The sequence below is a fragment of the Onychomys torridus genome, chromosome 8, assembly GCF_903995425.1.
Source record: "Onychomys torridus chromosome 8, mOncTor1.1, whole genome shotgun sequence".
In the NCBI taxonomy this organism is placed as follows: Eukaryota; Metazoa; Chordata; class Mammalia; order Rodentia; family Cricetidae; genus Onychomys; species Onychomys torridus.
Window position 1 is genome coordinate 19,913,087 of NC_050450.1, and position 144,179 is coordinate 20,057,265.

General features: G+C 45.5%; 2 protein-coding genes and 1 long non-coding RNA gene across 3 annotated transcripts; 1 reads left to right on the forward strand and 2 right to left on the reverse strand.

The window, feature by feature from the left end:
- Window positions 1-26,504: 26,504 nt before the first annotated feature.
- Window positions 26,505-81,712, reverse strand: Nsg2 (neuronal vesicle trafficking associated 2). Its single transcript, XM_036196780.1, has 5 exons — window positions 81,533-81,712; window positions 80,533-80,682; window positions 64,300-64,383; window positions 30,473-30,583; window positions 26,505-28,034 (listed from the first exon to the last, which is right to left on the reverse strand). The coding sequence occupies exons 2-5, from the start codon at window positions 80,659-80,661 to the stop codon at window positions 27,843-27,845; spliced, it is 516 nt and encodes a 171-aa protein (XP_036052673.1). The 5' UTR covers window positions 80,662-80,682; window positions 81,533-81,712; the 3' UTR covers window positions 26,505-27,842.
- C8H5orf47 (chromosome 8 C5orf47 homolog) lies at window positions 81,592-115,783 on the reverse strand. Its single transcript, XM_036195195.1, has 4 exons — window positions 115,480-115,783; window positions 107,713-107,798; window positions 106,260-106,358; window positions 81,592-81,858 (listed from the first exon to the last, which is right to left on the reverse strand). The coding sequence occupies exons 1-4, from the start codon at window positions 115,781-115,783 to the stop codon at window positions 81,592-81,594; spliced, it is 756 nt and encodes a 251-aa protein (XP_036051088.1).
- Window positions 115,784-129,210: 13,427 nt separating this feature from the next.
- LOC118588429 lies at window positions 129,211-130,652 on the forward strand. Its single transcript, XR_004945594.1, has 3 exons — window positions 129,211-129,442; window positions 129,649-129,750; window positions 130,624-130,652. It is a non-coding gene; the product is annotated as an uncharacterized LOC118588429 (long non-coding RNA).
- The last annotated feature ends 13,527 nt before the right edge of the window (window positions 130,653-144,179 follow it).

Sequence of the window (144,179 nt, forward strand, 5' to 3'; positions counted from 1 at the left end):
CCTTGCATCTCACAGTTGACTTCTTATCCAAGCCACGAGACAGGAATTTACCCATCTCTACATCTGGGAAGGTAATCCTGGTCCTTGGAACGTGAAATTGGAACTGGAGGCAAGGCAGTTAATCACTTCCCTCATGGCTGTAAAACTGGATGCTGTTTCCAGCCACTTTCTGTTACAGTAAAGCTTGTCTGAGGGAGCTGCGGGAGAAGCAGGGATGCAGACAGAAGCAAATGCAGAGGACCTGGGGCTCTGGGAGTCTTTGTTCTCTGCTTCTTAGGTCCTGGTGTCTTCCTGGCTTGGATTTCCCAACTACCTTTCTGAAAGTTGTTATTTTATCTTAGCCATATCATTGTATCCCATCGATAATTTCCTTAATACTTTTCTTCTTCTTCTTCTTCTTCTTCTTCTTCTTCTTCTTCTTCTTCTTCTTCTTCTTCTCCTTCTTCTTCTTCTTTTTGGTTTTTCGAGACAGGGTTTCTCTGTGTAGTTTTGCGCCTTTCCTGGAACTCGTTTTATAGACCAGGCTGGCCTCGAACTCACAGAGATCCTCCTGCCTCTGCCTCCCAAGTGCTGGGATTAAAGGGGTGTGCCACCAATGCCTGGCCAATATTTTTCTTTAAATTGACCAAATATGCTACTCAAAGCTTTTATTCAAAGGTGAAATGTCATGGGGCTGGAGAGATGGCTGAGTGGTTAAGAGCACTGGCTGCTCTTCCAGAGGACCTGAGTGCAATTCCCAGCAACCACATGGCAGCTCACAACTGTCTGTAACTCCAGTTCCTGGGGATCTGAGACCCTCATATAGACATACATGCAGGCAAAACACCAATGCACATAAAATAAAAAAATTCAATCACTAAAAAAATTTAAGAAGGTTAATAGTCACATAAAGCCTGTAAACATAAATTCATATCATTTAGTCTGTCCAAAAATAATGATGAAAGTAAATATTATTAAAACTGTAAATACAGCTTAGGTAACACCACATGCTGAAGCAAGGTATGCTTACACACATTAAGACAAGGTAGAAATAAATAGACTTTTTTGTCCTTAATGTAGTCAGAATGTATGGAAATTTAGGAACAAGAACAATCTTTATGTGATAGGATTCATGTTGCTAGAGCAGCAATAAAGGACCATTAAGGCAAAACTCCTTTGGCCGAGAGAAAAGTCTCTGGCATGAGTGGAAATCTAGTGTTCTATTTGGGCTGTGTCAACCACCTGGCCCAGGGATTACTCCTGGAAGGTGGGCTTTCCTTAGCCATGCTAAAGAGGTGGGCAGAATAATATTTCCTTTAATGAGCTGCTGTACTTTTCCTTCCCAGAATTCCTGCCCTCCTGGTACAGTGTCTATGAGCAGCCATGAGGTTTGGCTGGGTTTGCCTACCTTTCTGAGTCTAAGTCAGGCTCACCTTCTCTTTTGTTCTTCTTCTGCTTCTGCCTCTTGGAAGCTGACAAGAACCTAAGTCTTTTTTTCTTTCCCTTTCTCTTTTATCTCCCTTCTCTGGGCAGTCGCTATGATTTACAACTTGCCTGCCCTGAAAGGTTGTCTTTGAAATTCTAATAAAATAAATTGTCTTCAAGCTTCCATTGGACTCAATTTGTAAAATCTTTTATTAATGAGACTAATAACCCCAAAGGGGAACCCTGATTTTCCCAGTATCATCTGGCAAAAATGGAGGGACTCTCACATTTTCAGATCACAATGTGTAACAATGGTATTTTTTTTTAACTTCTCTCTCCCTCTCTTAGTAGAACCTTCATCTATTTTATTTTTATTTATTTTTTAAAATTAAGTGTCCGGGTATTGGTATGGATTTGTGCAGCGGCCAGAAGAGGGTGTTGACTCCCTGGTGTTCCAAGCAGTTGCAAGCCATCTGAAGTAGGCCCTGGGAACCAAACTCTGGTCCTCTGGGAGAGAAGCAAGTGCTCTTAACTGCTGGGTCATCTCTCCAGCCTCTCATTAGTACCTATAAAAGGCCACATTCGAATACAAACCATGCCTTCCACCACCCAACAGACTTCATTTTCTATTTCTTAATTTGCCAGTGGATTTCTAATAACAAAGCTGTAAACATCATGACAAAGATAGACATCTATAGTGAGTTAGGCCAAGTTTTCTAGTTTGACATTAAGAACGAGACTGAGTGAGGATCTGGAGAGGTGGCTCAGTTTTTAGATATGTGTGCTGCTCTTTCAGAGGACACAGTTTTGTTCCTGGTACCCTGTCCAGCAGCAGCTCCTGGGGACCCTATGCCTGTGGCCCATAGGTACCTGCACACACATGTACAGGCACATAGATACATAATTCAAATTAAAAGTTAACTTTTTAAAAGAGAAGGCATATAATTAAGAACCAGGCTAATAGAAAAATGTTGTATACTTCTTCCCACATTCCATTGTTCAGAATTCAGCCATATGATCCCTTTCTAGGTGCAAAGGAGGCTGGGAAATGTAGTTTAACATTCAAAACCTGCTTCCTAGCAAAGATTCTACTCCATCAAAGAATGGGTCATGTCTACCACACACTGTTAGCACAGCTTGCCCCAGGCATGTTATAGCAACTCAGGTGAGGGTGAGAAAGGGAAGGAGTGATTGGCAGGGGAAGAGATGGCGTCTTACTCTTTTCCTTTAAGTGGGAAAAAAATTTGTCCTTTGAATCTCTTACTCCTTAAGGGAGCCTGACCTCTTTACACTGCGATAACTGGAGCAGTCCTGTGACAAAGGGATGATTCCATCAAGTGTTTTCATTTGAATTCTGGAATCCTACGATAGTACAGCCCATACTGAGGATTCCTCACAGGTCACTTACAAAACCGGTTTCTTCTTCAAAAATTGTTTATTACTTGTTTTATGTGTATAAGCGCTTGCCTGTATAGATGTATATATATGTGCAGAATGCACAGGCCTACAGATGACTGTGAGCCACCCGGTGGGTGCTGGGAATCAAAACCCCCATTCTTGTGCAAGGGCAGCAAGTGCTCTTAAGTGCCGAGTCATCGCTCAGCCCTGACAGAATGTATTTCTGTAAAGTAAATCCTACACTTCCAGTCTTCATTATGATTTCAAAGTCAAGTTTCTCTGGAAATGCATTCCTTTGCTATATCATATTTAAGCATTCACCTCAACATGTATCACAAACTCTCTCTCTCTCTGTGTGTGTGTGTGTGTGTGTGTGTGTGTGTGTGTGTGTGTTCTAAAAACAAGTCACAAGATAAAATGCCTTGACAATAAGAATTGCTTGGGGTTTATCTTGTATCCCAAGGCTGCTAGAGAAAAGAACATTCCCTGGACACTGAGAGAAACTCTCTAGAGCTCAAAGCCCATGCTGGAGATGCTGGTGTGTGTGTGTGTGTGTGTGTGTGTGTGGTTGCCAGCGTGGAGTGGGGTGGGAGGTGGGGGTGTTGGTTCTTGCTTGGGCTGAAGGGGGGGGGGATCTGTTTCATGCCATGATCCTAGATTCTGGCTGGCAAGCTTTGGAAATCCTCTGCTTGTAAATGCATCCCCTGGATCTCTACCTTCATGTTTGTATGGTGCTGTCTCTGTGTGTGTACCTGTCTGTCTCCATGTCCACATTCTCCTTTTAGAAAGGACACTAGGGGCCGGTTAGATGGTTCAGCAGGTTGACACATTTGCCGACCAGCTTGAAGAGCTTCGTTCGCTAGGACCTGCATGGTGGAAGAGAGAACCGGTTCCCACCAGTTGTTCTCTGCCCTTCACACTTGTGTGCATACACCTTCCTCTTCCTACAATGTAACTAAATATAATAAAAATCAATCACATAAAGGCCACATTGGATCAGGGCCTACCCTAATGACCTGGTCTTGACCATTTATAAAGACCTAATTTCCAAAAGGAATCACATATCCTAAGGACTTCGGCTAGTTGAATAGTATGAGGATACAATTCAGCCCACAATAGCCATTGCTTTAAGGTCCAAACAACCATAGGAGAGGGGCTGGAGAGATGGCTCAGTGGTTAAGAGCGCTGTCTGCTCTTCCAGAGGACCCAGGCTTGAGTCTCAGCATCTACATCATGTTCATAGCTGCCTCTAACTCCAATTCTTTGTGAAAATCAAGCTCTCACATGAACAGACACACATGCAGTCAAAAGACCTATACAAATTTTAAAAATTAAAAACTATACAAACTAAAGCATATTAAAGGCACAAAAGTGAGGACCATGAGCAAAGTCCACCGCACCAACGTTACCCAGCCTCTGTTGACTTCTCACCATCTGCAGCTGGAGAAGACATACTTTTTTGTGTTTCCAAGCTTATCTCCTAGGATTTAAAATAGTCTCAGACTTCTATGAGGGTGAGCTTTGAACAGGGAGAAACAATTTAAGTATGTGGGCTGGAGATGGACTGCTGAGTTCAGAGCTGGGCTTACATCCAAGCAGCTATGTGAATGTGCACACATCAGCTATGTGAATGTGCACACATTATTTGAGTGTTCCCTGAACCTCTGTTCCCTCATCTGTAACCAGGGGCGATTCATATCTCAAAAGATTATTACTGCAACTCAACGAGCAACATGTTCGCTAAGCCGCTTAAGCATTGAAGGTATCGGTTGAAGGAAAACTGCTTTTTAAGGTGCACTGAGCATCTTCCTTAAACAGCAGTCTACAGCACTACGGAGCACTGGAGCAGCGGCTGGACAGAGCTATAGAACAATGACTAAGAGAAGTTAACCTTAGATGAATTGTGCAGCACTCTGCCAGGTGCCCGCCTCCTAGACTATTAACTCTCCTCTGCATTTCCTTTATCATGTGTCTCTCTTGCCCATCTCCTCTACCCACCCAACACTCCTTCTTAATTTTTATGCATTTCTAAGTAAGTTGCAAATATCATTACAGTTTCCTCTAAGTCTTGCCTTATGAACACGATTCACTACTGTCCACTATTTGTATTGTTCAGAATTGTTCACAATTCTTTTTTTTTTGATATATTTTATACTGCACAAACATTTAAAAACTCATTGATAGATTTTTCCCCCAAATAATTGCCCTGTGAAACAGACACTCACCAAGTTGCATAGCATTTCCATCCATCACCCTAAAAGCTTCCTGTCCCCTCCTCCTAGTTAACCCCACCCCCACTCAGAGGCAGCCATGGCCCGCTTTCTATTGTTTGTTGTGGAACTTTACATGACAGGCTGCACTCTTTGGAATCAGTCTCTTCATTGAGCATGTTTTTGAGATTCATCTCTGTCATTGCATATGGCTGTATGTGGTGGTTGCAATAAAAATGCCCCCCATAGGCTCATAGGGAGTGGCAGGATTAGGAGGTGTGGCCTTGTTGGGGGAACCTGTCACTGGGGCACAGCCTTGAGGTCTCAGATGATCAAGCCATGCCCAGTGTGGCATTCTCTTCCTACTGACTGTAGAACTGTCAGAGAGCCCTCAGCTCCTCCTCCAGCACCACATCTGCCTGCGTACCGCCATGCTTCCCATGACAATAATGGACTAAACCTCTGTAACTGTAAGCCAGTCCCCATTAAATGCTTTTCCTTTCTACAAGTTGCCGTGGTCATGGTGTCTCTTCACAGCAATAGAAACCCTAATGAAGACACTGTGGCTCGATCTTTTTCTTGGTCCATTATCCATTTCACAGAAATATTCCCATTCATTTACCCGCTCTCCTAGTGATGAACACTTGGGCTGCTTGTTACTTTTGTGTGTGTGTGTGTGTGTGTGTGTGTGTGTGTGTGTGTGTGTGTGTGAAAAATGTTAGTAGATACTCTTGTGTGTAAATATGTACTTTCCTATTACTTGAGGGTTTAATTGATAGTCATAGGGCATATATATATATATATATATATATATATATATATATATATATAGAGAGAGAGAGAGAGAGAGAGAGAGAGAACAGAACTCTTTTTTCGAAGTAGCTGTGTTATTCTAGACTCCCAGCAATGATTTCCCAAGATTGGAAAACAACAACCCCTTTGCAAGGTAGACCAGAGCCCAGCCAGGAAGGTGTCTGCCTCCAAAACTCTACCACAGGGCTTCACAAGCGCCTCTGCAGTCACAGAGACCTCTCTGATCCTTTGAAGAGGTTTATAACACAGCTTGATTTTGCTCCCTGAGTGTGTTCCAAATAATCTCCTAGACAAAGAAAGGGTTTAGAGAGAAAAGACTGTCTTTAACTTGGGCAGTCATTTCACAGGTAAAAATAGATCTATAACTGCGGAATGTTTTAATAACTATTCTAATGTGTTCTTTTGTTAATTTGAACAGGTTTGACCTATTTAGTACCAGTTGGGGCCGAGAGAGGAAACATTTTCAGGCTCCCTCTGGTTTTCGCTTCCTGATGCTGTGGCAGTCACTGGGGTCCTTGGTGTTTGGTCTCCTCCCAGAGCCCCCTGCAGCATGGTTCCAAGTGTTGTCCCAGAAAGCTAAGCCTTGTGTTGGGGGTTTGGCCATCTCAGCCAGGCTGTGACCCCCTTATGTACTTGAGTTAATCACTTTTCCTTTCATACCGAGTGCCTTCAGCGTGGGTGGGGAAGAGTCTTGGAGGGAGACTGTGGTCTGGGTTTGTTTTAGATGAGCAAACTTCAGCTTCTATTGTTCTGGGCCTCTAATGCATCGGGAACAGTTCCTTTCTCACTTCCCTGAGGGAAGGCTGGCCTCCTATCCAGCTTAGTGTTATCAGGATCGAAGGTTTTTGGAAAGAACCAAACCACATCCCACACTGACCCTTCTGCAAGTCTGAGGAACTCATTAGAACAGCAGTGGTATGGACAGGTTGGAAAGTTGCGGAGTCTAATGACAACTTATCTCGGGCTGTCATTACCCCCACCCCCCAGCCATTTATTGCTTTCCTCTGAATGTTACCTGACATCTTTGTTACTGTTAGATAAGTCCCAAAGGCTAACAGTCCAGCCAGAGAGGATTCCAGGCCTCCAGCTGAGGTGGTTCCCAACTTTTCTGGAGCCCACCTACCCGAAGCTTTCGCCAGTGTATTTAAAAAGTGTCTCCATTTATGACTTCCTTTATTCTTCTATTATAAAAACTTCCTAAAACTACCACCATTCTGGACCCTGGAATTTGGAGTAATCTGAGCCTGTATGTGTTCCAGGACTATGGTCACTCATATTTAGATTCAGAATAAATAATCTCTGTAAGATGATAACTTTATTTGGGCGTTGACATTACTGTCACACTTTGTTCCAGAGACAAAGACTTCCTGGCCTGGTCAAGAGAAAGAGTTGGTAAGGAGAGAGCTCTATCAGGTGCCCCTGTAGCAAAGTCCTGCAGTATGGAAGGAAAACTTGCAGACTTTCCTGTAGGCTGCTCAGTCATACATCACTCCTGTCTGTCTGTCTGTCTGTCAGTCAGACTTAGAAGGAGAATCCAGAGGAGTGATATTTGTCTCAAGGTCAGGTTTATCTGAATGAAGTAATGACAATAGATGTCTCTGACATACTGTTTCAATAGATGGCCCTGCCACTTAGGCCACAGTTTTCTAAACAAAAGAGCCTTTTAGTATTCTGGAGCCCAGCTGGGTAACCATAGTCTATGACAATCCCGATGTATTTAAAATAACTAGAAGAACACAAAATTCCCAACTCAAAGTGGCTAGCATTTGAGAAGGTGGAAAGCCCTGTCACCCCACTGTGGTGCTAACATGTGGGTATGTGCATCAGTAGATGTATAAATATTATTGTTAGGTCTCAAACCCAGGACAAGTGGCCAGCCAAAGTGCCCATTTAACACATCAAAATGGATCTAGCTATCAGGTTCTCCCAGCATCCCTCAGTCTCTACCTGTTACAGGCTATGACTGGCATCCCCATCCTCTACCTAGAACTCCCCAGTCCAGGGCTGAGCTGCCCTTCTTTACATTACATAGTTCAGACATTTTGGTTGCATGCCTTTCTTTTCTTAACTTTTGTCCTCTGGCTGCTGCACCTGGTCCCCCTCTGTAGTAGAATAGTATTTTAAGGCATGTTACTTTTGTTTATGTTGCATTTGTTTAACTCTGTGAAGCTGTGTTGCTGTGCTTGTCTAAACACCTGATGGTCTAATAAAGAGCTGAATGGCCAATAGTGAGGCAGGAGAAAGGATAGTTGGGGCTGGCAGGGAGAGAGGATATATAGAAGGAGACATGTGGGAGAGGAGAGATCCAGGAGCTGGAGAAAGAGAGCACTCCAGGGGCCAGCCACCCAGCTACACAGCAAGCCATGGAGTAAGAGTAAGATTTATAGAAGTAAGAGAACGGGAAAAGCCCGAGGCAAAAGGTAGATGGGATAATTTAAGTTAAGGAAAGCTGGCAAGAAAGAAGCCAAGCTGAGGCTTGGCATTGATAATTAAGAATACACTTCCCTGTGTGATTTATTTGGGAGTTGGGTGGTGGGCCCCCCAAAAGAGTAAAAAACAAACAACAACTCCCCTCCCTTTCCTCCCCACCTCTCCTCACACGACTCAGGGTCATGTCCACTCTGGATTCTCCCAGATGTCTCTGCCTCTGCCTTTTATTTCCAATAAACTTTCTCCTCCACCATACCTAGGAGCAGTCATGTTCTTTCCTTTTTATTTTTTCTCATTCAATTATGTCTCTATTAGAACTGAAATAGCTAACAGCAGCTCCCAGGTTTCAAAGCAAATATGTTTAGAGCATAAACTTGCAAACAGTAAACAATGTTACATCTTTTGTAATTATTGAACTTGTGTTTTAAAAATGTGTGTAATAGGACTGGAGTGCTGGCTTAGTGGTGAAGAGCACTGGCTGCCATGTTTTGTTGATACTCACGGGAGACCTGCTCTTTCCTAAACAGAGATAGAAGAAGTGGATAGGGGAATGGGAACAGAGAGGGGGTGGAGGGGATAGGGGGGATTGGAAGGAGAGGAGGGAGGGGAGACTGCAGCCGGGATGTAAAATAAAAACAAACAAACAAATGAATGAAAAGGGAGCACTGGCTGTTCTTCCAGAGGACTAGAGTTCAATTCCTAGCACCCACATGGGTGCTCACAGATTTCTGTAACTCCTAGGTCTATACTATCTTCTGGTCTCCAAGGGTAGCAGGCACAGATGGTGGTGAATAGACACACACACAGGAAAAACACCCATGCACATACTATAAAATAATGATATATTTTTTTCCTTTCTTTTTTTTTTTTTTTTTTTTGGAGCTGAGGATCGAACTCTGAGCCTTGTGCTTGCCAGGCAAGTGCTCTTTTTTTTTTTTTTTTTTTTTAAATGTATATGCTAGCCAAAACTATGTGACATAAACTTCATTAAAAGGGAATCATTGTTTCAGAAGGACTTTGAGTGAAGATGTTTGAAGTTTATGGCTTAGGCTACCAACCTGACCTCCTCTGGCTTTTAAGGCATTTCTTCCAGATAAATAGAACACTCTCTGTGGGGGAAATCTAGGGAAGTGAATCCTTAGCTCAGGCAGAAACAGGGATGGTCCTTCAGTTTTGGGACAGGAAATTCATTTACAAAGAATCCAGACCCTGAAGAGATGAGGCCTGGCCGAAAGGTCCACATTTCAGGGCAGAGGAGCCACAGTGTGCCTTGCAGCTGTGGCTCTTTCAGCCTCAGTAGAAGGTTTTGTTCTGGACCTGCAGGATGTTATTGGCTGGCAGAACCTATGCAAAAGCTCCTCCCTCCCTCCTCAGTACTTTCCAATGCAGACCTGAAAGGGGACTTGGGCCCTGCCAGTGAGGAGGCACCCAGCCGCTGGCCCTGCATCACACTTAAAGAGGATTTGTGCTTGGCTTGAGCCCAGTGTGACCAGCTTTCATCTGTGGAGCTTTGAAAAGAGTTAAAGAACAACTAATTAAAAGCATTCCTCCAGCTGCTACAGAATACAATAATGACTTGAAAAGATTTTCCTCTAATGAAATGCCAACTACCTTTGCTGATTTCAACCCAAACTGCTAATGCTGTTTTATCTAACTCTCGTGATTACAAAAGAGGAGACTGAATGCTAACAGCAAATACATGAGAGTTTGTGTCCCAGATCACTTTGTCCAAGTAAAGTTTCATTCTTTCTTTACTTTTCCCAAATAGCTAACGGTGGGTGTTGGGTTTGGGGCTGGGGCTGGTCAAGCCATGCCCACGCATAGTAGCCTCTTGGCCATAGCTGCTGTCAAAGAAATGTTAAGTGCCCTCCAGAGAGCCTGCCTGTGAATCTGAAATCCTCTAGCATGCTTTCCAGATACCCAGTGTCTTAGTTAATATTTCTATTGCTTTAAAGAGACACCATGACCGTGGCAACGCTTATAAAGGAAAATATTTAATTGTGATGAAGGCTTACAGTTTCAGAGGTTTAGTCCATTATCTTCATGGTGGGGAGCATGGTGGCTGGGAGTGTGGCAGCATGCAGGCAGACATGGTACTGGAGAATTCTACATCTTGATCCAAAGGCAACAGGAAGTGAACTGAACACTGGGTGTGGCTTAAGCATAAGAGATTTCAAAGTCTGCCTCCACACAACTCCTCCAACAAGGCCACACCTACTCCAACAAAGCCACACCACCTAATAGTATCACTTCCTATGAGGGTATGGGGGCTAATTACATTCAAACTACCACACCCAGACTCTAAGAAATAAATGCTAGACCCCAGACCAGAGCTGCTCAGGTCATGCCCATCTGTGGCTCTTTCTGTCTCTACTCTCATAGTTCATTCTGGGATCCCCACTGCTCCAGGGAGAGACAGACACTGTGGATAACCTTGTAAGACTCCCCAGGCACTGGATTCTGGGAGAATGCCAGCCTCTCCAATTCTCTCTTCCCCACATGTACAGGCCAAGGCTATCAGTGGCACATCCCTCACCTGAATAATGGGTGCACCTTAATTAATGTGGCCCTTCTCCTCACTTCCTCCACATTCTCTCTTCCTCTAAATGCAAGCTCCTCCTCCATCCTTTGCTGCCAGGGGATGAGAGACATCATGACTACAAGCAAGTACTGTGGCCATTCATCAACCACATGGCATGAAACTTTTCCCTTCCTCTGGCACAAGAGAGGACCACTGTTCTGCCTTGTGGGTCTGACTGTTCTTAGGTCCTCCATCATACTCTTGTCTCTCTGGAGTGTTAGTAACACTTCTAACACACCTCTTACCTAGAAGAACAACCTGCCTCAGTGCCCACCTTGAACCCTAAACCAGAGTTGGGTTGTTATGGGTGTGGCCATGGTCAGGATGATGGCTGTCCTCACCTGGATGCTATCTTCTCACCACATCGGGAAGCCCCTGGATGCACAGACTGTGGTTCATCACCTTCCTTTGGTCCTCTTTGGGCCTTTTGTTGCCCCGTGTTCTGTGTCCTCTCATAAATTTCAACTTTTACAAGCTTTACAAGGTCAGGGCCAGGTTCATCCCATCAGCTAATCCAGCTGAACTCTCTGGATGGTGGGAGGTGGGTGTAAGGCCTAAAGTTAACCTGTAAGCTCTACTTGCCTGGGGACAGATAACTTCCCGGAATGTGGGAAGTTGTTGTTTTATAAAATAACAAGTCATGTGTTTTCACTCCAGTAAACAAGGTTGATGGTCCCAACTGCACAGAATGTGCTTGATCACATGCAAGCAGGAGATACGGAGACAGGAAGTATGTCAGGATGTGCGCTTGTCTCCATTCGACCAAGGGGGAAGTACTGGAGCTTTGAGGGTTTGGCCTTTATAGGCACCCGGCCAATGTAGTTCATAGCCATTCTCTGGGAATTCCAGGTATGGATCTGGCCAGTATCCATCTTTCTGGCTAGTATTAAATAAAGCTTGCTTTAATTGGGTAATTGTGGAACTGGTCTTTCTCCTTGTGAATCTCAGGTTTAACATTGGGAAGGCGAGAGTATCTCTCCACAGCTGTGTTGGACCTCATCACTATTCATCTTTAAACTTTTGTTTTATTGATTTTATATATGTGTATGTGTGTATGTATGTGTCATGTGTCTATAGTGTCCATGGAGGTCAGAAGAGGGTGTCGATCCCCCAAAGCTGGAGTTACAGGTGGTTATAAACCATCTGATATGGGTGCTGGGAAACGAACTTGGGTCCTCTAGAAGAGCAACAAGTACCCCTGACCTCTGAGCCATCTCTCCAGCCCAGCACCACACCTCAAAGACAAGGTTTACAGGTTAGTTAGTCATCGTTGGTGCTGCATGGATAGAGGTCAGTGGTGGATGAGCATAGGCTCTCCATTTGGTGTGCAATAATGAGAAAAATTGGACAATAAGCCATTGTCCCACGCCGTGTGGAAGAAAGGGCAAGTGTGTGGAGCCCAAGTTAACTTACCAGAGCCACCAGAACAAGTACTATAGATAACATCATCAGTTAAGGCAGGAATTCTCTGGGTCACTTTTCACAAAGTGCAGAATCAAGCTACCAGTAGGGACAGTTTCTTCTGAGGATGGTGAGGCAGGATTTATTTCACACACACACACCCCAGCTTTGGAGAGTTTCCAAGTAATAAATGTTAGTTAACGTTGACTGTGGAGGCTTTGCTGGTAGCTTTTATCAATTTGATACAAGCTAGAGTCATCTGGGAAGAGGAAGCCTAAATTGAGAAAAAACAAAAAAACAAACAAACAAACAAAAAAAACCCCGCCTCCATCAGGCTGACCTGTCGGCAAGTCTGTAGGGTGATGTTTTGATTAATGATCGATGTGTGCCACCCCAGGCAGGTGATCTTATGTCGCATAAGAAAGCAGGCTGAGAGAACCATGGAGAGAAAGCAGTAAGCTGCATCCTGCCCCTGGGTTCCTGCCTCTGGGTTCCTGCCTCTGGGTTCCTGCCTCTGGGTTTCTGCCTCTAGGTTCCTGCTTTCAGTTTCTGCCCTGACTTCGCTCAGAGATGGACTGTGACCGGGATATGTATGCCAAATAAACTCCCAAGTAGCTTTTGGTCATGGTTTCTCACAACTGAAAACCAACTAAGACAGATAACAGAGATATTATTCCAATGTCTGTTTGTCTTCACAGGGGATTTACGCCGTGTCTTTGTCTCTGTCTCCAATTGTCTGTCTTTCTTTTTCTTTTTTTTTTTTAATGAGTTTGTAACATGCCTGGTAACGATGGAGATATTTTCAAGAACCACTTGTGTGCCCAGTTTTGGCTATCAGACTCTTGAAACAATTGCATCAAGGAATTGGAATTCCTCTAGGAATCTCATGCTGGGAAAAGAGAAAGCCAAAAGTCTGGGCCAGCAAGTGGTGGGCTTTTCTCCTGCAAAGAGATTTTATTCATCTTGCAGGAGAGCAGACACAAGAAAAGCAGTGGGCCAGTGATGGTGGGCTACACCCTGATCAGCACTGCTTAGATACGTGGAACTCTGGCTCTCTGCTTAAATCTAAACTCATGTCAGGACCCCAAATGTGTATGTGAGAGGCTGATGGGTCGATGGACACTTCTGTGTTGCTTTTCCCAATGTAGCCACGTTAAATCAATCAATTGTTTTCTGCTTTTCATCACTAATTAGGCTTTTTAAATTGACTTACCAAAGACAGGTGCCAAATCTGGCTTGTTGGGGCACAGGCTGTGAGCCTAAGTCTGTTAACAATTAGGGTGCACTCGGATCAAGGGTCCTCCTTAATGTGGCCTCATTTGTAGTTTAACTGTCTGTGTAAAGAGCCTTTCTCCAAATGAAGTCCCACTCTGAGATACTGGGGATTAGCACTTCAGAATATTTGTTTTCAGGAGACAGAATTCAACCCACAGCAGAACTGGGAGCTCCATACTGAGGCATGACTCCGAGTTTCTAGCAGTGTGTCCTTGAGAGGACACACATGAACCAAATTTTTCATCGTGAACATCTATGTAAGAGGTTATTCTTCCTTTATTTTCAGAGGGTCTCTGAATCCCCCAAAGGGTCTGTATACTTCCTCAGATGACCCTACAACAGTTCTATGGAAACACAGTAATGTGCTTACTTCCGTTGGAGGAAGAGGTTCAGGTAGACAACCCGGCCAGCCTGAGAGCTCACAGCCAGAGAGCTGAGGCTGGGGTTCAAGCTGCGTCTGTCTGCCTCCAAGTCTAGGGTTCTCTGCATGCTACCAATTTGCTAACAGCTTCTTCTTTTTCTCTTTCAGGAGATCACTCATCTGAATTGTGGGTTTTTTTCTTTTTTTAATTAATTGGGCAATTTGCATGGAAGGGAATAAATTACTGACATAGAAAGGCACATTCTCCTAATCAAATGTGTTTATTTAAAGCTGCAGGGGAAAAGCTAGTAGGGAGAGGAATCAGTGATGGTTGTTGGTTCTGGAGGGGAGCAGGGCTTGTGGGAAGGGATGCTCGGATGCCTGAAAGGAAGATGGAGGAAGAACAGGTGGGCAGGCATGAGCCTCCACAGCAGGGTACAGGGCAGGTCTTGGAATAGTAGAGCAAGTTCCCAGTACTCTGCCTGCCTCAACTTACATCTTTGAACATCTGTGAAGTGATAATGTCACTGGGGATGGAAGAGCACTTGCCTAGGGTGCACAAGGCCCTGGGGTCAGTCCCTAGCACTTCAAATCAATAACAATTAAAAATAACAATATTCACACTGGCAGTCTGCAAAACCCAGTGATTGGTGATGTCATTACCTAACTTAAGTGACACAGAAATAAAGCATATTTTGGGGAGCATAGCATGAAGGTTTGGGGAAATGAGTTTGAGGGGACAGATGAGAGTTCCTTTAGAAATAGCCAGCAGAAAGAAGTGTCTATGGTTGGGACTCCCATGAGAAGGTGCTAGGATGCAGAAAGACATTTAGGGATTATTGGCAGAACTGAACTATTTTTTAACGCATAGGTTCAACCATCCATTTTAGGAACTAACAGGCAAGCAATCCTGTATCTAAAAATAGATTGTTAGAATTCTGTGGCAAAGGGATACACAGACTTAGGGGGACCACAACAGAGGCTCTTACCTTGTTTGAAGGGATGAGAGGGGATTTGAGAAAAAAAATGAATTTTAAACTGAGTCCTGGTTATGAGCTGGAACATGGTTGGCAGATTCCACAGTTTGGAAGCAGAGGAGCCCCTGGGAGAGATCTGACACATGGGGAAGCAGAGCTGGGCATTGTGAACCACTGTTAAACCAATTCTAGACCGGATCTAATGTCCTGATGAGAAGTAGGTTTCCACTGCATGTCATCAAGGCAATTCTGCTATGACAAGCAGAGCCAACATCTCACTAAGACTGTAGAAGTTATTTTTTGCTCGGGAAGAGCCTCCTGTGGACAGGTGGTTCTTTTCAACATAGACAGTCAGGGATCCACGTTCCCTCCATCCTGTGGCTCTATCATCCCTGAATGCTGGAGAGCCTCCAGCTTCTACATGTCAAAGAATGAGGACAATTAGTGGGGAAGAGCAGAAAAGTCCATCCACCTGGAAAAGCCAACTTAGAAACGATGCATTCCACACCCACTCACCGTGGTGGTATTGTGTTCCCCAAACTATTGTGCACCCTAATAAACTTACCTGGGGTCAGAATAGAACAGTCACTAGATACAGAGGCCAAAAATGGTGGCACACACGCCTTTAATCCTAGCATTCCAGAGGCAGAGATCTATCTGGATCTTTGTGAGTTTAAAGCCACACTGGAAACAGCCAGGCATAGTAACAAGAGCCTTTAATCCCGGAAAGTGATGGCAGGAAGCAGAAAGTATATAAGGCGTGAAAACCAGGAACTAGGGCTGGTTTAAGCTTTTAGGCTTTGAACAGCAGTTCAGCTGAGATGCATTTGGATGAGGACACAGAAGCTTCCAGTCTGAGGAAACAGGATCATCTGAGGAATTGGCGAGGTGAGGTAGCTGTGGCTTGTTCTGCTTCTTTGATCTTCCACTATTCACCCCAACAACTGGCCTCAGGTTTGTTTTTATTAATAAGTCCTGTTAAGATTCATGCTACACATTCACATGTGGGCAATGATGGCTGGCATATATGAAATCGTGGACCCAAGAGGTGGACCTGGTGACAACTCCCAAGATAAGGGATCACAAGAGGTCCTAGGGATCTGTCAAGCTCTGTCAGTACTAGCATTGACTGAGTAGCAGAGGGAGTATTGAGCACTGTAGAAAGAAAGGGTACTGGACTGAAGCAGGGCTCAATGGGCCTGGGCACTGTGACTGGTGTGCTGAGTGGGTCCTGGGTGCAGACAGGAGCAGCTGGGATGTGAAAGCCAGTTACTTATAAGCCAAGCATGACTGCTGCCTGTAGTGGGTAGCTGTTTAGCTATGACCTTGAAGCATTGCCCCTAGTGAAGTAACAGGTAACTATTACACCTGCCTATGACCTTGAAGTACAGGACCCTGGGGTGTGGATGCTCATGACCCTGAAGACCTGGGATACACATATTCACCTCTTTTCTTTGCCTCCTTATGGTATTGGATGCTGAGATCTTGGACCAGGCAAATCAGCATGGGACATAGCTCAGCTTTCCTGGACCCTACGATAAATCTCCCACGGTCATGAGTTAACCCCCAAATAAATTCCTTTGCTCCTTAAAAAAAGTCCATGGGTTTCTCAAATTAGCTGTTGCACAGGTTTATTTGGAAGGTGGCCCCTGTGCACTCATAAATGGGTCCCATGTGGTACAGGACAGAGGCGTGGGATACAGTGACTAAAAGAACAGGCAGGGACTATCTGGTGAAAACTGCCAGAAGTGGAGATCAGGGAAGTCCTGAAGCAGGGCCCTCGTAAGGAAAGCTGAAGGAGGCAGAGAGCTTCTCTGACACCCCATTGGAGTGGTTGCCGGAAGCTACAGAGATGCCAGGGCACCCAGGCTTCCTCACCAGAGCCTGAGAACATAGGGTAGTCACAGAGGCCATCAGAGCTCAAGGGTCACACGTTCCTTCTCTAGCACATGTAAGATTCTGCTCAAGAGCTTCTGGAGACACTTAGAGGAAGCTGGGGGATGATATTTTTATAAAGCAGCCAGGGTCCTACATAAGCTGATGAGGTTAGGCATCTATAATGTGTAAAGTATTATCATCATCATCATCATCATTATTAATTTTTATTTTTTTGAGACAGGGTTCCTCCTGGCTGTCCTGGAACTCACTTTGTAGACCAGGCTGGCCTCAAATTCAGAGATCCCCCTGCCTCTACCTCCCAAATGCTGGGATTAAAGGTGTGTGCCACCATGTCTGGCTAAAGTATTTTTTAAATTTATTTTTATTTTACGTGCATTGGTATTTTGCCTGCATGTATGTCTGTGTGAGGATGTCAGAGCTCCTGGAACTGGAGTTGGAGATAACTGTGAGTTGCATGTGGGACTGGGAATTGAACCTGGTTCCTTTGGAATGAAGTATTATTTTTAATAAGAACCCATTATACCCTCGATGGTAAAGCCTTAGGATATGCAGCTTATGTAAAGCATCATGCACTGTCATCCTCCCCAGTGTTAGCCTTCCAGAAATGGAAAGCGGCTTTATGTTCACGTCCTTACAAATAAACGCAGAAAAGTCGGCAACTCAAAACACCACTTCAGATGATCCAGCGAGTGTCTCTAATGACACCAGGGCTTCCAAGTCGGAAGAAATTCGGGTATTTGAAACCTTACACACACACTAGAAGTGAATGGGTAAGTGTGTAAGACAGTGTCATTTCCACCTGTCAGAAATGGGACCAGCAAGCAGAGGAGGAACGCCAGGGTGACCTCTGGGGTTTTCACTCCGACAGGTCCAAACAGACTTGTGTGTGCTTGAGGCAGATGACAGTAGATGAGTTAGATAGATAACAGATAATGGAAACACACACACACACACACACACACACCACACCACACACACCACACCACATACCATACACACACACACACACACACACACACACCGCCACACCACACCACACCACACACACCACACCACATACCATACACACACACACACACACACACACACACACCGCCACACCACACCACACACACCACACCACATACCATACACACACACCACACACACACCGCCACACCACACCACACACACCACACACACACACCATACACACACACACCACACATACACACCACACACAACACCACACATACACCACACACACACACCACACACACCATATCATATACACATACCATACACACACACCACACATACACACCACACACACACACACACACCACACACACACACACCACACACACACACACACACACCACACACACCGCATACACACACCAATATATACCACACCACACACACACACCACATACACACACCACACACACACACCACACACACCACACCACCTCCACCCCCTCCCCACACCACACACATACACCACACCACACTCACACCACACACACACCACACATACACACACACCACACACACCACACACATACACCATATATACCACACCACACACACATACACCACACACACATACCACACACACACACCACATACACACACCACATACACGTACATCACACACACATATATCACACACACATACCACATACACACACCACACCACACACACACCATTCACATACACCACACACACACCATACACACACCACACACACACACAACATATACACACACCATATATACCACACCACATACACACACCACACACATATACCACACACAAACACCACATACAACACACATATACACATGCCACACACACACCACACACACGTACATCACACACACACACATACCACATACACACACTACACCACACACACACCATACACACACACCACACACACATACAACATACACACATACCATATATACCACACCACATACACACACACCACACATACACACACACACCACACACGCACATACCACATACACCACACACACATACACACACACCACACACACACCACACACACACACCACACACACATACACCATACCACATACACACACACACCACACACACACCACATATACCACACACACACACACACCCCACACCACACACACATACACACCATATATACCACACCACACACACATACCACGCACATACACACACACACCACACACACCACACACACACCACACACACACCACACACACCACATACACACACCACACACATATACACCATACACCACACCACATACACACACACTACACACATACCATATACATACACCATATATACCACACCACACACACACACCACATACACAAACACCATATATACCATACCACACACACCACATACACATACACCACACACACCACATACACACACCACATACACACACCACACCACACATATATCACACACACACCACATACACACATACGATATATACTACACCACACACATACACACCACATGCACACCTCCCCACACACATATCACACACACACACACAACACACATACACACATACCACACACACACCACACATACACACACACATACCACACACACACCACATACACACACACATACACATACACACACACACACCACACACACACACACACACACACACACTCCATAGGGTATGCCAACAGGGGCTAACACCAGTGCAGCTCTCTACTGGTGTGCATACTTACACCTATATCTTGGTTTCTAAGTATCTTATTGCTATAGAAGGAACTAAGGCTTCTTAGAGACATGACAGATTCCAGGACTCAAAAATGAAAAATATAAGATGAGCCTGGAGGTGTGGCTCAGTGGTAAAGCACTCACCGGGCATGTGCAAGGCTATGGGTTTGTACAAAATACACACCCACACCCACACATACACACACGAATATACATACGCATACACACAGTATATATATATATATATGTATATATACACACACATATATACACATGTACATACATACACACATACACATCTTTACAGCTTTTACACATACATGTATGCATATACACACATGTACAGATATAGACAAATGTATACACATGGGCACACACAACATATATGTATGCACTTACAAACATACATATATACACATATACATGTGTAAATACATACTCATACACACATGTATACACACATGCATAGATACATTCACATATACAATCACACATACAAATGTATGTATACACATATTCGTATGTACATACATAAATGCCATGTGGGATTGCAGGTCATATCCTGCATCTGAATAAAGGATTTTAGTGAAAAATCTGGTGATATTTGAATAAAGTTTATAGATTCATTTAAAAAATAATCTATGTGAAGAGTTTGCTCAACATTGTTTCAGGGTTCATGACTGTGAAATAATTATTTTAATTTTACCATTAAAAATTCAGTTTCCATATAACTGAACTAGGAGTTAAAACTGTCCATAGGGATGGGCAATGGGGCCGCCCCTGGTTCTGACAGGCCTTCGAGGCAGCTGACACATGTAAGCCCCAGCAGCCCTGCTGGAGACCGAGGTGCTTGTACATAATTCCAACCTCCAAGCAGGGACACGCAGGCAGAGTGGGCGTCACGGGTTGGGTCTGTTGTGGGTAAATCCTCAGTGTCGTCTCATCTCGTGGAATTCTCACAAAATGAGGCAAAAGCAATCATGATCCTCCTTGAAGGATGAGACGCGGGGAGAGAAGGGCTGGGGGACACGGGCTGCTCGCCTTCCCCTCAGGGACACCATGCTCCCTTTCCCCTGTCTGCTCACCAGGTACACAGCCCGAAAGCCGGCACAGCGCCCACCAGGAAACAAATTAAACAAATTCAGGTCATCCACAGACTCAGGCACCGTTCCTTCCTTCGACTGAAGGCAGAGAAAGACAGAGACCGAGAAAGAGAGGAGGAGGCAGCAGGTTTCCAGAGGGCGGCCTGGCCAGGGGAGGGCAACTGTGACCAACTGAGCTGCAGGCCTGAGTTCCCGGGGAGGGAGAGACCCTTTCTGAAAGGGCGGGAGTGGGGGTGGGGGTAGACACCACGCTGTGCTGAGTCTGACATTGATGTTGCCATGGAAACCAGCCTTTTCCTTCAACTGTGCAAGCCTGCTAGTTGGGTTTTTTTGACTTCTTGGAAACGTGAGGAATTCATCCTCCTCTTCTACACAAGCCCCCCAGTCAGATTAGAGCGGACCGTGGGGGATAAATTGATCCAAGGCAATTCTAAGAGGTGGTCTCTCAGTTTTCCCTCTAAATAACATGTCTCCCTAAAATAGCCCTGCCCTGATCACCTGCTGGGATCCCCTCCAGCCCATCTCTTCTCCTTGACAGCTGGCAATTATCTATTCATTTGTCTTGCTCCTGGGTCTTCCAGCCTCACCTGGGGAGCAGGGGAGCTTCCTTCCACACTGAGGCTTTGCACCCGGCGGCAGCGCTGGGCTGGGGAGGAGATCCCAGGAGCACCGGTGAGAAGCCGCGGGCTTCCTCTTCTCCTGGCATCTTGAAAACACTGTTCCAGTGATTTCAGAGGGCGCCTCCGCAGAGCCTCTCTCCTGAATGCTTCCATCAAGCTGGAAGCTGTCCTTCACGACCCACTTTTCAGGCTGACATCCACACTGGGACATCCAATCTGCATTGCTCTTTCTGCACAGTGGTGGTCCCTCTCAGAAGCGTTCCCGGGGTTGATAGATTGAAAAGTATGCCGAGGCCACAAAGCGAGTTTCTTCCGCTAACCTGGGTCCTGGTTTTATGATCATTGCTGGCTCAGCAGGCCTCTGAGAGAAAGGAGATTTTTCTTGACTAAAGCTTTGGGGAAATTCTTCTCACTGCTCTGTCACCTCTGCTTATCCAGGGGATTGATTATATTCCCTTTATTCTGATGAGAAAATTATAATGCCACCAGTGATAGCATTAAGGTCACTCCAAGTAATCGAAATTCCAATGCCCCTGCTCTGTCCTTTGCTCTTCTACTATACATATTACACACGGCCTGTTGAGGTGGAGAAAAGGTAACTAACTTTGGTGGTTTCTTTTTCTTCTTTCTGCTTTTTTTTTTTTCCCCAATAGAGTGGCCAAACCCATTTATGACAGAATGTTTGAACATGTGCTCATTAAGTCTTTAGTTGACTCTCTGTAACAGAATAATGCATCTGGTGTTTACGTGTTGGCTATATGGATCCACGGCCTCTGTAAGAGGAATGCCAGATCACAGCTCCTCCGCCTCCCAGGCTCACTGTTCCAAAAGACAGGCTGGCTCTGCAGAGCTCTGGGGTATGTATGAGTGGGGTTGTCTCTGCCCTGTGCCTAGCAGCTCGTACAGCCCACCGGGGGCAAGGGCTATGCTGTCTTCCCTCTCTCTTCCAGCCTTACAAGGCTAGTCCCAACCCCCCCTCCCCCCCCCCCCCCCCCCCATTTCAACAATTAGCATAGTGTGCCTGCTTTCAATTCTATCTCGTCAGTCCTGACCTCCTCCCTGAATGGCCTGCCATCCGAGGCAGGAAGATGTGTGGGTATAAACCACAACTTCAGAGCACAGCGTAGAGATGCGTGGCTGTTGCTGATGAAACAGTGGTTAAGCAAGTGCACCAAAATGCGTGGGCTGGAATCACAGCTCCGCCACCTGCCGCATCACCTCAAACAAACTGCCTCATTGCCTCTGTTTGTGCACTTTAAAATGGAAGCGGTAGTGACTGACGGTGGCAGATGATGAAGGTAGGGGTGGCTCCTTCTTGGAACCGTTGAGCACTTAGCACTTGGCACAGCAAAGGGCACTTGCTATTCTCAGCATTAAACACTTAGACTGAGTTTAAGCTAAGAATAAGCGAGTTCGCTTCTGTGAAAACTGCAGCTTGGCGTTCTGAGAGATGAGCTGTAATTGTGACCGCGCTGCTTGGAGTCTGACACACAACAGAAAGAATTCAGGGGCCAAGGAACCACCCAAACCTGGATTTCGATCCCAGTTTGTCAATAGGGCCATGCCTTGGAGCTTCAGTCCTTCATCTATCTAATGATGGCAATAACTACCGCACAAAGCAAGCGAAGACAATGTTGGCACCGGTGTTCCCTGCCTCCTCCTTGAGCTGCTGCCTAGCAACCAAGTGCATGGTGGCAAGGGTATCAGCAGACCCCTACTGCCACTGCCACTGTCTGTTTCTGTATCTAATTTTGTCTCTAAACTTCAGGGTAGTGACTCCATGCTATGGTTTGAATCTGTAACCCAAAAGTATGTGTTGGAAACTTGGTCTCCAAAATAACATTGTTGGAGGTGGGTCCTATTAAGAGATTTGCAAGCCCTGAGGACTCCAGCCTCATGAACAGATTAATGCTGAGTGTGAGGGCTTGTTACTTGAGGTGGATTCCTTGCTTTCTTATACCAACTCTTTGCCTTCCTAGAAGGTGCTGCCCACCTTGATACTGAACTTCCAGCAACTGGACCTGTGAGAAAGAAATTTCGTTTCTAGCCAAATTACTCAGTCATATCAGGACCTCAGTATCATTCTAGGGTCTTGAATGGTAGGAACTTAGTAATTTGTCAGGACTTTAGTATCTTGTCATGCACCACTCAGTGTCATATCATCCTTTGGGTGTCAGGGACTCAACATCACTTCAGGCCTTCAGGATCATGTCAAGCCCTCAGCATCATGTTAGAACTTCAGGATCATGGCAAGCACTCTGTGTCAGACCCTTAGTATCATGTCAGGGTCATGCCACACATCCAGTAACATCAGGACCTCAGAATCTCTTTGTGTCTTCAACATCAGGTGGAGGGACCTCAGTGTCACATCAGAACCTTGGATTCATGTCAGATCCTTAAATCCAGGTCAGGACATCATTATCATGTCAGGCCTAAGTACAGTGACAGGACCTCAGCCTTATGTAGAACCTTAGCAACACATCAGGCAGCCTGAATCATGTTAGTGTCTCAAAATTATGTCAGCACCTCCGCATCATGTGAGTCCCTAAGCACCATAGCATGTCCTCATGATGATGTCATGACCTCAGCAACATATCAGGATGTGAGCATATTGTCAGGCCCCTAGCAACGTGTCTTGACATTAGTATCTCTATAATCATGTGAGTTCCCTAGAGTTATGTAACAAAATCAATATTCCCCCATCCCCCATGCATTGTGCTATTTCCTCAGTACCATGGCATGATCTGATTATCATGTTAGTATCAGCTTCTTCTATCAGGACCTCTATGTCATATCAGAACCTAAGCATTGTGTTTGTCACTCAGGATCATATTAGGTCCTCAGCCTTAGGCCAGGCCCTCAGAAAAATTGTAGGAGTCTAATGTCAGTCAGAACCCCATGTATCATATTAATCCCTAAGTATTATGTCAGAATGACCGAATCATAGTAGGTTATTCAGCATCATAGTATTGTATCGAGACCTTGACATCATGTCTTCACCTGTGTCATGAATGGATCTCTCATATCATGCTAGGTCTTCTCTGTCATGTCTGGACCTGAGTGTCATGTTAGACACTCAACATTGTATCAGGACCTTGGCAATGTATCAGAACTTAATTTCTTGGCAAGACTTCAGTATGATGCCAGACCACCAGTGCCATGTCAGCCCCTCAGCATGATGTCAAGACCTCAATACCAAGTGAGGACCACAGCACCATGCCTTTCACCAACATACAGCCTCAGCAGCATCGGAGGACTTTGGCATTGTTTTGGATGCTTCGCATGATGCTGCAGCCTCTGTGTATGTCATGCCTTCCCTATCATGTCTGAACCTCATATATCAAGACCTCAACATCATGCCAGATTCTTTGCATCATACCAGAAACTTTGCGTATCAGGCTTGGATACCATGTCCGGCTCTGAAAATGATGTAATCACCAACAGCATCATGATATGCACTCAGAAACATGCGGGGAAATCACTGGGATGTCCACACCTCAATATTAGGTATAAGCCTCAGCATTGTGTCAGAGCCTTCCTGTGATGCCAGGACTTCTGAGCATCATACATGGGCCCTTTCATCATGTCAAGCTTTCTGTGCAATAGCAGGGCTGCAGCATTTTATCAGCACTTCAGAATCTGTCTGCACTTGAGAATCATGGCAGGATATTAGCATATGTCAGATCTTTCCACAGTAGCCCAACCTCAGAACCATATCTTGCCCTCAGGATCACAGGAGGGCTTCATTACCATGTCAGGATCTCAGCATCCTGTTAGGTCCTCAGTATCACCAGTTCCTTGCTGTCACATCATGACTCCAGTATCATGTCAGACCTTAAGTATGGTGTCAGTACTTTGGTATTGTCACATAGGGACTTCAGCATCATGTTAGGTCCTTTGCATCATATAAGTTTGGCCCTTGGTATGACACAAGCCATCAGGTCAGACTGACTGCACCATGTCAGGCTAGCCTCAGCTTTGGTACCACCTCAGCATCATCCCAGGTCTGTACCATCTTGTCAGGAGCTCACCAGCATGTCAGGACCTCCATATCACAGCAGGCTTCCAGTTTCACATAAAGACCCCAACATTGTTTCAGGGACTCAGCATCATGTTAGTGTATCAGTGCCATTTAGACCCCAGGCATCATTTTATGCCCTCAGTGTAACAGAACAAAACATCATATGTGGACATCAGTATGATACCTGGACATGTTGTCACATCCAGAGTTCAGCATCATCTCAGGACCTCATTTCAGTAACATATCAGGACATCAGTACAGTGCTGTAACTTCAGCCTCATATCAGGGCCTCAGCATCATATCAGTAACTCACCATCAAGTCAGGCCTGCAGCATCACTTTAGAAGCTGAATATCACATCCAGATCCTCGGTGTCATCTCAGAACTTCAGTATGTGATTGGGTAGTAAATTCAGTGTCAGGCCCTCACCAGCATGCCAGTCCCTAACTGGCATGCCAATGCTTCTCTATGATGTCAGGATTATAACCTAAGGTCAGCATTATGTAAGGACCTTAGCATCATCATCAGGATCTCTGCATCATGTAAAGCCCTCAGTATTACGTCAGGCCTTCTGACGTTTTCAGAACAGTAGCAGCACACCATGACCTCAGCATTGTTAGCCTCTCAGTATTACATACTTCATATCATGTCACACCCTGAGCATCCTATTAACTACTTAGCAACATATCTGGACCTCTGTACCCTTTGAGGACCTGGTGTCATGTGACACCTTGAATACTGTACAAAGCCCTTAAGCTCTTGTTAGGGCTTCAGGATCTTGCCTAGGCCCTCAGTATCATGACAGCAGTGTATCAGGCTATACTTATTTTAAGATAGAGACCCCCCATACTCCCTCTTCCTCCTCCCACTTGGCAGGCACTCCGCTCCTGACCTCCCAATCTCCCTCTCCTGTACCCTCAGCGAGGTAAAGCTGGAAAGGACGGTCAAGACTCTCAGACACATCTATGTTTATTATTTTTTTCCTGTCAGAAAATTTCAAGAATTACACCAAAAAATACTGAGCCTCTGCTACCTACTGACAAAAATACACCACAAAATTATAAAGCGCTCTGTGGTTTTGCTAGGGACGATTTGTGGATCTGCTTCAGATGACAAATGAGTTTACAGGTGACCCGAGGTGATGGGATCCCCAGGGGGGAGGAGGGAGGGAAAATCAGATGAGCGTGTTTGGTGGGACAGCTTGAGCTACACTACTCCTATTACCCAGCTGCTGTGGAAAGTGATTTCAGCAATATAGCAAGCCACAAAAAAAAAAAAAAAAAAAAAAAAAAAAAACCCAAAAAAACAAAACAAAAAAAAAAACACCCTTAAATGGCCTGTTGGAGAGGCATTGGGAAACAGTAACACATGTCAAATGAACAATTCTCCTGGCCAGTTCTGGTCCTCTTGGGCCTAGAGCCAGCACCTCCACAGAAAAGGGCCTTCCGGAATGCTCCTGAGAAGCAAGAGCCCCCCTCCCCCACAATAGCTTGCCCTACAGTGCCCTGGGACAGGAAGCCTAAGGATGCTGGCTATGTCCCCCCACCCCCTCAAATCAGGTGCTTCTGGAACTGGGCTGGGGAGTTTGGATGCCTATCCTCTGTCAACACAACAGGGGAAACCAAAGACAGCGGCCTTCTCCAGCTTCTTCCAGAAATGACCTGCCACCCCTGCAGGCCCAATGTTCGGGGTTCCTCCCGGCTGTCTCTTGGATTTCCTGGCTAGGATCCAATTGTTGCCGCTGCTGTCATGAGCACTTTGGGGAAAGAGCAAGCAGGTAAAACCTGGGTGCCTCTGCTAGAAGCCCAGGGCGACCCGCCTGACCCATGTCCTTGTCCCCTCTCTTCCTTTTTCTTGAAAACACAGGAAGCGTCTAGGGATACCCCTAGGAAAAATAAAAGAAAGACAACATCTACCCACGTCTGTGTTTGCTGCCTGTGAGCTTTCGGAGCCTAGGTCCCACGGGCTGCCCGGGGCTGAGCACGATGCCTCCCCTGTGTGCTCACCCTGCACACTCACCACGGAGTGGTACTCTACGCATGCATTCCCGGTTTAGAAATGCCAGCATCACCTTTCTCTCCAATTCAGCCTTCCCTGCCCTGCTGTGTTCCTCTCCTGCAGACCACCGGCACACCAAACAGCCCACCCTTTGCCACACAGATACTCGGCCGCCCACACCCACACTGAAGCCACGGTGCCTTATCTAAGAAGCCCAGAGGGGCTGTGCTCTTCACCACCCTGCTGTGTCTTCCATACAGAGCCCGCTTCATGCTTTTTATTCATTGTTCTCTGGCTCCCCTTTCTGTCTCTAAATTATCCTAACAAAGAATAAGCGGTGGCTTTGAAAATATCTTACATGGGAACAATCGACACGAAACATGCCTTTGTACATGAGCCTGACTTGGGTACGAAGCAACAATACGAAAGGACAAAAGGAAAGATCGATTCAGACAACTCCAGTGCACAATATTTTCGGGGAGTTCTCCCCAGACCCCATCCTGCCCCGCCCCCACCCCGTACCCCAGCAGTACAGTGTTGTCTTGTAGCTCCAGCTTTGCTTAGCCAGTCGGGGGTTCCCCTCTACACCCCCACCCCCTTCCCGGCTGGGGCAGGCCTCTAATGGCCCTGGGTCTTGGGTGGCTTGGGCTCGTGGATGACGGCAGCGGCCGACAGCCACGGCCCGATGGCCCGGGCAGTGCTCTGCTTGGCCACGCTGTAGTGGCTGATGACTGTGTAGAAGCGGCTCCTGGAACTGGGGTCCTGGGATGAGTAGTAAGCATCCAGTGAGGCCGGGATACAGCGCTTGTGCTGGGGAAGAAAGAGATAATAGTCAAGGGTTGGGGATTTAGCTCAGTGGTAGAGCCTCAGCTCAAAAAAAAAAAAAAAAAAAAAAAAAAAAGAGTCAAGTGTATCTGGGTGGGCTGCTGGCACCTACGGAGACACTGCTGCCCCATTTCATCCGGCTCTCAATCACACCTCAGCAGACCTTCCTCAATATTCTACCATGGCCATCTTCAGAGCAGAGGAGAATCACCTACTGGTACCGAGGTCAGACCAGACTCATCTGCTTGATGACCATATGACAATAGTAGCTCCTGGTAGCACGACATGGGGTCCTCTGGTCTGTCTGGTCCCCAGGAGCTGTCTGGGTGATTGTCCACAGATGACAATTTCATGGACTTAGTTTTATACATGCATTTCTTTTCTCATATCAATGTTATCGGTTCCTGATGTTAATATGAATTTTCATTATGCATTTGTAGTATTCCACCATATATAAGGATAATCATAGAATACTACCAATTGTCTTAATGTCCTTAAGCTACAGACATTCTCTGTTTATAAGGGTTTGACTTGGGCATTTCAACTGTTTGATGGTACTAATGTGTACCTATACAATCCTGTTTCTCAATCTCACACAGTACTCAATAAATCGCATAAAACAGTTAATGTTACAAAGTAGGCATTGTTCCAGGTGGTTTTAGCCAACTGTAGGCCCATATAAAGTTCTGACACCTGATAGGTGAGATGCACTAAAGGCACTTTGAACTTATGATAGTTTCTGCCTGTGGGGAGTTCTCCTGTCATCCCTACATCTTATTTTCTACTAAGATTCTGCAGTCTACAGGCTGCACCCTGCAGTTATTCCAAATCCTAGTTTTCTTCACTTGAAACAGAACTAGGTTCTTTGTTTAGCTTGCTTTTAATCTCCAGTGTTTACTTTTTCTTATTTATTTATCAAATAAGTCAACAATTTATGTATTTTAAGGAAAATATATAGTGAGATAATTCTGAATGAACGTTGCATCCCTCCCTGATTCCTTCCTCCTCTCTGAGCATCCATGTTTGGTATTTTAAACTTTTATCTTTTTAGAATTTCCTTCTGGGAAAAAAAAAATAAAGCAAACCCCTTCCACCTCCCCACTGTGCACACAGGTAGAACTTCTTCCTTTGATTGCCAATATTATCTTAGAGGGAAGTCAGTCAGAAAGCAGACAGTCTTTTTTGGCTGCCGTACTTCTAAAGAATCCCCTTGTGCAGATAAAGTGTGGTTTATTCGGCTGTCTCCAGTGCCTGCTCTCACTGTCTCCATTCCTTCAGAGCCCCAGCTTCTCTTCCTTTGGAGCATCGCTCCACAGAGGCATACAGCAGCACCCAAAGGCACACGCTCTCAAGTCGGAACAGTCCTTGTTTGACCCCCCACTTTGGAGCATCTTCCTAGCTGCGATGCCTTGGGAAATCCTCTTAACTAAATACCCCGAATTTCTGTTACTTCTTATGGAAAACAGGGACCAAAATAATCCCATTTTCAGAACAGTTGTGTGGCTCAGTAGAGAGGATGTTTATGGAAATTTCTAGTAAGTAGCCTGACAGAAAATAAATACTCAGTGAACGGTGGTTATAAAAGTTAACGTTGCCCGGCAGTGGTAAATCCCAGCACTTGGGAAGCAGAGACAGACAGGTAGATCTTTGTGATTTTGAGGCCAACCTGGTTTACAAAGTGAGTTCCAGGACAGGCAGGGCTGTTACACAAAGAAACCCCAAAACAAATGAACAAAAAACCCAAAATCCAAAAAACAAGGGAAAAAAAACCCATCACCACCTGTTTCAGATTTAAAACAGCTAACTTTATTGCAACTAACATGTATCGAGGGTCGGTTACCCAATAGACTTGTTTATTTGCTTGTTTCTACTATTTATTTATTTATTTGTTTGTTTGTTGTTTATGCTAAACTATTTGATTGTTTGGGCACACATAATTCTCCAAAGGAGTAAGAAGAGCCCCAGGTCACCCAAGTCTTTGAAGGAAGGAGGCAACTAAAGCAATGGTTAGGAGGAAAGCCACCCAGAGGGTTAGGAGTCTGGACACAGGCTGGGAGAAAAGCCCAGAAGCACTGTTCTGTGCCTCGTGTCTCTTTAGGGACACTCTGAGGTAAGGAATCAGCAAGTTGGTCTGGAAGATCCACATGAAGCAGAGTTTTCCAAAGATAAGCAAGTCAGTGTCAAGTGTCAGTGGGCATCCTTGGAGCCGGCCTTCCCTGCTCATGCGCGGTCTGGAGCTGGCCCACTTCCTGATTTTGCTATAGCACCCTAGTTCCTTCCTGAGACTGGTCCTTCAGGAAGTTGGGATTGCTCCCTTCCAGCTGTGTTTCAGTCCATTGGGAGAGCGCCATGCTCAAATATGGCCACTAGGGAAGAGACACTGACAATCACCGACGGCCACCCACCTGCCGCAAGCCCCTTACCTTGTAGACAAATCCCTCGGGACAGCTGTGGTCATAGGTGAAGGCTTTGTAAACCACCAGGAACACGATGCAGGCGAGGAAAGCAAGGGCCAGGCCGACAAGGATGGTGACCTGAGAAAGATAGAGGTGTCACTCCGTCTCAGCTCATGCGCTTTCAAGCCATACATGCAGCCTTCAGCACCCGGAGCCAAGAGGCAGTCTGGCTGTATCTTGGCTTGACAAAGACACATAAATATTAGATATATGCTAACATTTAGTATGACCCTGAGGAAGCTTGCACTCCATGAACTCCAGTTTCCCCCTCCTACAGGGAAATCTAGAAAGTTCTTTCTTGACTCTACATACGCTCCCTCCCCCACTCTTCCTATTAACACGGGGAATGGGGGTGGTTGGGAGGGGTCAGCCGTCACATCCAGGGCTTCCTGCTTTCCTTCACACCACACCCCTGTCACCACCACTGTGTTCTAATGTCAGGCACCAATTGCTTGCTTTGCCTGTGTTTGACACCTGGTACCCACCTGGAATGTGTGCCCCATCCACTGTTTGCCCACTCCAACTCTATTCCAGCTACTTTCTCCCCACCGCAGGAAATGCCAGCTCCACGTGGTCCACATTGAACACAAACCTCCTGGCCACCATTAACTGTTTCCCCCTACACTGCGCTTCAGCTCGGCAGGAACATCTGCCTTGACATGAACCCACCACCTGACCACTTTTTACTACTCCAGTCGTTTCCAGAGTGTCTGAAGCCATGCCACCTCTCACCTGCAGTCGTGACACAGCCTTTAAAACTCTAAAGGCTGTCTATAGCACGGTTGCCACACAACCGTAAAAAGACTTGGACATTTTAAGTTCAAGTGTCCCTTTTCTACCTGAGAAGCATGCGATCATCACCAACCAACCAGCTCAGAGTAAAGGATCAACTCCTGGCTGTTAGCTACAAGCAAGTGTTTGTTTGTTTAGTACTGCAACACCCAACTGAAGAACACTAGGACATGTTAGAAAGGAGTAAGTGGCTAACTGCAAGATCACACTGTGTCCGTGACACCACATGTGTACAAAAGGAAAGGCCATCCCTCCCCCATGATACTGGAGCCTGTTGAGTCCTTGTCAGAACTTGGGTGTGTGTATTATTTTTAAAGAGCTGCTAGCCCATTGAATTGGGCTAGAAATTGGGCACAGTTCCTCCGAGGAGGAGAAAGTTCCTTTTGATCAATGTTTGGGGGAGTCCTAAGATAGGTGGTTAAGTGTAGGGAGGAGTCTGTGAAGCTCCAAATTGCCTGATGGTCCCTTTAAATACTGGATGGGAGGAGCCTGAAAGAGGAAAGAAAGTGAGGAGAGAATCACAGTCCGTGAGGAATTTCTCGACTCATATGGATGTGAAATCCCATTTTAAGTTACTGTCGAAGCATTGTGCTGTCCTGGGCACTTCCTCCATTGCCCAAGCCCTCTGTTGGAAGCTTGCTGCACACACATTAGCCTCCCAGGCAGAGTTCAGGGCTATCACACAGTAGGAAGAGATGATGCTGAGATCCGACCCAGGTCACTCGGCAGGACATGAAGCTAAAATGCACAAGCCCATGGAAACGGAACCTGGAGAGACACTATGCTCCCCCAAATTAATGTTTAGATACACAGGAAAGTGGGTCATCCAGGATCACCCACACACTAATCCCTGAGAACCCAAAAGCACTGGTCAGGCAGTGTCTGGGTTACAGACGTAAAGAAACTAAAAATTTCCAGATTTTCCAAGATGCAAAAGACAGAAACGGTCCAAACATTTGCATAGGATAACTGTATCATCTTATCAGCCCCTCATATTTAATGATTCCATGTTAATGGATTCAATCAACTAGAGACCAAAAATATGTGGAAAAGTAAAATTTTCTATACTGAGCAAACTTCAGCCTTTTTTTTAAAAAAAAAATCATGTTTCCCATATAGGATTATATGGCACTTACTAACATGGATTTATATTGTACTACATTTTATAAGAACTCCAGAGGAGAACTAACACACACAGGAAGATGAACAAAGGTCGTATGCAAATTCATGGGAATTGCACTTCTGAGGAGTTTGGTATTCAGCATGGGGTTCTGTATCCAGTCACCCACTGATCTTGATAAATGGTGTGTATTCACATAATATCATTCAGTCATAAGAGGGATGAAATATGTGTGACAGATGTAGACAGACCTCAAAATCATTATACTGAATAAAATAAGTCATATCTAAAAGGTCACCAAGAAATAGCTAGAAGAGATTAAACTGTAGAGATGGAAAACACATTGGCAATTGTCAGGGCTTGGGGGCGGGGCAATGGGGAATGACTGATAATGGGTACCGGGTTCCTTCTGGGCGATGAAAATGTTTTGGAATTAGACAAGGATAATGGTCACATAGTGCTGCAAATATTCTAAATGTCACTGAATGGTTCGTTTTAAAGTGACTAATTTTACAGTGTGCAAAATTTTACCTCAGGCTTTAAATGCCAGAGCTGAGGGAACACTCTGCCTCCGTGGTGGTGACACCATCAGAGAGTTTTAAAATGTTGCTGGCATCCCTGCAGGCCCAGCCAAGTGGGCTGCCCATGGTACCAGGATGCCAAGAGTCATTTGTGGCAATATTTGTGGCAGCGATGTGTCTGTGGACCTCAAGCATGCAAAGGAAGGAACAGAGATCCACAGACCCACCTTGCCATCCCCAGCAGTCCCGGGGGGGGGGGGGGCGCGGAAGGCCCTGGGAAAATCTCCCATCCTAGTGACCACATGTAATCTCAGCCTCTGACTGAGGAGAGCCCTGGCCTTTTGACAAACATAGCAGCAGGGCAAGATGTCTAAAGACAGGCATGTCCCTGGGGAACACCCATTTAGGGTGGGTGCTCCCACCCCAGAGGCCACTAGCAGGTTAGAGAAGAATGTCCAGCATGCTCACCCAGGGGTAGCCTCCCCAGACATGCAGGGCTTTCCCATTCCTAATCTCTGAGAGGAGCAGGTTGTGATTTACCAAGGTCATCAAGGCTGATTGTGTGACAGAGAGCCTTTCAGAAAACATCACTGGGCAAAGAAGCGGAAGGGAGGAAAGGTGTGGTTTCAAGTCTGCTGTCAGAAGCATCTGGGGGCCTGAGGATGCAGGCATCTAGGTTCCCCTCCTGTGGATCCTAAATGAATGGGCAAGGAGCAAGTGGGCCCAGGACACGGGCATAGTTTGTCAACCTTCCAGTGGACTGAGGGTACACCCGTGGAGAGAATGACTCCTCCTGTAAACTCTTTGGATTTGGATCTCAAGCTGGCTGCATGTATTATCATCGCATGGACATTTTAAACAATCCTCACTTTCTGGCTCCGCCTGGGTAATGACATCAGAATCTGAATATTATATTATTATATTATTATATCTGAAGTCCCTGGCTCCTGAATGCTGAGTGTTGAGCTGAGTAACCTGCTCATGTGTGAGGTTTTACCCAGTAGGCTAGCTCGTGTCAGGGTAAATGGAGGTCATGTTGTTTGAAAGCCTTCCTTCCTCTCCTTAATTTTAGTAGGGATTTCTCTGTGACCAAGGCTATCAGCACAGGGGGCTCTGGAACTAACCCGGGGTTGGGGATGTGACAGTGCGGGTAACTGCTGAGAATAGCAAGTAGGAGGGCAAGTGGCTCTGAGTAGAGGAACGTGCCTCCTCCAGAGGGCAGCTGGAGAAGATCTGGGCTGTTCTAGAAACAGAGTAGGTTTGGCTCAGAGGAGCGGAGCGGTGGGGAGTGGACATACTCAGCATGGAGCGTTAACTCAAGGGTGACAGGGAACTAGAGAAGATTTTACACAGCCAAGTGGCTGGAGCAAGATTAGGCTTTGGCAAGGTGTCTCTGGAGGGGGCAGGGCTGGAGGCAGGGAGGCCAGTGGGAAGGCTGGTCATTAGGGTCTATCTCAAACGTTGAACTAGCCTGGGCAGCAGAGTGGAATGAGTTGAGTTGAAGAGACTTGCTTAGTGGCTAGGGATTTCTGATTTGGCTTGCAGTGAGATTTTCAGGCAGATAGAGACCTGGCTGCCCTGGGCCAGCCTCTCCTTTCAGGAAGATCAGTGGAATTCAGAGGCCTCCAGAACTTGAAGCCTGTAGCTATAAGTACCCCCCATGGAAGGATGAGCCTTGGCCTGCAGGGAAGGACCTTCCATTTCTCCACCCATCTCTCAACATGCTCTGAACATAGAAAGTGGGCTCCATGTCAGGATTTATTGATGTGTCCTTGGCTTCACCCTAGAATCTAACAATCTGGGACCAGCAGCGAATTACAGGTTTTTCATGCTAGATGTGAGGTGTTGTGTAATATGGTCGTCACCACCTGTCACCATCTGTCCCTCTCTTCTGTTCCTTCCCTCTCTCCCTGACTTCCTCATCCCAAACAGACATCAAGGTCCTCCCCGAGCCACATGCCATGAGGCAGGCAGGCCACCAGGACTGTGCAGTGAACACTCAGGTTTCAGATCAGCCCCTGGCGGAATAACCTCCCAGCATGTCACAGAGCAGGGTGTGGGGCAGAGTGAATGGAGGGCAGGGTGAGCTGGAAGGAGCCAGACACAGTGTAATTCTGGGCAGAGCATCCAGACTGCCCAGAGATTCTGCAAAGAACTTGGGGGCCCAGAGGGCCTGGAAGGAGTGGCCTGTGACAGGAGAGTTACAGGAAACATTGCTGAGGTGACAGGGACCAGAACCACTGAACCACTGAGGTGACAGGGACCAGACTCTGAAGCCCATGCCATCCCACCCAGGAGAAAGCACCTGGGATGCTTTTGGCAGATCTCTGCTGCTCCCCCACCCACCAGCCTGAGCCAGCACCACCCTGCTCTGGACACCCAGCCTCCTGGCTGCTGCTTTGCAGAAAGGAGCCTTTCCTCCATGATGTTTGCTCAGCAGGGGAGACAAGGCCCTAACACAACCCCAACCTCCCTGTCTCTGTCTGGTCACCAGTTCCTACCTTCAAAGTCACTAACTTCTCTATCCATTCTAGACACCCCAGATCAAGGAGAGCCTCTTCCCCCAACCTCCCCTCAAGTTCTTAGGCAACACTTAGCCCCTCCTCATCCACTCCTGCTCTCTGAGATACTTCTGTGTCAGAAAGAACCCAGTCGGTCTGTTGCCCCTCACCTCCCCCTTTGGGAGGCAGAGTGAGTCAACTCTCACTTCCAGAGTTGGGTTCTGTTTGACTGATGGCCCGTGAGGTAGATTCTACTGGATCTTCCTCTTTTAGATGAGACTAGGTACAGAGAGGTCATGTGCTTTCCCCAAGGACACACAGTTCATTACACAGTATACTCTCAGGTGCTGAACTATGTGATGTGCCACCCAGGGGCTGGTCTGCTCTGCTCCTCATAAAGCATGGACTGAGCATGTGCTCATCTGCTGCATGCTGGCTTGAAGCCCAGGTCAGAAGCAGTTCTCCACACAGGGTAGAGAGTGCTAAATGTGCATGGGAGGGTCCTGCCCTGTGGGTTCCAGCTTTGATCCCTGTGGAAACCTTCCTCCTCCATAAGGGGGGCCATCAGTTAGATGGTACATGTAAATCCCTGGAGCAGGAAGGGGACTGGACTCTAAAATGCACGCCCACATCTTCTTTTGTTTATTTTTATTAACAATTTTTTTTATTCATTTTACATACCAAAGATCCCCCTCTTCTCTCCTTCCACCCCTCCAGTCTCCCCCTCCCAACCCTCTCCCTATTCCCTCCTACAAGAAGGTAAGGCCTCCCATGGGGAGGTACATTTAGTAGAGGCAGGTCCAAGCTCTTCCTCTGCCTCAAGGCTGTGCAAGGTGTCCCATCATAGGTAGTGGGCTCCAAAAGGCCTGTTCATGAACCAGGCATGTATTCTGATCCTACTGTCAGAGGGCCCCTTAAGCAGATCATGCTACACAACTGTCTCGCTATGTAGAGGGCCTAGTCCAGTCCCATGCAGGCTCCACAGCTCCACAGATGTTGGTCTAAATTTCATGAGTTCCCACTAGTTTGTCTCTGTAGGTTTCCCCATCATGATCTTGATGCCCCTTGCTCATAGAATCTCTCTTCCCTCTCTTCGACTGGACTCCAGAGCTTGGCATTCCCACATCTTAATCTGCCATAAATGGTACCTCATTTGGAAGGGTGAGCATGGTAAGTATGGTTGGGTCAAAGGTCTTGAGGTGAGATCAGGGTATTAAAGTCCAGGAGACATGGCTTTATTGGAGACACATATGAAGACAGACACACAGAGGAAGGAGGAGCCATGGAGGGAGTCACAGGAGCCAGAAGAGGCAAGGGGAGAAGACTTTGTAGAGTGTGCTGGCTAGTTTCATGTTAACTTGAAACAGGCTGGAGTCATTGGGGAGAAGGGAACCTCAATTAAGAAAATGCCTCCTTAAGATCAGGCTGCAGGCAAGCCTATAGGGCATTTTCTTAACTAGTGATTGATGAGGGAGGGCCCAACCCACTGTGGGTGGTGCCATCCTTGGATTGGTGGTCCTTGGTTCTATAAGAGAAAAGGCTGAGCAAGCCAGTTAAGCAGCACCCCTGCATAGCCCCTCCATAGCCCCTCCATCTGTTCCTGCCTCTAGGTTCCTGTTCTGACTTCCTTCAGTGAAATGAAGAAGGCTAAGCCAAGTAAACTTTTTCCTCATCAAGTGGCTTTGGTCATGATGTTTCATCACAGCAGTATTGATCATGACCAAGACAGGGCCTATCCTCATCTTGGTTTTGAACTTCTGGCTTCTGTAACTGTGAGCAAATGAAGTCCTGCTGCATTAAGCCATAGGGTTTATGGTCCATTTTCATGGCAGCTCCAGGGAACTAATACAGTGTCCTCCAATAGTGCCCAGCATGGGAGCTACAAAAGCTGTTTCTCCACATCACCTGCCAAGCTCCTCACTACTGCAAACGTCCCAGATACTCAGGGGGATGGCTGTCTGTCACCATGGATGGTATGCCAAATCCTTCTCCCCACCCCACCCCTACAGACTCCTAAGCTTTGAGGCCCAACACCTCACATATCACCTTCTTTGCTGTGTGTGTGCAGTGCGCTGTAAGTGTCCTTTCATAGTTCCACGCACCCAGCTCCTTGTGCCACACTCCTGTAGTGTGTGTGTGGATGAGAGACAGACAGACAGACAGACAGACAGACAGACACCTCAGTCCCTTACTGCTCTCTTTACTGCCCCAGCTTCCAGCTGGGGGGCCTGGCAGGAAGCTGGCTCAGTGGAGCTGAGGCCTCACGTGCTCTGCACATTCCCCCCCCCCCCAGTCTTGTCCTTGTTTTTGGCACAAATCCCTGTCTGCAGTGACTTCTCACATCCTCCCTGTCTGTCATCTGTCTGTTTATGAACGGGGTCTCCCCATGTAGCTTTAGCTGACCCAAAATTGACATTGTAGCCCAGACTGAATTCCAATTCATCCCCTGCCTCCACCTCTGAGTGCCCAGATCAAATGCTGGCTTTGGGCCTTCATTTCATTGTTCCCCGGCCTCCAGGGAGACAGGGAGGGGAGGAGGGCCCAGTGGTAAGTCAGTGCACCCTCAAGATTGACGTGAAGACTCTGTGTGGTGATGCCTCCAAACTCCTGACCACAGTCACAGCTGTTAGCTCTCACTGACTGCTCAGTGGCACACAGGCCACTGCCGCAAGTGACATTTACATGCTGTCTCTTTTAAGCCTCATGCAGATCTTAGAAGCTCGGTCATCATTCTCACAGAAACTGAGGCACGATGGAACACAGTTCTTGGTAACTGAAAGAGCAAAGCCTGACCAAAGCCCCGGAACATGTCTGCGGCCCCTCCCCGACTGCCAGTGGCATGCTCTGCTAATTCTCCTTCTCTGCAGCTTCCCTTGCCTGCAGGAGGGCAATGAAATGCCATGTTACCGTGAGGCACATTGCCCATTTATTCTAGGAGCACATGTCACCACAGACATTAGAAAGAGGGCGGAGAAGAAAAGCCATCCACTGTCTGCCCAGCCTGACTGCCAATGCAGAAGCCTCAGCACCGGGGAAGGGAAGCAGGGGCCTCGTTAGCGTGCAGGACCTGCTGCCCCTCTTCACCATAACACCCAACAAATGGCCCTTCCTTATGAAGAGAATAAACCCTGGGAACCTCATGGCAACAGAAGCTCTCACATTGGGGAAATTCAATTTCATGGAGACATGAACTGCCTAATACACGTGACCCATATATAACAGCTGCCACGGGAAGAGATGGAATCATGGCACCTGGCACCTTATCCCTGGATTGGCCCTGAGATTCCAACAACAGACTGCAGTGGAACAGGAAAGGGTCAGAGCCTCTGTAAAGCTCACTAAAATGGCTCTGGCTTTCTTAGCACTCTCCTTGGTACCAGGCAGAGCAGAGAACATGAGTCTTTGAAATCGGGCCTTCTAGATGGAGGCCTCAGTGCTGAGTGTACCTGGGTGGCTCTCCTGCCTTTGGGGACCTCAGCTTTCTTCTCAGCTGGGGGTAGTATTGGTGGTATCCTCGTAGTGATTGAGTGTGGCAATGTGTAACAGCCTCTGGGTAGGCCTGGGTCAGGGTAGACATTCAGTGTCTTACAGAAATGACCTCAGCACACATGCCAACCCTGTGCCCATTTTACAGATTTGTGTGGGAGGCAGACAGAAGGACTTGCCATATGCAACAGTCTTCTTGTTCCTCTTTAGCGTCCCACCCAAAGCCTAGATTCTGGTGGTTTCTTTTCTCTCATCCCATTTGACACACTGTGGTCCCTCGGGGTTTCTTGAGGGGAGGGCACAGAGATCCACCTCCTATGCTAATTCTAGGCAACCTGGGAACCCCTGACTTTACATGTGAAATGGTTCTGAGTTGTTACATTAATTTATACCAAGTGCCCGATACAATCCATACAATCGACATGGGGCAGTGGGAGAGGAAGAGCCATGGGAGTGTGAAGGTGCTGACTCAGCCCCAGGAAATGCTATTCTTCCTGGGCCTGGGCCCCACCAGGTCTGAATGTGGCTCAGTTGCTTCTTCAACGCCAGGGCCTGGGCTGTAGCACCATCACCAGCATGTGCCAGTGTGCTCCCCAGATGACTAGCAGCCCCTTCAAGGGCAGGGCCAGCCTCTCTCTGAGTGTCCTAGAGTCACAGGGTCCTTCGGGGACTCTCTGGTGGTTCATGTCGATGAGACAGGAAGGGGCTTCTGTCCTCTCTGTCCCCTTCTGCCTTCCCTGTCTGATCCATTCTTCCTTTGGCCGCTGAGGGCTGTTCCTAAGCAACCCTTCTGAACACTGTGGAGATGCTCAGAACCCATCCACTTCTCACCTCCAGGCAGGCTTGTGGAAGTGGGTCAGATGGAGTCCTGAGTTCTCACCTCTGGGTTCTGACAGCCTCTGTCCCACCCTACCCTAGAAATCAGCATAGTCCACACAGATCCTAGCAACCCAGAGCTGTCATTAGCTTGTGAGGCACAAAGTGGGTTCTGGAGGGTTGAACCTGCATCTTCTGCAAGAGCAGCAAGTGCTCTTAACCACAGACTGGTCTCTGCAGCATGCACTCCCAACATCTTAACATGTCACATAAAGCTCATTAAGCGACACAGTGCCTCGGGATTCGTGCTGGCTGCTGGTCACAAAGTCACTCTCCACTGAACACCTCACTGTGTTCTAGACAGCTGGATAGAAGGCAGGTGTGCAGCACACACTGTGTTGTGTGTAAACTGAGGCACAAAGAGCCCTCCATCAGTTCTGGGAATGGTGGAACACTCTTAAAATGTAAGTTCCTGAGGCCAAGCTTGTAAGCAGCTCTCACCGGGGTGGGAGTGAGGGTGGCTCTGTCTTACTCTATCAGCTCTTTTTTATACAGACTGCCTCCTAACCGCCACCCTTGTGTGTGTGTGTGTGTGTGTGTGTGTGTGTGTGTGTCTGTCTGTCTGTCTGTCTGTCTGTCTGTCTGTCTGTGGGGCATGTACAAAAGGAGATAGAGGACTTAGGAGAATCAGCAGGGAATCCTCCCAACTCACAAAGACAGCAAGGCCAATATGGAGCAGAAATGTACCCCCTTCTGACTAGTTCTCTGTCAACTTGACACAAGCTGGAGTCATCGGAGAGGAGGGAGCCTCAACTGATAAAATGCCTCCGTAACATCCGGCTGTACACAAGCCTGTGGGGCATTTTCTTAATTAGTGATTGATGGCAGAGGGCACTCTGCCATGGCCTCTATATAAGCCTCAGCTTCTGGGTTCCTGCTTGGTTTCTGTTCTGACTTCCTTCGATGATGAACCGTGATGTGGAAGTGAAAGGCAAATAAACCCTTTCTTCCCCCAAATTCTTTGGTCGTGGTGTTTTATCACAGCAATCATAACCCTAGGACCCCCCCCCCCAGTGTCTGTGTCCACAGGGGGCCCTCTTGCCAATGTTGCCCAACTTGTGGGGACAAGCATGGCTTCTCACCCTCATGGGAATGAAAGGGACATGAGGGCTCGCCTCGCTGGCTCTGCGGTGTCCAACAACTTGCCTAGCAGCCCTGCAGCTCCGTTCATTAGGATGTGGAACAGAATCTGAGTCTCCAAATCAATTTTGCTGACCTGATTTTTTAAAGTCAACTTTTCTGCCAAGAAAAGGGGCTGAAGAAGGAAGGTGGATAAATGAAACCAGGTATTTGTGCTGCCGAGACTGTCTTGTCCACGGAGACAAGAACATGGGCTGCACAGGACCAGCAAGATGGCTGGATGCAGGAAGACAGCTGTGCACCGCCAGCAGGGCCAGAGGTGGGGTTTGTTTGGAAGTTTTGGGGTGGAGGATACGCCCTGCTCTGGCTCCTCATTGTAGAGCCTGACTAAAAAAGCACATGGATGTCAGTCTATCAACAGTCAAGTACACTGAGTTCCAGATTCCTACTAGACAGGAGTCATTGTTCTTGGGCTCCTGATCTTGGGAAGCCAAAGTCTGGTGCAGCAGAGGGCAAGAAGCCAAGATGCCTTGGCATTAGGTGTGACCACAGCCAGGACTCAGGGCATGGAGACCCCATAGAGACTCACCCCAGAGAAGGGTCTAGGGAGGCTTCTTGTGTATGTATTGGGGAGGGATGCCTTCCATGGGGAAGAAAGGGAAAACATGCTCCTAACCAGTGGCAGGAATTCTAGTGAGCCCAGCAAATGCACTTTCTCCTATGTTCCACCTCCAGTATTTTTTCCTCCTGTTTTGGTGAATGTTCCTTGGATTACTGTTACCATCTGGAAACGGTCTGAGTTCATATGTTGGCAGCTTGGTCCCCAATGTGATGATGCTGGCATTTGGGGGAATCTTTAAGAAATGGAGCCTCAGGAGCAGGTTGGTTGTCTGGAGGCACTGTCTTTGGAAGAGGTTCAGATACTTCCCAGGGGACCTTGGTTACTTCTCAGCATTGGGCTATGATAAAAGGGCAAGACCAGCCTCTCCCTCCTCTCTGGTTCCCTGTCTCACCGTGTGATCTCTCCCTTTCCGACATTCACGGTGTCATGGATTGTGATGCGACATGTTGGTGGGATCTTTGTCATAGCAACATCAGGTGGTTCTGGCTTCCAGCCTCCAACACTGTAGGCCAAATAAACCTCTCTTCTTTATAAGGTATCCAGCTTCAGGCATGCAGCTATGGCAATCAGAATGAACAAATTCAGTCTTTTTGTATCATAATATGAGGATCCTCCCTGGAGTGAAGTGGGGACAGAAGGAGGGGAGTTTGGAGGTTCACTCAGCTCTCCTCCTGGAAGCTCACCCTGCACTTCCACTCAGAAGCAGCTGACCTTAGGGATAGCCAATGCTTGCCAGGTGAACAGAATCCATCCTCGTCTACCATCTGGAGTTTGTCCTTACATACAGGTCTTTTTACGACAGAGATCTCCAGTAGCAAGATATGGTACCAAAGCATTCTTTCTTTTCTTTTTAAAAAAAAGTTTTGAGCCGGGCAGTGGTGGCGCACGCCTGTAATCCCAGCAATTGGGAGGCAGAGGCAGGTGGATCTCTGTGAGTTTGAGGCCAGCCTGGGCTACCAAGTGAGTTCCAGGAAAGGCACAAAACTACACAGAGAAACATTGTCTTGAAAAAACAACAACAAAAAAAAGTTTTGAGAAAATTTTAATTTATGTGCATACACACACATGTGTCTCTGTGAGGGTATGTCACATGTGCAGTGTCCACAGGAACCAGAAGAGGACCTGGAGTTACAGACTATAGTGAGCCACCCAATGTGGGTGCTGGGAACCAAAATGGGGTCCTCTGGAAGAGCAGCTAGTGGTCTTAACCGCTGAGCATTTGCTCAAGCCCTCTCTGCATCCCCATCCATCATCTGGTTCACATCCTCTTCTCTTAGTCAAGGTGCTCACCAACTTCATCCTTAAATAACACATAGAAGCCGCTCCTAAAGGCCCACACATCCTTGGATGAATGTGTGTGAGTGTGTGTGTGTGTGTGTGTGTGTGTGTGTGTGTGTGTGGCAGGAAAGTTGGCTAGTTAGTGACTGGAGTCTTGGCAGTGAAGCCAGAACTTCTCATGCTTGTGTTCCAACTCACTTACTGTCTCTCTTTCACCGCCCCAAATTCTCTTCTGGGAACAGAGATGCACAGATACAGGGCGGAAGCTGGTCTCCACGTGGGATGCTGAGCATAGCACCTGGCATAGTACAGGAGCCAAAGACTAAAGACTGAGGAAGACTGGCTGCCTCCGGATGTAACATCTTCCTTCCCTTTCCTGTCCCAGGACTCTCATGTCTGGGTGATTATTTTTTATCCCCTAGAAGACTATCCTCATCCAACACTGACTTGTTTGCTCTGGAATTCATCAGACTTGTGCCCATAGAAAGATAGCCTGAGCTACTCATGTTTCTGTTAGTCTGTCTGGCTTCACCAGAAGAAAGGAAGCCATTTCATTCTGGTTTTGTGAGTGATGGGACAAGGCTGAAGATAGCCATGGCTCCTGGCTGAGCTGGTTTGAAACTTACGTACCCCTTAGGAGAAGGTGGTCAGCCTGTTTGCTGTCCCCTCCCCCTCATTATTGGTAAGATGGGATTATGTTTTGTCACAGTGTGAAGTCTGTTTTTCCATTCACGAGAGGAGAATTTCACTGTCCCCTAGCACTTGTACAAGCATTAAAAGATGAGACCAGACTTCGAAGGCCACCTGCCTGGCTTTGGCATGAAATGGAATATGCTGCAAAATGGCATCTAAGGGAATTCATCAGAATGGTTTCTGTAAAAATACTATCCTGGCTAGAAATGCCAGCCCTAAAATAACTAGACAGGTCTGGAATGAGTGTCTAGAGGAAGGTCCTGTTCACTGCCCGTCAGTCTGTCCACTTCTTCAACTGGATCCAGTTCCTAAGCAGGGAATTGGTTTGGCCTCTGGACTATTGCTTCCCTCATCAAGATTTTGTTAGCAAGGCTTAGGGCACCATTATAATTTATTACACATGATATAGGTTTTTTCATTTTTATTTTTTTACACACGTGTGCGTTTGTTTGTTACATGCACTGTGTGCAGGTGTCCACTGAAGCCAGGAGAGGGTGTCAGAACCTTGGAACTGGTATAACAAGTGGTGTGGGCTGCAGAATATGGGTGCTGGGAACTGAACCTGAATCCTTTGCAAGAATGGTAAGTGAATGCTCTCAACTGCAGAGCCATCTCTCTCCAGCCCCGAGATGGAACTGTTGAATGATTTTTAAAGCCATTGTGTCAGGTAAGCCTATCATTTCTCCCAAACCCAATTACTATATTATCTTGATGTTTGACCAGCTTCCCACAGAGCCCCCCTCAAGCCCATTAAAGAAGATCTCTCTCCAGGGCCCCAGTGAAGTCTGCTAAGTAAATTGCCTTTTGAAAGTAGAGGAAAATGAAACATCTGTGGCCCTCAAACTTCATGCAGGCAATACTTGGAGACTCTCTTTCAGAACTCAGAGGGAAATTCCCCATGGGCAGAGAGTGGAATGAAAGTGTGGCCCTGAGGCACAGGACCAGGAATTCATGAATATTTGTGGCATTCTTGAAAGAGAAAAGACACTATTTAAATCAGAACATTCCAAAGCAATCACTCCTTTTCCAATATAATGTGCTATTGGCATAATGATTACAAAGAAGGGGTGAGGCACCAGGGCCCTGTGCAGCTAGAAGATAAATCTCCGGCCTTCTAAAAAAGTTTTCATTTTAAAAGTTAAAGCTACAGTTTAACCCAGGTCAGGGGGTATCAAGAGCTGTGATGGAGACTCTCTTACAGGTGAGAGAAGCTGAGAGGCCTTAATTCGTAAGATGGTGTCTGTCTATGATGACAAAGGACAGCTAAATGTGAAATAATGCTAAACATATTCCCTACGTCTAACTAGCCAGCTGCTCCTGGTCACCTCTCCTGGACAAATGTGGAGCTGACAACAGGAACACATGACAAGGACCAAGAGGCAGAAGGCACACTGGGGGTGTGGGGGTCCATTCCATGAGATGCTCTTTCCAGATAACTTGTGGACAAGGAGATCTTCTGATTTTTCATACATACATCATGAGTTTCTCCTAACTTCTAGACTCAAGAGAGGGGACCAAATAATGCATTTATTACCTCCTTGTTGTTCATTGTAGCCTTTCAACAATCCTGTGAAGTCTGGCTTTTTGATCTCCACTTTATAAACAAAGTGTTTACTCAGAAAGCCAGAAGTCACCTTCAGTCTGTTTTGAACAAGGCCCAGGGTGAGGCAAGGAGTGTGTGATTGGTCTAGGGCTAAGTATAGCACCAGCTCTAAGGTGGCACTATAGACACCTGTGATCAGTTATGATGTGTGGCAAGGTAGAAAACTAAAGGGATCTGGAGCACAAATCCAAAAGGCATCTCCAGATAGATGCAGATCTATGGTGTGCCACAGCGAAAGGCTGTGAGGGAGGGGAGAAGGAGGGCATGTACTGAGTGTCTATGCCAAGCACTGAGCTTTACATGCACTGTTTAAGACCACACAAGCTGGGCGGTGGTGGTGCACGCCTTTAATCCCAGCACTCGGGAGGCAGAGGCAGGCGGATCTTTGTGAGTTCGAGGCCAGCCTGGTCTACAGAGTGAGATCCAGGAAAGGTGCAAAGCTACACAGAGAAACCCTGTCTAGAAAACCAAAATAAACAAACAAACAAACAAATAAATAAATAAATAAAATAAAAAACCAACAAAAAACAAAACAAAACAAAAAAAACCCATGAAGCCAAGGGCCCCCCTGGAAGCCCAGAACCCAGGCTGGAGGAGCTTTCCCTGGCCTTTGCTTCCCATCCCCCGCTTGGCTGTTGAATTTGCCTTTCCTGCATATCATCACTTTGATTTCAGAAAACAGTCAAGACAAGCAAACCAAGCACTCTGACCAGAGTCATCTCAGATGATGCTCAACTCAGCAAACCCGGAATCCTACAGCCTGGCTGTTTCTGTAGCTGGTGATTATAGCTACTGATCTGCTCCACCACTCAGACAGAAATGCTTTGAGCAGCAGGGCCATGGACTTTCCTAACTGCTGCCTGGTGATGACTTTAAATTATTATTAAGGAAATGAAAAGCGACCAAGCGTTTAGGGTACAGGCAGTGTGGTAATTCAGTTCTGCCCTCCCAGAGGCTGGGATGCAACTGTTTGAAAGGGAAGCCGTAGAAAGTAGGAGGGAGAAGATCGCATCAGGCCAATACAGTGTCAATGTCTGTCCCAGTGATGGGTGACCTTAAGTCAAGGACACCACTTCTCTGAGCTCCTGTTTCCTTATCTGCAAAGTAGCAATAGTTATGTCATCTACCCAGGTACAGTGGAGCATAAACACCCTGAGGTGTTGGCTATTGTGACTGTCAGCACTATTGCAAGATATCCCTTTAGCAGTCACAACAGCCAACAACTTAACCTCCTGCCACTACGGTCACTGGGCAGCTGACTTTGTTACACGGGGAAAGCCTGGTGGGTGTGTCACAGCCCTGGTGAACTTTCTCACTGGGCACGTGTGAGACCCGTGTGTGTCACTGACTGTCCCTGTCTGTAAATAATGAAGGGCCCTGTTGACACCACGCAAATGACGAAGTTATTTGGTGGATCCCAGGCTGCACACACAGCCAACCTGTGAGTCCATAGAGACATTGGGACGAGGGCCTGGAACCCAGGGGAAGGTCAGTCCAATCCAAGTTCCCACAGAGGACTTTGAAGCCCTGTATGAGGTGGGCCGCATGGCGCAGAGTGGAGTGTCTGTGGCTTGGTCTCTGTACAAAGCTGTGTTTGAAAAGCTATGGGCAGACTGAGGGGTTGGAAGTGAGGCTTGGGTCAGGGAATTTTTCTGGATACAGAAAATGAGGCCCCCAAAGGGATGGAGCCTCTCTCTGCGCTATCCAGGCTTGATGTTGGACTGTGCCAAACCAGGTTTTGTCCAAACTGCTCTCTGAGAGCCAGAGCCTTGAATATTATTTCTGCAGTTCTTGCATTTGACCAAGGCTGGCTGTTGTGGGTGCGTGGCAAGTCTGTGTCAAGTAAATAAATGCCACCTGACTGCTTCTGTCATCTCTAAAACTTATTTATGTGTGTGGGTGTTTGCCTGCATGTGGTCCATGGAATGCCCAAAGAGACCAGAAGAAGGCATCAGATCCCCCGAACTGAAATTACAGATGGTTGTAAGCTGCCATGTGAGTGCTAGGAATTCTATTTGGGTCCTCTGGAAGAGCAGCCAGAGCTCTTAACTACTGAGTCATCTCCCCAGTGCCCTTCTTATCTTATTCTCACACCCCATTATGGGTTAACAGCTTCTCACCTTCACCGAGTGCATACCTTACGCCATGCTCTGCCCAAACACTTTGCATAGTTCCTCCATTGTGTCTGAACACAATCCCCACAGGCTGAGCATCACTAATTCCTAAAATCTAAAACATTCTGAGCACTGAGGTGACTCCATAAGTGCAGAATTCCATGATAACCTGACTCACATGATAGGTTATGGTCAAGAGGCAAACAAACCTAGCAAGAATGCTGTATAAAGTAACCTTCTGGCTCTGCATGATGAACACATGAAACATAAATGGATTTCATGTGTAGACACGGTTTCAAGCCCTAAGACATCTGATTGTGAATATGTAAATATCCAAAGCCTATAATCTCACACACCCCTGGTCCCAAGTGGACAAAGACTCCTCAACCATATATATGATTAATAATATTATCGTGAATCAAAAGAAAGAAACAAAAATGGCAGATTGGATGCATGGAAGATAACGGTTCTCATATTTAAGATGAATGGGCAATCAGCTGGCTCAGTGTTTTCTAGAAGCCTGACCAAAGAAGGAAATAGCTTTGTGATAACGTTCATAACACGCAGAAAGGAAAAAACAAACTGATTGCTTACAAGATGTACAGATGGCTTCTATTTGACCTAGCCTGCCTCAAACAAGCTATTCTTTTCTCTGCTTTGTTTTCTATCCAAAGAGAGTGATTCCAGCAATGTCCCCGTCACAAGGCAGTTATGAAATCCAACAGAGACAACAAAGGTAGCAAACCTGGGTACCGGTACCCACAAGTGTTCCATCACTGTTCCATCCACCCCTGGACTTCTTTCTCTCATCATCCTGAAGCAGTCACTTTGGAGCGTGGGTGTTTAACTGTCAAATCACTGGCACTGTCCAGAAGGAGGGAGGGGGCTACATGGGAAGGCTCACAGCTTAGCAAATGCACCTGCTCCTGAATTTCCTGACCACAGTGAGTGGCTGAACAGTTTCATCTCCTGGCTCTGCTGGAAATAGTCATTAAAATAAAACAGGCAATGGCAGTTAGAGGTAATGCTCACCACCACTAGCCATCAGGAAAAGGTAAATCAAAACCCCAGCTAGATACCTAGTTAGAATGACTGTTCTCAAGACAACAAACAACAACAACAACAACAACAACAACAACACAACAACTTCTACTACTAATGAATGCTGAAGATAATGTACAAAATGAGGGTGAGGATATAAATTAGTGTAGTCATTAAGGAAAACAATCTGGAGGTCCCACTAAAAGTTGAGTATATTCCCTCAAAGCATGTTTACTGCAGTGCTATTTCTACTAGCCAGGTTATGGACTCAATCTGGGTATCTATTAACAAGAGAAGGAAGAAAATAATGTATTTATTGACAATGGAATACAACCCAGCCATAAAAAAGCATGAAGTCTTGTCATGTGCAGTAACTTGGGTGGATTTGAAGGGCGGTCTGTTAAGTGAAGTATCAGGGAGAGAAAGACAAATGTCAATGATGTGACTCCTTTGTGGAGTCAAAGCAGGTCCCTCATGCAGAGTTTGGGAATAGAATGGTGGTTGCCAGGGCAAAGGTAATCCAAGGAAGAGGGGAGGATGGGCAGTAGGTCCAGGGTGACAGAGGTAGGAGAAATAAGCTCCGGCAACCTCTTACTCCAGGGTGAATACAGTTCCCCCTAATATTTTATATACCTCAATAGCTGCAAGAGGGTTTTTAATGGACAAACCATGAGGAAATGATAAAAAGAAAAAGATGATGGGTATGCTAATTATCCTGAAGTGACCCGGAATCAGAACATCAGATTGAACTTCACAATAATGCTCAAATATTATGTGCCAATCAGGAGATCAGGAAACCGATTTAGAGTAGTTAAGACTCTATGAATAAGTGATATTCAAAAGATTTAAACTTTTCTGGTGGAATAAAAATAATTAAAGGAATATCCAATTCCCAATGACAGTGCCATGCCCTGGGGTCTCTTAGGAAATTCATATTTTCTCATCATCTTCTACAGCTGGGAAATGCAACTGATTTTCCTGGCTCCTTTTTACTTGTTTTAAAGGACAATTTCCCTGGGATCTTTGGAGAACTGAAATGGCAAAAATCTCACTCACACGTGGTCGTGTAACTCAGAGCTAACTGCACCCTGGATCACAGACGTAGGCTGGGTGCTTAATTCAGGACAAACTCACTGCCAGACACATCACTGCCAGGCACATGGGATGTAGGGATAAAGATGGCCTCGACCTTTAGGAGGCAAGATGAGAGGCAGTGTGCTCCAGACAGCACTCCTGAGCCAGCCTGGCAGGAGACAGGGAGCGGGAAGCAGGCAGAGACAGCAGCCGGAAGGCGTAGAGGTCAGCAGGGGCTACACAGTGCTGAAAGTACCATGGATAATAGGCACAGGCAGAGGAAGTAACTTGAACTAAAAAGCTTGTTGGGAACATGAGAGAGCTAAACAGTAGCCAAGCACCCAAGGTTCATGGACACGGTTCCACTTGAGTCCTAAGACGTTCTTTGGCAGTTTAGATGGAAACTGTTACTTAAAGGAGTAAATCTGGAGGATAGGGACACCAGCTGCGGCCTTTAAAAACAGTCCAGACATAACTGCGAATCCCACAGCAGCCCCATCACAGTCCAAGACCGAAGCAGGTATTTGGATGGACACCGAATCAATAAGGAAACGATAAGAAAACACCAAAACCTGTTTTGTGGCCTCCTGTGCATATACTTCATCTAATCATCCCACAAAATAAGATCAGGGACTCCATCTTACAAACTGGAAACTAAAGTTCAGAAGTCAAAGAGAAGTGAGCCACACCAGCAGGGCAGGTCTGTGCCTTCCTGCTCCAAGCTCCTGTGTGGCATCACTCTGTAAACCTGCAGCAGAGGCAGGACCTGGAGACACACACACACACACACACACACACACACACACACACACACACACACACACGAAGCATAGTTTGTTGTAGGTATGTGTAGCCTGGAGTTAGAGTTTTTCTCCAGAGCCAAGGATGATTAATGGATCCCTAAAGAATTAATCTGTAAATACAAAGCCCCAAGTTCTACTAATATTTGAGGATGAATGGCCTTGCTTTAGAATAAAATTCACTTCAACGGGAGCTTCTTCTGCATGGCAGTGTCCAGGAACGAGGGCTTTGCTTCCATGAGTCACCCACACCACATACCCCAAAGCACTGGACAGGGCAGCCACTGTGTAAATATGCACCGACTGAATGGGGCCAAGAATTGCTCAAGGGAGTCACAGGGCACGTAAGTAACAGTGGGTCTGTAAGGAAAGACAATGGGCACAGCTCAAAACACAACCTTGCAGAGAGAGGCAGCTGGATATAGACTGAGCTTGTTTATTGCTTCACGTGTTTACTGATAACTATCATAATCCCCAACAATACTAATACAGATGATTTTTATGAGTAAAGAAATGTAAATACAGAGTCTGAACAAACCAACAGGGCTTAGGCAAATTACAGTTCAGTGCAGATACTAGCACAAACAATAGCACAGGATTTCCAACCCACTCTTCCGTCAGAGGCAAATTCCAGATGGATCAAACCTTGAAGACCAAGTCCAAAAAGCACGGAGCAAAATGCACGTTCCGGGTGGGAGAAGACCTCAGTTTAATGGAACGAAGTGTCTGTGCTCTCTTTTATACTTCTAGGTTGATGACTGATTTGAGTTAAAGCAGAAGGGGAAATCCTATAGTACCCAAAAAGAGGAGGGGGGAGGGAGAGGAGGGGGGAAGAGTGAGGAGGAGGAGCAGCTGGGCCATAAGCAAAACAGAACAGAAACAACTGAGAAAAGTCATGAGAAAGATGGAACCATGGCTAGCCAAACGACACAGGAAGCTTTCAGGAAAGACTCAAAGGTCAAAGAGTCAACTAGACTCTAGTGTGAAGAAAACAGAGCTGTTTATACTGCTGGTAAACATAAAAACTAACACAATGACGAAGAACAGTGTAAAGGTTTTCAAAAACTAAACATAGATCCGCCGTGTGATTCAGCCAGTCAGTAGATAGCCCCGGGGAATAAAACCAGCAAGCCAAGTCCCACGCACACATGTGCACGCCTGTGTTTAGACAGTGCTACTCACAGCAGTTAAAATGTGGGATCAGCCCAAGTGGCTGCCAGTGAGGAGCAGATAAAGAAAACGCTCTCTACATAAAGTAACGGTAGCCAGCTTCGAAGAAGAATGAAATCCTGTAGCAAAATGATTTGTTTGTAGCAAAATGGGAGGAACTAGAAGGCATTATGTTGACAGAAAGACAAGTACAACATGTCTTTCTCATATGTAGAAGTCAGAGAGAGAGAGAGAGAGAGAGAGAGAGAGAGAGAGAGAGAGAGAGAGAGACAGAGAGAGAGAGAGACAGAAAGTATCTGAATGGACAATGGTCTCAGACACAGAGTTTGGGGACAGTAGATAAAGAGAGATTGAATTTGATCAGGACACATATGTGCATGTATGTAAATATCACACTGAACCTAATTAATTTGTGTAATTAATACATACATGTTAAACAAAAATACGGAAAAAATCAGTCTTACTGATAATGAAAGATCAGCAAAGTTAAAAACAAAATAATGTTTCCACTAACATTGTTGGTAAATACGCTTTTATCTGTGTTGTGACACCATTTTTGTCAAAGTCAGTCACAAGCTGGTGCTGGCAAGGTCCCGATCTTATTTGTGAGGGTTCTACTATCATGAACTAAGGGCCTCCTCAGAGGCCCCACTTCCTAATACCATCATCTCCTGGGGGGATTTCAACATATGAATTTGAAGGAGAAGCATTTTGACTATAGGTATGTGTGTGTGTGTGTGTGTGTGTGTGTGTGTGTGTGTGTGGTATTCCTCTTATTAAAAAACAAGAACAAAACCAAAAAACTCATGGGAAGATGACTCCACAGTTGCAACATTTGTCCCACAGGCAAGAGGACCAGAATTTGAATCCCCCCAGAACCCCTGTCAATGCCAGGTGGGTGTACAGTTCCAGCCTTGGAAGTCAGACACAAGGGATCCCCAGAGCATGCTGGCTGGCAAAACTAGCCTTATTAGTGAGCTCTGGGTTTGATTGAGAGACCTTGCCTCAAAGGATGGAAGGATGATCGAGGAAGAGTCCTGACATCAACACACTTACACTCTTACACACACCATCACACACACAATATGCACACATTCTCTCTCACATACACATGCTTACACACACCATCACATGCACACCATAATACAAACACACTCTTTCACACACACACTAACATACACACCTGCTCACATGCTTACACACATCATCACAACACTGTTACAGACACACACCATCATATACACACACACTCTCACACACACATGCTCCTTCTCTCTTTCACACACATGCTCACACTCATTCAAGCATGCATGCATCCACATATACCACATACAATGCACATGAAAAGAAATATTATTTTGTTTTGTTTTAAAAAGTTATTGACTATCCTAATCAGAGCTCCTAAACACATAGCCCCATGGGTTATGAAACTGAATCGGACAGTTCTGCCCTGGAGAGGCCAAGCTGTCTGAGGATCATAGAAAACCTGTATGCAAGGAAATAATTGCATGAAGGGGACAAAGGCTGCAAGGCTGGCGGTGGATACGGTCTCAAGGAGGAAACCACTGTTCCTAACCTGTCAGCGGGAAAGATTTAGGAGGTGTAGTTTGAGCCAGTGTTACCAGATGAATACATAAATGTCCATCAGAAGTGAAGAAAGGAAAACTTCTCGGTGTGGGGAGGGGAACAGAGGCCAGGAGGATACTAAGAGTGATTTAATGGGCGGGAAGAGCAGGAGGCAAGCTGGAGACCGAAGAAATGCAAGCCTGGTTTGTACAGCTATTTTTGGACCTGACAAGCATCTGGGGCGGTTTTCCCGGAGGATGACGTAATCACATCTGTCTCTCACAGTCAGGTAGTCACAGGGAAAAGAATGAAGAGGCAGCTTCTCCGGCCTCTGCAGCATCCCATCCTCATTAAGGTCCTGCAGCCTTTGGTCACCTTCTGGTCATCAGCTTCTTTATGTCTTTTAAAACGTTTTATTGTATGTGTGTGGGTGTTTTGCCTGTATGTATGCCAGTGTACCACTTGCATGCCTGTTGCCCACAGAGGTCAGAAGAGGGCAATGGATCCCTGAGACTGCAGTTACAGATGGTTGTGACCCACCATGTGGGAGCTGGGAATTGAACCTGGGTCCTCTGGAAGAGCATCCAGTGCTCTTAACCACTGAGCCATCTCTCCAGCCCCTTCATTGGTTCTGTTGTTGCTGCTATTGTTGTTCTGCAGTGTTGGGGACCGAACCTGGAACTCAGGGTCCTTCTAGACAGATACTCTTCTGTTGAACTGCATCTTCAAGCCTGGGATGTGGCTTCTTTCCTCTTTCTTCCTTCCCTTTCCCCTCCCTCCCTCCTTCTGTCCTCCCTCCCTTCCTCCCTCCCTCCTTCTTGACAACAGCTTCTATAGTCCAGGCTGGCCTTGAACTCTGGATTCTCCCACCCCAGTTACCACACAAGTGCTGGAATTAAAAGTTTGAGTTAGCACGTGGGTGCACTAACCCCACCCCCACTCAAGACCTCAAGCATGTTTGTGAAGCACCAGGAGGAGAGAGAAACAGCAGGCAAGTCTTGGTGGCAGGATGGCGGTGTGATCCTGTTTTGACAGCAACCACAGAGCAAGGGTGCTCAGCTTCCGCCCCACTGGCACCTTGTGGGTGATGGTTCTCCGCTGTAGAGGGTGGTGCTGTCATCAGGGGGTGTTGAACAGTGTCTGTGGCCTCTCCCCACTTCATGCTCAGAATGCACACATATCTAGCTGTGACAGCCAAAACCTCTCCAGGCATTTCCACAGGGCCTCCAGAGGACAAGGCTGCCCCTGGCCAGGAGCAGGACATCCTTGAAGGTGGTTAGCACATGCAAGCACTAACTTCACAGACGGGGAAACTGAGGCCAAGAGACTGAGACTAGGTTTCCCTTACTCAATTTAGAGGTGTGTTGTTGGTTTAGAGATTAGAGGTTTGCTTCTAATCTCAAGGAAGCACAATGGGGAAAATTATCCAAAAACTTTAAGTCCGTTTCACCTAACTGAATTTTGATTCTCCCGTGTCTCTCCATCTCTCTCTTTCTGTCTCTCTCTTTCTCTCCTCCTCCCTCTCTCCCTTCTCTTACTTTTTCCCTCTCTCTCTCTCATATACAATTCAATCATACTTTCTGTATAATACTTGGGTTTTGTAGTCACAAATGTTACCAAAAACATTTTCTTAATTTTTACTAATAAAAATATTTTGAATGATTTCAAACCATCCCCCCCCGCCCCCTCTACTTCCAGCGTCCATTTTTCACTTTTATCTCAGAGTAAAAGAGATTACGAAGAAGTTGTCCAGTCTCTGTCAGGGACTACGGTAGGCAGAGAATGATGCTAGTGAGCATAATTATTACTACTGTTCTCTAGTAGGTGTTGCTACCCCCATTTTACTCAGAAGGACAGTGAAGCATCCAGAAGCATGATGAGTTGACCCTTGGCCCCACAGCCAATGAGCTGTAGAGCCAACATTTGAACCCCGGCCTGCCAGTAAAATGGAGAATTAGAATGGGTTAATGATGGCCACCCAAGTGAGAGATGAACCTCCGCAGAGCAGCTCCCTCCTGTGAACAGTGCTAGCGGCTGACGGCATCCGAGGGAGAAAGCGAGGGCTGTATGGCAGTTGCCATGGCAATCAGTTTTCTTATAATTCTGGAACTCAGTGGTGACAGGACAGATTGCGCACACAGTCACTTTGTTAAGGCCTGTCTTCTCCTGACTGCTCCAGGAGCTTAAGCATTGTCAATTTAGGGGCAAAAATGTCTCATTTGATGATCATCATTATATTGGCAGCGGCGCAGAGACCAGAAAATCAGAGAGTAAAGCCTCCCACCTTGTGGGATCGGGAAGTGGGTGGGGTGACAAGCCTTAAGGGAATGGCATTGCTGCCCTAGGAAATGCCTGCTCCCCCGCCCCCCCCCCCCCAATCTGGTCCAGTGCATTTCAGGACTTGGCCAAATAGTATACTCAAAGAAGATAAACTTAATGGGAATATGCAGTTAAAATTTAGCAATCATTTCAGTTTAGTTTAATTTAGGCCATTTTCTAAATGTGCTGGCTTTCCTAATTTGGAATATAATAGTGACAAGAGTGTGTTGGTGTATATTTGCACACACATGAACACACTCAAGACACAAAGCTCTCTGGACCCCAGAAGCCTATCTCTGTTCCTCATCGGCATGACTCTGGCTACCTTCATTCACCATTCTGATCTCCAGCTGTCTCATCGGTGCATAAAGAGGATGTACCCACTTCCTGAGCACAGCGAATAGGAAGCGGAAAAATGATAAGCAAAATACCGGTGTATCGCAGAAGTTCAATCAAATGGAGTTTGTTGCTATGAATCGTAAGTAATGATTTTCAAATGCTGCTCTGCTTCCTGGATGCCTCTTCCTCCAATTAACCCAATGTAGGTTATGGGGAGGTTGTCTGTGGCCCCCAGGACTACCCCATAAATCCAGCCAGGCAGCAGGACTCCAAGGAGGCTCAGAGACATCGTCAGAGAAATCAGAAGTGTGGGTAAAGAGGGAGAGGCTTCCACCTGCTGTGGAAGGGTCCCCAGGCAAGAAGGGAACTTATAGAACCAGAGACAAGTTCTAGGCAGGAGGGGCCAGGGCACATCAGAGCTGGGTCACCATGGAGCAAACATGGGATGGTAAAGGAGGCAGAGGAGAGTGTGTGAGCAAAGAGCAGGGAGTGTAGAAAGGCAGCTTTGTGGAGCCATGAGATAGAGCCCTGGACAGGGAGTGTGAAGCAGGCCAAAAAGCCCTGGACAGTGAGTGTACAGGGAGCCAGACAGCCCTGGGCACTGAGTGTGCAGGAGGTCAGAGAACCCTGGGCAGTGAGTGTGCAGAGAGCCAGAGAGCCAGAGAGCCAGAAAGCCCTGGGCAGTAAGTGTGCAGGAGGCCAGAGAGCCCTGGGCAGTGAGTGTGCAGGGAGCCAGAGGCAGAGGAGCAGAGACAGCAAGGGCCAGCTTTGGAAGAGCCTGGTACATGGAGCTGAGACCTGCACACAGCTGCTTGTAGAAAGGAGGGATTCATCAACAAGCCCAAAGGCATTCTGGTGATCTACTCTGACTTTGCTCACCATAGGCAGAGGGGTGCAGCAGAGACAGAAAGTCCAAGGGTCCGAAAGAAATATCCCTTGACTCCACGGGCCTAGGCTTCCCTAGACACCCAACATGGAGGATGTTTTATCCACTCCAATGACCCTACTCCCAGGATGAAGCTCCCTGGTATGGAGCCATACTAAGAGTCTACAGTGCAGGTACTGCTTTCCCTCTTGACAACTAGGAACACTCAAACACTGGTTTAGGGAAGAACCCTAGTTTACACATGAAGACATCAACCCACACCACCTCCGGTGTTTCTCCCTTTCCACACTACTCTCCACACAGTCATGTTGGAGTGAAGGAGCTCTGGGCAGAGAAGGGAGATGGTCAGAGGCTCTGGCTTATCTGGGGTAGAGGCTCCCACTGTGGTGGGCGGCTTTAAACATCCAACAACTTTCCCATTGCATCTCAGGATTGAGAGGGACTCATCTCCAGCTCCACATGTGTGTGTCCGATGGAGACCCGAACAGTAACAAGAGTCTGAGTTGCCCTCTGCTACGTCCATTAGCAAGTTACTTATTTTATCACTGCATTTGTTCACACAGGTTTGTTCCAGTCAGGGAGACTGAGAGACCAGAAACTGGAAAGAGCCCAGGAGTCTAGTCTTGGAGCCATTGACTCCCCCACCACTTCATACAACTACTCTGGCCTGTTCCTCAGAAGACTCTATGGATTTTCTCTCTCTGTGAAATATTTTGCTCTAAAAAATCATACTTGATGTTGAACTATTAATTAGTAATAGCACATGTTCTATCTTAAAAGTTTTTAATTAAAAAATTTTTGTGCAATATATTATCATCATATTATATTATCATCATATTGTCTCTCCCCCAATGCCTCCCTGATCCTCCCCAACTTCCTTTTGTTCTCTCTCTCTCTCTCTCTCCACACACACACACATACACACACACACACACACACACACACACACACACACACACACACACACACACTCCATGTCCAGGAGTAGCTGACCAACACAAAATGGATTCTGAGTCTCGTGTGTGTGTGTGTGTGTGTGTGTGTGTGTGTGTGTATTTTTGGTTTTGTTTTGGTATTTTTGTTGTCTTCCTGTTTTTCTGTTTGCTTGAGCAGCACATATTTTCAAAGGTGACTCTAGCAAGACACTTATCCAATCAGAAACAGATGGCATCTTTAGTCTAATTTTCAGTGAGGATCGAGCCATAGGGAAGCCATGAACTTTCAATACTACAGCCACTGTTCTCCACCAAGCACTCATGTGCAGATTCTTTCCGAGCTGGATAATGACTTTGCCCGGAGCTCAGCGGGCAGTTTTTAATAACATGCCTAAAGTGTTCCTCAAAACAAAAAGGCAGCAATAAAAACCAAGACAACAGATACTAAAGCAACATTTTAAAACTCCACTTGCTTCCGTCAGCAAGTGTTAGCATCTCATCCATGAAAGGCAGTCCCTGTGGTTTGATGAAAAATTGGTAGAAGCAAATGGCTGTGCTCTAAGTGTGATCCCATCTCCTGAGGAGTGGGGGAGAAAGAAGATGTGTACAGGACTGTGCCATCAGTGAGGTGCTCAGGGGACAGAGAAGGCCTGGATTGAAATGAAGCCGCGGACAGCGAGGCCGCCAGTGTGGTGATGCTAATAGTGCAGAGCTCCCTGAACAGCTGCAGGGATTTTGCTTGTTTGTTCATTTGCCTTTTTAGTCATTTATTAAGAGCATCTTCACGTACTTAAGTTAGTGGGCCTCTAGTAAGACTCTTTTGGGGTGCAAGGATGAAGAGGACATGGTGCAGGCAGTGAAAATAGCCTGAAGGAGGCTGAGAAGGAAACAAAGGGGCCAGGGAGGGGACCTGACTGGAAGGTGCTGCTGAAGGAGCTGAGGAGTGGGGGTGCAGAAAGGACAGGCTCTAGGGACGTTGCAACTGACGCAGGGTAGCCGGGTCTGTTTCTTCATGTCTGCTGCCATGCTGGATTGGAGGGAATGAGGAAGGGTTGAGGCTTGAGGCAGATGGTCAAGACCACATCACTTGGCTTCACAGCAGAGAAGAAAACCAATGGCAGGAAGGTGAGATAGCCCCTATACAGCTGGGGCTTCTCTGCCACTGGGCAGGGGCTTGCCCAGATCAGCCTTCTCCAGCACTGGACTCCCTGGGGCAGGAAGCACCAGTCTTTAGACCTGGGTGGAATCCAGATTCACAGCCTCTCAGTGGGGCCCAGGGTAAGTCTCCTTGCTTCTCTGAGTCTGCTTTTCTCCTCTCAGTGTGGAGGAGTTGGTCTGTGAGGTCTGCCCAGAGCATCCTTTCTGTAGGGGACGGAAAATGCCAGACACCACTGGAACCAGGGAACCTAAGACTCCAGTGTCTCAAACAGTAGAAAATCAATACTAAAGAATATTTGGGTCAGAAATGTCTGCTGGAGAGGTTTGATTTCAGGTTTGATTTGTTTGTTGTGGTTGTTTAATTCTAATAAGGGCTTACACTGGTTCTTTAACAAGAGCTACACTGCTTCTTTAGGAGAGACCAGGCCTCTCACTGCTGTGGTCCCCCACCCCATCGTTAATGTTTTTGTCTGACAGGGTTGGTTGATGCTGGTCACCCTGGCTTCTACCCACTGGAGCTGGTCTACAGGTCTCCCATGACTTTTCTCCAGGTGCCTGGGTCCCCTCATAGCGAAGCCTGCCTAGGCTGAGCTCAGCAAAGACTATGAAGGCCATCTGAGAGGACTGGGTCCACACTGCAACCCATCCAGTCACCTCATGCCTGGCTCTGCTCTGGGAACGGGAAACACAGCAATAGGCCAGGCATTTTCTTAGATCAGAGACGGAGATGGCAAGCACTCGGTATCCCTGGGAAACCAGTGGCGTTTCAGATCCAACATGACCATGTAGAGCCCAGAGAAAGCCCTAGACTAGGGTAAGATGACAGGAGAGGTTCCCACAGGAGATGGCATGTGTGTGTGTGTGTGTGTGTGTGTGTGTGTGTGTGTGTGTGTGTGTGTCTTATTTGTCTACTCTACACTGTGATGAGTGTCCTGGAAGCACCTTGCTCTCTTAACCCTTTGCCTTCCAGGAACAGGCTTCGAGCCAGCCCACAGTACATCATGAAGACAAAGAAAGAGAGAAGAAAAGGAAGAGAAGTCGTGTGGGGCAGGGCCATGCAGGATGGCATGGAGGTGTGGCAGGGATGGGTTGTTTCGTCCGACAACTCCTGGCTGATCCACTTTGGGATTGTCCCTCCATAGTATCTAGGTCACAAGGTTGCTGGAAGGAAGAAGGGCCAAAGAAACACCTTTAAAACATGTCGGAATCAAAACCTTTTTGTTTTATGGCCCAGAGTTTAACAAGGGACATTTGTGTGATTAGGGGTTTGGGACATTGGGGGACCACATGAAGAGAATGTCTGCCTTGTCCGGGATCCATCAGTATCCCATAGTTCAACAGGGAGGGCGGGGCCATGGATTCCTCCCCAATGTAAACTGGCTCTTGATAGACCTGGCATTACACAGTCCATTGTAGGTGAAGGGCTCTAGCAGGCCGAGCCTGGCAAACATGGTGCTCACAGGTTCTGCCTTTTCCCCCTTGCCTCCCCTTTGGTAAAAACTGTTAGATTACATTCCTAAAGCTAGTCCCCAAGGTCCATTCCCTTATTTGGCCACTGACTCATTCCTGGGTCAAAACACCAAGGTCCAACTATCAAAATTCATTATTTGGGCTAACATATCAATCAAATCAGGATTTACCAACTCTCTCTAGCACAGATTTCCCTCTTTTCTCCTTAAAAACCCACTCCTGTAGAAACACATGCTGCTGCTTCCTGTGTGCCTTTATCTAATCTAGAGGTACCCATCTCACCGCCCCTGCTTGCCCCTGTGGGGTAACAAATCTTCTCTGTACTAAGAATTTGGCGTCCAGGTGTGTCTAGAGGCCAAGGGGCCAAGCTTCCTTGTATAGGTAGCTATGGCTGCTGTGAGGGAGGATGGCAGGGGAGGGGGAAGCATGAGTAGTTAATGGTTTATATAATAAACAGAAGTATATGTACAGTATGTGCACACATGTACAGTAAACATACATATATGCATGAGGTTGTCAAAGAACAAATTTAATAAGAGATAATGAAAAACAGCTTCCACTTAGGGAGAGACAACTCCAGAGGTCACTGCTACAAAGCAGGGGTCACCAGTGAATCCTAACACTGAACTGGCTACAGCCTTCAATGGCTCCACTATATCTCCCTGGATCCAACTCTACAAGAAGGAAAAGAAAGGCTCAGAGCCCAATCCAGAGTAAAATCCAGTTTCTTAGACAGGAAGCTAGGAACCAAACAGGAAAAAAAGGGACCCCACCACAAAGGAATGAATGAGCATTTATTAAGAGTATTCTAGGAACTTAAGCTCTTTGTTACCTCAAGAATGTGTCCTGTTTTCACCCCTGAGGAACGAGAAATGTCAGAAGGATAAAGAAATTTCCCTAGGTCATGAACTGAGATTCTTAGGTGAATCCTCAAAGCCCATGGGTTGCTCTGAATGTCCCTCATCCCCACATCACAATGGTTCCCAAACACAACAGTCAGTTCCCACTAATGGACTAGCCCTGGGACAATCAGGCTTGGCACACGGGTCCCTCTCATAGCTTGGCATTGTCCATGCTCCTGGTGCTTCTACAGGACTAGTTCCCTCCAAGGCACTACACCCTCCACACCACTGGTGCCCTCCATAGAGCAATAACCTTCCTTGGCACCACAACTGTCCACAGTGCCAGCACTCTTCATGGCACCAATGCCCTTTGTAGCCTTCCATAGCAACCATGCCATCCTTAGCATCAGCACTATTGACAGGGCCAGTATCCTTCTTGGCACCAACACATCCACAGCACCGGATTCTTCTTCAAGATCATGACTTCCCCTGGCACCAAGACTTCCTGTACCAACAGTACCTTCTAAGGTGCTGCCACTTCCACAGTACCAGAATCTTCCATAGCAGGAGAACTTTCAGTAGCACCCATATCTCCATACTATGTTTTCCGTGACACCGGAAGCCTTGGACAGCACAGTGCCCTCCACGCCGTCATCATCTCAGAGCCCAGGACCCTCTTCACCACCAGGACCTTCCAAAGTGCCACTGCCATCTGTGCTACCAGCACCTCCCATACACCAAACTCCTCATGTAACCACTGTCCTATAGGCATCAGATGCCTCCATGTTCCCAGCACCAGAGCTGCCCAGAATGCCACATCTTGGACACCCACTCTTCAATGCAATAAACTTCTACAGCACCAGCTCCTCCAGAGAACCTGTCCATCCGTGCACCAGCACTTTCCACAGCAGCACCATGGCCACAGTATCAGAACTTTCTAGAATATCATTACACTCTGTAGCAAAGGCAGTTTAGCAGCATCCCCAGCTCCCAGGGCTCAGGAAGGAAGGATTTGCTCATGTTAGCCTGAGGACACTCTCCAAGCCTCTTGCAATGACTGTAAGAACCTCTTCAGAGTTAGAAAAACAGAGTGCATGGGGTGCAGCTGGGTGGGCAGCCATGTTTGTCAGCACTAAGCTCTGGAAGGCTATCTGTAAATGATGCTCTGTTTCTCCAGATGAAGTCTCCATCCATAGCTCCAGACACACCTAAGGATGCAAGGCCACCTCCTCCACCCACCATGGCTCCAGGCTCAGAACATCTTCCCAGCCTCTTGCCTGCTTGGAAGGTACCCCTTGGGTCCAGTTCTCCTTTCCCAGGCAAAACTAAGTTTCATGATTCTGCTCCCACAACAGCCTTGGTGAATCACTGAGCTCCAGTGAGCTTACTCATGGAAGACCCTCAGACTCTTCTTAATTACCACACAGCCTCCTCACCCTCCTCCTGGCCCACCCTCCAGCCAGCAGATGCATCGTTTACAAAGCCCAGAGGAAGCTCTCTGAAGAAAACTGCAAACCAGGCTAATTAACACTTCAAGCTTTACATAAGCAAATGAGAATTTGCTTCACCTCCACCCCTACACCTGACAGTCAGGACTCACAAAGGGCTGCTAGGGAACCCACAAGCCTCTTCTTCCAGCACTGACCGGCCAACTGGGCCAAACTGCGTGAGGGGCCTTCCACTGGCCTGGCCTGGACCCCGGTAGAGCCACCTCGTTCATTCTCTTAGCTGACTCATTTCTGTTCTATCTGGCAGTATCAAGTGCTGGCGGCAAGGCTGGACAGAAAGGCCGAACAGGCTCAGCTCGGACACTGGCTTTGACACTGGGTAGTTGGTCAGCAGTTTGAAATCATTTCTCTGAGCCACAGTTCTCCTTTGATTAATGGAGGGTTATACTATGCTCTCCCACTGTCTGTCTGTCTGTCTGTCTGTCTGTGTCTCTCTGTGTGTCTCTCTCTCTGCGCCAAGGCAAGTGTGTGCGGTCAGGGGACAACTCTACAGAGTTGGTTGTCTATCCTTTATGTGGGTACTAAGAGTCGAACTTAGGTCTCCATGCCTGTCACCTGCGGAGCCATTTTGCCAGCCTGAAAAGTAAACCTTGAGAATTTGTAAAATAGTCTATTATAGAGATGTAGTTTAAATTATGGAATCAAGAGGAAGGTAGAAGGTCTAACCTCGTCTAATTGTTTGATTTTTATATATAGTTCTACTGTAAATATTCGTATGTGTGAACTCTGCTCCCAGGACAAGTCAACTTCGAGCCAAGGCCAGGTTTGTCCGTATCCTCACTGTGATCCCTGCTTCCCCATCAGACCTCTGTGCTCATTCCTGCAGGCAGTCACGCTCAGCAGGAGCCAGTCCCACGTCCACTAGGTCCACACTGCATAGCGGAAGCTAAGGTGACAGTATACAAACACTCCCACCTCTGCCAGGGAGCCAGCATCCAGGCTCTCACACGCAGCCACTCAGAGATTAGTGTAAAGCGAGATTATCAAAGGCAGAAAGAAGCCTGCTCCAGTCCCCACGCAACCAAGGGCAGTGTTCACTTCCGGCCTTTGGGTCTGCCTTCTCCGCTACCCATTTACCATCCTTGTTGATTTTTACTTGGACAGTTATAGTAGCCTAACAGTCTCCCATTTAAATTCTTGCCTACCACACATCATTATGTGAAAGATGACACAATTTTTCTAAGACCCAAATTCAGTCACATCTCTCCTCTACTCACAGTCCTTCAGAGGCTTCCTATAGCTTTCAACACACAACCTAAGGTTCATCCGCATGGTCCGCGAGGGCTGAGACTGTCTGCATCCCATCCACATCTGATTTATCTTTTCTCCCTTCTCTTTCCTAGAGCACAGCCTCACCGCCCTTGTTCCTACCTATTGCTGTAAATATTCCTGCAGCCCCAGGGCTTTTGCACCAGTTATCCTCTCTCAGCACCCTGCACCCTGGTTCCTGCTGAATGCTGGCTTCCCCTTCCTGTCAGTTCCTGAGCAACATCCCAGGCACTAACCTCAGCTTCCCCTCTCATCTGCACACAGCATGTTTGCAGCTCTGCCCATTCCTAGTAACTCTACAACAACAACAACAACAACAACAACAACAACAACAACCCAACCCAACCCAACCCAACCCAACCCAACCCAACCCAACCCACTGCTTTGTATCTATCAGCTTCTTTTTCCCTCTGTTTTCTGTGCGGTATGGCCAAAGCCTCTGACTAAAATTTGCCTTTCCTCACACGTTCCTGTCGCATCTCCTGAAGATTGTGATGAAAACACAGGAAGAGAGAACGAGAGTCTGTAGACAGCCTTTCTCGGTCATCAGATCTGCCGGAACCCAGGAGCCGGGGAGGAACTCTTGTCCTGTGATGAACCTCAGTGACAGAGCCCATGTGACTTTCAGAGTCCCTCCTGAAGGGGCCTGGAGCGCTTTCCACCCGACAATGCCCCTGTGCCACCAGCAAGGGCCACCTTTCCCCTTCTTGTCACCCTGCCAAGGAACTGACCGTAAATTCAGCAATCTTCGGCACCCGGAACTTCCCTTTGTTCCTCTGTTCCGGCTGGTACTCTGTTCTTGTCTTCACGATAACCTGCAGAGATGGGCCAATGTCAGCACAGAGACAAGCACTTCTCTCTCCCTCCCTCCCTCCCTCCTTCTTCCTCCCTCCCTCCCTCTGGCCACCAGAACTTGCTCCTCATCTCACAGACAGCAAGGATGATAAGCCCCCTTCCAAGCATACAAGAAAACATTCAAATGACCCCCACGACCCCCATCCCAGCAAGCATGGTGAAGATGTTGATTATACCTCTTCGGATGTTTGTGTGCATTGTGGGTATTGCTATCCATGGACAAAGGGGAGTCGTAGATCATGGGGTTTATTGGCCACCTTTACCAGGCAATTCAATGTTTTCTTTGGGTTTTCCACTTTCCAGTATTAGGGCTGTAACTCAGAGTCAAACAGCTGCTCAGCAAGCCTCTACCACTGAGTAACACTCTCAACTTTTCATCTTGCCTTTTTGACTTCTCTGTCTTGACTAAACAGTTCCACAAGTGAATGTAGCATACTCGGCCTAGTCTTTCTCCCTTCCACCCTGTCACGGTCCCTTCCCCCACATTCATGTCTTTTTGTTTTGTCACCCATTTATTTTAGCCAGGACCATGTGTGTGGCCATGGGCTTGGGACTGGCCATTGGATTCTGGAGGGTTCACTGTTTGATCTACAACTGAAGAGGATGGCTGTCCCATTCCCAGAATCCACCAGTTCAACAGCCGGTAGTAAAGGCTGCCCTGAGATCCTCCTTGATCTGTGATTGGCTGTTGACAGGCCCAGGGCAAGTGGCTGCAGGTGCTGGGCATCATGTTTGGGATGGCTTTGCCGTGCCCTGAACATGGCATCTTCTTTTGATGCAGTGTGCTTCACTATACATGTACCTGCAGCTGATATTTACATGTTTTAATTATGTTTATTTGGGGAGGTCATGTCCAGGAAGTGACATTTTGTGGAGGTCAGGGGACAACTAGCAGGAGTCAGTGCTCTCCTCCCACCAAGTAAGTTCTGGGGACTGGACTCAGGTTTTGGCGGCAGGTGCCTTTATCTGCTGAGCCATCTCACTGGCTCTACAGATGACTTTTTTTTTTTTAATTAAAAGTTATTTATTTACTTTTTTCAATTGTACACAGAGACACTACACATTCATTATACCTTATCCTCCTGGTAATGATTTGATAGGATATTCTATCTAGTAATTCAAATAGGATAGATTACAAGACAGGAATTGCTCTGTTTTATAAACGAGGAAATTGTAGTTAGAAGGTCACTAACTTGCCTAAGGTCACAAGGACGTTGCCCTAACAACGCTGGCATTTTCACCAAGGCCCAGCTGACTCTAACATTTTTCAGCCACTGATCTTCAGTCGATCAGTGTTTAGGCCATTTCCATAGTCTGGGTTATAGAACCAAGTTATGATTAATAACCTACTGCACATATCCTTTGCTCATCTTCTTAGTTGTAATAAAATTTGGGGATTTGCACAAGGAAAATGAAGGCATTTGCTCAGCCCACCGCATCACCTCACTTCACTGAAATCTGATTATGTGGGCAGCATATTTTACCAAGATGTGCTGCCCACCTCACAAGGCATCTATGGACCTGCACCCCACTTTGTGGGCTGAGAAGGAGAAGAAACCTGACAAATCATTTGTAATCATTGCCAAGGATTAAGGCACCGTGAACAACACAGAAACTGACTGAGCCGTAAGGTCCCACCCAAAGCTGCAGACCCCTGGCCATCCCCACACCCCTTTATGTTTTCCCTGTTTTATACTAAACAGAGCACCTGTTACTGTTCCGGGGAGTGCTTGGTGCCACTCCACAAAGCACTGGGCTCCTCCATACTCCTGACAGCAGCCTGAGCCTGGTACCTTCATAGACAGGGTTTTCCTGTTCTGCCAGGGGTGGGTGGGGGTGGGGGTGCTCGTGCAGTTCTGTTTTTAGGTTCTTTTTACAGACTGCTTCACAGAGGCCCCTCCCACGATTGAACAGTGTCATAAAAACCCGGAGAAGGGGAAAAGACCATCTATTGGCCTTGACAAGAGACCCTAACTTGCTGTGACGGGGCCACGCAGCCAGGACCTGAGGACGAGCCAGCACTGACAGCCAGCAAGAAAAACAAGAATTTCAGTCCTGCAACCACAAGGGACAGAATTCATCCAACAGCTCAAGTGAGCTTGGATGAGGATCCAGCGACAGATGAGAATGGGCCACCTACCACCTGGCTATGCTAAGACGAACTTAGAAAAATTCTTGGGAGATGAATTTGCTTTGGCTCAAGGCAGCAGCTGCGGGAAGCTAGTTCACCTTCTCACATGCCCAGACCCACTCCTCACCTACTGGCTTGGTCCCATCCCATCTACCCTCATGGCTATCAGCCTAGACTAGGCTTTCCCTCGGATGCCAGAGATGAGGTGAGTTCTTGCTGCCTCTCTGTTTTATCAATGCCCTTCCCAGAGCCCCTGATACAGCGTAAAACCCTCTTTGTCATTTGCTGTAAATGAGAAAGGACCTGTATTCCGGCTGTCACGTTGAGCGCTTTGAGGTTGCTTCTCTAGTTTCTCTTTCCTTCCTGAGTCAGAAGCTCCCTTGCTCCTCTCAGGAACTCACTCAACCTGCCCTACTTGTGATCTGGTGGAGTGTCATCTCCCCACTTAATGACCATGATGGTCTCTAGTTAGAGCCAACCAACCAGGGAATCTTAGCCTCATCAGCATGTCACTTGGTTGGGACGCCTTTGGTATGAGGCAGCATTGACTATGGCCTTGTGGGAAGAAGCCCCGTTGGTTTCCATGCGTTCTCTGAGGTGGTGTTTTTTCCTGCATGATGCAGTAGGGACTTAAGCTCCAGCACTGAGGTAGCAATTGTTGCTACTCCAAGAACAACCAGGAGGAGAACAAGGGCAGCACACGGGGACAGATGTAGCCAAGCCAGGGCGTGCAGACAGGCCTGAGAACATCCCATCTCCGGGACCACACTTTGTCCAAAGTTGGACCCATGCTGAACTCTGCAGTTATAGGGAAAAGTTTGTCCTTTTCAGGCTTTAATCCATTTTGGTGTGTGGGTTTTCTAATGTTTGAGACTACAAGTTTTATGTTTGATACAAATGCGTTCCAAGAAAACCCACAGAAATGAACAAGAGTTCTCAGACTTCCATGAAATGACCAAATACTAACCAAACATACTTGGATCCACAAGTCATCTGAAAAAGCATAATAGAGCCAATGAAAGATAACCAAGAGGGTCCAGAGAAGACTCATTCACAGTGGCCCCAAACTAGGAACATGCCAAACATATCCAACAGGAGGATGGATGCCCTGCAGCTGTTAAGACAGGAACGCTGCAGGGCAAAATCACAAGTCCACAGTGAGTCCCACAGAGACCACGTTAAACACAAGAAATCAGACCCAGCAGGCTTTTTAGACACTGTGGGGTTTCATGGATGTCTTCACCTAAGCGTGGCCCCAACATGTAATTAACTTAACCACTATAGAAGACATATGTTTTAAATATGCACATATCTCTCTTGGAGGTGCAGAGTTGGGGCAGTGTTGGGGCCAGAGCCTGTCATTGGCATCTTGTTCTTCTCTGTATGCTGATGAAATGCTCCATGTGCCCTGGGTAATTTTTTTCTAATGAAAACAATTTTATTTTATTTCAGCTCCAGGGACTGGCCAAGGGATAGTATGCAAGCATCCCTCATCTGTTCCTTTCTCCAAGGCTGCTGTAGAGTATTCAAGGTCACCACAAGAGATACCTTAGAGCCCCAAGTCCGGCTAGACCCTTCTGTCTGGAGTAAGTAGCCAGTGTGCCACCCCCATCCTAAGGTCATCAGCTTTACACAGTCAATGGAAACTGAATTGGAAGTTTGTATTCTGGTCTTTCCCAGGCTAGATCTTTTGGCTGGGGCGACCAGAGGCGGGTGTCAACAGTGTGAAGAAAGAACGCCACAGAGCACTATGCTGCTAAGCTAGGCCATGCATGATGCTACACAGGTTGTATGCACTTCTGACTAAGGATATCTTCCTACCAGACCATTTACTCTGGAAGCAGTCCTATTAAGTGCCATGGGCCTGCTGTCTCCCTTCTCCTGGAGACTTTCTGCTTCCTTGGTCTGCTCTGATCAGCCCTCCTCAGCGTTCAGCCTCTGGCCTCTTCTGTTCATCCAGCCTCTTCATTCTAGGATGACATTGGGACTTTGCAGAGCAAGTCCTTTGCCATTCTCGGTTCTTGCATGTGCCCAGGCCTGTGTATCCCCACTCACGTCATCATGGTGTGCATCTTCTGTTCTTATGACTCTCAGTGACACCTCTGCTCAGCTCACTGAGACTCACTCAGCCGGTAGGATGCTTTTTCTCCGCTCCACACACCCACATTTACCATGGCCACATTCAAGCTGCACTGCTCTGTTTCACCTTTCTTCTCTACCCTACACTCTCATACCTACAGAATCTGGGCTTGAAAATAGCATTATTCATACTGTGCTGGCCAGTTTTATTTCAGTTCAACACAAGCTAAGTCATTTGGGAAGAGGGAAGTTAATTGAGAAGATGCTCCCAACAGACTGGCCTTGGGGGCATTTTCTAGATTAATGACTAATGTGGGAGGGTCCAGCTCACTGTGGATGGTGCCATCCTGAAGCATGTGGTCCTAATGCTATAAGAAAAGAGGCTGAGCAAGCCATGAAGAGCTGGCCAGAAATCAGCACTCCTCCATGGACTCTATATCAGTTTCTACGGTGAGTTTCTGGCCTAACTTCCCTGAATAATGGACTATAAGCTATAAGATACAATAAACCTTCTCCTGCCCAAGTTGTTTTTGGCCATAGTGTTCCATCACAGCAATGGAAACTCTAACCAAGACAACACCGTTGTTTATTTCAGATCAAATGCAGGACTCTCTATGACCCATTCCTTCCCTTCTGTTCCCAAATCATTTGTTCTAGCTGCCATCTGTCCAAAACATCCTCAAATGAACACATTTATCTAGTTATACTTCCTTGCACCCCCTTTACCTCTCCCCAAATTTGGCTCTAGATGTGTTTCTTTGCTTTCATTCCTGCCTCCCTAGACCCAAAGAAATGATCTTTCTAGATGGAGGGAGGAACACACACCGGCAAAGACACCCAGGAGGCTGACACCTGGCAGAACCCCAGAGAGGAATCTCTGAGTGTCTGGAGAACGGGGTCACAAGGGGAGTGACAGAGATGAAGTTGGAGGGCAGGCAGAGGCTGAAAAGGTCACTTCAAGCACCTTAGAGAGGTGTCCTAAGGGCACGAGGAGTTGAAGAAGGATGGTTAACAAGGACGCCTTCTGGGTGTTCAGCGCTGGCTGGAGGAGAGCCCAGCCAATGGGAAGACGCTGTGGTGGGGTCAGAACTGGAAAACCCCGCCTCCGGAGTTACAGGATTTGGGCTGCTGTTGGGGGGTGGGGGGTGGGGGGTGGGGGGGGGGGGGGGCAGAGGAATGGAGGGAGGGAAGGAGGGAGGGAGAGAGATTTTGGAAAGAAAGGATAACTGCCTACTCTCTCTCCATTTAAACAGAGAGAGAGACAGAGGCCTGGCTGCCTTAACTTGGTTTGTAAAAAGAAATGGGGTAGAGGTGGGGGTGGAGAGGAATGAAATTTTCCTAGCCTTCCGATTGTTAAAAGGTTTACAGACATTTAAAAAATGAGGCTCCAGTGTTTTAAATATTGTGGGTATAGACAAAGCCACTTTGTTTTTTTCTCCTGTTGACACACTGGTGCACCACTGTCCCTTCAAGCTGCTAATGTGAGGAATATAATTTAATATAGCTGACACTGGGAAAACGGGGTAAATTATTCATTCCCAAAGGATGCCTTGTCCCCCTGCCCCCACCTCACCAGCAAGGCCAGATCATCCATGGTGGTTCAGATGGCTCAAAGTGCAGATCATAAAAATTTAAAATACAACTTCCCTGAATTATCAATAATGGAGAAGTCCCCACATGGCGAGTCCCCAGGATTGGCAGGAACAATAAACGAAGGCACAGAAATGCTGACAAGGAGCAAGACTGTGTTTTTATGAGTCGGACTTGCATGAGCCAAACATAGACCTTCACAATGGTCACAGCTCATCCCTGCAGCAAGGGGAGGGCTGCTACGGGCACATCAGGTGCTCTCCACCCTGGGGATGCCACCCAGGAGGGCTGCTTTAATTTTCTTTCTTCCTTTCTTCTGTCTTTGTCTTTTCTTTTTTCTTTTTGTTTTTTGAGACAGGGTTTCTCTGTGTAGCCCTGGCTGTCCTGGAGCTCACTCTGTAGCCCAGGCTGGCCTCGGAACTCACAGAAATCCACCTGTCTCTGCACCCCCCCCCCCCCCCCCCGGCCAAGTGCTGGGATTAAAGGTGTGCGCCACTGCCAACCGGCTGCTGCTTTAATTCTCTTCTCTTCCAGTCCTTGAGTCTCCCCCTTAAAGCAATTGCTAGCCTTCCTATTTTCCAGTTGCTGAATTTTTAGCTTCAGTGACGGGGATTAAAAGCCTGTGCCACCTCTGCCAGTCAACACTACCTTTTCGAGGTAGCACTAGGTGCTTGGCACTGTGCCAAAAGCCTGTGGTCCTGAACTTCGGCTGTCTCATGAGCTCTGGGATGGATGAGCGTCTGCACTTGACGGAAGAAATGGAGGCCCAGAGAGGGCTGAGACCACAACCCTCACGTAGTTGCTAGGAGGCAGTGCTGAATCAAGTCAGATGCCATTTCACACATTCTGGTCCTGAGGGCACTGGATGCTGCCAGGGCCCCACAAACCTGCTGCAAGAGATGAAGACAAAGGAGAGGAGGCCGGAAGAGGGCCAGATGGGGGCTGAGTCCTCACTCAGATCTTGCTCCTCACCTCACATGTTCTCCTTGGGTTAGATTTTCCCCTGGGATCCTGAAAGCTGAGATAGGGTGGAGAGCACAGGCCAGATGCCAGTGCTTGGAGAGCTAGTGGCAGTCTATAGGGCCCCATCAATTTCACACTGGGAGACTGGAGTTGAGAGAAGGGAGGCATTTGGCTCACATCACACAGTAAGATGAGTCAAAACACAGAAGGCTAATATGAAGCTGCCCCGCACGTCTGGGCTCCTTCCAGGGCACTTTTCTTTGCCAGGCCTTTGCTTTCTTAGAGACAAAATATGAGGCAAGTGTGGTCAGTCCTGCCTCAAATCATGCCTCAGCTCCCAGCTGAACAACACTCTGCAGGGACTCACCTGAGTGGAGGAGAAGAAATCACACCAGCTTGCCCACGCTGCTTCCCCTTTGGTGAAATGGGAGTGACTTTTTAAAACCAAAGTTACAAAACTGAAAACCACAGACTACAGTCTTCAAATGCCCCCTTCAAACTCCCTCTCATTTCTCAAGCATTTAGCAATCAAAGCTCACATACCGTCTGTCCTCCAAGATTGTTCAGGTTGTCAAAAACGACAGGATTTTAATCTCTTATGGTTAAATAATATTCCATTGTGTGTATTTTATGATATACTGTACACACACGTCAAAACATCACACTTTGGGGGCCAGAAAGACTGCTTAGTGTTTGAGAGCATCTACTGCTCCTGCAGAGGCCCAGAGTTTGGTCCCCAGCACCCATATCAGATGCTTTATGATGTCTGTAACTCCAGCTTCGGAGGATCCAGTGCCTTCCTCTGGCCTTGGAGAGCATGGCACTCATGTGTGCATCACCCCCACAACACACACACATAATTTAAAAAACACATTTTTTTTTTGCTCCAGAAATACATTCAGTTTTTAAGAATCAGTAAAACATAAAAAAGAGACTAGAATTTGTGCACATCGTTTTTATAAGTGAGACCACATTAGAATATGTTCTCATGGAGCAAGCCGCAATTACCTCTTTTCCCCAAGTGTCTCTGCCTCATCCTCATGATAGTTGCTCAGTGTTTCCCCTTTTATATCAGTGTTCACTTAACTAACCCTTTCTCTTCAATAGTCCAAATTATTCCCATATTTTGGCAATATCCACAGGACATTATGTAACTGAAAAGAAATTATGCTCATAGGATACATTCCTACCAAGAAAAAGCACAAAAGCCATGTGATGTGGTCAGTTTAACTTTATAAACAATATCATATGTTCACTGGAAGATTGCCTTAAATTCTGCAGCCAACAAGAATGTATTGGGAGCAGGGAGAAAGAATCTAATGGGGTGGGGGTTGCGCAAAGGAGGAGGGAGGAGCTAGAGAACATATATGACCTAAAAGCAGATGTTGGTGGTAGGGAGGACTGGAGAGGTGGCTCAGTGATTAAGAGCACTGGTTGCTCTTCAAGGGGACTGAGGTTAGCCTGTCAGTGGTGGTGTACACCCTTAACCCCAGTATTCTCCAGGCAGAGGCAGGTGGATTTCTGTGAGTTGAGGCCAGCCTGGTCTACAGAGTGAGCTCCAGGATAGGCAGAGCTGTTACACAGAGAAACCCTGTGTCGAAACAAAACAGAACAGAACAAAAGGAAACCCTGTCTTGAAAGACTAAATAAACAAACAAACAAACAGGGGACTGGGGGTTGATTTTCTAGCACCCACATGGCAGCTCACAACTGTCTATTTCTCCAGTCCCAGGGGATCTGACACCCTCTTCTGGTCTCCATGGGTACCAGGTGCACCATGGTGCCCAGAAATATATGCAGGAATAACATGCATACACATAAAATAAAAATTAAAAAAGCAGAAGAGAGCTCTTAGACTGCAGAGGGGGGAGGGAGGGAGTTAGCAGAGCAGGTCAGGCTTGGGGAGGACAGTAGGGCATGAGTAAAACACAAAGATGTGTGCATGAAGGTGCCACAGTGAGACCCCGCCTCTATCTGCTAACTTAAAAAGTAAGAATGGAAAAAATTAAATCACTCAATGTAACATTCAAACAAGCATGAACTGAGATACTGGGATTGTTTTTCCAAAACTTACCAACATGAGCATCATTGACATTTTTGTTGTTTAATGTTGCTGTGTTTTTAAATTACAGAGAATCTTTATGTTACTGAGTAGACATTTTTTAAACCGATTTGCAGGCACTGCCTGAGCCTAACCCAATGTGGGGAAGCTCAGAAGCCTCTCTATAGAACAGGGTTCTGGGGAGTCTGTCCTGAGGGGCAGGTGGAGCTGCTCCCTGGGGAGAGGCTGACATTTCTCAAGGAGAAAAGGAAGCTAGGAAGACTGTGGGCAAGACACACAGCCCCTGGGTCTGTGTCCCCATCTCTGCCCAGGGTGAGTCCTGTCTCTACCAGCCCTCATTCTCAAAGCTCACCATGCTCTTTTGCAGTCTGCGGCAACACACCACGTTAGGTGACGTATTCTAAATGTCCAGGGAGAGGGAGGAAACCGGGTCAGTGGACCATCTCTGTGTCATGCCCGAGGCCCGTTAGATATTTTTCACATTTTTTTCTCTGATAGTAAGCTGTTAGGTGGACATTGTGTCCACCTTACAGCTCCAACAACAGAAGCCCAGAGTGGCTGAACAACCCGCATGAAGCCTCACAGCAGGGAAGCAGCTTGGCAAAGATTTGAACCCAGCTCTCTAGGATTATGGAGTGCACATGCTCTACCATGAAGTCCATTCTTTTACACACTTTGAAGCATGGCAGATGCCAATAATTGATCTTAGAATCTTTTTATTCTTCTCCTCCTAAACGCACGCACGTGAGCCACCCATCCCCAAGACTCATGAAGACCTAACAATTAGCAGGAAGGAAAAGGGTGTAGCTGGAGCGTGACTGACTCGAGGCTTTGCTGAGGTGGGCGTGTCTGACTGTGGCCTGCTTTCTATGGCCCTGCCATGCACCTGCTGGCGTCTCCAGGTTATCTATGTGCAGAGTTCAGCTGCAGTTTGCTTTGGGTCTATTCTCTAAACTCACTTCTGCATTTGCAAAGTGGGAATCATGGGTCAAAACCTCACAGGACATGTTTCTTCGTGCTGAGAAGGTCCCAGAGGAGAACTGGGTGTCCCGATTGTCTTTGTTACCTTTCTAGCACTGTGAAGAGTCACTGTGACCAAGGTAACTTATAGAAGAGAGAGAGAGAGAGAGAGAGAGAGAGAGAGAGAGAGAGAGAGAGAGTTTATTGGGGTTTAGAGTTTCAGAGGGTGAGTCTGTGACTGAATTTTGTTGGAGAGCATGCCAGCAGGTAGGCAGGCATAGTACTGGAGCAGTAGCTGAGAGCTTACACCTCATGCACAAGCAGGGAGGGAGGAAGGGAGGGAGGGAGATAGGGAGGGAGGGAGGGGGGGAAGAAAGGGAGGGAGGGAGAAAGAGAAGGAGAGAGGAGAGAAAGAGGGAGGGAGGGAGAGAAGGAGGGAAGGAGAAAGAGGGGGAGGGGAGGAAGGGAGGGAAAGAGAGAGGGGGAGAGAGAGGGAGGGAAAGAGAGATAAAGAGGGAGGTAGGGAGACAGAGAGAGAGAGAGAGAGAGAGAGAGAGAGAGAGAGAGAGAGAGCGCACTAACTGGGAATGACATGGGGTTTTGAAACTTATAAGCCTGGTCTTTGAAGGCCACACCTCCTAATCCTTCCCAAACAGTTCCACCAACCGAGGGTCAATAATTCAAATATATGAGCCTATGGGGGCCGTTCTCATCCAGGGGGCCGTTCTCATCCAAACCACCACACCAGCTTTCCAGGAGCTTCTTCCCATAACCCAGAGGATACTTCCCTGTTTGGGTTTGAGTCTGATGAAGGAGTGAAAGCCATTTTTAAACACAGAAGAGGGAGCCTTATTTTAAAAAAAAGTCCTTCTTCCTGCTGTGTGGCAGGACTAAAGCTGTCCGAGCAGCCAGTGACCTCAGGCTAAGTGGCCAAATGCAGCAGAGCCAGAATCAACTCTCCTCAAGCCACCTTGGCACCAGGTCTAGGTGAGAATCCACCAGCTACTATTCCCATGGTGCCGGTTCCAACAGCACCATTGCTTCAGGCCACAGCTGTCGCTTCTGGTCAGGCTCCTGCTTCTGCTTTTCCCCTCTCTTTTCACTGTACCTTCAGGGAGCCTGGCCACCTCAACTTGGGTTAACTGTTCCAATGTTCCCTAGAAGAATGAATGGAAGTGAAGAGAAACTTTCGTAGGAGGCATCATGGGACTGACCCTGTCCATTGTCCATAGGTGGCCACAGCCTCTAGTGTAAACCTCATTGAATGGGACTCCAGACCCCACTGTCTTCCTGAACTAAACTTCCTCATGCTGGGGCCTACCTGATGCTCACCTCCTCATTCTCATCTCTTGTCTCCCCATCTCTTAGCATCTCCCACCTCACTGCTCCCTGTCTTTTCATGGCCGTGTACACTTAGCTGAGCACAGGATTTTCTGGGTGGGTGAATGGATGGAGGAATGAGTAGCTTTTAGAATGAATGTTATAACCTTTACTTGATGGTGGTCAGGGAAGATGCCCAAGGGACCTTTTGTTGGAATCTGGCTTCGGAAGATGCACACTGTCCTATGAAACCAGCACACCTGAGAAGGACATGCTGAGGGCAGAGTGGAGCCAGTATCCTGGAACGCATGGAAAATTGCAGGAGAAAGTTGGGATGCCAGGCACACTAGGCTTCCAATCCTGTATTCTACTCCTTGTCTGTGATATTTACATATGCTGCTCCGTGGACCTGAGCCTTGGTTTCTGTGTGTGCTTTGTTGGCATTTGGGGAAGGCCATTCTTCAGTAGGGCATCAATCCTGGCATTCTACTCCTTGTCTGTGGTATTTAGATATGTCCCTTCACTGACCTAAACCTTGGTTTCCTCATTGGTGGAATGTGTATACTAAAGTCTGCCCCATGGGGCTTCTGGAAGATAAACTAGGTAACAGACAGGAATGTCCTGTGTTACCCAGGGTAGCCTTCAGACAGGCCTACTGCTGTGGTTTGGATATAGTTTGGATAGAGTGTCTCCCCAAGGACCATGTGCAGGAACTGGGTCCTCAGGAGAGCTGTGTTGAGAGATCTGGAACCTTTAAGAGGTGGGGTCTAGTGAAAGATAATTATGTCACTGGGGGTACTGCCCCTCAGAAGGACTGAATGTGGTTCTCTTCTGGGAGAGCAGCTAAGTCCTCAGAGAACCCAGTGAGTCTCTTGCTTTCTTCTCACCATATGATTGAGCTCTCTCTTCCATACTCTCTCAGCATTAGGTCCCAGCCATGTTCCAGACCCAGCCATGGCTGACCCTGTGCTTTCTGGACCTCCAGTCTGGAAAACTAGCAGCAGCTTGTTCCTTTACAAAGTATCTAGTCCTGGGTTCCTGTTATGATAACAGATTCCAGCATGGATGAGAGAGGGACTCATGAACCCCATCCACAGCTGAGTGGGATGGGCAGTTGATGGTTGCTGGAGGAGGGAGTCATTTTTCTTTGTGAGCGTGGCCACTAGTAGGTTCCCTGTGCCCACAGTGAATGGTCTCCCACCTGTGTGCATGTAGACACCATAACTGGAATCTGGGCTATTTCAAAAAGAGGAAAAGGAGAGCATGGAGGTGAGAGGAATCATCTTGGAGGGGTCTGGGAGGAGCTGGAATGAAAATGGGGGTGTATGATCAAAATACAATTCATACATGCATGAAATTCTCAAGGAATAATGAAAATATTTAGAAAAAAAGAAAGAAAATAGACTAAGGTGTCATCTATCCTTCCCATTAGGCTGTCAAAGTCTCTTTCTTTCTTTCTTTCTTTCTTTCTTTCTTTCTTTCTTTCTTTCTTTCTTTCTCTCTCTCTCTCTCTCTCTCTCTCTCTCTCTCTCTCCCTCCCTCCCTCCCTCTCTTTCTTTCTTTCTTTGGTAGTGTGTACACATGTGTGTGTGTGTGTGTGTGTGTGTGTGTGTGTGTGTACCCACAGAGGCCAGAAGAGAGTGCCAGATCCTTCTGGGACTGGAGATACAGGTGACTGTTAGCTGCCTGATGTGGGTTCTGGGACCCGAACTTGAGTCCTTTGCAAGAGCAGAAATTGTTCTTAAGCACTGAGTATTCTTGCTAGCCCCCTTGAAAGGGGTTTCTCATGCTTATATGTCACAATACTAAAGTGTCCAGTGGATAGATAGATTGAAAGATGGTTTTCTGTGTTACTTGCAAGCACATTTCATGTCTTGGAGTTTTCAAAGGGAAAACCACGATTTAACACAGGGCGCAAGTAATTTTCCTGATATGATCTTAGCTTCAGACACTGTTCCATGGGAACCTAATCAAGGGCTCCCATCTCTCCTTCTCTCATAGCCTCCTGTGAATCCCAGTGCTACCCCATTTCACAGATAAGGAGAGCGAGTCTGTGGTACTTTGAGGAACTTGTCAGTGAGCCTGGCTGGCACAGTGGCTCACAGCCTTTTAATCCCAGTACTTGGGAGGCAGGGGCAAGGGGATCTCTCTGAATTTGAGGCCAACCTAATCTACATAGTGAGTTCCAGGACAGCCAAGGCTACACAGAGAGATGCTGTCTCAAATAACAAAATAAAAACAAAACAAAGAAAGGAGGAAGGAAGGAAGGAAGAACAGAAAAAGAAAGGAAGGAAGGACAGAAGGATGGAAGGAAGAAACTTCTCAGAGTTTAGCTAGGGGGATGCCAGTAGAAGGAGAAATAGGATTTGAAGCAGGCTGAAAAGTTTCTTCTAGTCCACGATGATAGCTATTATTTAGAGAAATCGGCCTCTGGATTGAAATTCACCTTTAACACGTTTGTTCTGCTGTCAGGGGTGGGGAATGAGGGGGGGGGGGGGGGGGGGGGTAGGGGGGATGTGTTTGCTTTTGTAAAGTCTGCCCTGGAGATACAGCTCAATGGAAGAGCACTTGCCTATGTGTGATACACGAGGTCTAACCTCCTGCCCCGGAAAGCTGCAACAAATCGTGGTACAATCTTGGTGTGTCCGCACAGAAAAGCACCGAGACAATTCCCCACTCAGAGAAGATGCAGGCCTCAGAGATGGTTGATCTGTATGGTGGGGTCCTCACTGAGGTAGAGACAGAGATCAAATCCGAGGACTCACAGGCCAAGCTCACTCCTTTTTCCTGAAGTGAAAGGTTCTGGACCACCACCACCCAGGTTCTACATCCAGATGCTTTACCAACTTCGCTGTGAGAAGTTAATACATTACCAGTCTTATGTTTGAGTCTCTTTAAACACTAGACCAAAATAGCTATTCCCTTACCAGGGTCTATTTACTAGTGGGAGACTGAAGTAAAAAGTGTGTGTGTGTGCATGTGTGTGAGTGTGCTTGGGACTGTGCTTGGCGTTTTATAAAGCACTTGAACATGTTAATTATTCTTCTTTTCTTGGCTTTGTGCCACTTGGCATCTGAGGGCGTATCTGATTTTGTTCTGACAACCTGAGGTAGGAGCTTCCTTGTTCCACAGAAGGGGAACCTAACACCCACCCGGTAGGAAGAGTCTGTTAAGAGCCCCAGAGAGACTATGTGGTGTTCCTTTGCAGGCACTCAGCATCTTTAGGCACACACTATTATTATTCTGATTATTCTGGCCTTAGGCTGACTTCCTGGTATGTGTGGGCTGGTTGCTCAGTGTGAGAAAAGAACTCTCTGAGGGAGTTAGGAGAGTAAAGGGAGAGAGGGCACACTCTTGTCTAGGTGGCCTGTAACTGTGTGGAAGGTTGCAGGGGGTGGCCTCCCCACTGACCCTCTTCATCACACATCTCTCAGACACACACATGTGGCCACTAACTTGAGGAACCTTAAGACAATGTCTTTTCCTTTGAAACCTCCACAGATGTCTGGATTCAGGTCCAAACATTCCCATTTAGTCTTTCCGTGAGTTTGGACCATGCCAAGCTTTGGTTTATAATGTGAGTTCATAATCCCAGACTCCCCGGTGTGTTACAGGTCAACAGAGCTGCTTGACTTTGGCCACACGTGGGGTTCATCTGGGTAGACTGCATTTATGCTGCAGACTGGGTCTCATCCTAGAGATTCTGACAGAATTGCTCTGGGCAGGGGGTGACCTCAATAACAGGAATTCTTAAATCATTCAGTGTTTCTAATAGGAAGTAAAAAACTGAGTGTGTCTGATAGGCCTGAGGCGAATTCTCAGGACCATCTCTTCACATTTCCTTAGCAGCCGTTGAATGTTCAAAGCTCTTTTTAAAAGGCTTTGTTAGTTTTTCAGGATAGCTCAACAACTCTTTATTTCTACCACCCACCCTGACACATTCTTCTATCAAAAACCTCTGTGCTTTCAAAACAAATGACTCAGCCCCAGCCAATCAGCCAGCTCTTTATCTGGATTCAGTTCCTCTTCATTGCCTGGATGGAGCCCAGTGGTTAAGCCGCACAATGCCCTCCTGGAGATGCCAATGAAGAAAATCGAATAGATGGAATGATCCATTGTTCCATCTCCAGCCTGGGGGGCAGGGTCATTTACCTGCAAATCTCTCACAGTGTGCAATAGCTCACCCCCTAAAACCTTCTACTCTCTGGTAGACCTCATACACTCTCCTACCTATGTCCGTGGGATGACATCTCTCTGCCACCTCTACTCTTCCGTCAGGAGATGCGCCATCAGCCTGAGGCTGCTTCCCAGGCTTGTCTCCCCAGACATTCTCCTGCAGCCACGCCACACTATCCCTGGGAGCTTCCCACACTCTGTACATTTGCTTTCGTCATTGCCTTAAATACCTTTCCCCTCCCCAAACCTGTAAAGCTTTGCTCACCTTCAAAACTCTGATTTGGATATTCTCCTCTGCAGCTCACCTATCTGGCTTCCCACTCCCCTCTCCACCCTTTGTGATGCCTGGGTCCAGTATTTACCACGATGCACTGTGTTCATCTGAAGAAGGGTTTTATAACTTCGTCTTTTTATAACCAACTCCTAGTACAGGGGCGACCTTAGCAGGTGCAAACTGAGGGATGTGGGACTGAGTCCAGACCTCTGCCTTCTTATCTCTATCAATTGATTTTAGAAACGCCTCAAGAAAATTAAGACAGGCTTTCTTTCCCCTTCATCACCATGTAGAAGCTTATATGTATTCACCTGCCATAATAAAATCTTAACAAGAAAACATTAATCTGCTTGCCTGTATATGTAGATATGAACAAACACCATAAATCTGCAATAACACAAGAGATATCTCATCCAGGACAGACTATTTTCTAAGGAAGGGAGCCTATTTATTGGTTGGGAGAACGAAAGGGTTTGAAGAGGTAAAATCTTTTGCTGCGTGGGATCTTGAGTTGGGGAAAACTGGGGGACAAGGGAAGGAAGATCACCTATTACCTTCTCGGGAGCAGACAGCTGTAAATGATTAACCTCCAAGGGTGTGATGAGAGGAACCGTCTGGAAGCCATCCTCCACCGAAGGCGGCTTGGCCCCCTTCTCTCCTGGGTTGCTGTTCAGCTTCACCATACTTCTGCTTTTTTTCCAGACCTAAGGCGAGCAGCAGGATTCTGGTTACAGCAGGAATGTGAGAGGCTGAAGACAGTTCACTACAGCCCCCCTCCAACAGCCTCCAATCTGGTGAGCGCCATCAATCTCCCACTAGATTTCCTGACATGATTCCCATTGTCCAGGGAAACTTCATTAACCAGCAGAGTGTGCCAACTGTCTACCGAGTTCACCAACCCTCAAATTAGGAAGCAGTAAAAAAAGAAAAAAAATCTCAGACCTTCATTTAAAAAAAAAGAGCTTAAAAATTATCAAGACACCATGGCTAACATATCCCCAGAACCCCACTGGCCGGCTTGTTTTCTGCACAAAAGGAAATTCCATTATTCTGGGTCCTCTGCAGTAGCATACATTTTACCTCACCACCCACATTGCTATTTTGCCTTTTCTTCCCTGATCTCTAAAACGCAATTAAATCCATTCAATATCTCTCACTTCATCCCCCCCCTTTTTTTTACATAATATGTAGATTGTACATGAGATCCGGGTTTCTAAATCAGAAAGAGGCTGTGTTGAACCTGATCTCCTTATTCAGCCACGAAATACCTCCATTTCCTCAATAGCCAAGGGCTTTTTTTTTTTTTTTCATGGAAAGTTAGCAGCCCCCATATTGCAAGATTGCCAACTAAATAAACAAATCACATTTATTTCTCTCCAGCTCCCTTTGAAGTCAAGCATTGCTTTCACCCCACCCTCAAAAGCCCAGCACAACTGAATTTCTCCTGTCAATCCTGCGGGCGGGACATAATTAGACAGAACGGGGTTGTTGTGGGGATGACAGGGTGGTAAGGGCTGGGAGGAGGCTGGGTAACAAGAACAAATGGCTACTTACTGTGCAGCACTGGTGGGGGTCAGAGCAGAGTCAAGCCAATATGTAGAGGAGGAGGACAATCAGGAGTCCTCCCTCCACAGCCCGAGCTCGCGGCGCTGAAAAAGCAGCCCTCCCGTGCCTGGATCCGGAGCTTCTGAGAGCGAGGAGGCGCCAGCGCTCAGAGAAGATCTCAGCAGCTGCCAGCCTGCTCGCGCCTCCCACCGGGGACGGCTCCCACACCACCTGTCATCTGGCACCACCTGCTGTTTCTCATGCATGGCCACAACCCCTGCATAGGACGATTTCAAAAGAGTGGAAGGGATTTTGGTTATGCCCAAAACAATAATCTGGCTTTTAAAAGTTATACAATTATGTAAATTACGATTCTTGAATCTTTGGTGGGGGGCGGGGACTGGAAAAGCAGGAACTGTTTTTTTGGGGAGGGTGGGAAAGGCTCACCTCTTACTAAAGCATCCCTAACAATATTATAAAACAGTATGCTTCAAAACACCTGCTCTGGAATTAAAAGAGAAAGTAACTGGTAATTCTTTCCCATTTCCCATGCAGTAACCCTTTCCGGTCTCTTTCAAGCTCCCGCCCTCATTTGCAAAATGTGGTTTCTAACAGTGACTTGGAAATGGGGACAACATGCAGTGTGGACATGCCAGCACAGAAAGCGTAGTATGAAGTGCTGCACAGATGTGAATTTTTTCACAATTGCCCCAGGCTTGCCCAGGTCAGCTAAGGTCACAGAATTGGAAAAGACCGGAACTGGGATCTGAATCCTGACTCTCTGTCCCCAAGATCCATATCTAGGACAAGATATTAGATGACACCCAGTCTGATGTCCAGAGTGAAGTGGCTGTGTCAGCCCTTCTCAAACTGGCTCTGTGACTCTTGTACATTGTGCAGCTGTGCTTTCTAAACCTCTGCTCCCTCGTCTCTGGTTGAGAATTACACTTTCATCACAGAACGGCAGTGAATATGGGAATATATACCCATGGAAATGCCTTTGACTTGTGAACAGGGCTCTGAATGCCTAGCCCAACCATAGGGATGGTTCAAGTCCATTGTCAGTGACATCTCCCAGTCGTGACTCAAATCACTCTTGACTGTTCATCACCAGCTGCAGCCCCAATCTTGAGTTTCATGACCCATCTGCCCTAGTGTGGAGCACCCCGCCTTGATTTTCAAATATCTTGTTCTGTGTGCAAAAAGTCACCCTATTTAGTTAAAAGACACAGAAAAGTATGTGTCATCTGTACTGTTTAGGAATAAAATGCATGCGTAAGGAGATGTATGAGGCCGTGAAGGCTGTCACACATCAGGGCTGCATACATTAAGAGAAGATGTAGTATGTGAGAGGGAAGCATTCTAAGGAATATTCATCCTCCTCCCTCTCCTTTCCAAAGTTCTAAATGATTGCCATGTTCAAGCTTTGCATAAGGTCAGCACCATATAGTCAGCAACCACATGTTCAACTGAGTACATTTTATCTAATCCTATTGCTGCTGAGCCAGAATACCAAGAAATTCCCTGGGACAGTTCATGCCTGATTGACAAGAAACAAACCCACACTTTTCAAGCCCAGAGGTCCCTAGAGTTTAGTAAGGTCCAGAAAAGGGCTTATCTGGAGGCAAGGAGAAATCCAGACATGGTTACCTGAAAGACTAAAGGATAAACTGCTAGGACTGTGGTTTGAAAGACAATAACCCCCAAAGGAGCAGCACTATTAGAAGGTATGACCTTGTTGGAGGAGGTGTGATCTTGTTGGAGGAAGTGTGTCACTGTGGAGGCGGGCTTTGAGGTCTCCTATGCTCAAGCTACCACCTAGAGTCTCAGACCACCTCCTGTTGCCTGCAAGATGTAGGACTCACTCAGCTCCTTCTCTTCACTGTATCTGCCTGCACACTGCCACATCCCACCATAATGATAATGGACTGACCCTCTGAACTCTAAGCAAGCCACCTCAATTAAATCTTTTTCTTATAAGAGTTGCTATGGTTATAGTGTCTCTTCATAGCAATAGAAACCCCAACTAAGACAAGGACTGTGGTTAGAGTGACATGTAAGGATTCTTACCTTGTTGGAGAATGAAGTTGAGGGGTTCCAAATAAGATAGAATCATTCTGGTATTAAAAAAATTGAGGGCTGAAAACAAATATTATCACATCTTTTGATGAGGAACAGAACTGAGATCATATCAGTGTTCTATGGACCACTTGATGTGGTAAAGTGGTGAATCCAAGTCATCTGTGAAAAGTTAAGTATGTCTGTTGCAATCTTAGGACAGCCAAAAAGATACAAAGATTCAGTGTGTGTGTGTGTGTGTGTGTGTGTGTGTGTGTGTGTGTGTAATGATAAAAATGCAATGGACAAATTGAAATAGAATAAAACAAAGTTCAAATAACCAAAAAGAGGCAGAAAAAATAGAAACAAAAAGTTGAGAGAACAAGAGTAAAGAAATGAAATAGTATACTTATCTCTAAACATATCAGTGCTTACACTAAATGTAAGTGGTATAAATACACTAATTAAAAATGAATTTGTCAAAATAGAGGGAAAATATAAACAGCCTGCATCCTACCAGTAAGATACATAGTCCAAACACAACAATGTAACTAGGTCAGTACCTATACAGTGTTAGTCAGCATCAGCCACCTCTTCCAGGACATTTAGGCTTGATCACAAGATCAAGTCATGAGCCTAAGATAAACTGGTAGGAAAGTCAGTGCTCTGTCTGTCTGACCTCTAATATCAACCTCCTGGATCTTTCCAAACAAATAAAACAAAACCCGACTAGACTGTTGTGGCAATGCTAAGGAAACAATTCATTAGGAAGGCCCATGGATTTCAGTGACCATTCAGAACACACAGACTCAGATTGCAGAGTACATCCCTGCCTCTATCCTGATCCTCAAAGTCGTCAGGGAACTACCCAGAGATAGAAAGAGAAAACAACAGAGAATGGCAGCATGCTTATTGTGATGATCCATGAGGTTTCCTGACAAGCACGGCTGGTCTTAGCTGCAAAACCCTCTCTCTGCATTTCTGTAAGAGGCATGAGGATTCCCACCGCAGCCTGCAATAGTCATGAGCAGTGTTGCTATGTATTTTAGAAAACAGCACGATGGCATCCTGGTGTGTCCAGCTGTTTAAGAACTACAAGGGAAAACACTTCAATAAAGGGTTCTTAGAAAGACAGATGCACTGTGATGATACCGGCCATTTCCACTGTCACTGTCAACCTGATTGGGTTAAGAAGTACCCAGGGCATTAGTGAGGCACACCTCTGGGTGTGCCCCTGGGGGCTCCTGCAAAGAGGATTAACTGAACCAGGGGTGGGCCACCTTCCCATGAGCTGGAGTCTCGGAACAAGTGAAAGTGGAAAAGGAGAAAGCCAGCTAGCTGTGTGGGGCCAAGTCCTCCTCTGCTTCTGATAGGTGGAGGTTTGAGCAACTAGCTCCCTGATGCCTGACAGCAGCCCATGCCACAGACAGGCCTTCCTGCCTGGATGGACTGCAACTCCAGATCCAGGAGCCAAAGTGAAGCCTCCCTCCCAGAAGTTGCTTTTCGCCAGGCATTTAGCTGCAGCCATGAGGACAGGAACAAATGCATGATCCAACGGTGCCAAACCCAGTGGACCCCAGGGTGAGAAAATGACTGGAGATAACAGGAGCCTTTGCGACCAACCGCAACTGATTCACTAAGAAGGCATCACAATCTTAACATCTGTACGACTGAAAAATAAAGCTTCTATGTGCATGACCCCGCACCTTCAGAGAAAGCGGTTCAGTTACAATGGCAGACATCAATACAGCTGTAGTGAATGAATGAACATATGTGGCAGACAGAAAACCAGCAATGATGCAGTACAGGATTCATTCACTTCAAGACCACTAACACATTGGATGGATGGTTACTTTTGGAAGAAGAGGGCAGGCTGTCATGAGTATTTGTTGACAATATCCCTATTTACCTATTAGATGCCAGTAGTATCTTCCTCCAATTTGTGCTGTCAAAAAAAAAAATAAAAAATGCCCCTGGACATTAGCAGATAGCAGAAGGCAGAAAAATTGCCAGTTACAGGAAAACTGAAAGTTCCCCTGAGCCAGTTAATTTAGCACAGTATATCTGTCAATCCAGGAATGGCCTAATTTCCCAGTGGCTGGGAAGGGAGATGTTCAGCTCTATCTTGACACAGACAACCACACAGGAGGTGCCATATAAAAGAGTGAACCAACACCCCCAACCACACGTGCATTTTTAACTTGCTTTACCAGGCCAGTGACACAATGATATCAAACCAGATAAAGACAGTATAACATAAGAATGTCACTGGCCAATACATCCTAAAATGTAGGTGCCAAAAATCTTCAACAAAATATTAGAAAATCCAATTTAGCCACAAGGAAAAAAAAACCTAGCAATGTATGATGAATAAGTAAGTGGGCTTTCCACTAGAAATACATTTGACTAAGAAAAGTAATTTGATAAAAATTAGCATCCAGGGGCTGGAGAGATGGCTCAGCAGTTAAGAGTACTTAGTTCTATTGCGGAGGACCTGGGTTCAGTGTCTAGCATTCACATCAGGTGCCCCTCACTCCTTCAACAGCACCTGTCTGCCCATGGTGCACAGCAACTCACATGGGTATGCACACATATACATAAATAATTGTTCCCTATTCATAATCAAAGAACTCCGATATAGAAGGGAAGCAAGGAGACACGGGAATGTGCCAGAATTAATCATATCTCTATGTGCTTGCAACAAACAACCAGCAGCTAAATTTTTTTATTTTAAATATTCGTGGTATCTCTTCAAAATGATGAAATCCTGGGACTGGTCTAGCAAATTCACACAGGATCTAGATGGCAAGCTACAAAGTGCTGACAGAAGTGTTCAAAGAGCCAAATGCTTGAAGACGCAGCGAGTCTGTGACTTGAACACTCACCACTGTAGCAGTAATGGCAGTTCTCTAGGAATTGATTGACAGGTGAATTTTTATTATAATCCTCAGTATTATAAACACTCTAAATGGGTATGGAGAATCCAGGAACTAGAATAACTAAAATGATTTTTTAAAAAAAAATCATTCTACCCAGTTCAGGATGTGCTATCAAGACACAACACTTTAGTCAGCATTTAGATGGCAGAAGACAGGCCAGCAAAAGCAGTCCCCTGCCCCCGAGAACACCCAACTAACTGCTCACTGCAGTCCAAGGGTAATTCAACAGAGAAAAGATGGTCTTTTAAAAATAATGTTGCAACAGTGCAAATTGACCTGTGCCTCCTGTCTTGTGCAAAGTAGGTCATAGGTTGGTAAAAACATCAAACTAGAACATTTAGAGAAAAACACCAGAGGAATCGTATGTGCCCTAGAGAGAGGCACAGGGAGTTCACAAATCTAACATCAGAGACACAATCTTAACAGGCTGATAAACTGGAGTTCATTAATGCTTAAATTTTTTTGGTTTCCCAAAGACACTTTTAAAAAGAAGAAGGGGCCGGATGGTGGTGGCTCACACCTTTAATCCCAGCACTCGGGAGGCAGAGGCAAGTGGATCTCTGTGAGTTCGAGGCCAGCCTGGTCTACAAAGTGAGTTCTAGGATGGCCAGGGCTACACAGAGAAACCCTGTCTCGAAAAACCAAACAAACAAGAAAAAGAGGAGGGGGGGGGAAGGTGGCTGCAGAGGTGGCTCAGAGAGTAAGGCACAAGCTGCTGTTGTGGGGACCTGGACTCGTTCCCAGCACTCACATGGCAGCCAGCAGCTGCCTGTAACTCCCTTTCAGGGAATCTGATGTCCTCCTTTGGCTTCTTCTGGCACTAGGCATGTAAAAAATAACAAGAATAAAAAGCAATATCTGGGCTTTGAGAAGGTTAGCAAGGCATGTATTTGATCAAGGGCTCATACTCAGCATACAGAAAGGATTCCTAGAAGCCAGCAAGAGAAAACCAATAACTCATTGAAAGTGAGACAATAAAACCCAACCGAACCCAAACCAAAACACCCAGGCACTGCTTCGACAGAGGGCAAATGGAGAGCAGATAAGCATATTAAGGGCAATTTAAAACTGTTGGTCATTGCGGTGCCTGAAGAGGACATAATTATGTCCAGGAGCCTTTATTTGAATGAGCCAAGTAGGTACCTACTGAAAAGATCACTTTTTAAATTAATGGAATAGGATAAGATTAAACAGAAGAAACAAGCTTGAAGACCGGCTTTACCGGTAAATTCACCTACTTCCTAATTCAGCCCAGGGAGGCCATCATGTAAGGAGGACAAAATGGGAACAGATGTGGAACTCTGAGTCCAGCTGCTGTGCCTTGGACTGCTATGTTTGGATGCTGATAGAGCCCAAGAGCCTACATGGCGAGGCTCGGCCCATGGTGTGCTGTTTGGGGGAGAGGGAGCCAATGAGAGGTCATCAGGTCTTTGGCACCCTCCCTTGGAGGGATCTGAAGACTCCAGTCCCCACCTCTCTCTCTTAGCTTCCTGGCCGACTAGGTGCCAGGAACCCTTACCATGACATGTGACTTCACTCCAAGCCCACAGACTGATGTGGGGCTTACTGATTACGGCCTGGACCTCCAAAACCACAGCTACTAACCAGTGTTCTGTGTGGAGATAGAAAGTAGACTGACATAGTAGCAGGCTTTCTATTTTTTTTAAATAGCTTTCTTTTATTTTAACCAAGATTGGCTGCTCTCAGAAGCGCCACCAAGATAAGCTTCTTTTTTGTTTCTTACCACCATTTCACTTTGAGATACTAATAACCATCAATGTAAAGGGGTAGAGATTTCTCTGTGTGGGGGCGTAGGTAGGTGCACCAATGCATATTCCTGTGGAGCTCGCAAGTCGACGTCAGAATCTTCCTCATTCATTCACCACTTACTTCTTGAGACAAGTTCTCTCACTAAGCCTGCAGGTTGGGTAGACTAGCTGGCTGCTGAGCTCCTGGAATCTTCCTGTAGTATGTAACAGGCTCTGAGACCTTAACACAACTGACACCATGTTAGAGGCACCATTCTGACCTAAGGGCCCAGTACACAGACCCCAACACCTGACAAAAATGAGAACGAAGAGCTGATCCAGCATCATGCACAGCTGGGAAAGTCCCTAAATGTACGTACTAACCCTGCTCTGTCTTCTATAGCTCTGCTTGTTTTAACAGATCCTGCTAACTGAAGTGTGTCCGTGTGAGATGTGGGTATTGAGCATCAACAGGCAAGAATGGCGAGGCTTAGGGCTGCATGCTTTGAGTGAGTTCCCCATGCAGCTGCTGGCCAATGAGAGGGGACTTTCTATTTGGCTGTGTGTCCATGTGTTCTCTGATGGGCTGAAGGCTGTGAGGCTATGACTACATCCAAATGATTGGAGATTGCTCAAAAGGTTTATAACGACCGTGACTCTGTAGAAGAAAAGCGAAATAAAAGATTGACCCAAGCAGTAGTTGGCCATGCTCAGCCAACATTCTGCAGGCCCCAGAAAGTTCCTGGAGACACTGGGGTCCTCAGATCCCCTGGGCCAGTAGCATGGGAAGGACAGTTTCCAGGAGGTGTGTACCTTGAAATATTCCAGGGCCCCAGAAATGTCTCCTGCTTCTGCTCCTGTTAACCTTGAGGCTTCCAACACCTCCACCCTCAACAGGGAACTCCTGTTGTTCAGAGCTGAATCTGTTTATGGCACCTCCTGTGTAGGACACTTAGGAAAGGCTGTGCTGTGTGAAGCCCGAATTCAGGTGAATGGGGTCTGTGAGAGACGTCACTGGACTCTCTGGTTTAAGCCTGTGAGGTGGCCGCCCCTGGTTGTCTTTATTGTCACCTGTGGGTCTCTGCCAGCTCTGTGGGTTGGAGAAACAGATACAGGAGAGGGAGTGAGCAGTCCCAAGACACCGTTGAAGTGCATGGAGGGTTTTGAGGACAAGGACAGATACAGTGTCTGGTTTTCATCTGGAAAACTCTGCACTTTTTGTGAAATCTATGAAATTCACTGGACCCACAGATGGCACAGGTGATCTGGAATGTGGTGACTAGAGACCCCAGCTACCCTGACCAGTTTCCCTATCTTGATCAGTGGCTTTCTCTGGCACAGGGCCCACTCCTCTGGCTTAGGACCTGTGCCCTTTCACTGGGGACCTGAATTCTCTTGGTTTTGCCAGGCTGCCCAGAGAAACCCAGATCTCTGTCTGTTCTCTTGGTCTTCCAGAAGAACACGACTTTCCTGTATATCTCAGTGCTGCCCCGGGCCATGCCCAGGGAAGGGAAAATAGTTTCCCTCGCCATGCTGTAGGGGTATGGGGAGGAGGTTTCTTTTATCTCAAGCTTCCCATCTCTTCCACACACAGGGAGTGGCTCTGGTTCTGGGGGCTCTGAGAGGAACCTCATCCTCCCTTTAAGGAAGGCACCCCTGGTGGACCCAAACCCAGCACGTTCTTCCCCTTCTCCTCTTATGGCTTATGTTTCTTTTCAACCAATGATCTGTATATTTAGAAAACTCAGAACCCACTATTCTCTGAAATACCTCAGGCTCTCATTAGTCTTCTAGAGACAGTCTTTTACACCCAACAGCTGACCCAGGATGATTGTCTGCAGCTCCTGGCCACCCTCCTCACAGTGAAGAGCACAATAGGACCCAGCTTGAGAGTAGGAAAGGCACCCCAAGCCTGGAAAGGGATCACTGTTGGACAGTGTGGTCCAACCTGATGGGGACCTCGACCCTGACCAAGATGAGGAGACTCTGGACAGTTTTCACCAGGCCCTGTGAGGAGGACTGAAGAGAGCAGCTAGGAAACCCGCCAGTCTAAGGTGAGCGAGGTTATACAGTAGCCCCAAAGAAGAGCCTGCTGCGTTCCTTGAGTGCCTCTGTGAAGCTTACTGGATGTTACCTCCTTAGACCCAGATGCCCCAGGAAACCAGTGAGCAACCAATGCTACTTTTGTTCTACAGCCTGCCCATATAGTAGACACTCCAGTAGACAGACGTTGTGGGGGTATGACTAGGTCCAAAAGATTGGAGATTGCTCAAAAGGTTTATAATGACTGACTCTGTAGATTGACCCAGGCAGTAGTTGGCCACGCTCAGGGAGTCCAGTAAGGGAGATCCCAGAGGGGGGAGCCAGGAATGCCTGGGATGGAAGAAGCTAGAGAAGGACCAATGCACTTCCTGAAAGTGAAAAGGACACTCGGAAATGACATGGGTTCTTCATTTGGGCGAGAACTGACATGGCTGAGGTTCTGTCCCACTGAGTGCCCAGGGTAACATAAAGGTGAAGGGCAAATCTGTTAAATTTTTGGTTGACAGGAGCACAGCTCATTCAGTCCTGACAGAGCAGCTTGGACCAGTGATGTCAACGGACAGCCATCCCAGGGGCAATTGGACAGATTGCTTTGTTTCTGAATGACCTCCCAGATGGTGGACTTGGGACAAGGTACCATGGCAAACTCTTAGTCCACAAGACTTCCCCTATCCCCTAACTGGAAGAGATTTATTACAAAAACTACAGGCAACCACATCCTTTGGGGAGGCTACCACCCATCCTTCCTTGAATCCCACTCAGCCCCCAACTCCTAGTCATGTGACCTGCCCCTGTTGGAGGTTCCAACCAAGTCTGGAACGTGAAAATAACACTCAAACTTTGGGATATCTGCAGGACTTGCAACAGCAGTATCCTAGTGTCTGGGCTAATAACCCACCAGGATTGGCCACCTACCAAGTGCCAATTATCATTCAGTTATTAAGTACTGTCACCCCAGTATGGATCAAATGTTATCCTATGAGCTGTGAAGCCAAGCAGGCAATTGCTAAACACTCCAATAGGCCAAATAAAGCAGTGACCCTCATCCCCTGCCATTCTCCTTGGGACACCCCTGACTCCCTCTCCAGTCCTACAGCAAGGCACCCGGGACTACTGACCCATGCAGGATCTCAGAGAGGTCGGCAAGTGGGTAGAGATTATTCATCCTGTGGTTCCTAACCCCTACATGCTCCTGACTTTCCTGCCTCCAGAGAAACAAGTAGATACAGCTCTGGACTTTAAGGACACATTCTTTTGCCTTCTGTTGTCCAACACATTTTTGCCTTTGAATGGACAGATCCTGAGGGAGGATTTACAGGCTAACTGACATGGACTAGATTGTCACAAGAGTTCAAAAACTCTCCTACACTCTTTGATGAGACCTTAAGCGCTGACCTCCTGAGTTTCTGGCAAAATTGCCTGGAGAGAACACTGTTACAGTCTGTGGATGGTCTCCTCACAGCTTCAGAAACAAAGGTGGAGTGTAAAAAGGTCTGGCAGAGGCATCACAGGCTCTAAGGGATTGGGTCTCAGTCAAGAAAGCTCAACTATGGGCACCCTGTGTCACCGACTTGGGGTATAATTTGGAGGCAAACAAATGTTCTCTCCCAGCTGAATCTTGGTGATCCTATGGATCCATGTGCCTAAGACAAAGAAACAGATGGGAATTTCTGGAAGCAGTTGGGTATTGATACTCGTGTGTACCTGAGTTTGTGAAGCTAGCTAAGCCATTGTATGCTGGTACTGGCAGCACCCAGCCACTACAATGGACTAATGCTGAACAAAGATTTTGAGGCCTTGAAGGAAGCCCTCAATTCTGCACCAGCTCTAGCCTCCTTCCGCCCCATGTCTCTAACCCTTCCACTTGTACTCAAGTGAGGCCCGGGTTATTATAAAGAGTGTCCTTGCCCAGATACTAGGACTCTGGAAGAGGCCTGTGGCCTAACTATCCAAAGTACTTGATCTTATTTCTGCTGGTTGGCCAGCTTGTTTGTGGACAGTTGCCACTACAGTCACGTTAGTAAAAGAAATTGATAAACTGTCCTTGGGCCTCCTTCCCTAACCACTGCATGCTCTTTAGAGGTCCTCTTGAGGGGGACCTCAAAAGGGTGAATGTGCAATGCCCAGCACTTCTCCTGGATCCTGACCATCTCTGATTCTTGTGAAACTTCAATTATCAACTCAGCCAGCTTGCTGCCAGATGATAACCAAACAGCCTCTCCACGATTGCCTGGATGAGGTCCAATCTGTCAGACCTGACCTAAGAGATGTCCCACTATGAGCAGTGGAAGAGGTGCTGTACACTGATTGGAATCATGTATGCCTGCCATTGTCACCTTGGACAAGATGGTGTGGACACAGTCCCTCCCTCAACTGAGCGACCTCAGCACAAAGGGCTGAACTTCTGGCATTAACCCAGGCACTTCACTGGGGGAAGTGCAAAGCCATCATTGTGTACGTGGACAGTCAGTATGCACATGCCACAGCCCATGTCCATGGCCTAAGGAAACGGGGCAATAGACTTGGCCACCTGGATGGTGGCCCTGGAACAGTGGGGCCTCTCCAAATCTTGGTTCCCCTGACTGAACCTGAATGATGCCAGCTTCCAGCCTGCACATAGGAAGAAACCAAGTATGTGAAAAGGAAGGCTGCCAAACGGGAGGCTAATGGGTGGGGTTTTTTGTTGGATAGGAGACCTGTATCCCTGCCACTGCTGGAAAACAGATGTCCAAACTCCACTGGGCTACCCATCTGGGGGCAACTAGACTGCTGAGTTATTCGGGCCTATATATTACATTTCTCAACTAGACAGTCCTATCAAGGGCATTGTATGCAGATGTGCCACTTGGGCACAAGTAAAGCCCAAAGGAGGCAGAGAACTCAGGAAGGAACCCATGCCTGAGGATGTACCTCTGGAGGGCACTGGGAGTGAACTTTATGGAGATTAAAGTCATAGTTCTTGGGTAGAACCATTTGTTAGTTTTCAAAGACACCTTCTCTGGATGGATGGAGGCCTATCCCATCCAAATGGAGACAGCCTCAGTAGTCACCAAGAAACTCCTCCAAGAGTGAATTCCCAAATTTGTGTGTCCCTCTCCCTGGGGTCCAACAGTGCCCAAACCTACAGGATGAAAGTTTCCAAAAATCTGGCAAAGGTCCTCAATGTTTATTGGAAACAACATTGTACCTCATTGTATGCCTCAAAGCTCAAGAAAGGTAGAAAGGATTAATAGACCTTGAAGGAAACTAAGTATGTCTTTGAGACCAGTGAAAATTGGGCCAGCCTCCTACCATTTGCCCTTCTAAGGACCAGATGTACCCCATATTGAGAAGGATTAACCCCATTTGTGATTATGTATAGTTAAGAGTTTTTTGGTCCTGCCTGGCTCACAGTTAGGACAAATCTCTCTCACCCACCAGTCGCACAGTCATTTAGACCGAACCAAGACCCAACAACAGAGACTTATATTGCTTACAAACAGTATGGCCGCAGCAGGCTTCTTGTTATCTAGTTCTTCTATCTTAAATTCACCCATTTCTATTAATCTATACTTTGTCACATGGCTTATAGCTTACTGGTACCTTACACCTTGCTTGTCATGGTGGCAGCTGGCAGTGTCTCTCTGCCTCAGCCTTCCACTTCCCAGAATTCTGCTTGTCCCGCCTATACTTCCTGCCTGGCTGGCTACTGGCCAATCGGTGTTTTATTAACCAATCAGAGCAACACAATTATGTTTGGGAGGCCTTCCCCTCTCCTCTATAAGCTCAGAGATGTTCCTAAAGCAGACTTTATGAACCATTCCCTCCTCAAATCCTTACAGGCCCCACAGCAAGCCCAGAGGATTGTTTATCAGACTGTTTGAGACCACGCCCTTGCCCATGTCTGAGGTTGCCCACAAGTTCCAGCCTGGTGACCTTGTGTGGGTAAAGAGGATCCCAACCTGGGGCTTGGATCCAATGTTGAAAGGCCTGTACACTATGGTCCTTACCACCCTTATAGAGGTAAAGGTCGCTGGTGTCACCCGTGGATCCACCATGCTTAGCTGAAGGAGGCTATGGAGGACTATGACAGATGGGCCATCACCAGGTCACTACAGAGAAGACTAACATGGGCCCTATGACTGCAGTTGTCCTATTGCATTTTCTTTGCCTTTCCCTGGGAATGGCCCACCACTCCATAAGTCAAGATCCTGGGTATGGGAACCAAAAAAGACTGGGCTCTTACAGTCAATCCACCTGAGACCTGGCCTACCTTCCAGCCAGACTTCTGTAAAATGTTGCATCTAGAGTTACTGGGAGGAGAGGCCTCAAAGAAGTATACTCCTGGGGCTGTGGGTCCACTAATGAAGAAACAGGGCTCCAATTTACTCAATACTATGTCTGTCCTGCTGACAGCCCCTTGCCCTGCCAAGAACTATGCAAATACCATTGTGCTCGGTGGGCTTGTGAGACAGAGTCCTCCTGTAGGCACACAGACCCTTCATAATCATAAACAAAACAAAGAACATCACAGTCTACCTGTTACCTCGCTAATCTCAGGCAATGCAGTTCCATATCTATAAATGTAGAGTCTGGTAGGAATTGGACTAAAGTGGGATCCTGATAATGAGGGGGGCAGACTGACTAGAGGGAGATTTGAAAGGAAGAGTTATCAAGGGTTTAGAGAAGTGTTTAGAAAAGGAGTGACAGCCAGGCAGTGGTGGCGCACGCCTTTAATCCCAGCACTCGGGAGGCAGAGGCAGGTGGATCTCTGTGAGTTCGAGGGCAGCCTGGTCTACAGAGCGAGATCCAGGAAAGGCGCAAAGCTACACAGAGAAACCCTGTCTCGAACCCCCCCCCCCACAAAAAAAAAAAGGAGGAAGGAGGTATCGGGAGCTGCTAGAATCCTGGTGGAGGGTGGGCCAATTGATTGGATGATGTGAGGCAGGACAAGGAGCAGGTGTGAAGCAGACACTCCCTCAGACTACTCAGGATGTCAGCACTGAGAACCACAGCTTGGGTCCTAACAAGCTGCACAGATGTGTTTCTGTGGCTCTGGAGGTTAGCAATGCAAAGTCATGCGAAGCACGGTGGGGGATAGTCACTTCTCCTTTGCAGGTTCTTGACTTCTCATGTCAATTAAAAAAAGAAAGAAAGAAAAAGAAAACTAGAAGGGGAAAAGATTCAGGGAGCTCTTGGGGACCCTTTGTAAGGGTATGAAGCATAAGGCCCAATTGTATGATATAATCACCTCTCCAAATACCCATCTCCAAATACTACTGCAGTGAGAATTTCATTATGGCATATACTTTTGGCTAATTATAAAACATGAAATCCATAGTAGGGGCTATGAGTAAAGTTTTGGACATGTTGAGATTCCGATGACTTACCACTCAAGTGAAGCTAGCAAGTAATCAACTACAGACAGATATGGGTCTAGATTCCAGAAGCAATCTGTCATCAAGATATAAAGAGTACTCATTATCTGGGTGATATCTGAAGTCAGTAGGTATTGTGTGACTGTCTCCTAGGGAGATTAACTTGTATTTACCCACCAATATGAGACAAAAGAAACAATACCACTTAGTCTAGCTCAGTGATCCAGTAAGTTTAATTAGGTTACTCCCAGGATCAAGGAGGACTTACCAGTGGCTACAAGGCTGAACACATCTCCCAGAAACTGTTGACTGACCATATACTCCTCAGGGAGGGATAGGGCCTCATAAGCCCCTCCCTCACAACAATCATTAACTACTTATATTTATCTCAGGAAGAATTTAGGCCCAGCAGTGATGGAACATTAATGGGCCCAGTTTTGTGTCTAGTGTGGGTAATGGAAGCTGTTGAGAGTTTAGGAGGACAATGGCCAGATCACACCTGAGGACAGTGTTCTGCAGAGAAAGTATGGTCTGAGGGTGGCCTACAACAGAGCCTGTGGTAGATACATGGCAGGCAGACTTCCTTCAGGACTGAAGTCCATGTGTCTCAGCTTCTCATTGGTAACTCCCAAGTCTTAACCCTTTTTGATAATGAGCCTTAGATGAGAGCCACCTTGCCCAGGGTTTGGAACCTGCATCTCAACTTGGGATAAAGGAACAAGGCCATTACAGCTTCATGCTTACATGGGGTTGGCTAAGAGCCGTTTTGAGACTGCTGTGTGCCTGTCCCTCCCCTGGCTCTTCCCAAAGCACTGTTACAAGTTGCCTGTGTTTACAGATTCTTACAGTTGACATTTTGTGAGCCCTTTCCATTTAATTGTGCTTGACTTTATAGGACACGCCAGGAAGCCTTTTTATTAGAAGAGACACCAGTGCATCATTTAACAAGAAAATGGGGCTCTTGGCTTGTCACAAATTCCTAGGCAAAATTAAAAAAAACTTTCTTGTAAAACCTTTATTCTGATCAACTTATATCTTTCTGAATGGATTCCTAGAGCTTAATTGGAAGGTTCTTTGTAAGTCCCTGCTTGGATTAAGTTATGGCCAGTCTTACCCTGAGGACTCACCTCCTTGCTTTGGAAAATTGCCTTCTTCATCTTTTTCCAGGCAGCCAGAAGAGGACCCCTGACCAGACTTGCTGCTTGGCTACTGTTCTTTTTTTCCTTTACATTAAAGGTAGCGATGTCCCCTCCCCCCTTTAAGAAGAAAGAAAATCTCAGGCTTTTCATAGCTTTCTGACTTCTGTTATTTGAACTTTCAATACAGAGCACCCAGAGATGGTGCGAGCATAGCTCCCTTTTATGCTTGCCTCTGGCAGTTCCTGGGAACAGATTTGTTAAGGGCTCAGATTCCCATCTGACCTTTACATTCTTAAGCCAACAGCAAGGTTTATAATGAAATATGCAAAGTGTTCTTATTGTCCTTTTCATAGGGGTTTACCTGTACCTGAAATGAAACATTAAAGCCTAAGATATAAGGAACACTGATCCCAGGAGCATTCAGATCCTTTGAAATGTACGTATATGTAAAATAATTATTTTCAGGTAACATATCATTGGCAGCCACCTGTGGGGGGCGGACACATTAGATTCACTTTTCTTCCTGCTTCCAATTCTGACAAGAGTGTGAGGAATTGGACCTAAACCATGGAAACAAGCATCAGTGAAAATAAGAGTGGGGTTTGATTTCTGAGGTGAAGCTGGCCAACAGGTGACACAGCAGGAAAGCTAGGGGAATCGGGGAGTGCTGAGTGCTGAGATGCTCATGGGAGGAGACCAACACATTTCTTCCACTCTCGAGGCTGGAAGACGAATGTCAGTCCAAGAGCTTTGGACGAAGCTAACTGAAGACATAATTCAAAAATTATATGTTCATTCTGTATTTTTGGAGAATAGTTTATATAGAAAGCAACGAGGAGAATGAAAAATTATAAAAACCAGAGAAATTGTGACAAGTACCAGACAACACACGTTCACAGGAGTTACTTTAGGAATGTCATTCTATTCAAAAGATTCCTAGCAGGGCAGTGGCGGTGCACGCCTTTAGCCTCAGCACTCAGGAGGCAGAGGCAGGCACATCTCTGTGAGTTCCAGGCCAGCCTGGTCTACAGAGTGAGATCCAGGACAGCCAATGCTACACAGAGAAAACCTGTCTTGAAAAAATCAAAAAAGAAAAAAAGATTCCTTATGATGTAGTCAAGAAACAAAGTCTGGGCTAGAGATGGTCCAGCAGTAAAGAACACTGGCTGCTCTTCCAGAGGACCTGAGTTCGGTTCCCAGCACTGTTGGGTAGCTCACAACTATCTATAATTACAGCTCCAAGAAATTCAATGCCCTCTCTGAGGGACCCACACACATATGGCAGAAAGATACACATACCTATAAATAAAAATAAATTAAAAAAATTTTTTTTAAAGTTTGTAAAAGGTTGAAAAGAACAAACACAAAAACATGGAAATAAGGGTAACTTCAGATAAAGCAGAGTTAAAACCAAAACATAGTAAATAAGACAACTTGGTCGTTTTTTCATCCATAAAAACAAAGCCCTTGAGAAGACAGGACACTGGGAAACCACATGTCGACGTCATAGCCTCAGTGCAGGGGCTTTCAGAGCAGTGGTGAGTGCTGGTGGAATGTGCTTCACTCATTCCTGACAGGTCAAGCACATAACATTGACAGGGACACAGCTTTAAATAATGTAAGTAAGAGACATGATTCAATATTTGTATATAAGTCTATAGCAGATATGACTTTGCCTCATGTTCAGAGAATACCAATAGGAATAACTTATATGTGAGGCTACAAAAATTAATATATTTCATGAAGCAGAAAATATATAGACAGTTCTACTTGCAAATTATATACATTATAGTAACAATAAAATTTAATAATTTAGTAATGAAAAGAAAGCCAAATCATTTTACTAAACATAGAAACAAATAACCAACTTTAAAACATCTCGAAAATGATTATGTAAAGGTAGCAATATTCAGAATTGAAGTAATATCATTACTTCTTTCAAGTGTAAAAGAAGCAAAAATAAAAGAGGTATTTGTTGCAAGAGATTAAAAAGAGAACAGTAATTGCAACAAAACCTCAAGAAATCAGGAAGATGAAAACAAATTTTAAATTAATAAAATTATTACATTATACAATAAACTCAAACTTAATGCAGTTCAGTGATGAGGTAATAGTGTTTCAAAAGTGACACTGTAATAAATGAATATTGGTGATGAAAGGAACCTAGATGTACAAAGGAATTAAATGAGTAGTAGATGTGAATGCCATGTTAGTGCTCCTCTGATGGGACAAAATACATGGGAAATCAACATAAGCAGGAAGGGTTTCTCTTCTGGCTAATACCAGCACTTGCAAATTTGAGGCCACCCTGTGCTACATAGTTAGGCTTTTTCATTTAGTAGTAACAAGAGCGAATATTTTGTACTTGCATGTATTGTTAGAAGCACTTTCCATGTTTTAGCTCATCTAGGCTTTATAATGACCTGCTGTGGTCACTATATATATATATTACTGACCCAGGTAATCAGTAAAGTGTTCATAGGCAAGACACAGAGAGGGGATGGATAATGGAGGGATGAAAGTGACCAGAATTTATTATAGTCATGTATGAAAATTTCAAAGAGTAAATTAATAAAAAAAACTTCTTCATTAGAGACTTGATTTCTTTGGTGCTGAGGAAGGACTCTGATGGTCTCAAGAGTCAGGGCTGACTTCCAACAAAGGAAATGATGTTTATAGGACAGTGGCAACCTCACTCAAGCCACATGGTTCAAATGGGAAAAGGCTTAATGTGAAAGGAAGAAAGAGAACAATTTTCAAAACTTAGGAAAGAGCCCCAAGAAGTTGCAGAGGACCCAGGTTCAATTCACAGCTCCCACAGGTTGGTTCATAACCACCTGTAACTCTTTTGGCCTCCTTAGGCAGCAGGCACACATGTGGTGCAAAAGACATACATACAGGCAAAAGACACCCCCCCCCCACCAAAAAAACCCCAACAAAAACATAAAATAAATAAATGAATGAATGAATGAATGAATGAATAAATAAATAAATAAATGGTGGACTGACATTGGTCTGGGTGAACCACAGAATGACAACTTTTTTGAACATTGCTTGATATTGCCAGGTGGCCTTCAGCACCAGGAACAAATGATATCTGTATATCCTGTATGATATGGGTTGCTTTCACTTGTAATTTTTAAAACAATATTGTTTCTGTGAGCTTGGAAATATTGTCCTTAACGGTCCTAAGTGTGCTCTGGAAATTAAAGATATAGTTTCCAGCCAGACTATCTCCCTAGAGGGTACAGCTGTGACTATGTGTCATCACACATTCATGAGGTGGAAAGACAACTGGAAATTGTCCTGTTTCTAGACTCTTTTCTTGCTTGTATCTTTCCTAGTTATACTGGTTTGAACAAGAATGGTCCCCATAGGCTCATATTGCATGCTTAGTCCCCAGCTGAAGAGCTGTCAGGGAAGGATTAGCAGTGAAGGGAACCATCAATGACATAAAGCTGATACAAATGTAATTGGACAGAAAGTTGATACAAATGTAATTGAACTAGGGGGCTAAGTTTCAGCTCCAGCAAGCAGAAGAACTTGGCAGCTTTGGTCATATGGTCTGGCTTTAGAGTAAAGGATGCAGAAGAAGTAAAGGTGTTGTGGTATCTTCCTCTGCTACTAAGGGAAGCGGCTGAGGCCAGGCTTTTGGCAGGGAGAGTCACTGCATGGAGGCCTGGAGAGGCCACTGAGTGAAGCTGTAGTCTGGGTTGCATTGAAAAGCCCAAGTTGGAGATGTCAGAGTTGTGGGATAACTTCCCAGGAGAGCTGCTAACAGGAGGTGGAACCAGCCCAAGAGACAGAAGTGTGTTGCAGTCAACACAACTCAAAGGAATTGGAAATCTAAAGAATGTCTTGAAGTTAAGACATAGATGCAGAATTTGGAGTTTCAGTCTTGCTTTGGCCCAGATTTCCTCACTATGCTTCCTTTCCTCCTTTTTGGAATGGTAATGTATTTCTGGTGCCATTATATGTTGGAAGTCTGGGATCTGCTTTTTGATTTTACAGGGTGTTACAGTTAAAGAGATTGCCTTGAGTCTCAAAAGAGATTTTGGACTTTCAGTCTTTTTTCTTTTTTGGTTTTTCGAGACAGGGTTTCTCTTTGTAATTTTGGTGCTTGCCCTGGATCTCACTCTGTAGACCAGGCTGGCCTTGAACTCAGAGATTCTCCGGCCTCTGCCTCCTGAGTGCTGGGTTTAAAAGCATGCACCACTGCTGCCTAGCTGAACTTTCGGTCTTAAAACTGAAAGACTATGGAGACATGAAGTTGGACTTAGTGCATTTTACATTAGGATATGGCTAAATGTCTACAGGTGCTAGAGAGTGGAATATGGTGGATTGAATGAGAAAAGCCCCCATAGGCTCATACATTTGCATGCTTATTAGTCCCCAGTTGATGAACTGTTTGAAAAAGATTAGGAGGTGTGGTCTTGGAGTAGGTGTTCTTATTGGAGGAGGAGGGTTGCTGGGTGAGGGCTTTGAGGTTTCAAAAGCCCACACCAGGCCCAGTCTGTCTGTCTATCTTTCTGTCATTCTGCCTGTTGCCTATGGATCAGTATATAAAACTTTGTAAAACTTTCAGGTACTGCTCCAGAATGTACAACTCTCAGCTGATGTCTACCTGTTTGTTATCATACTTCATGACAACAGAAAAGAAACTAAGATATTAGTCTATTTTTTGTCTTATATACAAAAGTCAAAGTTTTTAGTTTTCTTGATCTGGGCAGGATTGGAAACATGGTTGCTTCTAGCACAAGTCAAAAGTGGATCACTTACGCAGACGCTGAGAGTGCAGAGGAGTCTATGCCATAATGACATCATCACGCGTTCTACAGACTCAGATTTTCCCAACTGGGGCCTAGACTTGGCAAAGCAGACCTGGCACCACACACCATGCATATCTATACCATGCACTAGTATATATGGTTGAATTGTGCACCTCCAACCATTATATCACCATGGATGACTAGTATTGATAGAGAAGAGAGGGAAGGGAAGAAAGGTGAATAGAGAAAGTGTTAGACATTCTCTGGTTCAGTTATAAGAGTTTCTTCAGCAAAGGAAGTGGGCAGTCTTTGAGGTCCAGCTCCCTGAAGGGTGTCTGTCTCGATGTCTTTGTGATGTCTAATCACTGACAGATAGGAATAGCTTGTTAGGAAGGACCTCGCAGGTGGTTGCTTTACAATGCAGCCATCAGCCATTGTGTCCCTTCGGGAGGGACTGTGAAAAGCATATTTCCACAGCTCTAATAGTTAGTATCCAAGTTGGGAACTTTCTTAACCCTGCAGTAGCGCTCCAGCCTCATATCCTTCCTGGAGTAAAAGGCTCTTCTAGAGTAGCTTCCCTCCTCTCCCAGTGCTCTACTTTCCAATCTCAAATCATTCTACCACTGTTTTCTAAGACTTCAGACTTTCCCCAAATGCTAAACTTTTTTTCAGGTTACATTAGACATGAAAATATCCTGATCTTTAATTAGTTCCTATGCTGAAAAATTCTGTTATTTTTTTCCCCCATGACTGAAGACATGCTTTAAATCATTTGGGTGGCCCAGGATAAACGGCTGGCTGATTACTTATTTGGGGGAATGTTTCTTCTCTATTCTTCAACTGCCAGAGTTTTCACTGAAACCATTAGATCTCCTCTTTCCACTCCCCACACTGTATACTTGGGCATGGAACATCGCTGGAGAACATAAAACAGATGTTGCAAATAGAATCACAGGTCATATTACAACACTTTGTTCAATGTATACATCAGGGATACCAAGGCTATCTACCACAAAGCATTGCTCATCTATTTGTGGTGGTGCTGGGCAAGCCTGCTTTACCACCAGTCACACAGAAGGATAGCACAGGGCTGCAGATATGCTAAGTGGCAGAGTGCTGCATTTGATTCCCAGAAACACACAAAGGTCTGTGATATTTGATAATAAATGTCACTGCTTTATCTAGTCAACATACTCTGTTTTCATCACTAATGCATATTACTTTTACTGATAAGGAAGTTTTCAGTTTAAAGCAGTATTCCCATTGCACAGGCAGCAGGCTCATAAATCCTGCATTTATGGAAATCCTTACTGCAGTAGCATGCCATGTTCAGTGATGACTCAAGCCACTTAGCTTTGTGTGAGTGTACTCCATGATGGCAGAATCATCTGTGATGCATTTCTCGGGATGCAGTGCCATAAGGACAGACTACTGGGCTAAAATAAAACTTCTTTGATTTAAACAAAGAAAAAGAAGAACCAGCAACAGATACCAGAGGAAAGAATGATTAAGACAAGAGGGAGAGAAGGGAGGAAATGTGAAAATCTTATCTCCACAGCTCAGTAGGTATGTCCCCACGCTAGAAACTTGTAGTCTCAGGCTTTATTGAAGCGGTCATCACCCTGATAGAATCTGAAACACTGAACAAGTCATGATATCACACCTTGTATTCATTGGTATTTCAGAAGAAATTTCACATTGTATTTATATTATGTTCAACAAAATAGATTCGATATATTTCACCAGAATTTATTAAACAATAATACAACATTTAGAACATTCATTTCCACGAAAGTCTTTAGACCTGCACTCTTTTAGAACAGCGGGACACTATCCAGCATGACACCTGTACAGTGCCATGAATAAACACTCACAGATCTGACAAAACAGGCTGTGTTTCCATGAAGAGCTGACAGGTCACACAAACATAAGCATAAGGTTGAACTACACTGAAAAGCTTTGTCCACACTCTCCACAAAATGTCATGCAGTCAAATTTATAAACATGCTCCATTTGGTCATATATTTAAGTTGTATGAACTAACATTTGAAACTTCATTGAGGGATGAAGCAACGTGAAACTTTACTTAGCACTGTCCAAAGAAGTTGGATGAGTCTGTATGCAGGGAAACTATGGCTCTCACATGCATGCAATGCCTAGGCCATTTGCCCAGATGGAAGCAGGAAGATTTACTAGTCACTTGAAGAACACACAACCACATTCCAAGGTTGTTGGAATCTCATGAAGTGATTAAGTTGTAGCTAGGGAAGAAATAAAACTTCAAATTATTGTACCGACCTTACATTCATAAGAATTTTGCATATTTCCATTTTGTAATAGCTTTGTAAGAGAAATGAAGAAACCCATCCTCTCATGGACACTGTCTCAGCCCATGTTCTGGTCTAAAATGCACTTTCTTTACACTGCTCTGGCCTTATCTTCTCATAGCTTCTTATAAAGTCTGATTGCCTTTCAATTAAGACTCAGAAAACTGGATGAAGATTCCTCCTGTGTGTGAATTGAAGCCATGTGGTTGGAAACCAGGCAACTAAAAATAAAAAGCAAGGGGAGACTATATGCTCATGTAGACTGTAGACTGTGTAAGTACCTATGGAATAGCTGAAACTATCAGAGGTCATGGGGAGGATAGAAATAGTTGCTAAGGCTATAAAAAACAGTGAGTTGTTTGGAAGTGAATGTGTGAAGAGATGACAGGATGAGTAATTACTCCTAGAACAGTAACTTAAAAATGAATGAAAATGCAGTCAGAGGGACAGAATGAGAATCGTGACATGACTGTAGCAAACTAAGAGAGGAGTGGTGAGGTCATATGACATATGACAACACATTCCAAGAGATAGAAAAGAAAGCGGAGCAGAGACATATATAAGAAGAAAAACCACACACACACATATGTGTGTATATATATGCATGTGTGTATACATATGCATGTATATATACATACACACACATATATCATGGAGATGAGCTCATGGAGAGAGTAGTTTCAAAGGCATAACAGAGATGGGGCCTAAGTGAAAATTTAAATGTCAAACAATATTTAACAAGGTGTGCTATGTGCCAAACACTGGGTTAAGGAAGAAAGCAGGTTAGAAGCAACAATACACTATGCCAAAGGTTAGAGAAAGCAGGATACAAAGGGAGGGAGAGATCTCATCAGCCATCTCAGCGGATTCTCACCAGAGAAGACAGGAAGATTCACATTCATCTTGTATTAACTCGAATCTAGAAACAACATAAGATTAGTTCGAGTTGGCCTATAACACTTACTTTTGTCAGCAAATATATATTAAGAGATAAAAATTACATTACACTTTTGCAGCATATTAGCTTTATAAACAGTTGTAATATAGTTCAAAACTTAAGGTAAAATAACAAATGTCAAAGACACCTTTTGTCTATATTATTTTGGAAAGCCTAGCATATTAAGTTAGCATATCACTTTTACCAGATGATTTTGGATTCATAGAAAGCTGAGGTTCAAAAGACCCTGCCAAGTCCAAGGGTCCTCAGTGAGTAGAACACTGCCCAGTTTCTCTGCATATTGCTGTTCAAACACCTTTTTCTTTGAGACACTTTGACTATGTTCCTCCCTCCTGCTGCCTCCCAACACAACCCCATTCTTACTGGACACCAAGAGTGAACTGGACTGCTGTGAGACTGGACATGGTTTGCATGCTGCCACTGCGAGCAATGTGCTATTAGTGCAGCATTCTACAACTATATTACTTACAAAATTAAGACATTATTCACAAATTAAGTACTGTAAGTTTAATGACTCAAAAGTTATCATTAAGTACTGAGACCTCAAGCACTTGACAGGACATATTCTATATGTGAAGAAATGAAAACCATTTCAATTTATCAATTCATTATTAGTTATGCTAATTTTGTTCCAGTTAATATTTTGAAAGCCAAGAACTTCCTTTTTGAAACTTTCAAAATCATTTTTGAAACATTTCAAAATCATTTATTTACTCTGTGTGTGTGTGTGTGTGTGTGTGTGTGTGTGTGTGTGTGCACGCACGTGCACACACACATGTTGGGGAGGTCAGAAGACCACTTGTGTTGCTTTTTGCCTTCCACCATGTGGTTCTTGAGGATTGACCTCAGGTCATCAGGTTTATTGGCAAGCACCTTTACCTGCTGAGCCACATTGCCAGTCTGAAAACCTACAGCTTTTCAGTATTTTACCACAATATCAGTTATTAAATGCTGGTGCAGACTTAGGTCAAGATTCAATTCATGAGTTGTTTTCCAGGAATGAGACTGTGCCAAGGGCAGACTGTTAAATGAGTTACACTGGCATGCAGCATCCATGGGAAGGAAATGACAAGAAGTAGATAGAATGTATAGTTTTATATTAGAGTTAACATGTTCTTCACCAACATGGTGTTCTGTAACTTGTGTTCAAAGACTGATATTTAAATATACATTTAATGGACATGTGTGTTCTTTGCTCAGAAAATTCCAGCCAATGCTTGCCTTCTGTACATATATACTCAAGGTCTATTCTGCATTCCCTGCCTGAGTATGGCTTTATGCTTTTAGATGTTCCTACACTTTAATATTGGCAGTTAGGAAATCCAATGCAATCCAAGGTAAGCTACAATGCTTACATAACTTCATTTTTAAAATAAAATTTAAAATGTGTTGACTTACTTCACCGGATAAATTTTGACACTTGAGTCTGTGTCTGTATTTTTCATTTTCTGCAATCATTCTGGAAATGACTTTGCGTACTTTTTTCCACACTAAGACCTTAAAAAGATAAAGCTAGTCAAGGAACACTGGGCACAAAAGTGCAATGCCTCTGGATGGAGGTAACTGAGAGTGACTCTGCTGGGCTGCACGTCAGTCAACATCATTAGTGTCAAGTCAGGCACTGAGGAACTAGCCCATCAGTGTCCCCAGTGGTCACTAACCGGTCTGACCCCTTCTTTCTCAGTTGTCTTGAGCCCCTTCCTGCAGTGCTTAAGTGAGCTCTCCTGCCTTTCAAAGGAAAAAATGTCTGCAAAGTCTTGCTAACCACTTAGCACATTCAATTTTCAAAAGGTACTAAAAATACTGAATTCTATTCCTCTGTTTACACTGGTCAGAGATTTGTTTATAATGTATTTCATTCTAGGTAAGAATTAACTAGTTCTCCTAGGAGACAGCCAGACAAAGTTACTAGAAATTATGAATATACTGGAATAGAAAAAAGACCTATAAAAATCAAATAGCTACATTAGACTTTTTTTCCTATTTAGCAGTTTTACATTTGACAAGCATTTAAATGTCATCTAGAAACATCTTCACATACTGAACAACAGGATGAAGGGCGTGTATGTAAATCACTTATCCCAGTGCACGGCACACAATGTTTAGAGGCAAGCCCTGGCCATGTTCTCTTCTCCTTACCCAGAGAGAATCGGCTCTGGAATGAAGCAGGTCTCAGTGTAGCAGAAGACCGCTACTTACTTCAGATACCTTTGGTACAAGGGCTAGTCGCCTTGAGCACTGCCTTAGACCGTGCATGGGCTACACACCAAGCAAGCATGAATTTATGTGTCATGCTCAATTAATAATTTCTTTAAAGTAAAATGGCAATCATAGATAAGCACAGCCACTTATCTGAAATATTCTCAAAATGCCCAAGTTACCATGACAACTGGCAACCAGTGGTGCAAAGGGTTTAGCAATAAAGTTCATCTTTGTCATCTTTCTGGCTAAATGGTCACACAGGTTCTTTGCCTTGGAAAGAGCAATATGACACCAGTGTAGATGGATTCTTTCCTATGAAGTCTGCGGATTTTCTTCCTATACTGATTTATATATAGCAGTTAGTAATACTCTATGGAACATAGGTTATGCTTTGAGAAGGATCCCCTTGCACGTTATATTTTGATTAAAATGCATTTTATACCTTCATATACCAGAACTATTCTTCATAGTTAATAAATACTTCCACGCTCAGCTCCATTTTGCCAAGTTTCTCCTATTTCCTCATTTCAGAAAATTAAGTTTTCAGGAGATGGAATTACTTTCAATGTCCTGGAAACTTTTGTATGCTATACTCACAGAGGAAGGTCTAAAATTTAAACATTGTTAATTTTCCTTTATAGCAACATACCTTTTTCCTTTCCTTCATTATTTTGGAGGCCTCATTCAGTGGAATGGGGAAATCAAACTCTTTAGCTGCATTTTTCTTGTTTAAACCTTTTTTTTTTTTTAGAAAAGAAAAGATATTAAAGTAAGTACATATTTTAAAAAGCACTATCTGAAAACAGGGGCCATAATAATGTCTCAGAAGCTCTTTGGGGTATATTTACACTGGTGTTATATTTCTGATCACTAGGTGATACCACTTATTGAAAACAACAATAAGCACATGCTCCCTGGAGACTTTTCTGATTCCCCTTTGCCTTTAGTACACCTACCTTAACTCTCCCCACTTCATTCCTGACACACTACCCTCTCTACCTGGCTTTCCTGTAGACATTCAACAGTTAGATTTCCAGGGAACATTCTTGGATCTTACAAACCATGCTGGGCTGTCACAGAACTTCACAGTTTCCCCGAGAAGTGTATTTTCCTCTCTGGCAATCTAGTTTCTATTTTGTAGATACTAGGTACATAATACATTACATTTGATGAATGAACTAAAATGTGTTCCCAAATGGCATTTACTAATTTGTGAGGCACATGTCACTGACTCTGAGTGGGACACAGACATGGGATGAAGGAACTTAATTAAGTCACATTGTGAGAAACTCTTCCCTTGCCAACTCTTCCAATCTTCCAGTAATGGAGGAAGTCTGAGTTTGTCCACACGTCATTTAGAGATCTTCAAGACTTGCTACTTTTCCTGTATGACACAGACACCTTCTAGCTGGAAACCTATTTACTACAATTGAACAATATTGTTTTGCCATTATTAGCTTGTAATTATTTTCTCTTCTTAGCAAACACATACGAGTAATGTTCTAATGAAATTTAGCTAAGAGGAGAAAATTACCTATTGAAATAAATACACTAAGTAACCTAGCACACACATGCAGATATGGCATAAAAAGTCAAGTTGACAAGCTCTGCTCATGTTTATCTTCCCCTCTGAGCACCACAGCTTTCAGGGTGGTATGTTTTCATCGTTCCCACTGTTTTCTACTTGTAAGTCTTATCTAGTCTATACCTACACTCTTAAGGTAAGAGAGGGGCCATGAAATCTGTCTAAAAATACAGCAAGAAGTATAACACATGTGCACAAGAAAAACTTTTCTTCCATTTCTTCCTGTCCTGTGACCAGGCACCAGTGTATGCTACATCATGGATTTACTCCCGGCTCACACTTCCGATCTTCCTCTGGTTCTCGCTGTCCATGCTCTGACCCTAGCATGCTGTACTTGTAGCTCTTTCCTGGTCACTGGCAATCATCATCCTTCCTCAACAATCTGCTAACACATTTCTCTACCTGTAACTTGCCCATCTCTAAGTCGCATGTGAAAATCTCAAATAGCTTTCTCTATCATGATACTTTCCTTGACTCTGTTATCCCCAGATCATTTACCATTTCCAAAGTATTCATCTGTACACCTCCACAATAGTATTCTTCATCTTTAATTATTTATAACATATGACTATCTCCAAAATACAGTGAGAGGGAACCAGCCTGATCTATTAGTCCTGCCTGAAATGTCAGCTTTGCCTGCTGCTTGTCCCTTGGCTTTCTAAACACCAGCACATCTGAGGTTGGCTTACCAGCCTGACTTTCACAAGGGTGACATCATCCCACCAATTAAACATCTTTAGGGGCTATAGAAATGAAAATCACTCTACGATTTAATCAAAAACTTGTTTTTCATTTATTCAGTAAACGTTTAGTAATTTTGTTTGTCATTCTTGTTCCTTCAAGCCATCTGGGCTCACTGTGCCAACATTTACTGGGTGCCTATTCCACGCCAAACACCACATTAGGTACTCGTCTGTGCTGCTTCATTTCATCTTCCCATCCACCCCTTGAGTCGGAAACTATTATCCACACTTGAAAGGTGATGAATTTAAGAATCAGACTGGATAACTAAAATGGGCAATATTATATTTCCAGTAATTAACAGAACCATGATCGTCTGACTTCAAAGTCAAAGCTCTTGATAATCCCACCAGAAATTTATCCAATTTTGCCTTCTTGATTTCCTGTCTTGTCCCTCTTTCTGTCCCTGAACTTGACTATCAAAGTCCTTATCAGGTCTCCTTCTTATAGCACTTACACCTACTGGCTTATATACCAATTATTCACATGGGAGTCCTTGGAGTACAGAATAGTCACCTGATCCCTCTTGCCATTAGCATTTGACCTAATGTTTACAACACAGTAGATGCTAAATGTTGTTAAATGGATGAATAATTCATTTTTATTTCCCATAGACATTTTATGATGATGATGATAATTTAATCAAATATAACCAAGACTAAGTAAACCTAAGTACTTTATACTCTTTGGCTTAGCTCAGGGTACCCTCCCCTTAAATGCATTCCTGGTTTTATAAGCTCAGCAAGGAGGTCATGGAAGTTAATAGCTTTGCTATTCACACAGTGGCCCAGTGCAGATATGTCAGCCACAGCCTCAACTCTTCCTTCTCCCTTCCAATCAGTTATCAGTTCTGCCCCTTTACCTCTACAGCTTTAATTCTAGCCTTCCAATTTCTACTGGACTACTACCACTGCCTTGAAGCACTCTTCCAGCCTCTTATCAGCTACAAAGCCAAATTAAATCCATTCTGTATCTGAAAATACTAACTAAATAAATAACAAGGCAGATCAGAACATGAAGTGCAAGGAAGGTATTTAAATATGTAATCTAAAGGTCCAAATCCCACACAATGTACCAAGCAAGCAGTTAGATGAGACAGACTCAGGTGAAAGGGAAAAGCAGGATTCTGGAGGAAAGTCATCCTGGTATGGTTTCTGAAAGAAGGGAAGGGAAAGGTCATAAACTGAGTTACAAGGAAACACCAGTAACATGTAAGACAGTGGAGACACTGGCAACACCATTCTCTGGTCACAATGCAATAAAACTAGAAAGCACTAACAAAACCAAAAGAATAGGAAGGTTACAGGATTTAAAACCTTTAAAATATGTTAAGCAGTATCAGTGTGACATGAATAATTAGAATGAAATTATAGAACATTTTAAAAATCAACAGTGGCAATATTACATGTTGAGATGTGTGGGTGGTACTAAAAGTGGTTAAAACCATATTAAATACTTCCTGATTTTAAAAAGTAAATGAAATGCCTGATTTTCAATCTACATATTCAACACAATCCTGATAAAAATTCCAACGATATTCTTCATAGAAGTAGAAAACAGCAATATTAAAACTCATTTGAAAGCATAAAGTATCCAGGAGAGGCAAAGCAGTCTGAACAAAAAAAAAAGAATAACCCTGATGCTATCAACATACAGGTAAGTCACATGACTGAAAACCTGACCAATAAGAAAGCAACCCAACCAAAAACAATGAAATAATGAAAGGAGGATATAGAAATGACACATACAGTTCAGAAAGGAGGACATAGAAATCATCAATAAACATACGAAAAACCTCTTAACCTCACCAGCCATTTGAGAAATTCCAATGAAAATCACATTGATACTACATTTTACCCTAGTCTGAATGTCAATCATTAAGAAAGCAACAGGGTTGGCAGGGTGGTTCAGAAGGTAAAGACTCCTTGCCACCAAGCCTGACAAACTGAGTTTGATCCCTGATGCCCACATGGAAGGAGAGAACCGGCTCTGGCAAGTTGTTTCCTAATGCACACACATGCAATAAAAAGATGGAAGGATGGATGAATAAATTTTTAAAAAATTAAGAGGAAAACAATAATAAATTCTGGCACAGATGTAGACAAAGGGATCCTGATCCTTATAAACATTTGATGGAAATGTAAACCAGTGCAAATTCTATAGAAATAAGTATGGAGGTTTCTCAAAAAATTAAAAAAAAAAAACAGATCTATAATTATAGCCCAGCTCTTGAGTATTTATCCAAAAGACACAGGTCAACATATCATGGAGACATTTGAACATCAACATTTATACAAAAGTATTCATAACAGCTACGTTATGGAAAGAACCTTTATGTCCAACAATAGATTTTTTTTTATCCATAAAGAAGAATGAAGTTATACTGTTTTTAGGGAAATGGAATCAACTGGACATAATCATATTAAGAAATTAGGTCTAGTCTCAGAAAGATAAGTATGGCACTCTCTTTCTCACTTGTCATTCTTAGATTTTATACAGTCACATAAAATTATGTGTATATAGATTAAATGAAAATAAGTAAATTGTCTAGGGGAATAAAAGGGTTGAAAGAAGGGAACTGGGTAAGGGATAGGGGGTATGTTCAACATATAGGAAAAAGTTGAAATATATTTTGAAATTATTAAAAAATAAAAATACCCAATTTTTAGTATGAGAAGAAGAAAGCACAAAAAAGAAAGGTTAAGAAGTTGGTATTAATGAGGAAGAAACAAGAAAAAAATGCTTAAGTAATAAGTCAAAATCTTGCTTTAAAAATAAACAAGATACTAATGTCATCAGTACAAAGGAGAAAGTACATGCCTAGAGACAGAAACCAGAAAAAAATTACTGAGGGAGGAATGACCATTAAGGCTGGGTGAACTTTAAAACACATTAGTTTGCAGACCTCAGTGGAAACACATGTGGAAACTTAGATGAAGTATGTAATTGCTTAAGGAAATACATGTTACCAAACATTGAGGTCTCAGAGTCAGAAACTACAAACAAGCCAATGTCCACGGCATAGAGGAAATTATTAAGAAATTATCCCACACAACCTGAGGCTCGGATGGTTTTGCAGAATTTTATCAAGACTATGTAGTTCCAATGTTCCATAAACTATTCTAGAACATAAAAAAGGAAGGAAAGATTCCCAATTATTTGTATGAAGTAAATATAACTCCGATATCTAAATCAAGTAGAGAAGTACAAAAAAAATACAGGTCACTATATTTGATGAATGTCAATAAAGAATTCTAGGCAACTTATTATTAGCACCTGCTAGTATATTAAAAAAATAATACAACACAAGCAAGTGAAATTTATTTCAACACTGTAAGATTAGTTCAATATTTGGAAACCTATTTATATATATATCATACTACATATTACTAATTCTAAGGAAAAACATTATTATCTCCATAGATCATAGTAAGCCTTTGACAAAATTTAAAGCCTATTTATAATAAATAAAAATTACTGAAGATAATAAAAGTAGATATAATTTTTCATACTCTAAATATATAGTCTTAGCCTTAAAACCAGTACTTTATTTAATGTAGAAACACTAGAGACATTTCTCCTAAGAATAAGAATAAGGTAAGGTGTCCATTATCTTTACAACTATTCACCCTGCACTAGTTAGATGTATTAGCCAGTATAATTAGACAAAAAATACAGTAGACATAAAAATGAATAAAAGAGAAATAAGATTATCTCCACTTACAAATGACATATACCAGCTGGACATGGTGGTGCACATCTTTAATCTCAGCACTTGGGAGGCAGAGGCAGGTAGATCTCTGTGAGTTCAAGGCCAGTGTGGTATACATAGAGAGTTCCAGGCCATCTAGAGATATATAGTGGGATTCTGTCTCCAAAAATAAATTAAAAAATAATATATACTGGAAAATATATGAGAATCAGTGCTGGAACTAACTATAATAATAAAAAAAAGTGGCCAGTGAATTAGTAGGATCTAAAATTAACATGCAAAACTGAATAGGCCTAAGGAAAAGAAGTCAGTCAGAAAAGCCCACATATAAAGATTCCATTTAGATATGTCCAAAGTAAGTAAATCTATGGAGACCATGTAGATTAGTACTTCCACTTAGTGGGTAGTGGAAGCAATGGTGATGGGATATGATGCCTGCTAAGGGGTACAGAGTTTCTCTGTGGTGTACCAAGTATGCTAAAATGGATGCTAATGATGAATCCACAACTCTGTGCCTATGTAAGAACCACTGACTTGGGTACCATAAATGGGTGGATTATTAATAAAATCTCAATAAAGTTACGTTTAAAAGTGTAGGTGAGTTGGACATGATGACAAATGCTTTTAATCCCATTGCTCAGGAGGCAGAGGCAGGCAGATCTCTGTGAGTTCGAGGCTAGCCTGGTCTACAAAGCAAGTTCCAGGACAGCCAGGAGAAACAGAGAAACCCTGTCTTGAAAACCAAAAACCAAACCAACTAAACAAACAAACAAAAAACCCACCCACCTCCCAAAAAAGCAAAAACTAAACAAACAAACAAAACAACCCAAGTATAGGTGAAGGCCATGCCCTCAAAGGAGATGAGCTTTTTGAGATGACTGCAATGTTCTATACCTTGGCTGTGAAGTATGAAGTATGTAATTATGCAAACCTCTTCAGAACAGACATAAACTAATCCTTGCTAAATATTTTAAATGATAGGCTTTGCATACATTTCTAATGCATTATGTAGTAAGGAACCCCACTTACAATAGGAACAATTAAATAACAGGGAATAAATTTATCTAGATTTATGCAAAATCTATAATGAATAATTTTGTTTGTTTTGAGACAGGGTTTCTTTGTGTATCCCTGGCTGTCCTGAAACTCTCTATGTAGACCAGGCTGGCTTCCAACTCAGAGATCCACCTGTCTTGGCCTCCTTAATGCTGAAATTAAAAGTGTGGGCACCATGTGAATACATTTTTAAAAATTATTTAAAACATTCCTGAAAGGTTCAAAAGTAGATTGAGCAAATAGAACTACATCTTTTATGTTTTTTGTTTTGTTTTTGTTTTTTGAAACAGGGTTTCTCTGTGTAGCTTTGCGCCTTTCCTGGAACTCACTCTGTAGACCAGGCTGGCCTTGAACTCACAGAGATCCACCTGCCTCTGCCTCCCAAGTGCTGGGATTAAAAGCATGCGCCACCATCGCCCGATCTTTTATGTTTTAATAGAATGATTCATCTTCCAAGATGTCTATTCTATGTGTGCATGTGTGTGTGTGTGTGTGTGTGTGTGTGTGTGTATGTGTGTGTGTATACAATCAAGTAGTTATCAATTTATTTTTTTTTTAATTGTGTGTGTTTGGTTGTTTTGCTTGTGCACCACTTAGGTGCCTGTTGCCTGAAGAGGCCAGAAGAAGGCGTCAGATCCCCTGAAACTAGAGTTAGTTTTAAGTTGCCATTTGGGTGCTAGGGACCAAACCTGGGTCATCTGGAAGAGTAGCCAGTGCTCCTAACCCATTGAGCCATCTCTCCAGCTCATGTAATCAGTGAGAATAACCAACAAGCATGCCAAACTCCCATATCTCTGAGGGACTGAAGTAGCTACATCCAAGAACTTCTCTTAGGTCTCTGGGTTATCTTAAATGTCCTGCAGCCTCTTTTCAGGACACCCATTAGGTAAGTTAGAGGGAAGTAAGTTTTCCTAGTTTATGGTTCCAACAGAGACTGACAGGAGGGCTGAGCCTAGCTGCCTATTGACTGGAATGCTGAGTGAGGGCTGACAGGAAAGCTGACAGGAAGGCTGACATAAGGGCTGACAGGAAGTCTGACAGAAAGCTGACATGAAGGCTGACATAAGGGCTGACAGGAAGGCTGACATAAGGGCTAACAGGAAGTCTGACAGAAAGCTGACATGAAGGCTAACAGGAAGACCGACATAAGGGATGACAGGAAGACTGGAAGGAAGGCTAACAGGAAGGCTAACAGGAAGGCTGACGTGGGGGATGACAGACAGACGCAAAGGAAGGCTGGCGCGAGGCCTGACTGAAGGCCGCGTTCACAAGATGGCGGCCGCCGCCGCCCACTCAGCCCTCTGACAGGAGGAGCCCTCCACCTGCTGCCGCCGCGTGCTCCAGGCCCCTCGGTGCTCTCGACGCCCTCGACCTCCGCAGCTGGAAGGAGGTGGAGCCCGGGGTGGCGGCGACCCGGGCGTGGGAGCCGGTGGGCAGCTCTCCTCCCGGGGGCCGGCTCTCCACGGCGGCCCGCTCCACCGCCAAGCAGGCCCCGAGCTCCGGGCCTTGATGGCGGAGACCTCGGGGGCCCCTCAAGGGCCACACGCCCGGCCGGTGCGAGGCGAAGCGGGTCACGTAGATCAGGCGAGGCCTCTCGGGCCGGTGGTGGCCGCCTGCGGGGCCCATCTCGGCCTCCAGTCAGGAGACCTAGGGACGCGGCTCAGCGGAGCACGACTGGGCGACTGGGCGCACGCACGCGCGGTGGGGGGCAGACCACGTGCCACACGCGGGGCGGGGCGGGGAGAAGCGCTGGGGGCTGACCAATGGGAGGCGTGGGCGGGGCTTCAGCCGAGACATTGGGGCGGGGCCGGGTAACTGGAGTCCTGCAGACTGTGGGAGTCTGGGTACTGGGTGGGAAGTTGAGGAGTGGACTGGAAGTCCGGGGTTGAGGTGAGGAAGGCATTAAGGAGACGAGAGACCTCTCTGCCAGAAGTTAGGAGGCAAGGAAAGCCACCAGGAAGTGGGAAACAGGAAGGTCCTTAGAGGGGAGGCTGGCCGATCATCTAGAAAGAGGTTGAATTTGAGGCCACATCATTTGGGGCTGGCATGTAAACAATATCAAATAGGGTCTTTTCTATCAAATACTATGAAACGTGTTTAGGACAAGGAATTTGTTTAAAAAAATTATTTCCCCACTCTCTCTACCCAGGAAAACTTTTACACAAAGGCCCATGGCTCTATTCTAGGAATTTGATGGCCTGAAGCAGTGACCTTTTTTCAGTGGACCAGTGACCCATTTCACCTTCCTCCTCCATTTCCTGTAAGCTGATTCTTTTTTGTTTGTTTGTTTTTTTGAGACAGGTTTCTCTGTGTAGCCCTGGCTGTCCTGGAACTCACTCTGTATGCTAGGCTGGCCTTGAACTCAGAGATCCACCTGCCTCTGCCCTGGAGTGCTGGGGTTAAAGGCCTGCACCACCTCTGCCCAGTTTATAAACCAATTCTTTTCGGACTAGCCAATTGAATAAGCTTGTGAGGTCAGACCCCAGCCAAAGAAGAAAAGACACAGGCACCACCTCAGTTAGAATAAAAACCAAGTGCGCCCCCACCCCCAGTGTGTTTACACTTCCTAGTGCTCCTCTTGATCACGAGTAAAATTTGCCTTGTACAGACACTTCAACTGGAGTAGTGATCTCTTTCTTGCTACTGTTAATCCCACCGGTTGAGAATGAGGCCACTACCATAATCTTAAACCAAATTTGAAGCAAGCTTTAAGTAAATACTGGCCAGGAAGATGGACTTTGGCCAGGACTGCTCCTGGCTTCCCAGGAAATGGTCACAAGTCATGTTTTGTAGGGGCTTGAAAAGGCAAGCCCACAGAGCCACCCTATTTCCCATTATGTCCAGTCGAGGGTAAGCATATATCCTGAAATGATTCCTGCCCATGTTACCTCCCACCCACGTGTGATCAAGCGTATCTGGTGTAGCTAGGTCAAACAGGAACTTAGTCTTAACTGAAAATAACTCTTAACGTGCAGTTTATTTTTCCTGTCTTGGTCTCACACTACCTCAAACATATTTCTAACAGGGAGCAAGCAATGAAGGGGGAAACTCCTCTGAGGAAATGAGAGGAAGAGGAGAGAATGGAACCAGGTCAGCCTCATGGTTTGTTGTGGGGAGAGTTTCAGTGTGAGGACCTCTAACACTGGATCCGTTTGGAGAGTTAACCAGATAAAGTTGGAAGGCTTGCGGGAGAAGACACCCTTTGCTGCCAAAGGTAATGGCTCTAGTCCTGGAAAGATACCCTACAGAGAGAACACAGACCTCACAGCTGACGTCAGACCTGGTCTAGCTGCTGACCAGTTAGGCTTTTTCCAGCCAACTGTTTTCCTCCTTGAGCCTCTGCCATGCAGTTATTTCCTCCAAACAGAAACTTCCTTTCATGGAGGTAGACTCTGTAAGGCTCAGGAAGTAAAAGAAACCTACAAGTCTCTAGAAGTAAATAAAGCTGAAGTTTCTGAAGGTCACAAGCTTCCTAAAGCCCTTCCCAAGGTTATATAAACAGTTAGCAATTGCTGGGCAGAGGAACTGTCTGCCAGCCAGCTTGCCAGCAATTTGGGCAGGGAATTGGAGGGATGATGCTTTCCCCAATCAGTGCTCATTCTGGGGGGAGGGGGTGGTGGTGGTGGACTTTTTTTTTTTGTGCATCGGTTTCTGAGTCATTGCTGTTCATATAAGTAACTTTTCATCCATACCTCTGTAAGGAAGCACAACAAGTTCATTGCATCATTAAGTTAGAATTGACTGGAATCTTTTTTTTCTCCTGTCTGTATAGGTACCTAGAGTGAACAGATGTTTCTTTACATCTCCTAGTAAAAGTTACACAGTATCTCCTTTTCCTTGGATGTAAGCATAAATCACAACAGGGCATACTGAGTGCCCCATGAGAAGAGGTAGTTCCCTTAGACTGGAGTGTCATTGTCCATTTGCTCAGCATATAACTGTGAGGTACACTCTGTAATTTATTTACATTTAAATTTTACTGGCAGCTTTCCTTTTGCTGTTTTCTGTCGAGAGAACTAGGATTACAAAATATGAAGGGGAATGCCCAAAGTAATAAAAATATCCTTAACAAATGGCCCCGTTCTATTGAATTCTGAATATATGCGGAGCAGTATGCAAGGCAGCAGCAGAAAGCTGGATGGGTTTCCAGACACTCAGAGCACCCCTGAATTAGTGTCTGTTCACACTCATCAATGGGGCAATGAGGAAGACCTTCATATCTTCTTCCGATTTCAGGTGTCATTGGGTAGGGTGGGCCTTTGTGCTTGACTTTGTTCACTCAAACTGTAAGTGTGAGATTATCATTGCATCTCCTAGTATGTCATCCTTCACCCATCCCACTAGTGATGGGCATTTGTTTCTGGTTTAGGACTAGTACTAACCGTGTCTAGGAAAATACACCTCTTGTGAAACGTACACTCTAGGGTACGCAGTCTGGTGTGGAAATGTTTGGGATGTTCACGTGCTCAGCTTTAGTAGCTGCTAATGAATAGGTGTCCAGAAGTGGTTGTACCAACCAGCACGCCACCCTACACATTAGACGAATCGCAGCTGTTCATAAGGTTTCTACAATGTGGTATTGTCAGTCTCCTGACCGTTTGGATTGGTTTATCCAGAGAAACAGACTTAATAGGGTGTGTGTGTGTGTGTGTGTGTGTGTGTGTGTGTGTGTGTGTAAGAGAATGAGGCAGGGCTAGAAACAGAGACGGACAGACAGGGGATGCAGTAGCAAAGTTAAGGTCCAGAAAGGCTGATGCCCAAGCTCCCATCTAAAGGCCATCTGCTGGGAGAATGCCTCTCCCCTTTCCCTGAGGTCAACTGATTGAATAAAGCCTGCCCTTATAATAGAGAGTGATGTGCTTTACCTAATCTATAGGTTTAAATATTTATCTCATAAAAACTTGACATATGCTCATAGAAATATATAGGGATGTTTATTCAAACACCTGCACATTGAGGCCTATTTAAGATAGCCCATAATATTAACTATTACAGTGTGGTTTTGCACTGTTGTAATTTGCATTTCCCCTACCAACAATGAAGTTGAGCTCATCAAGCATTTGGATAAATAATATTCCTTGCATTTAAATCTGTCTGATATATGTGTCTCTGGTAGCTCTTGTTCTTATTAAGAATTTCTTATGGAATTATTAATATATTCAATGTATCATCCATGGCTTACCTTTTTTAAAGATTTATTTATTAATTATTATTATGTATACAGAAGAGAGCGCCAGATCTCATTACAGATGGTTGTGAGCCACCATGTGGTTGCTGGGAATTGAACTCAGGATCTCTGGAAGAACAGTCAGTGCTCTTAACCACTGAGCCATCTCTCCAGCCGCCCTGGCTTACCTTTTAAAGGAAATTTGATAAATAAAAGTTTTAATTTTAATGTAGTCCAAACTACTGGTCTTTTTTCTAGAGAATCATACATTTTGTGCTTGATTTCATAAATACTGACTTATTCTAAGAAATTTTGTTATCTTCTATAAGCTTTATTTTTATCTTCACATTTAAATCATCAGTATATCTGGGACTAACAGTATAGACAGATCAAATTTAATTTTCCATCGGAATATTCTATTCACTATGAGGTGAATCATAAGTGATAGTGAAATCCTCCTCTTATCTCAAAGGAAAGCCTCAGTCTTTCACTAGTAAGTAATGTTTACTTCAGTTTTTTAAAATTAGTTTCTGTTTTTGTTTTATCTGATTGTGGTAGTTTGAATGAGCATGACCCCATAGGCTCATATGTTTGAATGCTTGGCCTCCAGCTGGTGGAGCTGTTTAGGAAGGATTAGGAGGTGTAACCTTGCTGGAAAAGGTGTGTCACTGGGGTGGGCTTTGAGATTTCAAAAGCCCATCCTATTCCAGCTGCCCCACCCCCACTGGCCTGGTGCCTGTGGGTCAGATGTAAGCTCTCAGCTACTTCTCCAGTGCCATGTTGGCTTGCCTGCTGCCATGCTCCCCACCATGATGGTCTAAAACTGTAAGCAAGCCCCCAATTAAATGCTTCCTTCTATAAGTTGCCTTAGTCATGGTGTTTTTGTCACAGCAATAGAACAATAAGACATAGGTCCTTGATCAGATTAAGAATGTCACCATCTGTTTAGATCAGTGCTACTCTTAGCCTTTATTAGAGAAGCCTCACTTCTCAGTGAATGGTGATTACTGCAGAGACTCATAACTGATGCCTTATGACTGAAATTTTAACACGAATGTTACATGGTCTTGATCTCTGTCTCTCTCTGTGTTTCTATCAGCCACTTTTTGGGTACATGTTATATGATGTATTTACATGATAAATGCCAAGAAACTCTGTTTGAATCTTCATGTAAGTAAAGACTTAAATTAACAACTCAATATCTCAAAAAGTAAAAATGAGGCAGAGAATATAGCCCAGTGGTAGAGTGTTGTTGAATCCCTGAGGTAGAACAGAGTTATCAATTTATTGATGTATTTAGTGACTCACTTGAAGCACTGCTGGTCTGCCTGTTGTCAAGCATGACTTCATCACTCTCTGGATCAGGGTGACCTGGAGAAGCAGCTGAAACAATGGGTCATTGCCCTTAACAGCCTGCTGGCTGCCACACATGCTTCTGTAAAGTCTTACTTGCTAGCCTGCCCTCCTTGTGGTTTTGGTGTATAATATGTGAATGGAAACTGGACCCTGGATTGAGGCCTTTCAGGAGCTGTCCTGGCTTTGGTACATTGGTAACATCTGCTCTGTGTCACTGTCTCTGGTGTCAGAGTGCTTATCCAGAAAGATTCCTGCAACATCCCCATGGCCACCAAAATGAAGGTGAGGGTTGAAGTATCTCTTTGAAAAAAAATCTTTAAATGACTTGATTTGTAACCCTGATTAAACAACCAATTATTGTTTCACAATAGTATGTTCTATGTCTTGATGGAAACTATCAAAAAATTGTATGGAACTTCTAAGGCTTTTGGTCATCATAATCTTTATCTTAAAATGCCGTGTGCCATGGGAATAACTAGAGTGTCTTGGCAGCTTCTGATGGTCCTCAGGGTTCTACCCGAGCCCGTTCTAAGTCTTTTGCCGTCCACAGTCCTGATTTGTTGCGGCGGCTGCAGTCAGAGTTGAGAGCTCCCAGACACAGCTTTCTGACAATGCCTTACTTATCTTACAGCAGTGACAGCCAGACCACAGGGTGGTCCATCAGTGATGTCATCAGAGGCAATCAGACACCGGGTGGCATTGTCAGAATCAAAATGGAGTCACTCATGTCAGCCCTGCCGAAAAAGTAAGATAAGTAAAGCCAAGCGGCGGTGGAGAAAGGGATCTACAAGCAGAAGCCCTTCCAGCCTTCCAGAGCATGTGGCCTCAACAAAGAGCCTCAGTTTAGGGACAGACACAAAAAGGACTATTGTCACCTTTACAATATTTTTTTATAAAAAAAATAGTCCTTTTTTTTGTATTCATGGAGCCATTTTTAAAAAGGGACCCCATAGAATTTTATTTATTTGATTATTTTTTGACTTTGGCTCCATCGTGTAATTTTTATAGCACTTCTCCTTTAAACACAGACATTTGTCTTCATCTATATCTTTTCTCCATATGCTTCAGCCACTGTCTTAAGCCACAGATACCCCCTTGTCATGCTTCTGGCAGGAAGCCTACAGATTGGCAAATAGTGTGTCCCCCCTCAAAACTGCAGAGTGGGCAACAGGGGGGGCACATCTCAAGGACTTCGAGGCTACTTTTGCTAACAGTACCAACCCGTGTCTTGGACTCCAGATGTCTTATGTGGAATTGAATTTCACACCCATTTCCCTTGCAGTCTTACCTTGGCTCAGATTCCTACATAGTTCTGTACAGGAGTCATGCTGTTCACTTACAATTGGGCATATACAATATGGCTGGTCACAGTAGCTAGTTCGTGGTCAACCATATCAAATGGGAAAGCTGTGAACCACGAAATGCTGAACATTATCTGTCTCTATTTGCAACAGACTCATATTCAACTTCTGCTCACAAAAATACGACCAGGAAGTTTTTATTAGTCTTTTTTCTGTTTTTGTTTTTGTTTTGTTTTGTTTTGTTTGTTGTTGTTGTTGTTTTTGAGACAGGGTTTCTCTGTGTAGCTTTGGAGCCTGTCCTGGAACTCACTCTGTAGCCCAGGCTGGCCTTGAACTCACAAAGATCCGCCTGGCTCTGCCTCCCGAGTGCTGGTATTAAAGGTGTGCGCCACCACTGCCCAGCTTAGTCTTTTTTCTAAGTTAATATCAAATTATAGGAAAAGAGAAAGACCCTGAACTTTAGTAACAAAGCTGGAAAAATCTGTAGCAGAGGGGGCAGGAGAGAAGAAATTTAATTTAGTTGATTTTCTGTGGTGGTCGGCTGTTTGCTAGTCTCACGGTGATGGGAGCTGCACATACTTTTCTAAGGGACTGAGAAACTGCTGTAAAGATGTGCAGTGTTCAGTCATGAGTGTGCCCGAGGCTGACAATACCCCAGGAAGAATGGAGTGTTTGTCTCCCAGGGACGCTTCATGTTGGAGACAGATGGTGCTGCTTCCTTATGAGAAGCCCTGGCTCCCTGCTGAAGCTAGAAAGAACTACAGTAGGTTTGACCCAACTCAAAACTTCATGAAGCCTTCTTGCCAAGGGTGCACACACCGGAATTCCCAGGAAGAACAGAATTTCTTCATACTTCTTTCCCCAATGGAGCAGTATGTTGTATGAGACATATGAATTCTGACGGTTGCTACTTATATCCTCTAGGTTTTCCAGAGGGCTAAGGAATCATTCATCCAGACTAAACTCTGGGAATTCTATGTGAGCTTGCCCCAGCAGCTGTGGAAATGGTGTTGATTGCAGAGGGTGTCACTCAGGAGAGTAGAACTTGAGACCCAATACCAGGTTCTGACATTGTGTCTGTCTGTTCAGTCCTTGTGGGATTTTGATGCATGGAATGAAATTGGGTAGAACTTCTTGGACTATTCACAATCCCTCCAAAACCAACATTTTCTTAGGTTAGTTTTAAGAAAAACGTGAGGAGGACCTGATTGGGAAAGTTGTGAACATCTCTAAGCCAGGAAAATCTGTGAGTACCTTGCTTGTTAAGCAGCATCTGAAATGCCACATGGTGCTGTCTCCAGGAGACAGAAGGCTTTTACCATCTTGCCCAGCAGAGTGTTGTGTGCAGTGGTTGCAATTTCATTTTTTAGCAGTGTTGCTAAGAAGCAGCTGCAACAGCAGGGTTGATTAGAAGAGCAAAGAAAAAAAAAAAGCACAAAAAGAGAGAAGACAAAATGATTTTATTATTGTCATGAAGGGGTTAGCTAACTGGCATGGAAGCTCTCCTTTTTGATATTCTAGGCCACTGTTGCTCTGAAGGTAATGTGCTTGTAGAAAATAAAAAAAGCTTTTCCTACAGGAAACTTTACAGTGCTTGTAAAAACAATTCCATTTGGTTTATGCACGGTAGATTTTTGCAAGTGTTTCCCCAAAGTCTCTACTGACAGAGCCTTCATCCTCTTTAAATGCTGGCCTCGGCTGACCACCGGCAACTGCTCTGTTAACTTGTCACCAGAATGTTGCATCGTTACCTCCACTTTCTGGATCACAGTCTCTACAAATGTTACTTGGAACAAAATTTTACTTCATGCAGGTGTCTTCCCAAGTGACAAGGTTTTTCTTTGTCAAATTGAGTCTTTAAAAAAACAAAGTCTGCTTAAAAAACTCCCCAGCCGCCGAGCAGGAGCTTGAGTAGGCCTGTCAGTGGCCTGCTCTACCCCTTCCCTGTAGGCTGGGACAAAGGAAGTGCTGTCCCCAACAGATAGCAGACAATTTGCTACTGTGGCATCTCCCAAATCAGGGACTCCTCTCCTCCACTAGCTAGGCTAGGGAGGACCCCAACACCATGGGAATTCAGCAGAAAACAGGCAGATCACCCCTACAGCAAAGGTTAAACACAAGCCCAGGTGCTCCCCTCTGACATACTGAAAAGCGTTTGTGGAAGACAGGCTCATGCGGAATGCTGGAGAGCAGCCACGCAGCTGAAGCGGCGCCCTGGAACACAGTGCATCCCAGCCAAGTTGAAACATCAACTGACCATCGGCTACATTTGTCCTCTGGTATTTGGCTTTTTTCCAGTTTTCACTTTTTGTAATTTCATTATTTGTTTTCTTTGATCTTTTATCCCACATGAATAGGGTTTTGCAGCTGGTGTTTTTCCTTCTATGCCCATTCCTGTATTAGATCTCATGGTTGCCTTCTCGTTCCTACACGACTGCCACCACTTAGTTTCCTAAATTCTCCCTCTCATCATCCGTTCCCCTCAGAGCCTCTTCCCCCGCCCCTCCAGTTAGTCTCCTTTCTCTCTCTAAGGGTTTTTACTTCAGCTTTCGTGTACTGGCATGACTTTAGGTAATTATATAAAATCTAGGGATCACAAATGAGAGGAAACACTTGCCACTCTGAGACCGACTTGATTCACTTATTGTGATTATCTCCATTTTCCTTCAAATGACATAATTTTGTCATTATTTATGGTTGAATTTTTTCATTGTTTGTAGATACCACATTTTCTTTGTTCATTCCTCTGTTGGACACCAGGGTTCCTTCCATTACTTCGGTGTTGTGAATGGTGCTGTAGCAAACATCAATGTGCAAGTATGTGTGTGACACATTGACTTGAAGTGTATAGCTGGGCTATGTGCTAGATCTATTTTTAATTTTTTTGAAGAACCTCCACACTGATTTCCATGAGCTTGGAATAGTTTACATTCCCACCAGTGGTGTATTAGGATTCCCTTTTGTCCACATCCTCTCCAGCACTTGTTGCTACTTGTTTTCTTAACGACTTCCATTTTGACTGAGGTAAAATAAAATCTCAGAGTAGTTTTGACTGGCACTTCTCTCATGGCCAGTGAGGGGGAGTAATTTTATATGTTTATCGGCCATTTGCTTTCATCTCTAGAGAATTGTCTGTTTATTTTGTTTCATTTATTGATTAGCTTGTTTGATTTATTTTTCTTTGGTTTCTTTGCTTTTCCCAGTTTCCAAGTTTGGGGTCTTATGAGAAAGTTGTTTTTTGTTTTGTTTGTTTGTTCCAATTTGGAGTTGATTTTGTGCAGAGTTAGAGATGGGGGAATCCAATCTTATTCTTCTGCACGTGGGCCTCCCATTTCCCCAGCACCATTTGTAGGGGAGGCAATCTTTTCTCTAATACTGTGTTTTTCATCTTTGTCAAAACAAACCCAGCTGGTTGTAGATGTGTGGGTCTAGATTTCAGTCTTTCATTCCAAGGATCTGAGTGTCTGTTTTGTTCCTGTAGTGTGCTGTTTTGTTACTGAGTTCCATAGTATAGTTTGAAATAGATTGTGATGTCTCATGCATTATTATTTTTTTGGCTCTGGATTGTGTTGGTTATCCCAAATTTTTTGGTGTCTATATAGATTTTAAGATTTTTAAAAATGTGAAGTATGGTGTTGGATTTTTGATGGGATGAGGATTGCATTGAATATGTAGATTGCTTTTAGTAAGATAGAATTTTTCACAATTTAATTCTTCCAGTAAGCATAGGAGGTCCTTCCATCTTCTAGTGTCTTCCTGGATAGCTCTTTAACTTCCTTGGTTAGCTTTATCCCAATGTGTTTCTCTGAGACATTTTCCCCCCTCATTTGTCAGCAGGTTTGTTATTGATATATAGGAAGACAATTTTTTGAATGTTAATTTTTTATTTTGGCACTTTGCTGAAAGTAGTTATCAGTTCCAAGAGGGTCTCTTGGGAGGGTCTTTTTGGTCTCTTATGCATAGAACTATAGCATCTGCAAATACTTTATTTCTGTCCTATTTGCATATATTTTACTTCCTTATCTTGTCTTATTGCTTTAGCCAAGACTTCAAGAACACCATTTAAGAAGAGTAGTGGGCATTCCTGTTTTCTCCCTGATTGTGGAATTACGTTGCCTGCAACTCGAGACATTTGACTTCTTCTGTACTCCTTTCATTTCCCTATCTTGTCTTACTGTTCTGGCTACGATGCCAAGTATTGTGTTGAATAGGGATGAGAAGAGTGGACACTGTTAGTCTTTAGTTTAGTGGGGATGCTTTGAGTTTTTCTCCATTTAGGTCAAACTCATCAAGACATTCATATGGTTCATACGGTCTTTTTTTTTTTTTTTTCCAGTTTGGTAGAGGAGCATAGGTTTTAAAGGTATGATCTGATGCTTTTTTGAATTTGGTTGGTGTCTTAAGCTAGGGTTTCTAATGCTGTAACAAAACACTGTGACCAAAAAGCAAGTTAGGGAAGAAAGGGGTTATTTGGCTTCTACTTCCAGGTCACACTCCATTGTTGGAGGAAGACAGGACAGGAACTCAAGCAGGGCAGGAACCTGGAGGCAGGAACTGATGCAGAGGCCATGGATGAGTGCTGCTTACTGGCTTGCTTCCCCTGACCTGCTCAGTCTGCTCTCTTACAGAACCCAGGACCAGCAGCCCAGGGGTGGCACCACCCGCCATGGCCTGGGCCCTCCCCCATTGATCACAAATTGAGAAAATGCCTTACAGCTGGATCTCATGGAGACATTTCCTTAACTGAGGCTCCTTCCTCTCTGATGACTCTAGCTTGACCATTGGCATCTGTTGTAATGTCTCCTTTTCCCATATCTAATCTTATTAATTTGGCTCTTTCATCTTTCTATTGGTTAATTTGTCCAAGAGTTTGTCAATCTTATCAATCTTTTCAAAGAATCAGATCATATTTTCATTGATGTTTATTTCTGTCCTGGCCTTAGTTATTTCTTTATAGCTACTACCTTTGGGTTTGGTGGGATCTTATTTTTCCAGTGCCTTAAGGTTCATCACTAAGTTATTAATTTGAGATGCTCTCATTCTTTGATTTAAGGAACTTAGAGCTATGAATCTCCCTCTTAGCACTACCTTAATTAGTAGGTTTTGGTATGTAGTATCTTTATTTTTATTTAATTATAGAAATTTTTACATGTCCATTTTGATTTCTTCATTGACCAATTTGTTGCTCAGTCATGTGTTATTCAATCTTCATGTGTTCATGTGTTTTCTGTAGTGTCTTTTACTATTGATTTCCAGCAACTGATGATATTTTGTTCCATTGTGGTCTGAATGAATGCAGGAAGTTACCTTAACTTTCTGTACTTATTAAGACTTCTCTTGCGTCCTAGTATGTGATCTACTTTAGAGTATGTTCTATAGACAGCTAGAAAGAGTCTGTATTCTGCTGTGCTTGGGTGGCATGTTCTGTAGATGTCTGCTAAAACCATTTTCTCTGTGGCATCCCTTAGTGCTACTGTTTATTTATTTATTATCTAGATGACTTGTCCCTTGGTGTGAGTGCATCATTGAAGTCACTACTACTGTGTTGGCATTAATGTGTTGGCATCTATGGCTTCAGTGTCTAGTAGTATTTGTTTTATGAAATTGGGTGCACCTGAGTTTGGTGTGTATAAAACTGTTTTGGTGTCTTGTGTGTCTCTTATACCTTGACAGACATCAATTTTCTAGATTTGAGAAGTTTTCTTCTATGATTCTATTGGAAGTATTTTCTTTGTCCCAGCTCTGGAATTCTTTTCCCATTTCTATTATTTGTAGATTTGGTCTATTCATGGTGTTGCAAAGATCCTGAATATTCCATTCATGGGATTTTTATGTTTTTATCATTTTCTTTGAAGAATCCAGTTCCTCTCTCTTGCCTTCAAGCCTTGCCATTGTGTGTTGTACACAGTCCACTCTTTGGGCAAGGCTTCCCACTGAAGTTTTTACTTGAAGTTTTCACTTCCAGTTTCATTTCTGGTTATTTTTTTCTCCTTCAGTATTTCTGTCTCTGTTGACTGTTACTTGGCCTGCATGCCTCCAAAATAACTCTGTTGTGAGAACATTACACCGAATTCACTCATATCTTCATTTCATTCAGTTGTGTGTGTGTGTGTGTGTGTGTGTGTGTGTGTGTTTGGGGGCTTCAGTCAGCTCATTTGTATACCCTTACATCTATTCAGGGATTTACTTGTGTTTTCTTTGAATTCATTGGACATGTTTACAGCTGTCCTTTTGAATTCTGGGCCCTGCATTATGTCTTAGATGCTCCCTTTGAGACTATTCTATGGGACTAGTGATTCCTGGGGAACACTCTGAAACACTGCTCACTGACTGCCAGGGACCCTCCAGGGTCTGACTATCCTTACCGGTGACCCCATGCTATGTTGTCTTGCTTTTCCGTATTGCTATATTATGAGACATCTGGAGTTGCTGGTTACTTTTTTAATGTTATGTTTTGGCCCACAACACAGGCCAAATGTACCCAGTCTTGTACAGTGGCAGGAAGTCCTATGCAGGTGGCTGGGGAGCTTTAGGTAGACCCAGACAGGAAGGGGCAGGGAGAAGAGGCATGTGGTCCCTGATGGGTGAGTGAGGCTTTGGGGAGTCCAAGGCAGAGAGGGGCCAGAAGGCTGAGGTGTGGGCTTGCTAGCCTGGGTCTCCAGGCCTCATGGGGCAGCTGGAGGGTTTCTGTTAGGTTGAGAGTGGGACTTTGGGGAGGAAGCATGGGGTCACTGGTAAGGATAGCCAGACCCTAGAGGGTCCCTGGCAGTCACTGAGCAGTGCTTCAGAGCTTTCAGAGCTGAAGGAGCTAATGGAAGAGGCTTGGAGTTCTGAGTGGGTGGCAAGAAGGGTTTTGTGGGGGGTTGGGAGGCTGGACTGGGGAGCTGGAGGAGGTGGTGCAGGGTCACTTATGGGGGTCACTGGGCCTCCATCATGGGGCAGCCTCCTCCCTGGCAGGCAGCGGGGAGGGCCTTGGGCTACCACCCAAGGAACATTTGTGAGCAGATTTTGTGATGCAGGTGGGTATCAGGTGCTTCTGTGGAGTAAATATTTAATTCCCACAGCTGTCCTGAAGCACAGGCCCTGGGGTTACCTCTATCCACCGGCGAAACCTTTTAAGACACCCATTGGCTACCTGAAAACTTGGATACTACCAAGCTCCCTACACAGTCTGGTTCCTCCTTTCCACACACACATGACCAACTCTCCCTTTTACTCAGAGTACTCGGTCTAGCACGGGTGAATTACCAGCGTCCTCACTCTTGGACCGCGGGGCTGCTGTAAAGGGACTCAGGATTATTTAAAACAAGCCCCGCTGTGCTGGAGTCCTGAGGCGACTAAAAAGGTAGGTAGCATGCACACCTGCATGAGCCGGACAAAAGGATTCGTGACCTGAGTGACAGCGTGCTGCCTAGAATGGCTCATGATTCTGCATTTCATGTTCTCCGAGGCCGACCACGGGTAAGCGAAACCTTGGATGAGGGAGAAGGATTATTCTTTAATGTGGGGACTGCTACTGGCAGGTTTTTTTTTTACAGATAAGGGAGAGGCAAACAGAGCAGTGATTAAACAGCTCAGCCAGAGTCACAGAAAGGAAGTTCTAGAACTACAGGGTTCAAATGCAGGTAGCGAGCTTCTAGCAGCCACATTCTCTCACCCTGTTTCAGACTGTGTCTGTAATGGTGCTCGCACACGGTGTCGCAGTCGCCTCTGACTCCTCTCCAGCTCAACTGCTCTTCTAAGGAAAGCACCGAGAAGACAACGAAGAAGTAAGAATGGTGGTCCACTCTGAACGCAAAGCCTTTTTGCAGTTGCGCAACGAATATCATCCACCAGGTGGCAGTCACGGTCTCCAGATGAAATCGCCTCTTTTTTAAAGCCCTCTGAAGCACCGACTCAATTTTTATTACCAAAAAAAAAAAGTGGTCGGAATTAAAAACAACCCCCCAAAACAAACAAACAAACAAACAAACAAACAAACAAAAAAACAAACAAACAAAACCCCCATAACTCTCTGACGGAGCTTTGTGAAGTGGCGTTCGGAGAAAGCACATTTCTCACCCGCATGCACTGCGGGACGGATGATCAAGGCGGATGATCCCTCCTTGTGCTGGAGGACTGGGGTAGGGGTGGGAGAGTGGGGAGGGTGGGAGTAGTGCTGGCCGAGACAGCGTGCTGCTAGGGCATAGAAGCCAGGGACAGTGAGGGGAGAGGTGGTTCTGGGCCACAGAAGATGTGAGCTGCTCCTTCCCCCACGTTCACACCAAACAGAGGCAAGAAGTAAGAGGAAAGAGCTCATGGGGCCCCACCCCTACCTGATGCTAACACAGGGAAGAGATGAGGAACAGCGGGGAGCCCTTTTCTTCAGTATAGTGGCCGCCATGCTTCTGGAAACTAACTCGCACTCATAACCTTAAAGAAGCCCACTGAGTTCCCCTACACACCACCATGAGAGTATGAGGGCTAGTTGGGAGGAGTGGGAGGTGGTCAGCATAGGGTGGGAAGGAAGCAGAATGTGACGTGCATGTTTGAAATCCATTATTATGTAGAACCAATATATTCTAACAAAACAATTTTTTTTTAAATTATTCTTTCATACTTTACATCCTAACAGCAGTTTCCTCTCTCTTCACTCCTCCCAGCCCCGCCCCATCCCCTACTTCCTCTCTCCCCCAGATCCACCACTCCTCTGTTTCTATTCAGAAAAGGGCAGGGCTCTGTAGTGGCCTGGAAGTTCCCACCCCCATTGAGGCTTCGGTAATGGTCATGCCCACAAGGCAGGGCGGAGGAGGAAGCTGAAGACCCAGGATCGAGAGGAGGTCTCTCTCTTGGTTCTGGGAAGCTGGACGCAGGAGGTAGACCCAGCAGAGTTCTCCAGAGAACACCGCCGGACTGCGCTATACCTTTGCCAGACCCTACAACCTATCCCTTCATTTGTAAGTTACCCCACAAAATAAACCTCCCTTTTAACTATGTGGAGTGGCTTTAATAATTTCACCAATAGGGCTCCCAGGAATATCAACTGAACATAGCATAGCAAGTTACAAAATGACTGGGCACAAAACCCCCATATCAAGGCTGGACAAGGCAACCCAGTAGGAGGAAAAGGGTCCCAAGAGCAGAGAAAAGAGTCAGAGACAGCCCCCCACTTCCACTCTTAGGAGTCCCACAAGAGCACCAAGCTAAACAGCCACAGCATATACGCAGAGGACCTAGCACAGGCCCATACAGGATCTGTGATTGTCTCTTCAGTCCCTGGGAGCCCCCATGAACCCTGCTTAGTTGATTCTGTGGGCCACGTTCTCCTGGTGTCCTCAACCCCTTTGGCTCCTACAATCCTTCCTTTCTCTCTTCCTCAGGCTTCCTTGAGCTCTGCCTAATGTGAATCTCTGCATCTGTTACCATCAGCTGCTGGAGGAAGCCTCTCTGATAACCGGGCTAGGCTCTGATCTATGAATATAGCAGAGTGTTGTTAGGGATCACTTAATTTCTTTCTTTATTTCTTTCTTTCTTTCTTTTTTTTTTTTTTTTTTTTTTTTTATAGTTGTGTTTGGTTCTATCCTGTCTCTGGGCTATTAAGCCTCTGGTTCCTGGCCATCCAGGGAGTGTCAGGTGTGGGCTCCCTCTTGTGGACCTCAAGTTCGACCAGTCACTGCCCATTCCCACCAGTTCTGTGCCAACATCGCCCCATCTTACAGGTGGGATAAATTGCCCCAGTCCCTCCACTGGAAGCCTTGCCTGGTTACAGAAGATGGCCGATTCAGACCCTGCATTCCCCCATTACTAGGAGTCTTCCCTAGGGCCTCTCTTGTAGATTTTAGGGAGTTTCTACTGTGCTAGGTTTCCACATTGCCCCCAATTCATCTTTCCCTGCACCCTCTCCCTTCACCCTCCCTTCAGCCTGATCTCTCCTGTTCCCATCCCTCCCCTCCCTCAATCTTCCTGCAAAATCTATTCTATGTCCCCTGCCCAGGGAGATCCATGCATCTTCCCTTGAGCCCTCCTTGTTACCTAGCCTCTCTGAGTCTGTAGATTGTAGCATGGTTATCCTTTACTTAACAGCTAATGTCCACGTACAAGTGAGTACACACCATGTTTGTTTTTCTGGGTCTGGGTTACCTCACTCAGGATGATTATTTTCTAGTTCCATCCACTTGTTTATGAATTTATGATGGCATTTTTTAACAGCTGAGTAATACTTCATTGTGTAAATGTACCACACTTTCTTTACCCATTCTTTGGTTGAGGGATATCTAGGTTGTTCCCATTTTCTGGCTATTATGAATAAAGAGGCTATGAACATAGTTGAGCAAGTGTCTTTGTGGTAGGGTGTCCTTTGGCTATATACCCAAGAGTTGTATAGCTGAGACTTGAGGTAGATTGATTCCCAATTTTCTGAGGAAGCACTATATTGTTTTTCATAGTGGTTGTAAAGTTTGACTTCCACCAGCAATGGAGGTGTGTTTCCTTTGTCCCACATCCTTACTGGCATGAGCTGTCACTTGTGCTTTTGATTTTAGACATTAGATGGAATCTCAAAGTAGTTTTGATTTGCACTTCCCTGATGGCTAAGGGTGTTGAACATTTCTTTAAGTGTTTCTCAGCCTTTAGAGATTCCTCTTCTGTGAATTCTCGGTTTAGCTCTGTACCCCATTTTTAAAAAATGGATCATTTGGTTTGTTGATGTCTAGTTTTTGTCAGATGTAGGATTGGTGAAGATATTTTCCTATTCTGTGGGTTGTTGTTTTGTTCTATTGATGGTGTCTTTTGCCTTATAGAAGCTTTTCAGTTTCATGAGGTCTCATTTATTAATTGTTGATCTTAGTGTTTGTGCTATTGATGTTCTGTTCTGGAAGTAATCGCCTATGCCAATATATTCAAGGCTATTCCCCACCTTGTCTTCTACCAGGTTCAGTGTATTTGGATTTATGTTGAGGTTTTTGATTCACTTGGACTTGAGTTTTGTGCAGGGTGATGAATATGGATCTATTTGCAATCTTCTCCATGTGGACATCCAGTTAGACCAGCACAATTTGTTGAAGATGCTTTCTTTTTTCCATTGTGTATTTCTGTTTTCTTTATAAGAAATCATGTGTCCATAGGTGTGTGGGTTTATGTCTGGGTCTTTGATTTGATTCCATTGATCCATCTGCCTGTTTTTATGCCCATACCATGCAGTTTTTTTTTTTTTTATTACAATAGCTCTGTAATACAGCTTGAAATCAGGGATGGTGATAACCCTGGAAGTTCTTGTATTGTACAGGGTTGTGTTAGCTATCCTGTTTTTCTTTCTTTCTTTCTTCCTTCTTTTCTTCCTTTCTTTCTTTTTTTTTTTTTTTGCCAAACAAAAATTTTAAAGATGACATTCCTTGTCATGCATTCCATTAGCCAGCAATGGGTATAGGAACATATGCTGCCCCCAAGGTGACATCATCATGACTGTCAGAAAAGGGCCTTCTTACCTCATCTGTCCCCTTCACCCTTCACTGGATCTGCTATGCATTTCCAGATGTCTGATTAGAAGAGCGCAGTGTCCATGGTGGAGGGCTGCAATGCTCTCTGTTAACAATTGCCCCAACCTTCCACAGCGAGCCCCAAGACTTCCCTTGGCAAGAGGTCCGATGCTATGGATAAGAGTGTAAGGTTTTGTTTACCTGCTGGTTTAAAGCAATCACAACAGATTCACAGTTAACCCTCAATGTGAATCAACTGAACTTTTCTTGAGAAATAATTTCCCTTTACAGTCTGGATTCTTTATGTGTGACAGGCAGAAGGTGCAGCACCTGGGTTTAGAGGTGTCAGATGGCTCAAGTGTACTCTCAGGTCAGCAAGTGGGTCTTCAGGCTGTCACTCAGTCTTAGATTAAGGTCAACTTGTCTCCATTTTTCACCCATGTGAATGAGAGTGTTGTGAGCCCCAAAGGGCCCAACTCAAGGCTCTGCTTTGGAAACTGAACTCCCTTCTGGGGAGTAAAAGACAGTTCCCTTAGACCAACCAGCTGGGAACTGCCTTGACAGCACCTGAGGGACCAGCACACACTTCAGTTCTTGGTTTTGAAGTTCAATTTCTTCATTAGACAACCTATACCATTGCTTTGATCTTGCTTGCTTCCCACAGCCCTCCTCTGAATAGGAATGATGCTTAATTCAAAGTAGAATCTTTTGCGAGCATCCAAGTGCTGCTGTTAAAGCAGAATCCTGGTCAAACAGGCAAAGAAGCAAAGAATTCTGATGTGACTTCAGAACTCAGGAGAGTAGGTCCAGCGCCATCCACACCCGAAAGGCTGTCCATTCAAACCCCTCCAATAGCTGAATCAACAGCTGAGCTAGAGAACTGTTAGAAGAGATTCCACCCATTGCAAGCAACACTCTTTGGAGGGTCCTCTTCACTTACGCATGCCAGAGCAGGCTCTGGTTGCTTTGGGAATAGTTTGCCCTTGCTGATGGGTTCCAAGGTAAAGGGGTTAGAAATGCATTAGAAGCCGTGTTTCCTTTCAAAATAGAGAATGCAGGATTTTGCTAACCACCAACTGGTTCAAGTGCGTCGTCCCCAGTGCCCATACTTCCTTCAGCTGCCTTGCAGGTGACTGCCAGCATCCTGGGTCAAGCCACCATCACTCACTAATGTCCACCAGTATCACTCACCCAGACCACTGCCATTCCCTCCCACACAGTCTATCTACCCAACCCCGGAAACCTAGCGCCTCCTGACTGCCAGAGTGATGATGAGTCAGCTCATGGCCCATCCTCGTAGCTTCTTTTTAGTGGGTCTCCGTACATATATCCAAAATCTAAGTATTTTGAGGACTTAAATGTAAGGCCCCAAACTACCAAACTGCTATAAGAAAATGGATACTCCATGCATAGCTTGGATCAGGCAAGGGTGTTTGAACAAGACTTCAAAAGCAAAAACAGACAAAGAGGCCAGACGCGGTGGTGCACCCCTTTAATCTCAGCGCTGGGTGGTAAAGACAGGAGGATCTTTATGAGTTCGAGGCCAGCCTGGCCTATGTAGTGAGAGCCAAGACTAAATCAGGAGATGCCAAAAACTCCCCAAACAGAAACAAACAACAAGGCAGACAAACAGGGAAAAAAATCAAACTGAAAGCTTCTACAGAGGAACTCTGAGCAAAGTGAGATCATCTGCAGTTTGGGAGAGTGTTTACAATGACATAAAACTGATACAAGGATAATATAAGGAGCTGAAACAACCCCAAAGCTAGAAAACAACTTCAAACATGGGCAAGAGATCTGAATGGACACCTTTCTAAGGAAGACAGACAAACAGCCATCAGGGAAGCAAAACCAAATCACAGCTTCGTAGATAGTGCGTCATTCCAGATAAAATGGCTGTTGTATATGGGCACACAGGCTGGCAATTTCTTTACAGTTAAAACGCTTTCTCCTGGCCAGAAGAGGGAGGCTCTTGCAATCAGGGAGCGGGCAAACCTCACAAGTCCTGGAAAGCTGGAACAAGCAGGACTCACGGAGCCCCTCCGCAGTGTACAGAAGCAGCAAACCATGGCCTGGGAAGGAGGAGGCAGAGCCTGCAGAGGGCTCTCTAACCAGAAGAAAGGCAAAGAGGAGACTCTTGGACCTGTCCAGGTGCTTGCAGGCCGTCCAGAGAGCTCCAGGGTTGCAGCGTGTGTGAGTGCTGGCCCATGCTGGGGTACGGTTTACAGTGGTGCCTCCCCCTTTCAGTTGCCTCTGCTTCTCTGTAGGTAACCCTGCACCCAAACACCTTCCAATCTGAAGGCCCCACTTTTCCCTATCAGTGAGTCTGGCAGGCAGATGTGCCTGCTTCCTCCCTACTCTGCAGGCATTCTTTCCTTACTCATGAATACTCTGTGCTGAACCACCTCCTTGTCCAGACAACCACCTTCGTTCTCAAGTCCCCTCCTCCCCCCCATTCCTCTTCCAGGACAGCTGAGTCTAGATTCTAAGGTCAAACCTCAGCCAACCAGGAGCAGCCAAGCTCCCTCTTGCTTTGGGAGTAAAAGATGGAAGCCATTATAACTGGGTGGCTTGCTCTTCTGCTTTGAGATGGCTAAGCACCTTCCTGAATAGGAGTAAAATTGGCTAGTCAGGGTTTAGTTTGAGTAGTGGTCTCCTGAACTGCAACCCCAGTCCTTTCTCCAACCATGTGGGGGCTCATCCAGAACTTTTAGTGTACCGAGGGTAACAGAATCCCTTCCCGTGAGACACTGCCCCACAGCCTCATGGCAATGGTCCCTGGGGCTGGGTTTCTGGTATTCCCTGGGCTGATAAAGAAATCCAGGACTGAAGGTTTCCCAACAGCGCAGGGAGGGACTCAAACAAATTACCATAGCAACTAAGCAATCCTGTGCAAAGGCCAAGGCAAGAAATGTGTGCAGAGACAAACTGCTCCTTGATGGTTGTGACATTCTGGAGGTTGAATGGGAGGGAGAGGTATCTTTGACGGGAAGTGAGTGTGGAGTCAAGATCTGCAGTTCTGTAGATGCCCTTGAGGACGAGCCGGTACCAAAGGCAAGAAAAGTGGCCCCTGATTCCTGTCCCCAGCACGAGTCTCTACAATATTATCCAGTTGCTCGGCATGCTTGCTAGTTTCTAGTTTATGGATGTGCACTCTTGCTATACTAGGTGTCCCTTTTCAGAATGTGAGACCCAAGAAGGTGGGGACTTTGCTGGGTCTGTTCCTGTGGTATGTATGGTCAGAGCCTGGGAGCAGTACAAATCCTTGATAGATGGAGGAGAGACTAAGAGAGAATTCCTTGATGACATTCTCTTGTGAAGATTGACAGCTGTAGCTAACAGTCACAGAGTGCAGACTTTAGACAGGTGGTTCTGGGTATAGAGGACGCTCCCCAGTCCTGGGCTCCACTTCTGCATATCTATCCAACTACAGATTCAACCATCTGTACTGAGCATGTGCAGACTTTCCCCTGGTCAGCATCCCCTAAGCACACCTCCTTACACAGCATGTGACCTGTCTGCTCTGAAGCACACAAGGCATCATCTTGTGATCCTCCCAACAACTCTGCATATTGAGTGTGGCTGGTTATAGTACAGGAAGGCTCAGAGAACTGAGATGACTCACCAGATCACATACACAGCAGCAAACCCGCAGGCACAAAGACGCAAGCACATGTGAGTATGCAGAGGCACAAGTTTGAACCTGAGCCTTGTCTCAAGAGAGGAGAGGCCATGAGGACAGAAGCTTTCTCTGTCTATATATTATATATTTCCCTTCAGTGTCTTCAGCTCCTACTTAGGGGCAAACGTGTGGGTTTTGTTGGTGGTGTTGGTTTTTTCTTTTCTTCTTTCTTTCTTTTTTTTTTTTTTTTTTTGAGAGAGATGGATGAGATTGAACAAAGAACCTTCTCTGGGACTAAGGCCAGCTCCAAACCAAAGCAGATTCTAGCCTGCAGTGGCTGGTGTGCCCATGGTGGGAGGAACCAGCTATTGTTGTATGTGTGCCCTTCCCACCCCAAAGCCAGGGTGAGAAGCAGCTCAGGAGGCCTGCCATGGCCCACCCAGGCTCACTGGCTGTCCAGCTTCCTATCTTTACCTTATCCTCTAAGGTCAGAGGCAAGGCTATCTCGGGCGGCTGCCCACTTGTTTCTGAGAGATGGGGCAGAGCATAGTTTAGCTGGTAAGAAATGCACTCTCAGGTCTGTAGAGCTACTGAAATGCTACCTGCACCCTGCAGCTGCAGGGGGTGGGGTGGGGAGGTGGGTTACACTTTATGCATATCAGCCTCAGGGCCTTCCACGCACTCTCTCTCGGGCAACTGGCAAAATGTCTGAGCCTTGGGCTCTCCTCTCAGCACAGGAATCTCTCACTAGACATTTTGTCAGCAGGTCTAGGAAAGGGAACTAAACTCTAGGATCGTGCTAGTCACTAACTTAGTAAACATCTATTAACTCCTCACCATAAGCAAGACACACAGGGCACCATGAAGGCGTGAGCAGCACGGCATCTGTCTTGCCCTCTCCCCGCGAAGTAAACCAGTATGACCGTGGGCAGTAACTAGGGCCGGGAGTGGCTGCCTCTCCCAAGGGAGACTGCTAACGAGGGAAAGGTGGAGATGGGAAAGGGATTCCGTGGTTGGAATGTTTTCTCCCAATCTATGGTTAAATTGGTCCCTGATAGAACACTATTAAGAGGTAGGATGTGGGCAGGCAAGATGGCTCAGCGGGTAAAGGCACCTGCTGGGCAAACCTGTTGACATGAGTGTGCTCCCTGGAACCCATGGAAAGGTGGAAGGAGAGATGTGACTCAACTGCCCAAAGTTGTCCTCACAATGTTCCCTACCCCCATCCTGTGTACACCTGCACTAGGTTGTCTTCTGTCAACTTGACACACGCTAGAGTCATTTGAGAAGAGGGAGCCTCAATTGAAAAAAAAAATGCTCCCACCAGGTTGGCCTGTGGGCAAGCCTGGGCTGCATTTTCTTGATTATTGATGTGGGAGGGGCCACCTCTGGCAGATGGTTCTGGGTGCTGTAAGAAGGAAGGTTGAGCAAGCCACGAGGCGCAAACTAGCAAACCCCACTCTTCCATGGTCTCTGTGGCAGTTCCTACCTCCAGGTGTGTGCCATGAGTCCCTATCTTGACTTCCCTGGAGGATGAACTCCTATTGTGAGCTGAAATAAGCCCTTTCCTTCCCAGGTTGCTTTGGTCACAGTCTTTATCACAGCAGGGGAAACTAAGACAGCTCTCTTGTCTTCCCACCGTGTTATATAGTACTCAGGCCCCTGACAGGGTTAGCAGATTTAGACACCATGTTCTTAGAATTCCAGATAGTAAGCCAAATGAACGTGCTGTTTATGATTTATCTAGTCTGTGCCATTTTGTGATAGCAGCAGAGAATAAACGTAGGGGGCTTCAGAAAGTGGTGTAGGGATGAGGGGTCATTTCATTTAAGCCCTGAAGGATGCAAAGTCAGCTCTGTGTGGAGTTGAAGTCAGGAATGGGTAGGTGGAGACAGGCAGGGGCAAGGCCCTACACCACCAAGAGAACTTGCCTTAGAGGAATGGAGAGAGGCCCCTGAAGACTGGTTGGAGCTGTGATCAAGAAGAAATAAGGCAGTTTATGGTGGAGACCCAGGCTAGACCTTGAAAGGCAGGAGGGCATGGGAAGACATGGAGATTTTATCTCAAGTCAGTGGGCATCTGTTCTGCTGTACAACTGCAAGCCAGAACTGTGATTCACTCCAGCTGCCGGAAGTTGGTGGCATAGGCAGTGATCTCAGAGACGGGGAGGGAGGGGCTTTCCTTTTGCAGGCAGTTGCTGTCAACAACAGCCAGAACTGGATGTACTAAGAAAGCTAGTGAAGGTTTGGGAATTTAGCTCAGTGGTAGAGCACTTGCTTAGCAAGCGCAAGGCCCTGGGTTTGATCCTCAGCTCAAAAAAAAAGGGCTGCCGATGCTCCTGGCTCAGGTGCGTTGGTGAATACTTCATCATTACCTCAACCCCGAGATGCACAAGCTGGTGGGCAGGGGCTCCCTAATAAGGTCATGTCACTCAGTCAGTCATGGGCAGGCAGGTTAGGGACAGAAACCCAGGCTCACCCAAAGCCATATCCACAGTGATCCCAGGCTTTGGGGTTTTGCCCAGGTTTGTCCAACTCCCAAACCCAACTCGATACTTCCATCCTACTGTGCCTTGGTCCATCTTCACCTAAATCTTTGCACTCATAGGGCAAAGAGAACAAGAATTTGTATTTCCTTAAAGACAGTATCATTGATCTGCCACCCCAGGGTCACAAGCCTACATTCTGGCACCTCCTACCTCTTTCTTATATTTTCCTCCAAAACCTGAAAACATTCAGAAAACTAAAGCCTCAGAACACAACCCTTCTGGGGTTTGTGTACAGTTTGCCAGCACAGACTCACACCCTCAGCTGCCTTGTGCATCCCCATGCAGTGGAATGAATACTCCTGATCTGGATAGTAGAGTGTGTATGTGGAGAGATGGGGAAAAGGAGAGAGAGAAACACTAGCTGGCCCTGCATAGCAACACTTGGCAGCCTAGAATCTCAGTACTCTCTATCACCATGACAACTGTGCTGGGCTGACAGGGATGGAGGACCAGAGTATCCACAGGAGAAAATCAACCTGTGTAGGGGGCATCTGAGGGCTCTCATCTGCTGGCCAGCAGCAGTAGCTCTGCCATTCACCTATGCCCTCACCCAGCACAGGGGCAGGGACTCTAAGTGGAGGGATAACGTCAGGAGTGACATCAGTGCCCCTGGTGTGATGAAGGTTAATAGGCTGGACATGCAGCCTGTAGCAAGCCTTCATTTACCATCCATATGGAGAGCAAAGGGTATTGACACACAATGTGGGTGTGAGGAAAGCCAAGGAGGATTCTCCTTACCCCCTTATGCATAGTGACTGCGTCTCTGTGAAATTGCATCACACTGGGCAAGGTGAGGCTGTGATGGATGTGGAGGTGGTCTATCCCTAATTCAGTGCATGTGCATGCATGCTCCACTTTCTTTCTTGGTGCATGAGCATGCATGCTCACTTTCTTCCTCTTCCCATGCTCTCCATTCCCCCTGATCTCCACCCAAGGTCCCCTTCCCTCACATCCCTTATCACCCTTAGGGAAGGGTGCTGAGTCTGACTTACTAAGGCCTCTTACGAGACTAAGTCAAAGCCCACGTGTATCCTTTGCACTTATAGAACGTCATGATTGGAACTTTGAGGAACTTGCACATGGGGCACAGGGCATGGCCCTCTGCCTCCAAGGTGCTTCGCTGTAATCCAGGTCCAAACACTCTAGCTGCTGCTTCCAGCTGTGCTGGGTCACAACTGTTCAAGAGCAGCTGTTCGGGCTGCTGTACACATCAAGACTCTGTGCCTGCTCCAAAGCCCCAGAACTCTAAAACTGGCAACCTCTTTCTTTCATGTATTCAAAATCAAGAATAGAAATTTCCAAAAGGAATTTATTTTGACCCTGCTGACATTGCAGTGCAGAAGGAAAAACTGATTTGAAAAATTCACAAGGACATAGTACAAAAGTCTCCCCTAGCTGTGTGGATTTCAGAATTATTTTTGTGATATCATATAGACTATGCAGAGTATCAAAAAATATGACATGTGTAAGATGCTTGGTTATGGAGAAAATCAAAACTTTTTTCCTCAGTGGAATTTTGTTTGAACTAAAAAAAAAAAAATGTGACTTATATATCTTCTCTCTTCCTTCCCCTTTCCTGTCTCCCATGTGTCCCTCTCTCCCTCTCTCTTCCTCTTTCTTCACCTAAGTACCAGCACCCAGCCATGTACTTAGCTAGGTGGCTATCCTTTCTTGGGACTTATATGATGTTGGTAAATTAAGCCATGTCTTAATCTAGGGGAACCCGACTCCCACTGTATTAGGGTTTCTATTTCCGTGAAGAGACACCATGACCACAGCAACTCTTATAAAGAAAACATTTAATTGGGGTGGCCCACTTACAGTTTCAGAGGTTCAGTCCATTATCATCATGAAGGGGAGCATGGCAGTGTGTAGGCAGATATGGTGCCGGAGCTGAGAGTCCTACCTACATCTTACAGGCATCAGGAAGTCAACTGACACACTGGGTAGTATCCTGAGCATAGGAAACCTCAAAGCCTGCCCCCACAGTGAGACAGTTCCTCCACAGGCCACGCCCACTCCAACAAAGCCACACCTCCTAATAGTGCCGCTCTCTATGAGATTATGGGATCATGGGGGCCACACCCACATAGTCACTATCCTGTTATAGTTAAAGGTGCATCTGTCAAACCAAACGAAGTTTCAGGAGATGGTGTGCATCACCCCAGCATAACTTCCTGGTGACATTAATTCCCATGGGGATGCACTAACTTAGAAATTTAGAAAAAGGTGAAACAGGACCTGCAATCTGTGTGTCTGGTTGAAAGCCTGCTTTACAGACTGGCATGAACTAGTTTTGTGGGCACATGGAATTAAGACAAATTGTGTTCCCTATGTGAATTTTTAGGGAAAAACCCTATTGACCATCATTGTATGCTTAATTGAGTATGCATATGATTAAAATCAGATGTACTGTGGGAGGAACATGAAAAATAGAAAAATGCATATATGACCTAATATAGCAATAAAAACAATCACCCTCAAATATCCTTAGTAACCAAACTCCTCCACTTAAATCCCACAAAAGAAAGCCCCCCCCCCCAAATCACTGAGGCTCTTGAGTACTCTCACTCACATGGCCTGCTGTTACTTTTATTAATTACTAAAAATATTTTATTAAATTTCAGGAACTTGACACTTTAATTTTTTGCATTTATTATTATTATTATTGTTATTATTATTATATTTGTGTTATAATTCTACACATCAGCCATGGGTTCCCCTGTCCTCCACCCTCCCACCTTCCCCCCCCATCCCCTCCCCTCCATTCCCATCTCCTCCAGGGCCAAGACTCCCCTGGGGATTCATTCAAACCTGGTGGATTCAGTACAGGCAGGTCCAGTCCCCTCCTTCTAGGCTGAGCAAAGTGTCCCTGTGTAAGCCCAAGGTTCCAAACAGCCAGCTCATGCACTAAGGACAGGTCCTGGTCCCACAGCCTGGATGCCTCCCAAACAGTTCAAGCTATTCAGTTGTCTCACTTATCCAGAGGGCCTGATCCAGTTGGGGGCTCCACAGCTTTCGGTTCATATGTTTCCATTCATTTTCTATTTGTCCCTGTGCTTTTTCCAATCTTGGGCTCAACAATTCACGCTCTTACAGTCCCTCCTCTTTTTCAACTATTGGACACCTGGAGTGTGGATCCACCTGGGGCCTGGCTGAGGATCTCTGCATCCACTTCCATCAGTTATTGGATGAGAGTTCCAGCTTGACTGTTAGGGTGTTTGGCCATCTGATCACCAGACTAGGTCAGATCAGGCTTTCTCTCAACCATTGCTAGCAGAGGATGTATCATTGTAGATTTCAGGGGACCTCTCCAGCACTCTGCCTATTCCTGTTCTCATGTGGTCTTCATTTATCATAGGGGTTGGGGATTTAGCTCAGTGGTAGAGCACTTGCCTAGCAAGTGCAAGGCCCTGGGTTCAGTCCTCAGCTCTGGGGGGCAGGGGGGGGGGAAGACATTTTAAAAAAATGCCAAATCTTTCACATAGATCAAAACAAAATCCAAATTTGTATTTTAATTAACTTGTTAATTATTTTGAGACAGGGTTTCTCTGTATAGCCCTGACTGTTCTGGAACTTGCTCTGTAGACCAGGCTGGCTTTGAACTCAGAGACCTGCCTGTTTCTGTCTCCCAAGTGCTGGGATGAAAAGCATGTGCCACCTGTCTGGCCCAATTTTATTTTTTAACCTTGATTCTGTGGCAGTGATGGTCCTGAGGATCACAGGGAAAGCATGGGGGCCTGACACATGGGAATGGGAATCTAGGTTTCACTGTGTTGTCCTAGCTGTGCATTGCCTGCCTTCCCACAGCACGCTCTGTGCAGTGCCCTCTGAGGGTGGAGTCTTGCTGATGGTACAGGTATTTGGCTGGGACTAATCCCTTCCCCAGAGCCAAATCTTTTGGTCATTATAGTCAGGGCTGATGAAAGACAATAATTATGACCATTCCACTTTCCCCCCCAACTCCCATCCTGCCCCCGAGTGTCGCGGTCATTTCATCTTCCTACCATTGATGACCAAAGGTGTTGCCTCAGGTGACCCTCTCATATGAAGTGTGCCTCTATTCCACCCAATATGGAGGCATCAAGTCTTTGCTAGGTCCTACCTAAAATGATGTGTGCCACTTTACATCCTTAAATGACTGGTCCCCTCTCTCCCTACTTCTTGGCTACTTTTAAGGGTGACTTTTTTCAGAACAAGTTCAGATGCCTTGTTGCCTTTGGTGGATTATGGGGACTCATCTCTAGGTCTGCTTGGTTTGTTTTTCTCCTGTTTGGGATCACAGAGGTGTGGGAGAAGAACTGGAAATAATCTCTTTCAAATGATTGATCATACAGACATTTGTATGGCATCAAAGCTCTACTTCCTGAAATAGAAGGCAAAGGCCAAACAAGCTCAAGCATGTGTTCCCCAACTCACCACCCTCAGGCTCCATCTGCCTATAGCCATTTTCCAGACACCTAATCAGAGGCTGTGCCACACAACACATGGATGTTTTGCCTTGGCTACATCCTGGACTCGATGCTGATGCTCATTTTTAACTTCCTCGAGACAAGTTGTACTTTTCCAATTCTG

Coding starts and splice junctions, on each gene's coding strand:
- C8H5orf47 (XM_036195195.1), bottom strand. CDS start 115,783: ATGGGCCCCGCAGGCGGCCACCACCGGCCCGAGAGGCCTCGCCTGATC. Junction 106,359..107,712: donor TAATGAAGGAAAGGAAAAAG/GTATGTTGCTAT, acceptor TATCTTTTTAAG/GTCTTAGTGTGGAAAAAAGT. Junction 81,859..106,259: donor GTCAAAATTTATCCGGTGAA/GTAAGTCAACAC, acceptor TTTAAAAGCCAG/ATTATTGTTTTGGGCATAAC.
- Nsg2 (XM_036196780.1), bottom strand. CDS start 80,661: ATGGTGAAGCTGAACAGCAACCCAGGAGAGAAGGGGGCCAAGCCGCCT. Junction 64,384..80,532: donor AGCTGTCTGCTCCCGAGAAG/GTAATAGGTGAT, acceptor CCATCTCTGCAG/GTTATCGTGAAGACAAGAAC. Junction 30,584..64,299: donor CGAAGATTGCTGAATTTACG/GTCAGTTCCTTG, acceptor TATCTTTCTCAG/GTCACCATCCTTGTCGGCCT.